Here is a 123,040-nt window from a genome sequence, read left to right as displayed (position 1 = left end):
TTTCCTAGACATCTGATGGGAGGGCGTTCCACAGGGCGGGCGCCACTAACGAGAAGGTCCTATGCCTGGTTCCCTGTAACTTGGCTTCTCGCAGTGAGGGAACCGCCAGAAGGCCCTCGGCGCTGGACCTCAGTGTCTGGGCAGAACGATGGGGGTGGAGACGCTCCTTCAGGTATACAGGACCGAGGCTGTTTAGGGCTTGAAAGGTCAGCACCAACACTTTGAATTGTGCTCGGAAACGTACTGGGAGCCAATGCAGATCTCTCAGGACCGGTGTTATGTGGTCTTGGCGGCCGCTCCCAGTCACCAGTCTAGCTGCCGCATTCTGGATTAGTTGTAGTTTCCAGTAGCCCCATGTAAAGCATGTTGCAGTAGTCCAAGCGGGAGCTAACCAGAGCATGCACCACTCTGGCGAGACAGTCTGGGGGCAGATAGTCTCATCCTGCGTAGCAGATGGAGCTGGTAGACAGCCGCCCTGGACACAGAACTGACCTGCGCCTCCATGGACAGCTGTGAGTCCAAAATGACTCCCAGGCTGTGCACCTGGTCCTTCAGGGACACAGTTACCCCATTCAGGACCAGGGAGTCCCCCACACCCACCCGCCCCCTGTCCCCCCAAAACAGTACTTCTGTTTTGTCAGGATTCAACCTCAATCTGTTAGCAACCATCCATCCTCCAACCGCCTCCAGGCACTCACACAGGACCCTCACCGCCTTCAAGGGTAGCCCCACGTAGAATACATTGCAGTAGTCCAGCCAAGACGTTGCCAAGGCCTGCACCACCATGGCCAAGCCATCCCTGCCCAGGAACAGCCAAAGGTGGAAGGAAGCTCTCTTGAGAGCCACTGAGGATCCCTGTGCCTCCGACGATGGTGACAGATCTAAGGGTGCCCCTAAGTGGGCAAAAAACCCACCAAGAAGAGGACAACCTTCCACTCTCTGTCCCCCTCAAAATGGCTGCTGTGCCTCCAGAATGTAGCTTTGGCTTATCAGTTCTGCCTGGGGCTGGCTGAGGCTGGTGGGAGTTGTGGTTCAAAACATCTCAGGGGCACCAGGTTGGACAATGCTGATGCCCCTGATCCTGCATGTTGTGAACTGTCCTGTGTTCTTTGGATGAAGGGCAGTAGACAAATCTATTCAACAACAACAACAACAACAATAATAATAAAACACCTGGTATGCAGGATGAGACCCTACCTGCTTGCGGACTGTCTCGCCAGAGTGGTGCATGCTCTGGTTATCTCCTGCTAGACAGGTGACTGGGAGCGGCCGCCGAGACAACATAACACCAGTCTTGAAAGACCTACACTGGCTCCCAGTACATTTCTGAGCACAATTTAAAGTGTTGGTGCTGACCTTGAAAGGCCTAAATGGCCTCGGTCCAGTATACCTGAAGGAGCGTCTCCACCCCCATCATTCTGCCTGGACGCTGAGGTCCAGCGCTGAAGGCCTTCTGGCGGTTCCCTCATTGCGAGAAGCAAAGCTACAGGGAACCAGGCAGAGGGCCTTCTCGGTGGTGGCGCCCGCCCTGTGGAACGCCTTCCCACCGGATGTCAAAGAGAACAACTACCAGACTTTTAGATGACATCTGAAGGCAGCCCTGTTTAGGGAAGCTTTTAATGTTTGATGCATTACTGTATTTTAATATTTTGTTGGAAGCCGCCCAGAGTGGCTGGGGAAGCCCAGCCAGATGGGCGGGGTATAAATAATAAATTATTATTGTTGTTATTATTATTATTATTATTGTTCCCTAGTTTAAAAGCATAACATAAAAGCTTAGTGTGTAGTCATAGCGGCTATATGTATGGGTGTAACTGACCTACCCTCTTGATAATAAAGCTGCCTGAAGCAAGGCTCTGTTAAATTTAATGTCTTGTCGCTGCTGATTCTATGACTGTAATAAACTGGTTGATTGTAATTGTAATTGATTGTAATTGATTGATTAATTGATTGTTGATTGTAATTGCCTTGTAATTGGTCATTATACTTTGCAAACAGGTTAGAGGTCTATTAAATTGGTATACACCTTTATTATACACACAGACACACATCTCAGCCTCCCCTATCTTCAACATGGGAGACAAACTATACTGTCCTACCCAACAAGGCTCTTGTATGTATTAGAGCAATACAATGTATGCGTGGGAGGTTTTTAAACCCAGGTTTGGATGGCCAAGGCTTCTCCAGCTGTGAATGCCGTCGGATGGGGATTCTTTTAGCTGTGATTCCTGCATTATTGAAGGGGGTTGGACTGGATGGCCTTTGGGGGACCCCTTCCAGCTGAAAGATGTTAAATTATTTTTGTATGCCACAACTGCTGCACATATTTTATTAGCTAAGAAGTGGAAAACCCAAGAATTACCAACAATAGAAGAATGGCAGATGAAGATGATGGATTTTTCGGAGCTAGCCGACCTGACTGGAAGAGTCCGCAACCAGAAGGAGAAAGGCCTCTGGTTTCTTTATAAATGTATATTTCAACATTTTTTTCAGTTCATTATAAATCTTTTCCCAGGAAGAGTGGATTAAATTTAATGATTACTTAGTTAAATATGTTAAGTTAAATTAACAGAAAACAGCTTGCAGATACTTAATTGGCTCAGGATTTTATTCATGTTAAGTGTCAAATTAATATGTTTAATTTCATAATGTGAAGATCTAAGGATGTCATTGTTTAAGTTAAATTTTATAAGAACTGTGATTTGGAAAACCGTTAAAAGGATCTGCAATGAACTTCAACCAAGGGGAAGCGAGGAAGACACTTAACAATGTTAACAAGTGTAATTTTCAATAAGGCTCTGATTTATCTTTGTTTGTCTTATGTGTTTGTTTGTTTGTTTATAATGTTGTGAAAACCAATAAAAAAAATTTTGGGGAAAAAAATTATATATATAAATTTATATAGAGAGAGTATAAATTTATATATATAGAGTATAAATTTATATATATAGAGTATATATAAATATAAATTTATATATAGAGAATATATATATAAATTTATATATATAGAGTCCCCATCGGGGGCGCGCTCCCGTCTCCCTCAGCACCCCCCCACACCTCCGATCGCCCTTTTAAGGCGCCCCCTCCGCCGCGCCCCTTTTAAGACGGGGCCGGAGCGGTGCATTGTGGAAACGCGGCGCGGGGGAGGAGGCGGAGTGGAATTTCGGAATGAAATGTAGCAAAGGGGGAAAAAAGTGAGAGGGAAGAAAAAGAGGAAGTGAGGGGCGGGGGAGGCAACATTGTAACCACATCAAAGAGGGCGCGCGCGGGGAGGGAGGGAGGCAGGCGGGGCTGGTGCGGGAGCGCGCGCGCGTGCCCGTGCCCCTTTCTCCGCCTCCCCTCCTTCTCTGGCGAGGCAGGATCGGGACCATGCCCCCCCGGCGGGGGCGGCGGGCCGGGCCGAGGTAGCCGCGGGCCGGAGGAAGGCAAGCGGGCGGCGGCGGCGGCGGATGGGGACCGGAGCGGACGCTGCTGCTGTGGCGCCGGTGGCTCCCGGTGCTGCTGTCTGAGCCCGGAGCTCCGGCGGCGGCGGCGGCGGCAGCGACGGCAGCCTCCTCTCCGGGTCTCCGGCCCGGCCTCCTCGCGGCCCCACCCCCGTCCCCACCCAGCCAGGTCTGGGCGAGCGGCAGCCCAGCGGAAGCGGCAGTCGGAGGAGCGGCGGCGCCGCGCACGGAGCCCGCAGACATGAGGTCGGTTAGTACTACCTGCTGCCCGGGCGCGGCGGCGGCGGCGGCGGAGGGAGAAGGGAGCCTTTGTTGTCTGGGCTGCGGGGGCCGGGATTTCGGCGGGGAGGGGGGTGGCGCCGTCTGGGTTCCCCGTGGGCCTCCGCCCCGAGGAAGGAGCAAGCGGGGAAACGGGAGGCGGCACGCCGAGGCTGCTCCGAAGAAAGGAGCGCGGCGGCACCGGGGTCCCCGCCCTCCCGTCGAGGCTGCAACCAGCGCAGATTTTTTTTTCTTTGGGGCGGGGGACCTAGAACATTGGGGGTTGCTGTTTTGGAGAACCTAGAAAATTGGGGGTTGCTGTTTTGGGGGACCTGGAACATTGGGGGTTGCTGTTTTGGGGGACCCGGAACATTGGGGGTTGCTGCGTTGGGGGACCTGGAACATTAGGGGGTTGCTGTTTTGGGGGACCTGGAACATTGGGGTTGCTGTTTTGGGGGACCTAGAACATTGGGGTTGCTGTTTTGGGGGACCTAGAACATTGGGGTTGCTGTTTTGGGGAACCTAGAAAATTGGGGTTGCTGTTTTGGGGAACCTAGAAAATTGGGGTTGCTGTTTTGGGGAACCTAGAACATTGGGGTTGCTGTTTTGGGGCAGCCCTCTTCCCACATTACGCGGTTTTCCTGGTTCCTTTTGTAACCTCTTGGGAGAGAGGTGCACGTGGCAAAGATTACCACCCCCCTCCAAAACACAGAAACTGTTAGAAGCTTCTTTTTAAAATGGGGGGGGGGGTCGTTTCTGCCTTCTGTTTGAAGCCCAATCGAGCGTGTTTTCCGGAAGTGGGGAAATGTTCCCCAAAAAGGAGGAGAGATTGGCACTCCCCCGCCCCCCACTTTGGAAGAGGCAAGAGATGATACAATCAACCCCCCCCCCCCCAAAAAAAATCCTGTTGTCGGAATGACTGTGGACACACGCAGCCCATGGGGTTGAATGGGAGCACCCCAAGTTGATGTCTGAAGCCACGCCCTTCCGTGTGACTTCATCGCTCCCCCCCTTTAGATAAGGGGGGGAGACTTCCAGGACGGCAGCGGAGTTTGTTGGGGAGTTCCTCCGGGGGGAGGGAAACGAGCCACGCCCCGGGCAAGGGGGGAGCAGGAAGAGATAAGGATAGATTTGCCCCACAGCTGCCTCGTGTCCTCCATAAGTGGGGCGGGGGCGGGTTGTGAGGAATGCAATTTTCTTTCCCAGGGGGTTGTGAATGCATTTCGCGTTGGGCTGGGAGTTTTAAGTTTTTTGGGGGTGGAGGGGGTCATTTCCTAGTTCTGCAATAGAGGACTGAAGGTCAGGGTTTGGGGTGGGGGCTGCAAGGGGTCAAGTCGAAGGGGGGAGCGACACCTCTGATCTCTTGGGAGTGGAGAGGAACCTCAAAGGTTGGTTTCTGTGATCCGTGCAAGCGACTTAGTTCCTTACAACCCCACACCTAAGGAACAAATAACCGCCCCCCCCTTTTAAGGACACAGGAAGTTGTTTTCTCCCAGGAGGGCATTCCTGAGAGGGGGGTGGCTCCGCCCCTCTGATGGGACAGGGAAAGTGATCTTTCCTGGAGCCCAAGACCCTTCCCGAATTTGGGGTGCTGGTCCGGCGGGTCCCAGAGATTCTGGCCAATGCTGGACATCCGATAAGCGGTCAGTCCTCTTGAACGGATCTTTGTCTGAAGATGACCGGACTGGCTTTAGGTACCATTGCGCCCCCTTCTCAGGTATTGCAAGGGGGTGAGGGGCACCCCAAAGCTCAATCTCTCTTCCCCTTGCAATCCTGGCCCTGATCCTGCCCCCGTTGTGCCCCCTTCGCTCCTTTCCTCAAGTTGAGGGGGGACACACCAAAGACCCCCACCTACCTCCACGTCTCTCTCAGTGAATACAGGTTTGGAATTGTAAGCCTATTTCAAGGCAGTTTATCTGAAGGTTGTCCGGGCTCAAGCTGCCCCCAAATCTTAAATCTTAAGTCTCAGGTAGGTCTTAAGCCCTCCCACCTCATTTTCTGCGTCCTGGGACTTGCGAGGTAGTGCTTTTGAGCACGTGCAGAGTGTTTTCCCCTGCTTCTTTGACGTAGTGTGCTAATTTCTGAGCCTAACGGGGAGGGTTCTGAGGTCAAGAGGGGAGAGAGACAGGCAGCCCCCCTCCTTCAGAAATTAGGCTGACGAGGAGGCGCTGGCGGTCAGTAGGCCTGCAGGAGTTCATCCTGAGTCGGCAGTTTTCAGAGATTCCTCCCCGGCTCCCATCCCCGAGTCACCAGATTATAGAATTATAGAACTGCAGAGTTGGAAAGTACCAGCCGTTCCAAACCAAGGGAAGAGGCAATGTGGTGCAGTGGTTAGAGCAGTAGACTACAACTCCCATCATCCCTAGCTAGCTAGTGGGATGATGGGAATTGTAGTCCCAAAACAGCTGGAGACTCCAGTTTGGGGAAACACTGGCATTGGCGTGTCAGACCAGGGTTCGAACCTCCACTCGGCCACTGAGTGTCACCTTGGGGGGGGTCCATTCACTGCCTCCTAGCCTGATGTACCTCGCAGGATTGTTGTGGGAGTGAAATGAGGAGGTTGGCCGACCATATCTTGAGTTCCTTGAAGAAAAAGCTGGGGTGTAAATGCCGTTCTCCCCTCGCCTCCTTAATCTAGCGGAAAGCTGTTTCTGTGGCCCTGATCCCCTAAAAGCAAAAGGAAGTAAACTGTAGGGGAAGTAGATTCAGATCAAGCACAGGGCCCTATGATATGCTTTATCTATAAGCCAAACTCTAGTTGCTGTACTGCAATTTTTTATTATTATTTTTTAAAAGGGCAGCCCCTGCCTGCAGCCTTACGATACAAGAAGGAAAAGTTGAGGTGGGGTTGTGGGGGAGGCAGGGTCCATTTTGCAGGTTAAGCAACCCGGAAGAGGTCAGTTTGTCATCTTCGCTGCAAGAGACACGGAGTGCAGTGACGCCTTAAAGGCTGACAAGATTTATCACTGCCTGGGCTGCCCTCATCAGCATCACCACCAAATTAGTCAGCCTTGAAGGGCTCGCAGAGTTCTTGGTCTCAGTAGGAGGAAATGCAGAGAAAGGGAGCGTGTAGTACTTGGGGGGTGTCCCAAAGTGGGGGTGGGCAGGCTTCCTTGTTGGGGGGTGTCGCTGGAGGTGCAAATGACCACCAGACTTTGAAAAGCTGGTGTCCCTGGAGCAAGCCCAAGAACTTTGTTCAGATGAATCAAACTAAATAGTTTTATTTGGGTTCTGAATAAATGTGCTGTTCACTGCTTTGAGTTTTATTTTATTATTCTCTTCCATCGTGGGCCGTGCAAACCGCTATTCTGAATAATGCTTTTTATAGAATGCTGGGGGTGAGTTTATGGGACCAAGCGGGCGGTGTGTGACCCCAGAATTTTGGAAACGGCTGGTGTAGTAGGACATACTTGGAGGATTTTGGAGAAAAGTCCTGTCTGGTGTTTTGCGCGATCTGGAGACAAGGATCCCTCTGGCATTGAGGTTTCCCTGGGATGGGAAGGAAGGGAGTTGTGGGTGGTTGTTGGCTAAGTTTTCCCCGGGGTAAGGTAAAGGTAAAGGGACCCCTGACCATTAGGTCCAGTCGTGACCGACTCTGGGGTTGCGGCACTCATCTCGCTTTTTTGGCCGAGGGAGCCGGCGTACAGCTTCCGGGTCATGTGGCCAGCATGACTAAGCCGCTTCTGGCAAACCAGAGCAGCGCATGGAAACGCCGTTTACCTTCCCGCCGGAGTGGTACCTATTTATCTACTTGCACTTTGACGTGCTTTTGAACTGCTAGGTTGGTAGGAGCAGGGACCGAGCAACGGGAGCTCACCCCGTCGTGGGGATTCGAACCGCCGACCTTCTGATCGGCAAGTCCTAGGCTCTGTGGTTTAACCCACAGCGCCACCTGCGTCCCTTCCCCCGGGGTATACCCATTGAAATGGATGGACGTGGCTAAGCTAGGTCCATTCATTTGGGGAGGTTACACTGAGTGCTCCTTTAAATGGGGAGCTCTGGGTGTCTCAAAGTACACAGAGGAGGCTAAATTAATTTTAAGACTGTAAGCGCCCTGAGGCCAGAGACCTGCTGCCCTCACTTAAGCCATAAAACGCCGTATTATGTCGACAGTGGGGTGCAGATTCCCTCATCAGTAGCGCTGGAGGAACCCCTAAAGTATTGGCCAGATCCTCTTATATGCTGCCTTTTCTTAAAAAAATGGGGACTGTGACCCCTGACCTGTGTTTCTGGTTATCTCAAGAGTGAATGACCGTCCATCTAGTCCGGCCTCCAGACATGTTTCCAGTGGCGGTCATCCAGTTATCTCTAGTAGCCCACAAGGGAAAGCTGAACATCCTGGCAGCCGGTGTTTCCATGTAGGCTGCTGCTGTTGATGGAGGCTCCACTTTGCTGCTGTGGCTAAGAGTGGTCTGCAAACATGGGTCCAATCCCTTTTTAAATCTGCGTCTCGCAGCATTTGAGGTCAGTCATGCGCTGCATGTTCTGAAACGGCCGCCCATTCATTTCCTTGGTTGACTCCTCGCAGGGTGAGACGACTTTGAGTCACTAGAGAATTGTCTCCTTATTCCATGATTAAGTTCCCTCGAGAGCCTTTGGTGTGTAGGACTTTGTCAAAAGCTCTTTTTGGGGGAACTCCAAGCTTGCCATGTCTGCCGCTGGGTGGTTCCTGTCTCCGCTCTTGACGACACGCTCAAACAGCTCTGAAAGGTTATCGAGGTGGGACTTCCCTTCGATTCTTTATAGCTGCGATTCCTGCATTATTGCACCGGGTTGGACTAGATGGCCTTTGGGGCGTCCCTTCCAGCTCTTAGCTTTACTCAGAATAGACCTTTCGAAATCGATGGACCTGACTCAGCCACGTTCATTTATTCTGATGGCTCTAAAACTTCATTCTCTGCCACCCCATGCCTGCCTTCTTTAGGCTAAATAACTCTGTCTTTCAATAATACATTTTAAACACAGAATTCCTCAATGATACGATACGATAATCTTCATTGTCATTGTCCCATACAGAACAACGAAAGTGAAAAATCTACACAAGACATTCAAAAACCAACAAGCCTGCTATCCCAACCTGGTTAGCCCCCTACAAACTCTGAAACCCCATTTTAAAATACAATATACTATAGAGACTCCTTATGCTGCGTTTAGAACCAGAATTGCATTTGGGTAGAAACTGTTTCTCAGGCGGCTAGTCCTGGTCTTTAAAACCCTGGACCTTCTTCCAGAAGGCAGAAGCTGAAAGAGATCATTTCTGGCGTGCGCACTATCCTGCGCTATCTCTGCAGCTTTCTTATGGCACCTGGAAGCGTAGATTTGATCCAAGGTGGGAAGAGTGCACCCAGTTATTCTCTCCGCAGTCTTTACAACCCTGGACAGCATTGTTTTTTCCCTGGCTGTGCAGCAACCTAGTGCCGTCTCCAGATGTTCTGGACTACAATTCCCATCATCCCTGGCTGATATGCTAGGACTGATGGGAGTTGTAGTCCGAAACAGCCCAACGGGGAGGTCTGTGTTAAGAGTAGCTGACCTGAGACTTCGTTCCCCTTCACTGCTGGGGTTGAACTGAGTGTCTTGCAAACTTCTGGGCAGGAACTTGATTTCGCAGAGAAGTTGCGTGATGTGGAACGGTTTCAGATCTGCGTTCGTTGACTCTCGGGTATATACTGAGAAATCTTTGACGATTACATTTATATATTCCCCCCTCTCCTGCCTCTTTCTTCTTGTGTCCGCCTCACTTTGTCCTCACAACGACCCTGCGGAGTAGACTAGGCTGAGAATCTGTGACTGAACCAAAGTCACACACCCAGCTGAGCGGGGATTCGAACCCGGATCTCCCCAGCTCCCATCAATGGCTCTCGACCTCCATCCTTGCGGTTAGCACAGGGGAGGGAGGTTTTTATTCCTTTCTCAGCAGACAGGATTATCGAGGTTGTTCGCAGGACACCAGCAATTAGAGTTTCCTGGCACCGATGACCTTGCATTTTGGGGGGGGGGGGGACTAGAGAATCCTTGAGTTCCAGGACCTCATCGAATCCACCTCTCCCCTCTTCTAACAAAACCTCTAACAATGTCCCTCTCATTTGCATAGCCTTTATTTTGCATTTTGCAAGGTGCAAAAGAGCCCTCCAGCAATCCTGACTCCCAGAGCTCTCAGCCACCCATTGAGTTTTCTGTAGGGTCTGGGTCATGGCAGGGGGGGGGGCGTTGCTGCACTTGCGGCTGTGGAGAAACAACCCCCACTTTCCCGACCCCTTGAAAACCCACAGCTTTTCTCGCTTCCACATCTGGAGACCACGTCAGCACTGAAAGCTGTGGGTAGGAGAAGCAGATTTCAGCGGCCGGCCAGGGTTTTATTTGCGTCTTCATGCAGCGCCTAGTGGTTAGAGCTGTGGGGGAGGCCTGAGAAGTTTCAGCAGCTGCAGCAACTGGTGATTTTATTTTCTTCCCCCCCACCACCCAAATGTCTGCTACTTGGGGTCTCTTTCTGGTATCTTTCAACAGCTGCGAGGCTTCCAGCTGTCTGGGAGTGAAGGGGGGGGTTATGTTGCATGCCCCCCCCGAAAACCCTCCCTCAGCCACTTTGGGAAACGAAGATGCTTAGAAACATGGAACTGTAGAGCTGGGACCCCCCAAGGTCATCTAGTCCAACCCCCTGCTCAGCCAGCTACTAAGCTCAAAGTTTTGCATTGCAAGGACTGAATCGTTGAAGTCTCATGTGAAGGACTTGGGGAGATGCTTTTCCTAAAGCCTGCCTCATTTAATCCCCCACAGCAACCCGGTGAGGTAGACCAGGCCGACAGGAAGTTGGGTAGTACATAATTATTATTATTATTATTATTATTATTATTATTATTATTGTTATTATTTATACCCCCGCCCATCTGGCTGGTCTCCCCTGCCACTCTGGGCGGCTTCCAGCAAAATATTGAAATACAGTAATGCATCAAACATTAACAGCTTCCCTAAATAGGGCTGCCTTCAGTTGTCTTTTAAAAGTAAAATAGTTGTTTTTCTCTTTGATGTCTGGTGGGAGGGAGTTGCACAGGGCGGGCGCCACCACCGAGAAGGCCCTCTGCCTGGTTCCCTGTAACTTGGCTTCTTGCAGGGAGGGAACCGCCAGAAGGACCTTGGTGCTGGATCTCAGTGTCCGGGCAGAATGATGGGGGTGGAGACACTCCTTCAGGTATACTGGGCCTTTGAGGCCGTTTAGGGCTTTCAAGGTCAGCACCAACACTTTGAATTGTGCTTGGAAACGTCCTGGGAGCCAATGCAGATCTCTCAGGACCGGTGTTATGTGTTCCCGGCGGCCGCTCCCAGTCACCAGTCTAGCTGCCGCATTCTGGATTAGTTGTAGTTTCCGGGTCACCTTCAAAGGTAGCCCCACATAGAGCGCGTTGCAGTAGTCCAGTAGCCCTCAGAGTCTCTTCCAATTCTATGATGTTATGACTGGTTTCCAAAGTTGCACCCAGTGAGTGTCATGGATGAGTGGGGGATGGGATTTGAACCTTGGTCTCTCCCAGGTCCTAGTTGGATGCTCTAACCACTACACCAGGCTGGCATCTGGCCTTGCAAGGTTTCTGACCCAAAAGGCAGCAGCATTTTTCACAAAAAAGGTAAAAGACCCCTGACCGTTAAGTCCAGTCGCGGACGACTCTGGGGTTGCGGCACTCATCTCGCTTTACTGGCCGAGGGAGCCTGCGTACAACTTCCAGGTCATGTGGTCAGCATGACTAAGCCGCTTCTGGCGAAACCAGAGCAGCGCACGGAAACGCCGTTTACCTTCCCGCCGGAGTGGTACCTATTTATCTACTTGCACTTTGACGTGCTTTCGAACTGCAAGGTTCCCAGGAGCAGGGACCGAGCAACGGGAGCTCACCCTGTCGTGGAGATTCGAACCGCCAACCTTCTGATTGGCAAGCCCTAGGCCCAGTGGTTTAGATCACAGTGCCAACCACATTTTCATTTTTTCACTTTAACAAGGAACAAAAAAACCTGTCTATGTGCTCACATGTGTTTGCCTGCCATGTCTCGTTTGAGATCCAGCCTTTCCCCCTTTCTGCCTTAATTTTCCCAATCTGTAAAATGGGCAACCCAGGCAGGAGTCCAGAGAGACCCCTGAGCTTTGCAGTTACTTGACTGAGTTGCTTAGTACTGACTGTGGGTCTGAGATGTTGCAGGCGATTTAATTAGTCCAGGCTGATTACCTAAAGAGCAGGAAGCAGCCTGACCCATTTGCCTTTTCCACTGTGTACATGGACCGACTGGGAAGAGGAAGAGCAGGCCCAGTGGATGTTAACCCTTGGGCTCCCAGGGAGTTGTGGCCTATGCCTTGAAGGCAATCTGGTGCCCTCCGATCTTGTTGGACTACAACTCCCATCAGCCCTGGCTGGCACAGAACTTTTTTGGGGGGGTTTGAGAGCACCAGGTGGGCTCACACATATACCCAGTGAGATGCCAATTAAAGCCAAGCCTTTCAAAAGGCAAATTCATGCTATCGTAGAATCGGGAGGGTCCCCCCGAAGGTCATCCAGCCCAACCCGCTGCAATGCAGGAATCGCAGCTGACGACTCCTCAACTGCTCCTCCTCCTGGTGGCGCAGCAAGAAAACGGCTAGCACGTTTGCGAAGCTAAGCAGGGTCCGCTTGGGTTTCAAATTGGATGGGGGACCGTGCATTGCCCGGGGGTTGGACTAGATGCCCTTTGGGATCCCTTCTGCCACCTTCCTCTTTTTAAAGGCTGCTTAGCCTTAACCACTGAAATGAGTGCAATGGTAATACTTCGAACTCCTCCGAGAAAAGGTTCCATTTAATCTCCGGCAGAAAGATACTCCATTGTTTGGGGTGGGAAGGGGAGAGGCAGCTTCCGAAATGAACTTTCGGTGAAATAATTTTTTAACATATAAATTCCAACAATCATTTAACATACCTTCTTATCTTATACAATATTTTAGACTTCCATCAACAGCCTCTGAAGATTTTCCGTTCTTTATCACTTGTTCTGCATTTCTTAATTTTTCTATTACTTTTAATTGCCCTTAACTAATAATTCTTTTCAAAGTCTTCCTTGCAATATTTCACAAAGTCCTCCTTACAGAAGTTCTTGCCGTCCTACTAGCGTAATCTGTTCGTCACAATTGCTTTCCAAATAGTTCAGATATTTACTCCAGTCCTCTAAGAATCTCTGATCCCGCAGGTTTCGAATCCTTCCTATTATCTAATTCTGCAGAGTCCGTTAATTTCATTTGCCATTCTTCTTTGACAATTCTTCTTGCTTCCATTTTTGTGCCAATCATATTCTTGCTGCTGTTGTTGCGTATAAAAACAATTTGTAGTCCTGTCTGTTAATATCCTCTCCTACAATCCCAAGTAAAAATGTTTCTGGTGAGAGAGAGAGAGAGATTAGAGAAATTCATGGGGGTGGTTTGGTCCATCAGCCAGGAACAAAGACCCTGAATTGACTGATAATGGAGCCTCCGTGTTCAGAGAGTGTCTACCTCTAAATTTGATGTACTGGGGACGGAGGACAGAAGTAGCAGAAGTGTGTTTGTGTGTGTGTGTGCTCTGCTTGGGAGCTTCCAGAAGCACCTTGGCTGTCCTCTGTCGGAAGCAGGATCCTGGGGCGTTCTTTCCTGATGCAGCTGCGCCGTTCATAGGGGACCTGGGAGGTTAAGATTCGGCATTTAAAAGGATGACTTCATTTTGCTTCATCCGCCGGGTTGCTAAGCCCCATTTTCCTCATTCCTCAGATGACTAAATGCTGCCAGCCCCAAACACGAGGGATGAGCCAGCCAGAACAGCGAGCCCCAGGACGCCTTGTTCTGCAAGCTAAGGGCCAGGGTGTTGCCCCGCCACAGGGCAAAGAAAGGACTTCTGCCTCTGCTGCTAAGAGTTAACCTGTGGAACTCGCTGCCACAGGAGGCTGGGGTGGGTGGTGGCCACCAACCTCGGACTGGGCATATTCAGTGGCTACTACCCGTGCCCGGATTGCATGCTTCCCGTGGGAATCTTCTCGGGTTCTTATGGAACCTCCAGCTCCAGGGGCAGTCTATCTATATTCCTAGGTTCTTGGGGTATTTGGCCACTGTGAGGCTTGGCTAGATGGGCCAATGGTCTAATCCTGAGCTGTCTCAACCGCCTGGCCTCACCCCAAGTCCCTGGGCCCCCCAGCGCCGGAATCCTCTTGGGGGGTCGCAGGTTCCGGGCGCCACTGCATTGTGACGCGGCACTGAGTTCCGATTCACACGTCTTCCAGGCATCGTAAGGGCTGGTGGGAGAGACAGAGAGACCTGCACCCGGGCCGGGCGTGGCGGGGGCACCACGTCGGACACCATGGGCCGCTTCGGAAGGTTGTTTCGCGCCGTTTCCCCCCCCCTCGGATTGGGCCCTCTGCTCTGCTGGCCTCCCGGGTGTAGGGGAGGAGGCTGGAGTCGCACGCGTTGGTCGTATTCTGCCCTGTGGAAATGCCACCATGCTCTCCCTGCCCCCCCCCAGCTAAACATGAAACTCCGACATGGATTGCAGCCCCTTCTCCCCCCCCCATCTTGGCCCCCCCCCCGCCGTGACCAGTTGTCCCTTTTCCCTCTCCTCCACCTTCTCATCCAAGGTCAGCCCTGATATTCTGTCAATTCTGTTTTTTAGGGAGGGAGGTGTTTCTTGCCCCCCCCCCAAAGAGTCCTAGGTCTTGCTGGCCCTCCACCCCCCCCTTTTCCCAAATTGTCCTGAGCTGGAAAAGGCCGGAAAAGCTGCGCGCCTTTCAGGAAGTGACTCAGCCGTCTCAAAAACAAGGCTGCTCAGGGGAGGAGGAGGAAGAAGAGGAGGGTTTTTTTTGGGGGGGGACGACAAGCCTCTGGAACACCCCCACACACACTTCACCTCCTTACTGATGCTCTCCAGGGGCGAGCACAGACAAGATCCAGGCACATCCTATCCCCTTAGCCTCAAGGCCTGCCTTTTGGCTGCTCCCAGCACTTTGGGGGCAGGGACCACCCCTGGTCGCCTTGCTTCCCCCTCCGTTCGCCATAGGCAACCTGAGTGGGGTTTTTTTGCTCTCTGGCAGATCTCCGGCTCCTGACCCGCCGTCTAAGCCCAAAGTGGAGAAGCATGGCACAACGCTCAGGTGTGGATGGATTGGGCCTGTGGGGGGGTACATATAGCCCCCCCAAAAAACTTCCTTATCCTGGGGTGCCCACCCTTATCTCACAAAACCTGCAGAGGCCTTTGAGAAGTGGTACCCAAGAACCTTGTGTTTCCTAGGGATGGAAGCAATCTCCCCCCCACCCCAAAAAAAAAAATCTTGGAAGTTTTGGACCTGCCCCTGGCTGGAACCTGAAAATTGCCCCCCCCCCCCAATTTGACTCCTAGGAATAGTTTTGTTTTATTTTTCCCCAAAAAATTTTTATTAAGTTTTTCACAATTATAATAAATATAACATAGAAAAAAAGAAAACGCACAAGAGAAAACACATTACAATACCTAAAAAAAAAAAAGCAAGAAAAATTTAAACACCTATCACTTGAAAAACCCAAGTTATCTTACATTGTTAATTGACTTCCTCGAATCCTTCCCTTCTGAATTTCATTGTAGCTCCATATAACAGCTCTCCAATATCATTCCTCAACTAAAATTATTTCCAACAATTAACTATCTTCTTCTCTTTCTTAATATTCTAAATCCAACTTACTTACAATTGGATCTTATTTTAATCCACGGCCTGTTTGGTCCTTTTCAAGTGACTTCTAATTATTTATATTGCAATATTTAGCTAAATAGTCCTTAAATTTCTTCCCGTCTTCTTTCTGGTCGCGGATTCTTCCAGTCAGGTCGGCTAGCTCCAAAAAGTCCAACATCTTCACCTGCTATTCTTCCACCACAGGAATTTCTTGGGAATTCCAATTTTTAGCTAACGGCAGTCTTGCCACTGTGGTGGCATACAAAAATAAGTCTTTTGGGGGGCAATTCCATTCCTATTATTCCATGTAGAAAGGCCTCTGGTTTCTGACTCTTAGGAATGGTTTTAAACACACACCCCCACTCCTTTCCAGACTGATTCCTGGAGTCGGGGGGCCTTCTGGCTTCCATTGGGAGACCTTGGCTTCGGATGGTGGCGATTTCCCCACCAATAGAGGTTTTCCACCAGAGGTTGGGATGGATGACCCCTGGGGTTCCCTCCCCACCCCACGATTCTGTGACCTTTGACTTTCTCCGTTTCCAGCAAGGCTCCTGACCCCCCCAAGGCCAAAGACCAACACCATTCGACTCAACTCAAGTGCGGATGAGTATTTGGGTCAGGGTGGGGGGCAGGGAGTTAGCAATGGCAGGGCGCAGAGTGGGGGGCTGGTTTGCCCCCCACTTCTGCCCTTTGCAAGATGCATTTTTGGGGTGGAGGGGGCAAAGCTATTTAATTTTTTTCCTGGACCTGCAGTTGCAGGCCTGGAAACGACGTCCTTCTGGGGCCGCCTTATGCACTGTCCGAAAAGGCCTGGCTGGGAGGGGGCTGCGGACCACCCTCAAACCCCCCCCTCTCCTGGGGGTCTCCCTGGGCTTCTAGCCCCCCCAGAGACCAGGAATGTGCTTCCCTTTGGCAGGATCACGCTGGGAAAGAAATCTCCTGCCCCGGAACCCACTAAGAAAGTCGAAGTGAAACAGGCAGATAAACCCAGGTGCGACTGAATTTTTTTTGGGGGGGGGGTGCGACACTAAAGATGCTCTTCTGAGCTCTAGGAAAGGGCTTTGAATTTCAGGATAAGGGACTCTCCCTGTCCCAATTGGAAGGGTTGAAAGCTCCCTGCTCCCCACTTTGCCACCCTCTGCCTAAATTGGGGGGGGGGGCAGCAGGAAAAAACATTCCTGGGGTGGCACACAAGGGGCGAAGTCTTGTGTGCAACACATTAAGATTTCTGAAAGGGGAAAATCCCATATATATCAATGACAGGAGTGCACAATGGAGGGAATATCGTTGTTTTTTTTGGGGGGGTCACTTCTTCCCCCATCTAGGGCCACCCTCTCCAACTGGGAGTGAGCTGACAGTTTCTTGTGCATGATCAGCGTTCGGGGAGGGGGGGATGTTTACACGGCTAATTCCAAACGACTTTGAACGCCGTCCAAAATGCACACACACGCCCATTATACGTGGAAATGTCTTTTTCCAGGCCCCCCCCACAACCCCGAGCCGCTCTTGTCCCTCTGCAGAAAACAAAGGCTGTGCAGCTCTGCCAATTCCCATCCTGAGTCGAACCGTACCTGCTTGTCTGTTGCTCTTTTCTGGACCCCCCCGCCCCAAATTTAAGTCAGCCACCCCCCCATCAGTTTGCAATGCTTCCAGCTCATAAGTCTGGAATTTGGGGAGTGTGTCTGTGTTGGGATGGGGGGAGGCAAGGAAAAGTCCCTCTCTAGCAAAAAATTAAACCTCCTTTGTGAATACTTATGGGGAAGCTGGTTGCTTTGGGGAGAGAATGGAGGCAATGGATGATGTCAGGATGTTTTGAGCTGGGCTGGGGGTGCTTGTCCTAGCTTAAGCAGGGTTGCTGATGGGGGGGGGACGGCACAGGATGTCTCTGTGCCCCTCCCCGCTTCCAACCGCCTTGCATTCCCACATTATCCGGCCTGTCCTTCAAGTCTACCTTATATGGGCAAAGGCTGCTTTTTGCTCTCCCGCCCTCCCTCCTTCCGCCTCTTTTCCGGTTGGCCGTTCCAGGTGCCAATTCTTATTCTTTCAGTCACTGCCAGAGTAAAGGGGGGGGGGCAGCCTGTTTCCCGCACTGCCCCCCCCCCACTTACCTCGCTCTGTTTTCCCGAAATAGGAAAGCTGGGTGTCTTGTTTACCCTCTGAACCTAAAAGGAGCAGTCTCCTTTTCTTGCAGAGGCCAAATACCCCGTCGAACCTAGGAACGCAGATAGACTGCCCCTGGAGCTGGAGGCTCCATTAGAAGAGCTGGGCTGCTGGATCAGGACAGGGGTCAGCATCCTGTTCTCCTAGGGGCCAGGGAAAACCTGCAAGCAGCCCTTGAGGTTTCCAGGAACTGGGATTCAAAAGCCTCGCTGCCTCTACCTCTGGCATGTTTTGGTTCGGACAGCCGGGTTTGAGTTGAGCCCCCAGAGGTTACCGTATATTTTCCCCCCAATTTTTTTTATTGATTTTCACAATATTATAAAAAACAAACAAACACACAAAACAAACAGAGATCATAGCCTTGTTGAAAATTACAGTTATTAACTTTGTTAAGTGACTTCCTCGCTTCCCCTTGGTTGAATTTCATTGCATGTCCGTTTAACGGTTTTCCAAATCCCAATTTTTATGAAATTTAACTTAAACTTTAACATCCTTAAATCTTCACCTTATAGGATTAAACATTATTACTTCATCACTTAACATAAATAAAATCTTAAGCCCATTAAGTATCTGCAAGCTATCTCCAGTTAATTTAACTTAACAAATTTAACTAAATAATCATTAAATTTCTTCCACTCTTCCTGATACTCCTCCTCCTTCTGGTCGCGGACTCTTCTGGTTAGGTCGGCTAGCTCCGAAAAATCCATCATCTTCATCTGCCATTCTTCTATTGTTGGTAATTCTTGGGTTTTCCACTTTTTAGCTAACAAAATACGAGCAGCAGTTGTGGCATACAAAAATAATTTAACATCTTCCTTGGGCAATTCCAAACCTGTTATTCCAAGAAGAAAGGCCTCTGGTTTCTTTATAAATGTATATTTCAACATTTTTTTTCAATTCATTATAAATCTTTTCCCAGAAGTCTTTCACCTTGGGACAGGAGCCACCAGAGGTTATAGCTGCTTGGGGAGGCGGCCTTGGCATGGGGGTTTATGCCTAGGTTGCAGCACTCTCCCTTGGCCCCCGCTGGCCTGGCATTTGCAGTTCCTGGGCCATATCTCAGGGTAGGACACTTGCTTGGCATGCAGAAGGCTCCAGGTTCCTTCCCTGCTGGCAGGATCTCCAAGGTGTAGGGTTGGGGGTGTCCTTCACCTGTAACCCCGGAGAGCTGCCGGTCAGAGTAGACAACACTGAGCTGAACTCAGGCAGCATCCTAAATCTTATACGCCCAGACCCTGCTGGGCAGCTGCATTGGAGTGCAGAAGGCCTGGTTGCAGCCTCCCCCCCACTAGGCATCACAACTACCTTTTGAAGTGCTGGGCTTATCTTGATAAGACTCTCCACCTGTTTGCCCTGGAGGGGTCTGTAAGAAGAAGCTAAGGTGTCTCTTACGTAGAGGGGAAACTGAGGCAGAAGGAAGCGAGGGAACTACTTGAGCTGGCTTGCAAGTAGCAAGACTCTGGAGTCGTGTTTGCAGGTCTTCCTCTTTCTCTCGCCCCCCCCCCCACGAGGTTATGAAAGGGAAGGTGGTTTATTTATGCTGTATGCTTGGGATACTTGGCCGAGCAAGTTCCACATTTCACAAAACCTTCCTCTCGCAGCAAATGTTCCTCCATTTGTGAGCTGGAGAGAGAGAGAGACCTTTGCTCTGGGGCCTGCAGCCTGACCCCAGAATGCAAACAAACGTTTTGCAAAGGGAAAAATGTGACGGCTTGGGGAGAGAGAGGACGGGTTCAACAGCAACATGCGATTAGATGCATCTCAAAGGATTCTGGATACTGCTGAGCCACGGTTTCCCAAGCCGATTCTGAGAAACATTGGCCGTTGCAAAAACGTACGCGTGTGTGTCTGTGTATGCAGGGCTGAATTGGATTTTATTTATATTTTTGGCATTTATATCGCACCCTTTTCTGCAAGTTGCTCAGGGTAGAGTACCTGGTTCTTCTCCCCCTCCTCATTTAATCCCTGCACCAACCCTGCAAGGTAGGTTAGGCTGAGGGATAATAATAAGAATAATAAGAATAATTTATTATTTATACCCCACTCATCTGGCTGGACTTCCCCAGCCACTCTGGACGGCTTCCAAAAAAATATTAAAATACTATAATACATCAAACTGAACCCGCAAGCAGCATGCCTGAGTGAGGATTCAAACCCTGGTCTCTCTGAGGTCCTGGTCTGACGCACTCTAACCACTACACCGCACTGCCTTGACTTCAGACCCACCTGGAATTTTTGACGATCCATTGCCACCTTCCAAGGGCTGGCAGAGCCCTTGCTTGGCGTGCAGAAGGTCCCAGGTTCAATCCCTGAATGCGTCTCCTGGAGCTGCCAGCCAGTGTAGGCAGTCCTGAGCTAGGTCTGAGTTGGTAGCTTCCTGTTCAAAACAGTCCTGTGCTAAACTCCATGAGGACTGGCACCTTACTTAGACGGAGGTTGAGCACTGGCAGGCAGGAAACCCCTGGCATCCCCTGGTAATGCCCGCTGTCTGAACCTTGGGAAGCCCCTGCCGGCCAGTGCATGCAACACTGACCTAGGCTGACCAAGTCTCCTCCAGCTTCCTCTGCACCTAGATATATGCCCATCTCGAACGACGCACCCATCCACCTGCTCCCTGGCGCCCACGGGTGGCATTGCAGGGACCCAGTTCTGCCTTGTCAGTGCAGGCTCTGGCTGGCAGCAGTTGCAGAGCCACACCTCGGGGCTTCTCCGGCCTTGCGCAACCCTCCTCCGGGTGGTTTGGGTCTTTGCCTTCTCCCTTAAAAGCGAGGTAGTCTCGGAAGTGTACCTTGCGTCACTGCGGCTGTGGCGAGATTGTGAAGGGACCTGTGGCTTGCAAGAGCCGGACGTGAGGTGGAGGCGCATGATGGGCTGAAGTTGTTGCTCAACAGAACCTGGGAGGGGGGAGGATGAGGTGGATCGGGCCCCTCTCCACCCACACCCCCCGTCGCTCTCGGCTTGAAACCAGAAGGACGTTGCCTGCCTGTGATTCATTTATTGCTGATTTATCCCCCCTTTTTCTCCCAGGAGCTCCAGGGGGTGCAAAGCGCTCCCCCTACTCCCTGTTTCATCTTCACAACAACCTTGCGAGGTAGGGCTTAGGCTGAGAGGCAGTGGCTGGCCCCAAGGTCTCCCAGGGGAGGATTTGAACCCGGGTGTCTCCCAACAAGGTTGCAGGTTCGATCCCCGTATAGGACGGCTGCATGTGTCCTCCATTGCAGAGAGTCGGGTTCCCTTCCAACTCTGTGATTCTGTGATAATAATAATTTATACCCCGCCCATCTGGTTGGGTTTCCCCAGCCACTCTGGGCGGCTTCCAACAGAACACTAAAATACAATAACCTCTTAAACATTCAAAGTTTCCCTAAATAGGGCTGCCTTCAGATGTCTTCTAAAAGTTTGGTAGTTGTTTTTCTCTTTGACATCTGGTGGGAGGGCGTTCCACAGGGCGGGTGCCACTGCCGAGAAGGCCCTAAAAAAACTCCTTAAAAATGTAAAGGTACCCCTGATTGTTAAGTTCAGTCGCGAACGACTCTGGGGTTGTGGTGCTCATCTCGCTTTATCGGCCGAGAGAGCCGGTGTTTGTCCACAGACAGTTTTTCCGGGTCATGTGGCCAGCAGGACTAAGCCGCTTCTGGCAAACCAGAGCAGTGCACGGAAATGCCGTTTACCTTCCCGCCGGAGTGGTACCTATTTATCTACTTGCACTTCGACGTGCTTTCGAACTGCTAGGTTGGCAGGAGCAGGGACAGAGCAACGGGAGCTCACCCCGTCATCGCGGGGATTCGAACTGCCAACCTTCTGATCAGCAAGTCCTAGGCTCTGTGGTTTACACAACAGCACCACCTGCATCAAACTCCTAGTCCTCATTTAATCCCCACAACAGCCCTGAGAGGTAGGTTAGGCTGAGAGGCAGTGGCTGCCCCTCAACGTCAGCCGGTGAGCTTCATGGCCGAGTGGAGGATTCGAACCCTGGGCTCCCAGGTCCTAGCCTAACACTCTAACCATTGCACCACACTGCCTCTCGGTTTAGGCAGGTGTTGCCCTCCCTCCGCCCAGCTGAGCACATCCTTGATCTGCAAAGATTAAAAGAAACCTTCCTAGGACCCACATACCTATGGACCACCTCTCCCGGTCTGCCCCACGGAGGACCTTAAGGTCCATAAATAGCAACACCCTAGAGGTCCCGGGACCTAAGGAAGTCAGATTAGCCTCAACCAGAGCCAGGGCCTTTTCAGTGATGGCTTCGACCTGGTGGAACGCTCTGCCTCATGAGATCAGGGCCCTGCAGGATCTGATTTCTTTCCGCAGGGCCTTTGGCTTGGAATCAACTTGATCCCCTCCCCCTCTTTCCTTTTTCCTTCTGTGATGGAACCCCTATCTGGGGACTTCCCTGGCTTTTTTCTGGCCTACGTAGGACCAGTCTGGAAACTTAGCCTTGGTGAAGACTTGACGTTTTCATCCCCCAAAGAGGTTTTTGAGTTTCTGCTGAAATGAGGCTGCATTTTAATCTTGTTTTTAAGTTGTATTTTAATCAATTGTTTTTATACCTGGTGTTAGCCGCCCTGAGCCCAGTCTTGGCCGGGGAGGGCGGGGTATAAATAAATTATTATTATTATTATTATTATTATTATTATTATTATTATTTTATGCACACACTCTGTTTCCTAAGCTGCACTCCTGCCTGTCTCCCTTGCCATGTTGGCATTGCAGCGCCACCTCCCCAGCCCTGCTTAGGTCTAAAGTACTTGTTGCAAAGTCTCCAAGAAAGGAAGGACCTCCTTCAGTTTCCTTGAGCCGATTTGTTCTGGTCTTCTCCAGTTGCAGGCTGCCTGTTTCCTCCCTGCCTCTCGCCCGCTCCCCATTCCTGCTCCCGCAGAGTCAGGGCTGTGCCACAACTCGCCTGCAGCCCAGAGGCAGGAATCGTGGCCCAGGCCTGGCGCTGCCTGTTTGGATTAAGGGAGCGGCTGCCGTTTCCGCTTCACTCTTTGGTGACTGGAGGGAGGTTGAGCTGCGGGGGAACCCGGTGTTTGTGCGTGCAAGGCCTTCCGTGTTTGGCAGTGCAGAGGGCAGGAACCTGAAAGGCCATAGTAGTAATAATAATAATAATAATAATAATAATAATAATTGTTGCTGCGTTCCAAAGGAAGGATCCCAGGATCCAGGGCTTCCCAAACTTGGGTCTCCAGCTCCTATTGGACTACAACTCCCATCACCCCTAGCTAGCAGGACCAGTGGTCAGGGATGATGGGGATGGTACAGTGAGGGGGAAAACATATTTGATCTCCTGCTAAATTTGCCCGTTTGCCGTCTGACGAAGAAATGACCAGTCCATTAATTTTAATGGTAGGTTTATTGTAGCTGTGAGAGACAGAATAACAACAGGAAAACCCCCAGAAACCCAGAAGACAAAAATCAGAGATTGATGTGCGTATCAACCTCGGGGATAGAGGTTTCCTCTTGTGTGTGTGTGTGTGGTTTTTGATGTTGTTTAGTGGTGTCCGCCTCTTCGTGACCCCCTGGACCAGAGCATGCCAGGCACTCCTGTCTTCCACTGCCTCCCGCAGTTTGGTCAAACTCATGCTGGTAGCTTCGAGAACACTATCCCACCATCTCGTCCTTCATCGTCTCCTTCTCCTTGTGCCCTCCATCTTTCCCAACATCAGGGTCTTTTCCAGGGAGTCTTCTCTTCTCATGAGGTGGCCAAAGTCTTGGAGCCTCAGCTTCAGGATCTGTCCTTCCAGTGAGCACTCAGGGCTGATTTCCTTCAGAATGGAGAGGTTTGATCTTCTTGCAGTCCATGGGACTCTCAAGAGTCTCCTCCAGCACCAGAATTCAAAAGCATCGATTCTTTGGCTCTCAGCCTTCTTTATGGTCCAGCTCTCACTTCCATACATCACTACTGGGAAAACCATACAATAATAATAATAAATTGTATTTATACCCCGCCCCCCCCAGCCAAGACCGGGCTCAGGGCAGCTAACAACCAATAATAAAAACAAGTTGATTGAAATACAACTTTAAAAAGAAGAATAAATACAACATTAACACATTAGGATGCAGCCTCTACACAGGAGGAGAAAGGAAAGAGGGGGAGGGGATCAAGTTGATTCCAAGCCAAAGGCCAGGCGGAACAACTCTGTCTTACAGGCCCTGCGGAAAGAAATCAGATCCTGCAGGGCCCTGGTCTCATGAGGCAGAGCGTTCCACCAGGCCGGAGCCATCACTGAAAAGGCCCTGGCTCTGGTTGAGGCTAATCTGATTTCCTTAGGGCCCGGGACCTCGAGGGTGTTGCCATTTATCGGCCTTAAGGTCCTCCGTGGGGCATACCGGGAGAGGCAGGCCCATAGCTACGAGGGTCCTAGACCGTGAAGGGCTTTAAAGGATAAAACCAGCACCTTAAATCTGAGTACCTTATTTTTCGCCCCATAGGACGCACCGGCCCATAGGACGCATCAAGTTTTTTTGGGGGGGAAATAAAGAAAAACATTTTTATTTCCCCCCCAGGCGCTTGTGGGGCCGGCAGCAGGGAGAAGCGCTCTTCTCCCCGCAGTCCGCCTTCAGACCAGGTCCGGGGACAGCGGGAAGACGCGCTGCGCCTCCCAGCTGTCCCCGGAGCTTGCGGGGCAGGCAGCGGGGAGAAGCGCTCTTCTCCCCGCCGCCCGCCTTGAGATCAGGTCCGGGGACAGCAGGAAGACGCGCTGCGTCTCCCAGCTGTCCCCGGAGCTTGTGGGGCAGGCAGCGGGGAGAAGCGCTCTTCTCCCTGCCGCCCGCCTTGAGATCAGGTCCGGGGACAGCGGGAAGATGCGCTGCGCCTCCCAGCTGTCCCCGGAGCTTGCGGGGCAGGCGGCGGGGTCTCCCCGCCGTCAGCCTCCAAACCACTTCGGGAGACAGCGGGATGGCGGCGTTCCGCCTCCCTCTGTCCCCCGACCTTGTGGGGCTGGCACTGGGGCTCTCCTGAAGCCTGGAGAGCGAGAGGGGTCGGTGCGCACCGACTCCTCTCGCTATCCAGGCTTCAGTGAAAGCCTGCATTCGCCCCATAGGACACACACACATTTCCCCTTCATTTTTGGAGGGGAAAAAGTGCGCCCTATAGGGCGAAAAATACGGTAAGTAAGAGCGGGGGCTCGACCAGGCTGCTTGGGGGTGCCCAGACCCAACGGGCGAAAATCCCCCCTCTTTTGCTAGATGAGAGGGCTATCGATGGACGTTGGCTATGCTTGTGGATTTCCACGTACATCTGCTTGGTTGTGAGAAGAGGAGACCGGGCCGTTATTGGCCGGATCCGACACTCAGGCTCTTTTTGGCATGTGCATGTGTGCGCGCGCACAAACGGTGTGGTTTTCAGGTTGTTTCTATGTCCCAGACCTTGGTCAACCTCTCTCCCCCATTCTGTCAGCTCCTTCTATACCCCCCTTCCTTGTGCATGAAGACCCCAGACAGTAAAAGACACCTGCACGCACATGCACGCTTGCACACACACACACACACAAAGTCCTTGCCAGCCTGGCTGCTTTTCCTGTTCTGCCAGTTGCCACAATTCTCTGAGCACGCTTGTGCTAAGAGAGGAAGGTGGAGGAGAAGAACTCAACTGACAGCTTTGTGTGCATGGGGGGGGGGTATGATTGGGTGCGGAGAAGAGACGGCTGTGGAAATCGGCTGGGGCGCATGGTGGTCTGCTTGCCCAGGCGCCTCGAGTCCCGTGCGGAACTTGCCACCGGCTTCCTATAGAGTTACTTCTCTTTCCCACCTGCCTGCCCAAGGTTCTAGTCCTCAGCATTCTTCATGGAAACATTCCGCAAAGATGCCCCTCCATTTTCCAAGCACAACCCCTTTCTTTCCTCCCCCCCACCCCACCCCATGGTGGACTGGCAGCCCTGTACTACTTAAGCGGATTAAATTGCAAACACCTTTCTTCTTTTTTGATTTGCATAATTCAGCCCAGCCTTGGAATTTGGGCTTCCTGGTTGCAGATAAGCTCCTATATTGCATCTGCAGTGCAGAACCCTGCAGTTGTATGTTAAACACATCCCCATGTGGCCTGCCCTCCCGCTTGCCCTCATACATTTAATAATAATAATAATAATAATAATAATAATAATTTATTAATTTTCCCCTCCCATCTGGCTGGGTTTCCCCAGCCACTCTGGGTGGCTTCCTACAAAACACTAAAATACAATGACCTATTAAACATTAAAAGCTTCCCTAAACAGGGCTGCCTTCACATGTCTTCTAAAAGTTTGGTAGTTGTTGTTCTCTTTGACATCTGGTGGGAGGGTGTTCCACAGGGCGGGCGCCACTACCGAGAAGGCCCTCTACCTGGTTCCCTGTAACTTGGCTTCTTGCAGCGAGGGAACCTCCAGAAGGCCCTCGGCGCTGGATCTCAGTGTCCGGGCAGAATGATGGGAGTGGAGACGCTCCTTCAGGTATCCCGGGCCGAGGCCGTTTAGGGCTTTCAAGGTCAGCACCAACACTTTGAATTGTGCTTGGAAATGTACTGGGAGCCAATGTAGGTCTTTCAAGACTGGTGTTACGTGGTCTCGGCAGCCGCTCCCAGTCCCCAGTCTAGCTGCCACATTCTGAATTAGTTGTAGTTTCCGGGTCACCTTCAAAGGTAGCCCCACGTAGAGCGCATTGCAGTAGTCCAAGCGGGAGATAACCAGAGCATGCACCACTCTGGCCAGACAGTCCGCTGGCAGAGAGGGTCTCAACCTGCGTACCAGATGGAGCTGATAAATCTTTTAATGTTGATTTAGCGGTGCCTTAGGACAGCTAACCCTTTCTGCAACACTTTAACTCTGCAAAGTATATTTTGTGAGCCGCTGCATTTCCTCTGAGCAGTGGCCATTTTACAGAGGGGGGAACTGAGGCAGAGAGAGAGACTTCTCCATAGCCAGGCGTCGTAACCTGTGCAGAGATGGAGTGTGTGTGCACATGGGAATGTTTCAGGTCATACGGATCCAGTTCTCTATCCATTGAGGCTTCATGTCTGCACACGCTATTCCCCTCCCCCCCCCCGGCCCCCGGAGTCTCTGCAAGATCAGGAGAGTTCAGCAGCCCAGTTTGGAGCGTCTGCTTGGCCAGAATTTCTGCGCATGGTGGTTTCGACAAGCCTTTTCTCAGCTTCCTCTTGCAGAAACCCCTGGGTTAAGCGATAGCTGTGCGGTTGCCACACAGAGGTCAGGAGCTGTTGAGGCTTGCGACAGGAGGTGGGGGGGGCAGGGTGACTCCATTCCCCTGAGCCGCATGTGGGTTTTCCCCAGAATATATTTCTGCACCCATTCCGCTGCACGAAGTTCAACTGGTGGGAAGTGTCGTTAAGGATAAAGCAATCAAGTCTATGGAGGCAGTGAGAGATTTTACTTTCTTGGGCTCCATGATCACTGCAATGGGGACAGCAGTCACGAAATTGAAAGACGCCTGCTTCTTGGGAGAAAAGCAATGACAAACCTAGACAGCATCTTAAAAAGCAGAGACATCACCTTGCCAACAAAGGTCCGTATAGTAAAAGCTATGGCTTTCCCAGTAGTGATGTGTGGAAGTGAGAGCTGGACCATAAAGAAGGCTGATCGCCGAAGAATGGAGGCTTTTGAATTCTGGTGCTGGAGGAGACTCTTGAGAGTCCCATGGACTGCCAGAATAGCAAACCTCTCCATTCTGAAGGAAATCAGCCCTGAGTGCTCACTGGAAGGACAGATCTTGAAGCTGAGGCTCCAAGACTTTGGCCACCAAATGAGAAGAGAAGACTCCCTGGAAAAGACCCTGATGTTGGGAAAGATGGAGGGCACAAGGAGAAGGGGAAGACAGAGGACGAGATGGTGGGACAGTGTTCTCGAAGCTACCAGCATGAGTTTGACCAAACTGCGGGAGGCAGTGGAAGACAGAAGTTCCTGGCGTGCTCTGGTCCAGGGGCTCACAAAGAGTCGGACACGACTAAACAACAACAACAAAATCAAGGCTATAGAAGAACAAGCCTTGCTTGAAGCAGAGACAGCATGGCTTCTGCAAGGACAAGTCCTGTCTCTCGAAGCTGTCAGAGTTCTTTGAGTTTAAATGAGCATATTCTGGAAGAAGCCTTTAAAAAAAGTCCCATATGCTCAGAGACTCCCATATGCTCATTGGGGGATATAGGAAGCCCAGAGCACTTGTTCCTTAGATGTCCCTTTTATGAAGAGGCACGGAGTGAGACCATTGATCCCCTGCTGGTGAGGCTCGCTGACCTCCCGGAAAAGCCAAAAATTAGACCTTTTCCTGTTAGGCAAAGATCATAAGACGACCCGGACGGTCGCCAGATTCTGTGTTCAGATCTGTAGGCGCACACCATCCCTCGACTCAAACTAGTTCGTTTAAAAAATCCCCAAACTCTGTTCCATGGGGGACCCTGGATCATCTGTCTGCAGTAGCTTATCTTAAAGTTTTAAGCGTCTATACGCTTATCACATTTATAAATTTTAAATTTATTATTGTACATTGTTTTAAGTGTTTGTTTTCCTTCTGTTTTTTTTCCAATTTTTTTATTGATTTTCCACAAAATTTTTAAACACATAAACAAACAAACATAAATCCTAACCTTATTAAGACTAAACTTTTTAACATTGTTAAGTGACTTCCTCGTATCCCCCTGGTTGAATTTCAGTGTGTATCATTTTAACGGTTTTCCAAAACCAGTATTCTTATAAAATTAACTTAAACATGTAACATCTTTCTTTCCAATTTAGCATTAAACATTAATTCATCACATTACATATTTCAATCCTAAGCCTATCTGGTATTTGCAAGCTTTTCCATTTAATTCAACTTGACATATTTAACTAAATAGTCTTTAAATTTCGACCATTCTTCCTGGTACTCCTCCTCCTTCTGGTCACAGACTTCCAGTCAGGTCAGCTAGCTCCGAAAAATCCATCATCTTGTTTGTTATCCTTCTGGGATTGTACCCCCAAGTGTGTTTTATAAGCTGGTCTCCGACCGTAATAATGTATTTATTTATTTTAAAAACACAAGCATGTAGGTAGAAGTGACTTAGGGTCCCTGAACTCTCAAATAGGTTCTTGACAAAATGCCTCGCCGACGATTCCTGAGTTCTGTTGTGCATCAGGAACCGGTTAAGTAGCAGGAAGCGATAAACGGACACTTCTCCAACGGGGGAGAAGTAGAAAGGGGAAACCTTTTCTCTCCGCACCCCCCCCCCCCAAAGGTCAGAATTGGGTCCTGTTCTTTTTAACCCGTTCATAAACCATCTAGAGTTAGGAGTGAGCAAGCCAAGTTTGCTGATTATACTAAAATGGTTCAGGGTCGTTAAAACAAAAAGATACTGTGAGGAGTTCCAAAAGGACCTCTCCAAACTAGGTGAGTGGGTGTAAGGCGGCAATTGCAATTTGTTGTAAACCAGGGTAAAATGAGGCATTTCAGGCCAAAAAAACTCTGTAAATTTCACACTTATGCTCACAGGGTCTGAACTGACGGGGACTGACCAAGAATGAGACCTTGGGGTTATAGTAGAGACAAAGACGTCAAATAATAATGATAATAATAATTTATTATTTATACCCCGCCCATCTGGCTGGGCTTCCCCAGCCACTCTGGGCGGCTTCCAACCAAATATTAAAATACAGTAATACATCAAACATTAAAAGCTTCCCTGAACAGGGCTGCCTTCAGATGTCTTCTAAAAGTCTGGTAGTTGTTTTTCTCTTTGACATCTGGTGGGAGGGCGTTCCACAGGGCGGGCGCCACCACTGAGAAGGCCCTCTGCCTGGTTCCCTGTAACTTGGCTTCTCCCAGGGAGGGAACTGCCAGAAGGCCCTCGGAGCTGGACCTCAATGTGCGGGCTGGACGATGGAGGTGGAGACGCTCCTTCAGGTATACTGGACCAAGGCCATTTAGGGCTTTCAAGGTCAGCACCAACACCTTGAAGCGTGCCCGGAAATGTACTGGGAGCCAGTGTGGGTCTTTCAGGACCAGTGTTATGTGGTCTCAGAAGCCACTCCCAGTCACCAGTCTAGCTGCCGCATTCTGGATTAGTTGCAGTTTCCGGGTCACCTTCAAAGGTAGCCCCACGTAGAGCGCATTGCAGTAGTCCAAGCGGGAGATAACCAGATAATTGGATAATTTGGAAATGGGTTCAAAATAAAACTGCTCATAGAATGTCGTCGTACAAATCTGTGATCTGGTCGCATTTGGGAGACTGTGTGTTGTTCTGGTTGCCTTAACTCAGAAAGGGTTTGGAAAAGATTCAGAAAACAGCATCCGATATATCAAGGGGAGGGACTCTCCTACAAATAAAAGGTTGCAGCATTTGGGACTTCTGAGCTTAGAGGAAAGTTGTGTAAGTGGCAACATGACAGTTTATAAAATTATTCATGGCATGGAGAAAGCAGCGCCGTGAAAGTTTCGTCTTCCTCTCTCACCGCACTGGAACTAACGGGTGCTGAATGTTGGAAGATTTGGGACTGATAAAAGGAAGGACTTCTTCCCATGGCACAGAGTTAGCCTGTGGAACTCCCGCCCACATGAGGCAGGGATGGCTTTAAAATCGAGGAGGGGAGGGCTGTCGGTGGCTACTAGCCAAAATGCGTGTGTTGTTGCACTCCTGCCCTGCCTGGAGATTTCCCCAAAGGCACCTGGTTTTCACTGAGCTTCAGGCCGGAAGCTGGGTTAAGGCAGGAGTGAGGGATACCTGTGGCTTTTCCAAGTAGCATTGGACTACAACTCCCATAATCCCCAGCAGCCAGCTGTGGCAGAGGAGTACGGCTTCCCTCATCCTTTCCAACGTATTTATTTATCACCAGTTTACCCCCCAAGATGCTCAGGTTGGTTTGGCCTCGCTCCTTCCCCACTTTATCCCTCGCAACAACAGCCCTGTGAGGCGGGTTCGGCTGAAAGAATGTTATTGGCCAGCCAATGAACTTAATTGTAGAATTTGTTGTTGTTTAGTCGTTTAGTCGTGTCCGCCTCTTCATGATCCCCTGGACCAGAGCATGCCAGGCCCTCCTGTCTTCCTCTGCCTCCCACAGTTTGGTCAAACTCATGCCGGTAGCTTCAAGAACACTGTCCCACCATCTCATCCTCTGTCGTCCCCTTCTCCTTGTGCCCTCCATCTTTCCCAACATCAGGGTCTTTTCCAGGGAGTCTTCTCTTCTCATGAGGTGGCCAAAGTCTTGGAGCCTCAGCTTCAGGATCTGTCCTTCCAGTGAGCACTCAGGGCTGATTTCCTTCAGAATGGAGAGGTTTGATCTTCTCGCAGTCCATGGGACTCTCAAGAGTCTCCTGCAGCACCAGAATTCAAAAGCATCCATTCTTCAGTGATCAGCCTTCTCTATGGTCCAGCTCTCGCTTCCATACATCACTACTGGGAAAACCATAGCTTTTACTATACGGACCTTTGTTGGCAAGGTGATGTCTCTGCTTTTTAAGATGCTGTCTAGGTTTGTCATTGCTTTTCTCCCAAGAAGCAGGTAGCTTTTAATTTCATGGCTGCTGTCACCATCTGCGGTGATCATGGAGCCCAAGAAAGTAAAATCTCTCACTGCCTCCATTTCTTCCCCTTCTATTTGCCAGGAGGTGATGGGCCCAGTGGCCATGATCTTCGTTTTTTTGATGTTGAGCTTCAGACCATATTTTGTGCTCTCCTCTTTCACCCTCAATAAAAGATTCTTTAATTCCCCCTCACTTTCTGCCGTCAAGGTTGTGTCATCTGCATATCTGAGGTTGTTGATATTTCTTCCGGCAATCTTAATTCCGGCTAGGGATTCATCCAGCCCAGCCTTTCGCATGATGAATTCTGCATACAGTATAAGTTAAACAAGCAGGGAGACAATATACAGCCTTGTCGTACTCCTTTCCCAATTTTTAATTGTAGAATAGGTGGCTTAAAATGTGGGCCGCCTTTCTCAAAGTCCCCAAACCTATTTCACAAGTCTCCAGATCTTATCCTTGGTCAGGCGTTGTTGGTTCCCATTTCCCCGTTGGGTATATATACATATTTGGCTGACTCTCAGCCATCTTGCTGCTCCTGCCCTGTTGCATCTTGCCTTGAGCAGGCAGCCATTCAACAGGGGCAGCTGTCTGTGGCAAAGTGAGCTGCACCTGATGGATTTCTGCCTGGCTCTCGGTGCTGTTAAAGCAGGAGAGCTGGAGGGAGCAGGGGAGGCTGGAGACAAGAGGAAGAAGCCCAGAGGCTCCAGGGGCAAGCGCATGCCTTTGCCCCCCTCCCCGCCACTGGCCCCTGAGGACCCATATAAGGCCGGACCTCTAGGGAATCCAGGCAGAAGGGGCCGCGGAAACTCTTCTCCCTGCCAACAGTACATTTCTCTTGCCTGTTGTTTGGGGCTTCTGTGACTTGATGCTTTGCAGATCTTTCCATCCGCACCGATGGAGGCCATGTGTCAGGTCTCGCTGCGTTTGTGACAGGCCTCCCAAGGCATGCTTCTGAATTCCGTGGAAAAAAAATCTCAGCTGGGGTTGCCAACTTTTTTTCTTGCTCCTGCTCCTCTGCCTTTAACACCAGCCATGCACATCAATTGCAAGTGATTTTTTTTAAGGGGAAGTTAAAATTTTCCAGCAAAGATATGCTTCTTCAATAGACAGGGGAGAGCATCACTTGCCCTTTTTTTTGGCATGTTAGGATGCAGAGGAGCAAGGCTAGTTTTTTAAATAAAAAAGTGGCAACCCTGATGGCTGTCGGGTCAAAAAGTTGGAGTCCACAAATTGAGAGCAAGTTCTTAAGGAACGTGCCCTTTTCTGAGTCCCCTGCTCTCCAGTTAGAGAACCCATTTCCGAGTGATATCAGGCTGTCCTCATCTCTGGTGTCTGTGAAATGGGCCTTAAGAACTCATTTATTTATGCATTGGGGGGCAGTTTTGTCAGAAAAGCAATACAGAAAGCTTTTAAATAAATAAACATTGCAGTATAACACCCCCCCCCCAGACTGTCAACTTCTATCTTTTAAAACTGAGCACAGAGAAGAATAGGGTTCTGTTCATATTTGCATAATGGAGAAATGCAATTTGCTTAATGTTAGTGGAACAGCTCCTTCCTCTTCCTTGGGTAATGTTTTTTCAGATGGGAATGGGTTGGGGGAGGTTTCTACCTACTTTTTACCAGCTACTACGCTAAATTTGACTGTATTGAAAGAAGTTCGGGGCTGGGATATTTTGTGTGTTTGTAAATATTTTTTATTTCATTTTACGATGCGTATATATAACAGAACAGCGGGTGTTGAAAATAAAAAGATGAAGAATAAAACTGGAAAATAAGCAAGTGGAATGCGTATGTAGGAGTCAAAATAATGAAAATCTAAGTACAGTGGTACCTTGGTTCTCAAACTTTATCCATTCCAGAAGTTAGAATGTTGTATTATTCTATTGTTGTTAGCCACTCTGAGCCTGGCTTCAGCTGGGGAGGGCGGGATATAAATAAAAATTTATTATTATTATTATTATTATTAGTTCCAAAACCAAAACACTCCAAAACCAAGGTGCGCTTTCCCATAGAAAGCAATGCAAAATGGATTCATCCGTTCCAGACTTTTAAAAAACAACCCCTAAAAAAGCAACTTAACATGAATTTTACTATCTAACGAGACCATCGATCCATAAAATGAAAGCAATAAACAATGTACTGCAGTTACACAATCAATTAATCAGCAGCTGAACTGGGTTCCACACAGTCACGAAAACAAAAATGAAAGCTGCAATAATGAAAAGTATATAGCAAAAACAGATGTCAGCGTAGCACTCAAAACAGAAGCGTAACACTCAGATCAGAAGCATAACACTCAAAAGGGAGCATGTTCTGCTTCCAAAAAAAGTTCACAAACTGGAACACTTTTGCAGTGTTTGGGTTCCAAGTTGTTTGAGTACCAAGGCGCTTGAGAACCAAGGGGCCACTGTAAAGAACGTTGACGTTATTTGGTAGTTTGTGAAATAAATAAGGGAATTATCGAGTCAAGTTCCAGATGTGCCAGCCTGAGATGAGAGTTGTTTTGAAAATGTCGATTCTGCTATATATGTAGCCAAAGAATGCAGGTTGTCCCTGTTGAAATCTCAATTTATGTGTAATTTTCTTGATTGTATCTCAGTTCCGGACTGAGTGCTACCCAGCGCCCAGTGTAAAATTCTGGGCTGTTTTTCCGTTGAGTTGCAATTAGCATTCGAGTGACAAAGGAAGTAAAAGGCGGTGGATAACAATTAAGGATTTATTATGTTTTCTGAATGCATTGGAAAATTTATATCGAAAGGTTTATTGTTTTGTGTACATTCAATTGTAAGATAAAACATATGCGATGGGACTTGACAGGAAGTCAAAATTGAAGAAGAGGTTTTGTAAGATAAAAGGGGGAAAATACTTATTTTCATTATTATCATTATTAATTTTGTGTGTGTGTGTTTTGTATGGAATGTTTGGGAGGAAATAAGGCAGTGAATAACAAATAAACAAAATATTGATGCATGTAATTTTTATTTCTCAATTATATTTTGTGGTAGTATGGTTGTAATGTTTTTTGTAGCATAAAATCATTCAGTAAAAATTATTATTATTATTTTTTTAAAAAGAGCTGCAATTAGCTATCCTAGGTGCCAAGATCATATAGAAGCCTAGTTCTTTTGATGATGCATCTTACACTGGTACCCTCAAAGCGTGTGTGTGTCTGTGTTGCCCCACGCTTTTCCTGGTGGGGGTCTTTGCGCCCTGGCTTAGCCTCACTCTCTCCTTCCTGTTTCCCCCACCTCCCTGAACCCAGTGAGTCCGTCGTCTGCACCACCCGAGCAACTGTGATGCTCTATGATGACGCCAACAAGAAATGGGTGCCCGCAGGGAGCGGACCCCAGGCCTTCAGCCGCATCCAGATCTACCACAGCCCCGTCAACAACACGTTCAGGGTGGTGGGGAGAAAGATGCAGCCGGACCAACAGGTAAGGACCACAGCAAAGATGAGGGAGGGAAGAGGAGGTCTGCCCCTCCTGTGATGTTAGAGCAGACTTCCTCACCCTCGGTCATCCAGATGCTTTGAGACTACAATTCCCATCATCCCTGACCACTGGTCCTGCTAGCTAGGGATCATGGGAGTTGTAGGCCAAAAACACCTGAAGGGCTGAGGTTGAGGAAGCCTGTGTTAGAGCATCTCCAGTGTCGCCATAGCAACCCCCTGGCTCTGGTACCCAAAAGGGCTCTTTCTCTTTATTTTTCCCTCTCGTGGGGTGCATGGGTCTGTGTCTGGGGCTCTCCCCTATTTATTTACGTAATTTCGTAGAATTTATACCTGCCTCAAAGCTGTTTACCAAACTGTAAAATTACAGGCTAATAGATTAGAAGAAAATTAAATTCAGCAGTAAACTAAAAACCAGATGGACGCACGTGTCAATGTTCCCAACCTCTCCAGGTACAAATAAATGTTTTTAGCGTGAACTGAAAAGGGTGCTGCGAAGTCTCCTGCCTGTCTGTTGTCAACAGGCAGGGAGTTCTAGTAGTGCCACACTAAAATATCGACATCCAACCCCCTGCAAAGAGGAGAGGGAGGGGAAGGATTTTGGGGGGAGCTGGCTAGGTCACTTCATCGTTCACATCCCCTTTTGCACTTTGTTAAACCGCTGCATGTTTTCAAGGAGGCCTTCCGACAACTCCCCGCGAATCTGAGTTTGCTGCCATGCCCATTTTACAGACGGAGCAAACTGAGGCTGCTGTCAACAGGCAGGGAGTTCCAATAGTGCCACACTAAAATACTGACTTCTTACAAACGCGGAACGGAGATCGTGGCTCAGACTTTTCCCATCCTCTTATTTTGACCCGCTGAATATCTTGCTGTTACGAAAGGAAGGAGCAGCAGAGCCTCGCTTGGCTCTCAGGTCACGTCAAAGGGGTCAGGTCTTGGCACCGGAAAGGGGTCGGGTTTGGCGCCAGGGGAGGGTCCAAAATGCTTGTGCCCTCTGCCTGGGGCTGATGGGAGTTTTAGTCTTTATGAGGGAGCTGGAGGGCACCAAGTTGGCAAAATCCGTCTTGGCTCAGCTTTTCCTTTACTTCCCCTTCCCTCTCCCAAAGGTGGTCATCAACAGCCCGATCGTGAAAGGGCTAAAATACAACCAGGCTACGCCCAACTTTCACCAGTGGCGAGATGCCCGCCAAGTCTGGGGGCTCAACTTTGGCACCAAAGAGGACGCTAGCCAGTTTGCTGGTGGGATGATGGCTGCCCTGGAGGCTCTGGATTCAGGTGAGGGGGAGATGGAAGAATCTGGGGATGCTGGAAAGGTTTTCCAGCTTGCGGTGATACTCAGCCTTAAACTTGCAAGGGAGAAGGGCGAGACCCGCTCTGGTCTGGTCTGCCAAACTGGCTCTAAATCCTGATTTTTTCACACCCCGCAGGGAACTCGGTAGCTCCACGGCCCATCCAGAATGGCCCCACGGCGGAAGAAATGGCGGAGCAGCAGAAAAGGTACTTGGTGCTCTGCGGAACTCCCTGCTACTGCCTTTTACTGCCCTGAGCAACGCCTTGCGGGGCCTTTGCCTACTCCAGTTTAGTACCAAGCTAGGTTCACAGGGACTGATGGGCACCAGGTTGGCAGAGGCCCAGGCTGCGTCCTCAGTGCTTGTGCCCATAGAATGGAAGAGCTGGAGGGGAAAGGGTCATCTAGTCCAACCCTCTGCAAAGAGGTGAGGGAGGGGAAGGGTTTTGGGGGGCAGCAGGGTCACTTTTAATGTTTAATATGTTATTGTATTTTAATATTCTGTTGGAAGCTACCCAGACTGGCTGGGGAAACCCAGCCAGATGGGCAGGGTATTAATAATAATAATAATAATAATAATAATAATAATAATAAATTACTTCATCGCTCACATCTCCTTTTGCACTTTGTTAAACCGCTGCATGTTTTCAAGGAGTCCTTGGCTTTCCGACAAATCCCCGCGCATCTGAGTTTCCTGCCGTGCCCATTTTACAGACGGATCAAACTGAGGCTGCGAAGCAGCTGACCCCTGAGGGCCACCCGATTGAGTCCCTTGGCTGAGGCGGACACTGTAACCAAGCCCCTCTCCCCAAATCCAGTGGGTCTCCCTCTCGCCAGCTTGTCCTTCCCTCGGCCCCAGGTGCGAATTGCACCTCCCTTTCTAGCTCCGATTCATTCTTGGCCAGAATGGAAAGCGCATGCAGCAGCCTCAGTCTCCAGCTGTGGCATCTCCAGGGAGAGACCCTTGCCTCTGCAACCCTGGAGAGCAGCTACCGGCCCGTGCAGGCAATACTGTGGGTCCGATCCGGTACACAGGTCAGCGGACAATTGCTGCTAATTCCCCCAGCCCTCCTTCCTGCCTCCATGCGCAGCAGAGGGCGTTCCCAGCTTAGCTGCTAATCGGCTTGAGGGGTCATCGGGTCACCCGGCCGCCCCACTCGCCGCCTCCATTCCGGCCGCCTGTCCCCAGCGTGCACAGAGCACCCCGTTCCTGGAGGGCTGCCCCAGCTCCTGGCCATGTGTGGCTTTGCAGTGTCCGGGATTTTGCCAGAGCCTCCGCAGAAGTGAGTGGCAGCAATTGGGGAGGGGGCTGAAAACAGGAGAGGGTGGGGGACCGTGCCCAGATGGGCCTCATCCTGCCCAGCCGCCGCTCCTGGGCCCTCAGACTGCGGGGGGTCCCTGATTTTCTCTTTTCTTCCCCCTCCAAACTCCAGGCAGCAGCAGCAGCTGGAGAGGGAGCAACAGGAGCAGGCCGAGCGAGAGAGGCGGGTGACAATCTCAGGTGGGTCCCTGGGGTGGGGGGTGACGAGCAGCACCCAGTGGGTGACCCCAACCCTCCCTCCCTCTCCCTGGCAAGTGTGGGGTGCAAAACCCCTTTTCTGTTTCAGGACCTTGGCTGGTAATGGCTCCGGGGAGAGACTTGGAAATGTGCTTTGAGGGTTATGGGGGTTTTTGCAGGGGGGGGGTGCCCGTGACAAAGCCTTTCCGCCCCCCAACATAAGTGGGGTGACCTCGCTCCCAAAAGGGAAGTCTGTGGGTGGGAGGAGGCCGGCCGGCCTCTGAGTGCCTGAAGAATAAACAATTGGTTTAGTGTGGATTAACGCGCCCAGGCTGAGGATTTGGGGGGGGGGGGGGAGAATGGGATGGAGGGCGTTCTGCTAAACGCTCAAGCTCACATTGTCACCTATGCTTAAAGCAGTACGGCCCTCCAAGCATCCTGGGAACTGTAGTTTGTGGTGGGTGCTGGGAGTTGTCAGGAGAGCACTATATCCCCCTCCCGGAGGTACAAATGTCAGAGTGGTTTTAACAGACACCCCCGCCCTTCCCAGGGATCTCTGGGAATTGTCGCTCTGTGTGGGGAAGAGGGAACTTTGGGAATTGTAGTTCTAGGAGTGGAAGAGGGCGTTCTGGGAGTTGTAGTTCTGGGAGGGGGAAGGAGGAGTTCTGGGATTTGTAGTCCTAGGAGGGGAAGAGGGAATTCTGGGAGTTCTAGGAGGGGAAGGAGGCGTTCTGGGAGTTGTAGTTCTAGGAGGGGAAGAGGGAGTTCTGGGAGTGGGAGTTCTGGGAGTTGTAGTTCTGGGAGGGGAAGGAGGCGTTCTGGGAGTTGTAGTTCTAGGAGTGGAAGAGGGAGTTCTGGGAGTTGTTGTTCTAGGAGGGGAAGGAGGCGTTCTGGGAGTTGTAGTTCTAGGAGGGGAAGAGGGAGTTCTGGGAGTTGTAGTTCTAGGAGGGGAAGGAGGCGTTCTGGGAGTTGTAGTTCTAGGAGGGGAAGAGGGAGTTCTGGGAGTTGTTGTTCTAGGAGGGGAAGAGGGAGTTCTGGGAGTTGTAGTTCTAGGAGGGGAAGGAGGCGTTCTGGGAGTTGTAGTTCTAGGAGGGGAAGAGGGAGTTCTGGGAGTGGGAGTTCTAGGAGGGGAAGGAGGCGTTCTGGGAGTTGTAGCTCTAGGAGGGGAAGAGGGAGTTCTGGGAGTTGTTGTTCTAGGAGGGGGTAAGGAGCTCTGGGAATCATGGCTGTGGGATGGGAAATAGCACCCTTAACATACTACAACTCCCAGTATCCTTTGGGGGAAGCCAGGGCTGTTTAAAGAGGTATCGTAATGCTTTAAATGTGACGTGCGGATGTGACCTAAGAAAATATCTTGGGCTGGGCACACAGGTGTTCTATGCTTGTGGGGTGGCTGTGATGAGGTGCCTCACTTTGCCCCTCTATGGATGCAACCCCACATTCTGCAGAACTGTGTAGCGTTGGAAAGGGACCCCGTGGGGTCATCCAGCTCAACCCCCTGCCGTGCTGGAGCCACAACCGAAACTTCTCTTGTTGCAGTGCCTGCAGGGACCCCTTCGGGAGGAGGACCCCCGCCCCCACCAGGACCCCCGCCCGCCCCGCCATGCCCGCCCCCGGGCCCACCGCCAGGAGCACCGGCGGGGCCACCCCCACCTCCGGGGCCTCCGCCGCCGCCCGGCCCTCCGCCTGGCCCCCCTGGCCCTCCACCTCCGGGAGGGGGGCCACCCCCTGCGCCGCCCCTCCCGCCTCCCCAGGGCCCGGCAGGAGGGGGCGGCCCGCCCTCCGGCTTGGCTGCTGCCCTCGCAGGGGCAAAGCTCAAGAAAGTGGGCAAGGTGAGTACAGACAACTCCGCGGGTGCGGGAATTGTAGTTCAGGCGCCCGGTTTCCCCCAAGGCTGTAGATGGGAGTTGTAGTTGGGCACCCTCTTGGCGCCTTCGCCTTAACCCTTAACCCTGTTCTTCTTCCGCAGGAGGAGGCGCCAAAGGCCGCGGCTGGCGCGGCGCCCCCGCCGAGTGGAGGGGGAGGCGGGGGGCTCATGGAGGAAATGAGCGCCATGTTGGCGCGGCGGTGAGTGCGGAGGAACCTCGCGGGGCGGGTGGGTGGGTGGCAGTGAGGGGGCCTGGCTCAGTGGCGCAGAGTACCAGTCTTCCTATTTAAATCCAAGACTCTTGAGGACTAGGATCTTAGCTCTCGATTTGTCAAGGAAAAGATCCTGGCTCTGTGGTGCATCATGCAAAAGGGCCCAGGATCAGACCCTGGCAGCAGTTCCAGGTAGGGCTGAGGACCCAGGCGAGACTGAGCCCCTTTCTGGGCTCAGGCAAGGCCTGTTTTTCTCCCAATAGTCGTAGGAGAAGGTTGCCAAATTCCTGATTTCTCTTCGTCTTGCGCCCTGCTTGGAACAGGGTGCCCCACATGTGTGGTAATTTCATAAGCAAGAATGCGTTTGGCTGAAAAGTGCAGAGAGAAAGCGTCTGCCTGGTGTCAAGTGGCAGGGAGTTCCAGAGTCTAGCCGCCACACTAAAAGCTAGATTTATTACGAACACAGAAGGGGTGTTCTGTGACAGGGCTGCTTCCATAGATCGATGAGAGGGCATTTAGGGAGTGAGGCGATCTTGAACAACCCGTTTCTCTCTCTCTCCCCCCCCCCACCCTAATTCCCGTCTCCCCAGGAGGAAAGTTGCAGATCAGGGTGAGAAACCCATTCCAAAGAAAGATGAAGGTCCCGTAAGTACCTGGCTCCCCTTCCCTGTCCAGTTTGAGAACCAGAAGTTTAGAAATCTGGGTTTCATTCATTCCACCCCTTGCAAAAATTCATTCATTTAGTATTGCAATGCAGTTTCCCCAACACTGGATTGAAAAGAAAAACACACCTCGAATTGATATATGAAACATGAATAAAATCAAGGGAAATCCCACCAAATATGGAACAGATAAAAAAATACCTTTCTAAGGTATCTGCACAGGCTTGTCTGAACAAGGATGTTTTCAGCTGGAGCTGAAAAAGGGGTACAGCAAAGGCGCCTGCTCCATCTCATGAGGCAGGGAGTTCCAAAGGGCAAACCATCGAGTTCTTGCAAATGCAGAAAAGAGGCATTATTGGCACCTGTGTAGTAGGGCCAGTTTATATGGCACCTTTTTCTGCAAGGTGGCAAACATTGCCCTCCCCGTCCCCAGTTCACTTCCTACAACAACAACAACGACAACCCTGGGAGGCGGGTTGGGCTGAGAGGCAGCCATTGGCGTCCCTCTCTGGTTTTTGCTTTGCAGAGTAGGAGGGTTCCCCTGGGTGTGGGACTAAGGCTGGTGGCTTCTCATGTCTCAATTGCCATCTCTGTTTCTCCCCCCCAGCAAAACGACATGGACGCTGGTGCCAAGACCACAGGTAGGCAGTGGGGCCCAGAAGGCGGGCGATAGACTAGAGTGGGCACAAGGCCCTCCGGCCAGTGGAAGACCCGCCTTGTGGCTTGCCATGGCTACTGGGCATGGTGACCGTGCTCAAATCCTGCATGCGGCTTTCCCTTTGAGGAATCTGACTGGCCCCAGGGAGAAGAGGACACTGGAGTGGATTTATTACGTGCGGGTTAAACCACAGAGTCTAGGGCTTGCCGATCAGAAGGTCGGCGGTTCGAATCCCCGCGACGGGGTGAGCTTCCGTTGCTCGGTCCCTGCTCCTGCCCACCCAGCAGTTCGAAAGCACATCAAAGTGCAAGTAGATAAATAGGTACCACTCTGGCGGGAAGGCAAACGGCATTTCCGTGCGCTGTTCTGGCTCGCCAGAAGCGGCTTAGTCATGCTGGCCACATGACCCGGAAGCTGGACGCCGACTCCCTCGGCCAATAAAGCGAGATGAGCGCCGCAACCCCAGAGTCTGTCACGACTGGACCTAATGGTCAGGGGTCCCTTTACCTTTTATAGGTGCTGGAAGCTGGGAAACCCAGCCAGATGTGCAGGGTATAAATCGTTAAAATGATCATTATGAATCCAGAAGCTGGGCTTTTCTTATGGAGCTTCCAGGTTCAGGAGCAGTCTATCTTGACTCCTTCGTTCTTGGGGGCGGTTGGCCACTGTGAGAACAGAGCGCTGGACTTGATGGGCACCCCTTGGCCTGATCTGGCAGCCGGTCTCTTTAGAGATACGTGAGGGCCATTCGCTCTAGAGTTCCCAGGCGCCTGGGAAACGCTAAATGGGGCCTTCAACAGGAAGTCAAGATCTGGTGTCCAGGGGGTCTGCCCCTCTGCCACCCACAGCCCCCTACCCACCCTCTCCCTCCTTGCTTTGTCCTAGATTCCTTCCGCAGGCCTTGGGAGAAGACCAGCACGACGCTACCCAGGTAAGTGACACCTGTCCATCATGGTCTTTTTGAGCTTCTCTGAAATCACCCCGCCCTTTTTTCCTGGCACCAAGTTTCCACGAAGCCAGTGGAATTGGTGTGTTTGTGTGTTGTGCTTCTCTCCCTCCTTGACCCACAAAGTGGGGGGCAGGCGGTGGGGGGGTGGCTATCTTGCTTGCCCCCCACCCAAGCTGTGTCTCAGTCTTTCTCTTCTTTGCCCCCCCCCAACGCCCAGGACAACTGTGACCCAGAGAAGCACCACGCCCTCAGCTGCAGCCCGTCCACAGTTCGGCCAATCTAGGTATCAGGCAGGGAGGGCTGGATAATAATAATAATAATAATAATAATAATAATAATAATCTTTTATTTATACCCCCCCTACCCGGTTCAAAAACCGGGCTCAGGGCGGCTAGCAACAAATTTAAAACACTGAATTGTAAAAGCAGCATAGAATACAGTATAAAAACATAAATAACAATACAGTTCGAAGATCAATTGGATAATCCCCAGGGCTAGCTGGCTGAATTGGTCCTACTTGGGCCAGCGAGGAGGCCAGGGGAAAATTAGCTGTGGGGATCCCAGAGCGGGTGATCTTCATAAAAGGGGAGGGAAGAGAAGGGAAATAAAAGATCAGGCTGAATTCAAATTAAAGGCCAGGGGAAATAGCTTTGTCTTACAGGCCCGACAGAAGGAGATTAAATCTTGAAGGGTCCTGGTCTCATGGGACAGAGCATTCCACCAGGTCGGAGCCATCACTGAGAAGGCCCAGGCCCTGGTGGAGGATAGACTTATATCTGCTAAGTACCCCCGTAGAACCATAGAAGGGCACCCCAGGGCTCATCAAGCCCAACCCGCCGTGATGCAGGAATCGCGGCCGACTTCAAACGTACCTGGAGCCTTCCGTGAGCAGAGGGTGCCCACTTAGCTCTCACTGCTGGTTTTCTTTTAAGACCGGGCTGGGTGGAGAGGTATCTGTGCCCCCACCAGGCGCTGCTGAACTACAACTCCCGTCCTTCTCCGTGGCTGGGCTGATGGGAGTTTGACACCCAAGCACAGCTTTCTGAGCTGATTCAGGGACTCTGTGGCATTTAAGAAAAGCACGGGGGGTGGGGGCGTTTCTGTTGCCAATGAAAAAGAGAAAATTTCCTGCAGAAGGAAAGCTTGCAAGGCAGGGAGAGAGGCAAGCAAACTGCCCCACAGGGTTCCCCCCGCCCCATAGGCAAATACTTCCTGTATGAAGGCTGTGCAGGCTGCCTCCTACCCAGCCCTGTTCCTGAGCAGTGTGGTACAGTGGTTAGACCGTCGGACTGGCACCTAGGAGAGACCTGGGTTCGAATTCCCCCACTCGGCCACAAAGCTCACCGTCGCTGCATCTCTCTGTTGCTGTTTGTGGGGGAGAATTAAATGAGGGAGGGGGAGAACCTCGACCGCCACCTTGGAAATAAAAGTGGGATAGCAATGCAATAAAATAATCACAATATGATTATCAGTTATTGGCTTCGTTATTGCCCCTCCTTCGGGGCCAAACGAGATCGGCTGTTGGTTTTTGCAACGAACGCACCTGGTTTTTTGTTAACGAACTAGCAGCCCCGGGGAGGGGGGTGGTTTTCCTGCAGGGAAAACCCCCCCTTCCGAAGCAGCTGTTTGCATTTCACGGAAAACTCGATGGCAGCTGCCTGTTTGGTGGGTCTGATGCTGCAAAGCTTAGCTTGCCCCCCCCCCCCCGAAAATCCTTCTTTTACTTTCTCGCCAACCCCAGGATGAAATCCGCCGGAGCGATCACCGGTTCGGAACCCGCTGGTGGCGGCGGCGGAGGAGACGAGTCGGAGCTGGAACGGGTGAAACAGGTAAACCTGCCTTTTTGGGTCCAAGCTAACGTCACCTAGAACCAGAGAAGGGGGGCCCCTAGAGTCATCTAGTCCAACCCCCTGCAATGCAGGAATCTCAGCCTATTGTTATTATTATTCTTTTATTTTAATTAAAGATTTTCTTGGTTTACAAAAGTATGTGCAATGTCTCTCTCTCTCTCCCCTCCCCCAAGTAACATTTTTTACAGATCAGCTAAAGATTAGCTAATGATTATTTCAAAGATACTCCTTTTTAGGCGGGTTGGGGGGTTCTGTTGTGTTCTTTCCCTGGTGCCAGACTTGTTGGAGGGGGGTATCTGTCTTCTCCCTCTTCTCTCTGGGCCCTAAATGCATGTCTTTGCAACCCCCACTCTAGGAACTCTTGCAGGAGGTCCGGCGGGAATTACAGAAAATGAAAGAGGAGATCATACAGGGTAAGTTATGAAGGCTTTGGGTTTTTTAAAAAATAAGTGGTGTATAAATTTTACAAAATAAATTCTACATATACTGTATTTTTCGCTCCGTAAGACGCACCTTTTTCTTCCTAAAAAGCAAGGGGAAATGTTTGTGTGTCTTATGGAGCGGATGCGTGGTCCGTGGAGCCAAATTGCCCAGGGGTGAAAAGCAGATCATGCTTTTTCTTTTCTTTTTTTGAAAGAGGGAAGGGGGTGTTGAAACAAAGCCGTTGATGGGCAAGCAATCGGGAGAGAGATTAGGGACGCTAGAGATAAAGGAGGCTGCCTGGGAGGGGGGAGGTAAAAGCCCATGGATCCTCAGGATTTTTGCATTGAGTCACCCCAAATTCACCATCAGATCACGTAGCATGTCCATGGCTACAGCCTACACCAAAAAAATCATGCACCCACTGTTGCCTGGGGCCGCAATGGCGCAAAAACGTGGTCGTAAAGCACAGATCCACATGGATCCTCAGGATTTTAGCATTGTGCTACCCCAAACTCACTGTCAAATCACATGTTTGTGGCCACAGCATGAACCACAAAAATCATACATCCACTGTTTCGTTCAGACTATTTTTTTTCTTGTTTTCGTCCTCTAAAAACTAGGTGCATCTTATGGTCAGGTGCGTCTTACGGAGCGAAAAATACGGTATGCAGTCATACCTCGGATTGAAGTAGCTTCGGGTTGAGCATTTTCGGGTTGCGCTCTGCGGCGACCAGGAAGTTACGGAGCGCGTTACTTCCGGGTTTCGCCGCATGCGCAGATGCCCAAAATGACGTCACACGCATGCACGGAAACGGCAAATCGTGACCCGCATATGCACAGACGCGGGTTCCGTTCTGCTCTGGATGCGACCGAGGCTCCGGAACGGATCCTGTTTGCATCCAGAGGTACCACTGTATAACCTACAGCTGTCTTCCCCACCCTGGGGCTGTCCAGCTGTGTTGGACTACCAACTCCCATGAGCCAGAGTGTCGCATCGACTGTGCCGGCAGGGGCTGATGGGAGTTGTAGTCTGAAGCAGCTATGCAAAGCCCCCCCAGGGGTTGGAAAAGCCTGGCTTTTCTAGACAGCGCTGGAATATTTTGGATCGCTGAAAGGGCCCGGCTTCATATTTTCGTTTTCTCTCTCTCTCTCGCCGCAGCATTTGTGACAGAGCTACGGAAGCGGGGGTCTCCTTAGTGCAACCCCCCCACAAGAAAGAAAGAAAGACCCCCCCCCCAACTTGCCGGTGCCTCCTGGAGCCAGCAGTTCAATCCTCCGAAACGTGCAGGAAAGAATAAAAGCGGAAGGAGATAAAAAGAACGAACTTGATCACCCCTTTTCTCCCCACGCCCCACCCCACAAACGCACCAGATGAGCTCCACACAAAACACACACACACACACACCTTTTCCCATTGGTCCCAGGCCCCCGCTGTGCAATTTCCGGGGAGGGGGGAAAGGAGAATCTGTGGCAGCCCCCCCCTCCAGGAAGGGCAGGACCCCACCTGTGCCTTACCCACAGCAATAGCAGCACCCCTCCTTCGTCCTCTGCTTCCTCCCCGCCCCACCCTCCACAACGAGGGGCTTGTTCCCGCGGGAGGTGTGCAAGGGGGGGTTCGTTTCCCTGGTGGAACTGGCTCCTCCCCCCCACTCCCGCCACCACTTAACACTGTGCCATTCCCAGAGAGGGCTAGACTCTCCATCACCCGCAAATCATCCTTTTTCACGCTTGGACCAAGACGCCTGTGTCTGTTTTTTTCTTTCTCTCCTCCGCCCCCCCCCCCAAAAAAAACCCATGGCATGGGAAGGGGGGGCAGGCAGCCCAGCCAGGCACCCTCAGACGTTTTTTGGGGGGGCAGGCAGTGGCGCGAGAAACACCTGTTTTTCCTGGGCTTCAGGGAATCGCATCAGCTTAACCAAACCGGAGAAGTTTCCTTTCCTTTGAAGGTAGTGGTCAGCAACTGGGTTGCCCCAAAGGCCAAACCTGCCCTGACTTTCCTGAACTTCCTTCCTCTCCTAAATCAGCAACATTTCCCTTTTTAGCCAAGGCAGCAGGTCTCTCAGACCCTTCCTTCTTCCAGACACGATGCCAGGAGTTGGGTTTGCGATAAGGGGACCAAGGAACAAAACAAAGGTGGCCAGAACCTTCTCTGTAGTTTGGGGGCGCAGTTATATATTTTTCCCAGCGGAAGGTTAACAAACCACAGCGTTCCCGCTGCTGGTAATTTGCCCCGGGCCAAATTCCGGCCACCTAGTTGCCAACCACAACCTTTTTATTTTTAAAAAGGCACCCTTACTTGCAATGCACGCCCCCCCTCGCTAGTCATGCAAGCCCATCCCTGGAAGATGGACCACTTTGCTGAAAAAGACAGCTTCCACGGCCCCCTCCCCAAATAATAATAATTACCACCCCACTTCCTAGTACCTTTTCTCATTCCACATGTTCTCTCTTGCTGGGCTCATTCTGAAAAAAATATTTTACTCAACCCCACCCACTCACCCATCTCTCTGCTCTCACCTCTCTGGGTAATGATTTGTTTTTATTTTTAATAATGATAAAAAAAGAGGATTTCGCTCCCCTCTGCCTCCTATCGGGAAGCGCCGAGGGGAAAGCAAGGCAGGGTTCTTGGCTTTTCTACTGAGCTGTAATTTTTTGACTTTTGTTATTTTTTTTGTCTAGCTGGATGGAATATTATATTTTGATTTTTTTAATTATTATTATTATTATTATTATTATTACTGAACTGCCGGGTATTTCTGCCCACCCTCTGGCCTCACCGCACATGTTCACCTGCAAATCGGCACTAGGGTCTTGGGCACACGCACCAAACTTCTCTAGGAATAAATCTTTTCCTTTTTTGTAAAATTGCAAAAAAAAAAAAAAAAAGGGCCTCTGTGTGGTTTTTTCCTCTCTTACTGGTGGCACTCTCACTGGGCTCAGAGAACCGTATGTGGGATAGCAGAAAGGAAAAACCCCTTCCTGGTGTTTGTTTGCAAATGGGTAAGAAATGGGAGGTACCGTATTTTTTGCTCTATAAGACGCACTTTTTCCCTCCTAAAAAGTAAGGGGAAATGTGTGTGCGTCTTATGGAGCGAATGCAGGCTGCGCAGCTATCCCAGAAGCCAGAACAGCAAGAGGGATCGCTGCGCAGAATATTTTTTTTCTTGTTTTCCTCCTCCAAAAACTAGGGGTGTATTATGATCTGGTGCGTCTTACAGAGCGAAAAATATGGTAGTTGATAAGGATTATGGCAGCCTTTCTCAACCTGTGGGTCCCCAGATGTTGTCGAACTACAACTCCCATCACCCCTAGCTAGCAAGGCCAGAGCTCGGGGATGATGGGAGTTGTAGTCCAACAACATTTGGGGACCCACAGGTTGAGAACCGCTGGATTACGGGGTCTCCTCCTGCTTTGAATTCTGAAGCTAGGAACTGGCATTTCGAATCCTAGGCACAGGTGTTAGGAGTGACGCATCAGAAAACCCCCAATGCTATTATTCCAGGCTGCATCAACAGAGGTCTAGGGTCCCGATCAAGGGAAGTCATAGTCCCACTCTGTTCTGCCTTGGTCATGCCATACCTGAAGTCCTGTGTCCAGTTCTGGGCTCTGGTTATCTCCCGCTTGGACTACTGCAATGCGCTCTACGTGGGGCTATCTTTGAAGGTGACCCGGAAACTCCAATTAATCCAGAATGCAGCAGCTAGACTGCGGACTGGGAGCGGCCGCCGAGACCATATAACACCAGTCCTGAAAGACCTACACTGGCTCCCAGTACGTTTCCAAGCACTGGCTTGGAACGTTTCAAAGTGTTGGGGCTGACCTTTAAAGCCCTAAATAGCCTCAAAGCTCCAGTACACCTGAAGGAGCGTCTCCACCCCCATCATTCTGCCCGGATACTGAGGTCCAGCGCCGAGGGCCTTCTGGCAGTTCCCTCACTCCGAGAAGCCAAGTTACAGGGAACCAGGCAGAGGGCCTTCTTGGTAGTGGCACCCTCCCTGTGGAACGCCCTCCCATCAGATGTCAAGGCAATAAACAACTATTTTACTTTTAAAAGACAACTGAAGGTGGCCCTGTTTAGGGAAGTTTTTAATGTCTGACACTTTATTGTTTTTAATATTCGGTTGGAAGCTGCCTAAAGTGGCTGGGGAAACCCAGCCAGATGGGCAGGGTATAAATAATAAATTATTATTATATTATCACAATTTAAGGATGTTGACAGGCTGGAAGGTGGGCAGAGGAGGGAGACCGCGTTTTGAAACTTCAGAGGAAGAGTTGAGGGAGTTGGGGATGTTTAGCCAGGAGAGGAAAAGACCTATGGTCAAGGGCTTGGAAAGCTAGCCTTGTGAGCAACGGTTGAAGGAGTTGGGTATGTTCAGCGTGGAAAAGAGGAGACTGAGCCCCTTCGAATATTTCAAGGGCTCTGCCATGGAAGATGGAGCAAGCTTGTTTTCTCCTGTTCTGGAGGAGGGGACCCGAACCAACGGACTCAGGTTACAAGAAAGAAAGTTCCGACTAAATGTTGGGAAGAGCTTTCTGATGGTAAGAGCTCTCGGACTCCATTGGAAGGTGGTGGACTCTCCTTCCTTGGAGGTTTCCAAGCAGAGGTTGGGTGGCCATCTGCCAGGGATGCTTTAGCTGAGATTCCTGCATTGCAGGGGGTGGGACTGGATGACCTTAAGTACCCCTTCCGATTTATGATCAAAAGAGGTTTAAAGACAGTCTCAAGGCAAATTTTTTAAAATGTAGTATAAACACTGTCAATTGGGAAACACTGGCCTGCGAGTGCTCTAAGTTGGAGAACAGCCTTTGCCAAAGGTGTCATGGGCTTTGAAGACACTCGAACTCAGAACAAAAGGGAGAAACTTGCTAAGAGGAAGGCACGCTTGGCAAATCCTCATCGGGATCAACTCCCGCCCAGGAACCCATGTCCCCACTGTGGAAGGACGTGTGGATCCAGAATTGGCCTCCACCGTCACTTACGGACTCATTGTTAAAACCGTGTTTATGGAAGACAATCTTACTGGGCTACGAGGGATCGCCAAATAAGACATAGCCCAGCAGGGTTAGGGAGTAGAAGCAGGTGCCAGGGTGGGTAAACAAGGAACTTCTGGCTGGAGAAGTGCAATGCTATAGACGGATTCTGAAGAACCAACATCTATTGCGTGTTCAAATGGCATAGCTGTCAACTTACGATTTGAAAATAAGGGACCAGCAGCCTCGAAAATAAGGGATCAGCAGCCAAAATAAAGGATTTTCAGAGCACAGGTAGGTTCAACTTCTGAGCCCCTCCGAGCCAAAGGCAGAAAGCCCAGCCAGCAGCCAAACGAAGCCTCAAGCGGTGGTTCCCACAGCGCAGCAACCCGGCAAAGGGGATGCAGCAAGGAAAACCACCGTCACCTCTCCGCTGGGAAGCGCTGAGCAAAGGCAAGTCCCCAGGCAACGCAGCCGATTTGATCAGCACAAGGCATGCAAGCTCCACCCCCCCAGTCGTTCTTAGACTCCTTATTGGGTGAGCAACGCAGCCAAGCAACACAGCTGGAGCCTCCCTCCTCCCTGGCCAGCAGGGAGGGAGGGACAGGAGCTGCTTCCTTTGAAACCCGGGAAATTTAAGGGACATCATCAATAAGGGACAGCAGCGGGACACGGCGCTGGGATAAAACGCCAAATAGGAGACAGTTGACAGCTATGTCAGTTGGCCTTACTGCATTTGTTACGGATTTCAGCTTTAAGTAGCACTCCTAAGCATTCAGCTCTTGTGAACCTTGGCTATTAACCTCAAATTTAATTTGCGCCCAGCCAACACTGGCTGGCAGCATCTCTCTGGGGGTTGCCAGGGTGGTGTTCTCCCAGCCACACCGGCAGGTGCCGTTGGGGATGGAATCTGGAACATTCTGCATGCGAAGCAGACACTCTTCGGCTGACCCACCTCTCATTTTTAAGGGTGGGAGAAGGGACAGATTTGACGAAAAGGACCAGGTCTTCTCAAAAGACAACATTGCCACCTGCTGGCCGTTCGCATTTCCAGTGCTATTTAAGGCTGTCTTACTTTCTGCCACAGCGCACCCCACTTTGGGATCCAAACATGCATTTTGGGGACCAGTTTCTTAACCTCTCGCCGTATATTTGCACGGCGGTAGTGCTCCTGTCGTGGTCCGCCTTGGATCAGGCTGCCTGTTGCAAGACCAGTGCCTTGGGTGTCTCCAGCTGTTTTTGGATTACAGTGAAGGGAAAGGTATTTGATCCCCTGCTAAATTTGCCCTTTTGCCCTCTGGGATTACAGGTGAGACCTCTCCCTTACAGCAGGTGCTTCTAATCTCAGCTTGTTGGTGAAGATACCAGGTAGCCTGACATCTGGCTGGTTGATAGGGGATCAAATACTTATTTCACTCATTATAATGCACATCATTATATAATGTATGGAATGTCATCGATGGAAGTGAGAGCTGGACCATAAAGAAGGCTGATCGCTGAAGAATGGATGCTTTTGAATTCTGGTGCTGGAGGAGACTCTTGAGAGTCCCATGGACTGCAAGAAGATCAAACCTATCCATCCTTAAGGAAATCAGCCCTGAGTGCTCACTGGAAGGACAGATCCTGAAGCTGAGGCTCCAAGACTTTGGCCACCTCGTGAAAAGAGAAGACTCCCTGGAAAAGACCCTGATTTTGGGAAAGATGGAGGGCACAAGGAGAAGGGGGTGACAGAGGATGAGATGGTGGGACAGTGTTCTCGAAGCTACCAGCATGAGTTTGACCAAACTGCGGGAGGCAGTGGAAGACAGGAGTGCCTGGCGTGCTCTGGTCCATGGGGTCACGAAGAGTCGGACACGACTAAATGACTAAACAACAACAATTATTATTATTATTACTACTACTACTACTACTACTTCCGGATTAAACACAAAACTGGGCAGAAAACGGATGCAGCAACAGAGAGAACTTCAACAAAACGTTAGAAAAACACAGTTACATATAAAAATGTTGCATTAATGCAAAGTTACTAATATGGAAGTGAGAGCTGGACCATAAAGAAGGCTGATCGTTTGACCCAACTGCGGGAGGCAGTGGAAGACAGGAGTGCCTGGCGTGCTCTGGTCCAGGGGGTCAAGAAGAGGCGGACACGATGAAATGACTAAACAACAAAGTCTAGCATCCTGTTCTCAGTGGCCATAATAAAATGAGAGCTTACTGGATCAGGCCAATGGCTCATCTAGTCCAGCATCCTCACAGGCAACAAGAAGATGCAACAAAGATAAGCCAGCAAGTGGCATATGAGCATAAGAGCGATTCTCCCGTCCTGCAGTTTCCAGGAACTGGCATTCAGAAGCAAATGGCTAATAGCCATCGATAGCCCATGAATTTTTCCAATTCTCTTTTAAAGGCATCCAGGTTAGCGGCTTTCGCTGCCGCTTGCAGGATCTGCGTGAAGAAGGGCTTTCTTTATTGGAACAGGCGAGCCTCATCTAAAAATAGGAATTCAAGGGGCAGTTTTGGGAAGGCCAAGCAAGGAAGGACAAGGTCACCTCGAATTGGTTTCGGTTCTCCTCTCCCAGCCCCCCTTATTTCATTGCCGGTAATCCTCTGCCCTGTTACTCTGTGGATTCGCTTTTGCCTCCCATCTAAGCAAAGGCAGTCGATGAAAGTGCTTTTAAGGAAATTAATTATTTAAGTGGCTCGGCAAAAGGCATTTCGATGATGCACAAAGTGTTTTTGTCTTAAAGGGACAGCAGTGTTTCGGTTTTGCTGTTGGTTATCATCAAATACGGAGGCTTTCCCATGACGCACCACTTATCAGTACAGTCCATACCTCGGGTTACAGCCGCTTCAGGTTGTGTCTTTTCGGGTTGCGGACTGCCGAAACCCGGAAGTACCGGAACGGGTTACAGTGGTACCTCGGGTTAAGTACTTAATTCATTCTGTTTTTTTTGTTTGTTTTTTTTAAATAATTTTTTATTAAGATTTTAAACAAAGAAAAAAGAAAAACAACACACACAAAAAACAATACAAGACTTAACAATAGAAACACAAAACACAACAATTAAAAACAAACTCTCTTTTCCATTTCCGAATTTTAAATTACTTATTTTCTGGACTTCCTCATACCTCCCTCTTTTGTATTCCAATCCACATTATTTGTCCAGCAGTTTCTTTTCCACTTTTTTATCCCAATCTTTAATTTAATAAAATGTTAAAATATATAACTTCAACCTTTTTAAACCTAATCCTTACTCTTAATGTCATATAGCTTTAAATTTTTCCCTTTTATTATCAAATTTCCATTTCTTTAGACATCTTTAATCTTAATCTTTAATCTTAATCTATCCTTAACTTTAACCTGTACAGCTGGAAACCACTTATTTTCAATCCAACATCACTCTAACATTCCTTAATTTTGCAGTGTTTCTGAAGATAGTCTTTGAATTTCTTCCAGTCTTCCTCCATCGACTCTTCTCCCTGGTCACGGATTCTGCCAGTCATTTCCGCCAATTCCATATAGTCCATAAGTTTCATCTGCCATTCCTCCAGCGTGGGAAGTTCTTGTGTCTTCCAATACTTTGCGATTAGTATTCTTGCTGCTGTTGTTGCATACATAAAGAAAGTTCTATCCTTTTTTAACACCATTTGGCCCACTATGCCCAGGAGAAAGGCCTCTGGTTTCTTGGGGAAGGTATACTTAAATACCTTTTTTAATTCGTTATATATCATTTCCCAGAAAGCCTTAATCTTTGGGCACGTCCACCAAAGGTGAAAAAATGTACCTTCAGTTTCTTTACATTTCCAACATTTGTTATCGGGCAAGTGATAGATTTTCGCAAGCTTGACTGGGGTTATGTACCACCTGTATATCATTTTCATAATATTCTCTCTTAAGGCATTACATGCCGTAAATTTCATACCAGTGGTCCTACTTAATTCATTCTGGAGGTCCGTTCTTAACCTGAAACTGTTCTTAACATGAAGCACCACTTTAGCCAAGGGGGCCTCCTGCTGCTGCCGCGCCGCCGGAGCACGATTTCTGTTCTCATCCTGAAGCAAAGTTCTTAACCTGAAGCACTATTTCTGGGTTAGCGGGGTCTGTAACCTGAAACGTATGTAACCTGCAGCGTATGTAACCTGAGGTACCACTGTACTTCCGGGTTTTGGCGGATGCGCAGAAGCGCTAAATCATGCTTTGCGCATGCGCAGAAGTCCCAAATTGCAACCCACACATGCGCAGATGCGGGTTGCGAACGTGCATCCCACACGGATAATGTTCGCAACCCGAGCATCCACAGTACTTTGATCACTGTGCTGGGCTCCTTTGGGATGGGGTGCTGAAAGTTCTCACCCCTTCTTGAGAGGGTCCGGCTGAGGTTCCTGGGCGTCCTAACCCAAAAGGAAGCAGAGAACGCCAGGCTGGGGAAAAGCTGTTTTAGGGCATGTTGAGAGGGCTTCAGTTGGGGGCCAGAACAGTGCCACCCTCTCCCCAAACACCCCGTCCTCCCTCAAAGACCGTGGGTGGATTTGCTCTGCCTGATCCCTACATGTTAATGCAGTGATCCAATACTAGCAGGAGTGGAATTCCCCCAACCACTGCACTTGGGGACTGAAGCTCCAAGGAACCTGAAAGCAGCTCCCAGACCTCCTCCCCGAAACCCCAGCTCTGTAAGTGGCGGAAAAGAAGATCGCTGCACCATCTCAGTGCTGAAAAGCAGAAAGTGCCCTGGCATTGTTTTTAAATCCATGGCCTCAGGGCATAGGTTCTCTCTCCCCACTTCCAGAATCTGGGAAATGTTTAAATGTTATAGAACAGGATTGAAGTTAAGCGGTTTCTAGCAGTAATGGTTAAAAGAATTGGAAAAATTGGTTTTTAATAGGTAAAAATTTAATGTTATAATATATTAAGATTAAAGATCAGGATTAAAAAGGAGGGAAAGGAATTGCTGGACTAACAAACTGAATTGGAATACAAAAGAGGGAGGTATGAGGAGGTCCGGGAAACAAGTAAACGTAAAAGAAGTGATGAAAAGACGGAATTTTAATAAATATCATTAAAAAAAAAAAAAATAGAACAAATGCCAGAAAACAGGAAGCTTCGGCCACCACAGTTCGGAGTTACCACCATGAACACACCACCCAGTTGTGTTAATACTGCCATAAAATTTAGGGAACAAGCTGTACTACCAAAATGATTAAAGTTTTAAACGATAATTTTAGGTTATATTTTAGTGATCAAGATTTAATATATATATTTTTTAACTGCCGCTATATCTGAATTGTCTCTGTTGTATCCAATTGCAATTCAATGTACAGTGGTACCTCGGGTTAAGTACTTAATTCGTTCCGGAGGTCCGTTCTTAACCTGAAACTGTTCTTAACCTGAAGCACCACTTTAGCTAATGGGGCCTCCCGCTGCCGCCGCACGGCTGGAGCACGATTTCTGTTCTCATCCTGAAGCAAAGTTCTTAACCCGAGGTAATATTTCTGGCTTAGCGGAGTCTGTAACCTGAAGCGTATGTAACTCGAGGTACCACTGTATCCCTGTTGTGTTTTATGATTTTCCTGATATTGTAAGTGACCCGGAACTGGTCTGTGACCGTAGTAATAAAATCCATTCATTCACACACCACCCAGTATAACACAGAGTCAACCAGGGCTAAAGAACCCCTGACCAACGGCCAACTGTCATTGCAGGGGGACCTCCAGCGGTCATCTATTCCAACCCCCTGCCACGCAGGAGTCCCCACACCCACCCATTGCCCTTGCAGCTTCTCCCCACGATCAGCGAGGCTGAGAGCTTTTTTCTCTGCAATTTTTTTTTTTTTAATGGATTCAGTATTTACACACTTGCAAAAGGCCAAGAAACTCAGCACCACAGGGTAGGTTGGGACGCGGGACTTTCGCACCCCGAATCCTGCGTAGGCCAGGATCCCCGCGGCGCCCTTCGCCGTCCAGCAAGGGGGAACCTCGCGGCGCAGCCGGCAGTCGGGCGCAGTTTTAGGAAGCCGCCTGTCTCTCTCTCTCTGCCCGCCATCCCCGTTATTTCTTGGAGGAGGCAGAGACCTCGACGAGGACCCGGTTGAGCTCCCGCAGCCGGGCGTCCAGGGTCTCCACGGTCAAGTTCAGCTCGGCCACCTGCTCCTGCAGGCTCTCGAGGGTGCTGCTTAGCTCGTCCTCCTTCTTCTTGCTGTTGGTGGTTTGGCGGGAGTACTCCAGGAAGATGCAGAGGCCCCCCACCCCAAAGACGATGGCTTCGCCCAGCAGTTCCGCCCCCAGTTCGGCGGCCGCCTCCTCGTTCAGCGGCTTGATGGCGGCGCCACGGAAGCCCATGATGCGCATCTTGGCTCGCATCTCCACCCAGTGGTACACTGCAAGAGGAAAAGGAAGAGTGAGGAATGTCCAGGGTGCAAGGCCTGCAGCCTTCCAGGTATCACTTATTTTTTAATTTTTTCTTTGACAAAGTAAAAGGTAAAGGGACCCCTGACCGTTAGGTCCAGTCGTTGACAACTCTGGGGTTGCGGCGCTCATCTCGCTTTACTGGCCGAGGGAGCCGGCGTACAGCTTCCGGGTCATGTGGCCAACATGACTAAGCCGCTTCTGGCGAACCAGCGCAGCGCACGGAAACGCCGTTTACCTTCCCGCCGGAGTGGTACCTATTTATCTACTTGCACTTTGACATGCTTTCAAACTGCTAGGTGGGCAGGAGTGGGGACTGAGCAATGGGAGCTCACCCCGTCGCGGGGATTCGAAACACCGACCTTCCAATCGGCAAGCCCTAGGCTCTGTGGTTTAACCCACAGCGCCACCCGCGTAATATCTGTAAATAAATAAGAATAAAAATGTGCACCCCACTTCCTGACACCATTCCATTGTCACTATCCAACCTCCCAAAATTGCAGCACCTCTTGCAATGGTTTAACCCCTTTCCGTTTTAACAATATAAATTCTACAAACACCCTCTATATCTCCTCAAAATCATTTCTCCTGCATATTCCCCGTCTTACCTGAATGGCACATGTTAATTTATCATTAACAGCTAAATCCCACACCTCTTTGTACCGTTCTTCCATTTTATACAGTGGTGCCTCGCAAGACGAAAAGAATCCGTTCCGCGAGTCTCTTCGTCTTGCGGGTTTTTTCGTCTTGCGAAGCAAGCCCATTAGCGGTTTAGCGGATTAGCGCTACAGTATTAGCGGCTTAGCGGGATTAGCGGATCAGCTGATAAGCGGCTTAACGATCAGCTGATAAGCGGCTTAGCGATCAGCTGATAAGCGGCTTAGCGATCAGCTGTTAAGCGGCTTAGCCGATCAGCTGATAAGCGGTTTAGCGGCTTGGGGAAAAGGGGGGGGGAAGGAAAAAAACCCTGCAGGAACTCGCAAGACATTTTCGTCTTGCGAAGCAAGCACATAGGAAATTCGTTTTGCGAAGCACCTCCAAAACGGAAAACCCTTTCGTCTAGCGGGTTTTCCGTCTTGCGAGGCATTCGTCTTGCGGGGCACCACTGTATTCACCTTGTTCCTTCCACTTCCTAGCTATAATAATTTGTGCAGTTTTCAATAAATTAGTGAGCAAGTCCTTCATAGCCCGTGAACCTCCCAACCCATCGTACATTGACAGTAATTCTTTGGTCAGCTTTAACGCAGTGATTTCTGTTATTTCCTTAAACACCCTTTGCCAAAAAAATTGTACATATTTACACCCCCACGACATGTGAACATAGGTCCCTGTTTCCTGGCATCCCCTCCAACATAGCACCGAATATTCCTTGTTTATTTGATTTAATCTGACTGGCGTTAAATACCATCTCCAAATTAATTTATAATAATTTTCTTTTATCCTTCTAGACAACATTTTCAAAGTGTGTTTCTCCCATATTTTCTACCTGGACCCTGACTCTGAGGCCTTTTTGTGTGTCTTTCTTCCAAGAGAGGCCTGGAGGGTATATTTTGTGGGGGTTTTTAATTGTAATTTTGATGTTGTGAATTGCCCTGAGATCTGTTGATGGAAGGGCAGTATGCAAATGTTATGAATAAAAATAACACCCCAATTTTCACCATGGCAGACATTGTGGAGTTCGGAAAGGTTCAAAAAAGGGCAGCCGAAACAATCAAGGATATGAAGAGACTCATAATAATAATAATAAATTATTTATATTTTGTCCATCTGGCTGAGTTGCCCCGGCCACTCTGAGCGGCTCCCAATCAAGTGTTAAAAACAATACAGCATTAAACATTTAAACTTCCCTAATCAGGGCTGCCTTCAGATGTCTTTTAAAGATAAGATAGCTGCTTATTTCCTTCACATCTGAATGGAGGGTGTTCCACAGGGCGGGCGCCACCACCAAGAAGGCCCTCTGCCTGGTTCCCTGTAACCTCATTTCTCGCAGCGAGGCAACCGCCAGAAGGCCCTCGGAGCTGGACCTCAGTGTCCGGGCAGAACGATGGGGGTGGAGATGCTCCTTTAGGTATATAGGGCCGAGGCCTTTTAGCGCTTTAAAGGTCAGCACCAACACTTTGAATTGTACTCAGAAATGTACTGGGAGCCAATGCATATCTCTCAGGACTCCCCTGTGAGGAAATGCTGCAGTGTTTGAGACTTTTTTATTTCAGAGAAAAGGCAGCATGATTCAAGACTATAACAATGCTTGTGCGGTTGCTTCCAAACCTGCCATCTTGTGCATATTAAGTTAGAATCCATCTGAGAGAGAGTCTCCTGAACCAGTTGCACTAGATTCAAGGTAAATATCTGATCAGGGCACTTAAGAATGGAATTTTACTATTTACAGAGAACAGTTATTGAGGATTTTCTTGCGGATAAAGTGATTAAATGTGAGTTTGATGATTCCTGCATTGCTGTGGCTTGGGACAAATGACACTTAGGGTCCCTTCCAAGTCTACAATTCTATGATCCTATTTCTGTCCTCTGGGGCAGGAAGCGTGGGCAGGACCCATCCCGAGAAACATCATTTAATGGAACAGATGCGCATGAATCATAAGAACCAGGGGTCAGCAATTTTTTTCAGCAGAGCTGGATCTCAGTGTCCGGGCAGAACGATGGAGGTGGAGATGCTCCTTCAGGTATACTGGGCCGAGGCCATTTAGGGCTTTAAAGATCAGCACCAACACTTTGAACTGTGCTCGGAAACGTCCTGGGAGCCAATGAAGGTCTTTCAGGACCGGTGTTATGTGGTCTCAGCGGCCGCCCCCAGTCACCAGTCTAGCTGCCGCATTCTGGATTAATTGCAGTTTCCGGGTCACCTTCAAAGGGAGCCCCACGTAGAGCGCATTGCAGTAGTCCAAGCGGGAGATAACCAGAGCATGCACCACTCTGGCGAGACAGTCTGTGGGCAGGTAGGGTCTCATCCTGCGTACCAGATGGAGCTGGTAGACAGCTGCCCTGGACACAGAACTGACCTGTGCCTCCATGGACAGCTGTGAGTCCAAAATGACTCCCAGGCTGTGCACCTGGTCCTTCAGGGGCACAGTTACCCCATTCAGGACCAGGGAGTCCTCCACACCCGCCCACCCCCTGTCCCCCAAAAACAGTTCTTCTGTTTTGTCAGGATTCAACCTCAATCTGTTAGCAACCATCCGTCCTCCAACCGCCTCCAGGCACTCACACAGGACCTTCACCGCCTTCAAGGGTAGCCCCATGGAGAATACATTGCAGTAGTCCAGCCAAGACGTTGCCAAGGCCTGCACCACCATGGCCAAGCCATCCCTGCCCAGGAACAGCCAAAGGTGGAAGGAAGCTCTCTTGAGAGGCACTGAAGATCCCTGTGCCTCCGACGATGGTGACAGATCTAAGGACGCCCCTAAGTGGGCAAAAAACCCACCAAGAAGAGGACAACCTTCCACTCTCTGTCCCCCTCAAAATGGCTGCTGTCCCTCCAGAATGTAGCTTTGGCTTATCAGTTCTGCCTGGGGCTGGCTGAGGCTCCAGACACTCTCACTTGGGAACTCCCTGCCACTGGACACCAGGCGGCTGACGATCATCTTTGCTCAGCCAAACCTGTCCGGAGGCTTAGAAAGTTGGGTGTGAGTTCTAGTGTCTGTTTCCAGTCTACTGATGAATCTAAGTTTGGATTTCTAACTTAGTTTTTAACTTTTCACTGATTTGTTTTCACTGCTTTGTTCTCTTTGTAAACCGCTTTGGTGGTTTTTCCAAACAATCCAGCGTTGTACAAATTTTATTAAATATAATTAATTAATAAATTTAATTAATTAATTAATTAACTTCCCGGCCACTGGGTCAGGGGCCTCCGCCCCCTCTGCTTTCCCACGTGCTGCCCAGGAAGGGGACCTCTCAATGTCACCGCCGTAGCCTCTCCGCCTCCCGATTGGCCCGCGTCTCCTCGGAGGCCCGCCCCCTCGCCTCCCTATTGGCCTACTCCCCTCGCGTGCCCGCCCACCCTCTCTCCCATTGGCTTCCCTTTCTACCCTGACGGGAGACTCCCCCTATCGCGGGGGGCGCTGCCGCCGCCTGACTCACGTTGCGCGGGGGGCCCGCAGATGTACTGGCGGAAGAAGGGGCTGGCGCGGGCCCCGTCCTTGATGCGCGCGGCCAGGGGCTTGGAGAGCTGCCGGACGCCCAGGTAGAGCAGCTTGGCGATAGGGAAGGCGCCGGCCACCATCCTCGCGCTCCCAGCGGCCCCCGCGCCGAGCGCGGCGCACGCAGACGCCGGGCCGCGGTGACGTCAGCGCGCACGTCACGCCCAACCTCCCCGGCGTGCGTCCGCGACGTCAGCTCGCAGACGCACGCCTGTCCCGCCTCTGCATATCCCGTATGCAAATAGGCCTTATCAATATGCTAATGTATTCTCCCCCGCATGACACACCGGGTGAGGTAACACGCGGGCGCACGCTAATGAGGCAACGCTGAATAATATTGTTTTTTTCCTCTCATGAATATGCTAATGAGGCGAACCGGAATATATTTGTTTTTTCTTGTCATAAATATGCTAATGAGGCGAAGGGGGATATATTATTTTGAATATGTTAATAACATGTGTACTTCCTGTTTTTACTGTGGTTTGTTTGAAATTATATATATATATATTTATATATTTCTGGTTTATAAAAAGCAAAACAATTGCTTTCCAGCCTTTTAAAGCAGCGCTCCGAAACGCAGCCCTGACGTGCACTTCCGGCACAAACCGGAAGGAAGGAAGCCGCTCCCATTGCCATAGAGATGGCAGGGGATAGAGAGGTGCGCTGGAACAACGCCGACTGCGGCTGCGCATGTAATAGAGGACCTTGATGCCGCCCAGAGACTGAGGCCACAGAGTTAAAATGTAGAATCACCCTTTAACTCTCCGTAGAGGGAACTTCCGGGTTCATGTTAGAAGCTGGTCTATGTGTTGCCTTGGGGCAGGAGCCTTCGGAAGCCAAAGAAGAAACCCGGAATCTCCTTATCGAAGGGGTTGGGCGGCAGCATCTCCCCCCGCCCTGGCGAAATAAGCTGCGGCGCAGAAGGGGAAAGAGGCGCTCCTGCTCTCTTCCAATTTCTGTTCTTCGTCTGCAAAGCGCGGCTGCCCTTTTAGGCAATCGTAGCCGCTCGAGCTTTTCAGTTTCTCTCTCCCGTCAGTGCTCTTCTGTCACTCTTCCCTTTTTACTATATCTGTGGTGCACTTCCGCCCTGCATGGCCGGCCGTCATCCGCCTCAGCCAATCATGGCTCGCTCCGCCCTCTCCCCCTCCCTCCCGGGTTTTTGGCGGGAAAACTCTCCCGCTGCCGCACGGAGGCCACGTGCCAGGAGGCTCCTCCCCTTTCTCGCTCCCAGGCAGGCGGTGCAGAGACCAAGGGGCGCATTGCTATCTTCCTGTCCTGGGAAACCCCCTCCCTGACCATAGCTGTCAACTTACAGATTTGAAAATAAGGGACCAGCAGCCTCGGAAATAAGGGATCAGCAGCCAAAATAAGGGGTTCTGAGCCCCTCCGAGCCAAAGGCAGAAAGCCCAGCCAGCAGCCAAACGAAGCCTCAAGCGGTGGTTCCCACAGCGCAGCAACCCGGCAAAGGGGATGCAGCAAGGAAAACCACCGTCACCTCTCCGCTGGGAAGCGCTGAGCAAAGGCGAGTCCCCAGGCAACGCGGCCGATTTGATCGGCACAAGGCATGCAAGCTCCACCCCCCCAGTCGTTCTTAGACTCCTTATTGGGTGAGCAACGCAGCCAAGCAACACAGGTGGAGCCTCCCTCCTCCCTGGCCGGCAGGGAGGGAGGGACAGGAGCTGCTTCCTTTGAAACCCGGGAAATTTAAGGGACAGCAGTGTGAAACGGCGCTGGGATAAGGGGGTTTCCCGCCAAATAAGGGACGGTTGACGGCTGTGTCCCTGACGTTCCTCCTCCTCCTCCCTATGTGGGGAAACCAGCCAGATGGGCGGGGTATAAATAATAACATTATTATTATTATTATTATTATTATGATGTCAGCAATTCAACAGGTGAAGCTGCTGTTGCCTCTGGCCTGAAGTTGCTTTCTAGGGAAGAGCTTCCCCTGTTCACCTCAAAGGCTAAGGGGCAAAGGTCTGCAGCACCCGCAAGTCCAGGGTTGTAAAGACTGCGGAGAGAAGAATTGGGTGCACTCTTCCCACCTTGGATCAAATCTATGCTTCCAGGTGCCATAAGAAAGCTGCAGAGATAGCGCAGGATAGTGCGCACCCCGGAAATGATCTCTTTCAGCTTCTGCCTTCTGGAAGAAGGTTGTTGTTGTTTGTTGTTTAGTCGTGTCCGACTCTTCGTGGCCCCCTGGACCAGAGCACGCCAGGCACTCCTGTCTTCCTCTGCCTCCCGCAGTTTGGTCAAACTCATGCTGGTAGCTTCCAGAACACTGTCCCACCATCTCGTCCTCTGTCATCCCCTTCTCCTTGTGCCCTCCATCTTTCCCAACATCAGGGTCTTTTCCAGGGAGTCTTATCTTCTCATGAGGTGGCCAAAGTCGTGGAGCTTCAGCTTCAGGATCTGTCCTTCCAGTGAGCACTCAGGGCTGATTTCCTTCAGAATGGAGAGGTTGGATCTTCTTGCAGTTCATGGGACTCTCAAGAGTCTCCTCCAGCACCATAATTCAAAAGCATCAATTCTTCAGCGATCTGCCTTCTTCATGGTCCAGCTCTCACTTCCAGACATCACTACTGGGAAAACCAGAGCTTGAACTATACGGACCTTTCTGGAAGAAGGTACAGGGTTATAAAGACTAGGACTAGCTGCCTGAGAAACAGTTTTTATCCAAATGTGATTTTGGTTTTAAACGCAGTGTAAGGTACTCTCTGGGAGAGTATATTGTATTTAATTATGGGGGAGTTTTTAGGGGGTTAACCAGGCTGGGATAGCAGGCTTGTTGGTTTTGAATGTCTGATGTAGATTTTCAATTTCGTTGTTCTGCATGGGACAATGACAATAAAGATTATCGTATCGTAAAAAAAAGTCACCCTGGCCACACTCCCCAATTTCATTCAGCGTTGCGTAGAGTAGCCAGGTCTAATGGTACAAAACTATGGAACCTGAGAAGGCAAGGAGAAGAACCTGCCTCTGTGGGAGAGCTGAGCAGCCATTGGCCTTCCTGACCAGACGCCTCCATTTCTCACCTCTTTGAGGTCTCTTGTCCTTATTACGGGAGGGCTGCAGCCAGACTGACCAGGCAAGGGTTTGTGGGAGCTGGTTTACTCAGTTAAATGCGAGGTCCCAAGTCCAAGCACCGTTTGCAAGAGAAGCCTCCTGATAACCTCAGGTGCACTTCTTGGGTCCTGTAGCGTTGCAGGTCCAGCAGAGAGCAAAGACTTTGGCCGGGCTTGGGATGTCTCTAGCGATATCTGTGTTCCGAATCAAAAGTCCCTGCAACTGTGTTTCTAAATAGTCTGGCGTTTGATCCCTGGGATGGTATATTTGATCCCTTGATAGCTGAGGGAAAATTTAAGGAATGTCTGAATAGGTCTTTGTCATATTTTCATAGACTCAAAGAATTTGTCGAGTTCGAAGGGGCCATGAGGGTCTTCTAGTTTGGGGTGATGCAGGTTTCTTTTGCCCAGTGTGCTGCTGAAACCTGCAACCCTGAGATTCATAGTCTCGTGCTCTACCAACTGAGCCATCCCAGGTCATCTGATTATGCTAGGTTTTTTACTTTGGCCTTTGTGTTCACAATTTTTAAGTTTAGTACATTTTTGTAGTTAATTTCATTAATTTCATACTGTAAATAAACCCTTTTTGTGTGCGTGTGACTTCTGTCAATGCAGTGTGCCTGTGATATATGTGATAACCTTAACAACAACAACAACAACAACAACAACAACAATAATAATTTATTATTTATACCCTGCCCATCTGGCTGAGTTTCCCCAGCCACTCTGTGCGGCTTCCAATCAAATGTTAAAAACAATACAGCAGGTATACAGGACCGAGGCCGTTTAGGGCTTTAAAGGTCAGCACCAACCCTTTGAATTAACCCTGTATCTCTGAGTTTGGGGCTGTGGTCTAAACCACAGAGCCTAGGGCTTGCTGATCTGAAGGTCGGCGGTTCGAATCCCCGCAACAGGGTGAGCTCCCGTTGCTCAGTCCCTGCTCCTGCCAACCTAGCTGTTCGAAAGCACGTCATAATGCAAGTAGATAAATAGGTACCACTCTGGTGGGAAGGTAAACGGCGTTTCTGTGTGCTGCTCTGGTTCGCCAGAAGCGGCTTAGTCCTGCTGGCCACATGACCCGGAAGCTGTACGCCGGCTCCCTCGGCCAGTAAAGCGAGATGAGCGCCGCAACCCCAGAGTCGTCCGTAACAGGACCTAACGGTCAGGGGTACCTTTACCTAACTCACGTGTTTACAAAATCAGTTAAGTGCTAATGAAGGGAGATGAGACAGTTTAATACATATAAATTAGGGGACTTGAGTGTCCCACTTGTGGGTTTTCCATTGAGGCATCTGACTGGCTACTGTGAGAACATGATAATTTTTTCTTTTCTTCTTATTATGTTTTTACTGAAATTTTATTGGTGTTAGCCACCCTGAGCCCAGCTCTGGCCGGGGAGGGCGGGGTATAAATAAAATTTATTATTATTATTATTATTATTATTATTATTATTATTATGGGCCATTGGCCTGATTCAGCAGCCAGGCTGTTCTTAGGTCATTGTGACCCTAAGCATGCTAAGAGATTTACGAAGAGGAATGAAACTTTCATAATGCTCCCCTGAATAAGTTAGATCCTCTTTGGCTCCTCAGTTGCTCTGACGGGGTTTGCTGTGTTTTGCCTGGCCAGGAGACTGACCCCAAGCTCGTTCCTTCCCGCAGGGTCACCCGGACCGTGTGAACACAAGAATTAAAGGACTTTCCTGCTGTTTGGCCTGCCTCAGATGCGGCCTTCTTGGCTCATCCTTCTCGTTAGAGCAGAACGGGGTTTTCGGAGAGAGAAACTGAGGCATGGAACCAAGGGCAGGACCAGGGAGCTGCCCCCAAGAGGTCAGTACCATAACAGCCCAGCCAGGGTCTCTGGGCACAACCGGATTTCCTTCAGGTTGTGCCCAGGGGTTCTGTATTGGCACCCTGTATTGATTAAGCAATAGCGGGGAAGTAATGGCAGCGGTGTAGCGTGGGTTGTCAGCACCCGGGGCAAGGCAAGTAATTTGCGCCCCCTAACCCGGGGCAAGGCAAGTAATTTGCGCCCCCTAACCCGGGGCAAGGCAAGTAATTTGCGCCCCCAACCCCTAACCTGCTGCCGCTGCCAGCTGCTTCTTGCTGCTGCCTGGTCTGGTCTGGTGTGGTTCTCTCCCGCGCTCAGCGCTGCGCTGGGCGGCCGCTGCACTGTCCCTCCCCCAGATAGTCCCTCGCTCTCTCTCCGCACCGCACGCCTGGCACCCACCCCCTCCACAGTGGGCGGCGACCCGGCGGCTCGGATCGGATTTGCACAGCCAGCACTGCAGTGAGAGAGAGTGAGTGAGCCAGGTAGGGGCAGAGAGCTGCGAGTGCGAGCGCTCCCCCCAGATGTTGCGCCCGGTGCGGCCGGCCCCCCCTGCACCCCCCACGCTACGCCACTGAGTAATGGAAAGGAGAGTTTGGAACCCGAGCCCCAATGGGAAATCAGAGGGCCTGTTGTTTCCTTTCCCTGCCTGCACACATGGGAACCGTGTCCTTTCCTGGCCCCAGAGATCCGGCATGCGTCCCAGCAGCTCGAGCGGGAAAGGGATCAAGAGATTTAGGCCGAGCGAGAGGAAACTAAATAAACAGGAGCAGTGAAAGCATCCCACTCTGGAATCCACTCTCAAAAAGTCCGAAAATGACTTGAGGAACTGTTCTCGCTGGGGCTGCAAATCTCTCAGAAGAAGAAGTTGATAATATTCATCATCATTACATTTACATTCTGTCTTTTCCAAGGAGCTTAAGAAGGTGTGCGTGGTTCTCCCTCTCCCATTACCCTGCGAGGGAGGTTAGGCTGAGACACAGTGACACACAGCCAGGGAGCTTCATGGCCAAGTGGGGATATGAACCCCGGTTTCTCCCGCTTGGACTACTGCAATGCGCTCTACGCGGGGCTACCTTTGAAGGTGACCTGGAAACTGCAATTAATCCGGAATGCGGCAGCTAGACTGGTGACTGGGAGCGGCCGCCGAGACCACATAACACCAGTCTTGAAAGATCTACATTGGCTCCCAGTACATTTCCGAGCACCGTTCAAAGTGTTGGTGTTGACCTTTAAAGCCCTAAACAGCCTCGGTCCAGTATACCTGAAGGAGCGTCTCCACCCCCATCGTTCTGCCCGGATGCTGAGGTCCAGCTCCGAGGGTCTTCCAGCAGTTCCCTCACTGCAAGAAGCAAAGCTACAAGGAACCAGGCAGAGCGCCTTCTCGGTGGTGGCGCCCGTCCTGCGGAACGCCCTCCCACCAGATGTCAAAGAGATAAACAACTACCTGACATTTAGAAGACATCTGAAGGCAGCCCTGTTCAGGGAAGTTTTTAATGTGTGACATTTTAATGTACTTTTAATCTTAGTTGGAAGCCGCCCAGAGTGGCTGGAGAGACCCAGCCAGATGGGCAGGGTACAAATAATAAGTTGTTGTTGTTGTTGTTATTTCTCCCAGGTCCTAGGCCAGCACTCTAACCACACCACCACACGGGCTGGCTTGTGGCAGTGGGCCAGCCCCATCCTTCACTCCTTGCCCACGTGGGCATACTTTGATCAGTTATAGAATCACAGAACTGTAGAGCAGGAAGGGACCCCGAGGGTCATCTAGACCAACCCCGTGCAACGCAGCAATCGGCGCTAAAGAATCCCTGGCAGATGGCCACCCAGCCTCTGTTGAAAAACCTCCAACGAAGGGGAGCCCACCGAGGCTGCCTGTCCGACTGTTTGGTCTCAGCCTGCTGGAATTGTCGGGAGGTCCGTGGGTATTTCCACTTGCTTTCACCTTTGGTCTCTTCTTGTTTATTCCCAGAAAGGCCACTGACTCAGCAGCCCTCGCCTCTTGTTAAACCCTGAGATTAGGCTGCTCCCATCTTGGGACGTCACAGATGACCCTCTCTTTTCTTCTCCATGCATTCCTGGAACATGGAGTGAGTCATCAGTGGGGCAGTCTTAGGCTGCAAGACCCATCGCCGGAGGTAGAGGTTAATCCCAGGAGGTGTGGGAATTTCTGAAAGCATTCAGCGCAGCATACCATGTTTGATTTTATCCCAAGCCAAGAGGCAGCCAGGAGCAGAGGGTGGCGGCGAAAGTAGCCGTTTATTGCAGGATCGCAGCCCCTGTGTGGAAATGCGGCTACTTCTGGGGTTAAGCCTGGCTGGCAGGCAGGGATTCCTGAGCTGCTATGAGCAAAGTAAAAATTATTCTTATGTGCAGGGAATTTTCCTTGGCAGGGGGGTGCGGGAAGGCGCTTCTTACGCACAACTTTTCATTGAGGAGAAACTCTTTAGAGGAACGGCAAGGAAGAGGCGACAGGGCATAAGCTTATAAAATTAAATCACGGCTGCATGGATAGATAAAAGTCTCTCTCCTGCTCCCATAACTCTAGAACTTAAATTATTATACAGTGGTACCTTGGTTTTGGGACATGGGTGGCGCTGTGGTCTAAACCGCAGAGCCTAGGGCTCGCTGATCAGAAGGTCGGCGGTTCGAAACCCCGTGACGGGGTGAGCTCCCGTTGCCCGGTCCCTGCTCCTGCCAACCTAGCAGTTCGAAAGCACGTCAAAGTGCAAGTAGATAAATAGGTACCGCTCCGGCGGGAAGGTAAACGGTGTTTCCGTGCACTGCTCTGGTTTGCCAGAAGCGGCTTAGTCATGCTGGCCACATGACCCGGAAGCTATACGCCGGCTCCCTCGGCCTATAGAGCAAGATGAGCGCCGCAACCCCAGAGTCATCCGCGACTGGACCTAACAGTCAGGAGTCCCTTTACCTTTACCTTTACCTTTACCTTGGTTTAAGAACAGCTTAATTTATGAACAACTTGGATTTAAGAATGCTGCAAACCTGGAAGTAGGTGTTTTGGTTTGTGAACTTTGCCTTGGAAGCAGAACATGTTCCGCTTCCTCTCAAGTGTGTTCCATTTCTAAATTGAGTCCCCTGCTGCTATGGGAAAGCCCGCCTTGGTTTAAGAACGGACTTCCGGAACGGATTAAATTTGTAAACCAAGGTACCACTGTACAACACAGCCTCAACAGAGAAAAGAACATAGCATTAAGTTTATGGCATCCTGGGGATTGTGAGACTAGTGGGAGAGCTTTACTTTTCCTTTATGTACGGAAAGAAGGGAGACCAGGTTTTGTCATTCTGAACCAGCTATATCCCAAATATTATTCAACCACATCTCAAGAGGTATCTCCGCCTGGGATTTCCAGTGATACGCTATAACTAGACTTGCGGCTATGGTTTTCCCAGAAGTGATGTACGGAAGTGAGAGCTGGACCATAAGGAAGGCTGATCGCCGAAGAATGGATGCTTTTGAATTCTGGTGCTGGAGGAGACTCTTGAGAGTCCCATGGACTGCAAGAAGATCAAACCTCTCTTTTCTGAAGGAAATCAGCCCTGAGTGCTCACTGGAAGGACAGATCCTGAAGCTGAGGCTCCAAGACTTTGGCCACCTCAGGAGAAGAGAAGACTCCCTGGAAAAGACCCTGATGCTGGGAAAGATGGAGGGCACAAGGAGAAGGGGACGACAGGGGGGAGAGATGGTGGGACAGTGTTCTCGAAGCTACCAGCATGAGTTTGACCAAACTGCGGGAGGCAGTGGAAGACAGGAGTGCCTGGCGTGCTCTGGTCCAGGGGGTCACGAAGAGTCGGACACGACTAAACAACAGCAGACTTGCAGCTACCAGTACAAAAAGAATTAAATCTTCTTAATGCCATAACTGTGGCTCCCCAGAGGAGTTCATAGAATCATAGAATCATAGAGTTGGAAGAGACCACAAGGGCCATCGAGTCCAACCCCCTGCCAAGCAGGAAACACCATCAGAGCACTCCTGACATATGGTTGTCAAGCCTCTGCTTAAAGACCTCCAAAGAAGGAGACTCCACCACACTCCTTGGCAGCAAATTCCACTGTCGAACAGCTCTTACTGTCAGGAAGTTCTTCCTAATGTTTAGGTGGAATCTTCTTTCTTGTAATTTGGATCCATTGCTCTGTGTCCGCTTCTCTGGAGCAGCAGAAAACAACCTTTTGTTGTTTTCTTTCACGGAGAGCCAGTGTGGTGTAGTGGTTAAGAGCGGTAGTCATGTAATCTGGGGAACCGGGTTCGTGTCTCCGCTCCTCCACATGCAGCTGCTGGGTGACCTTGGGCCAGTCACACTTCTTTGAAGTCTCTCAGCCCCACTCACCTCACAGAGTGTTTGTTGTGGGGGAGGAAGGGAAAGGAGATTGTTAGCCGCTTTGAGACTCCTGAAGGGGAGTGAAAGGCGGGATATCAAATCCAAACTCTTCTTCTTCTTCTTCTTCCTTTCTCCCTCCTCTATGTGACATCCTTTTATATATTTGAACATGGCTATCATATCACCCCTTAACCTCCTCTTCTCCAGGCTAAACATGCCCAGCTCCCTTAGCCGTTCCTCATAAGGCATCGTTTCCAGGCCTTTGACCATTTTGGTTGCCCTCCTCTGGACACGTTCCAGTTTGTCAGTGTCCTTCTTGAACTGTGGTGCCCAGAACTGGACACAGTACTCCAGGTGAGGTCTGACCAGAGCAGAATACAGTGGCACTATTACTTCCCTTGATCTAGATGCTATACTCCTATTGATGCAGCCCAGAATTGCTTTGGCTTTTTTAGCTGCCGCGTCACACTGTTGGCTCATGTCAAGTTTGTGGTCAACCAAGACTCCTAGATCCTTTTCACATGTACTGCTCTCAAGCCAGGTGTCACCCATCTTGTATTTGTGCCTCTCATTTTTTTTGCCCAAGTGCAATACTTTACATTTCTCCCTGTTAAAATTCATCTTGTTTGTTTTGGCCCAGTTCTCTAATCTGTCAAGGTCGTTTTGAAGTGTGATCCTGTCCTCTGGGATGTTAGCTACCCCTTCCAGTTTGGTGTCATCTGCAAATTTGATCAGGATGCCCTTGAGTCCATCATCCAAGTCGTTGATAAAGATGTTGAATAAGACCGGGCCCAAGACAGAACCCTGTGGCACCCCACTAGTCACTCTTCTCTAGGATGAAGTTGCTAGAGAAGTTGCTCTCCCCCTATTCCATATTTATAATCTCCGACGTGAGAATAGGCCACGTTCTCACTCTTCCTTAAAAGGGCCTGATTTCAAAGTACTATAGGAACCCAGATAGAGTATCAGCTTTTTCATGCAACCTTGGATCTCGGCCATCCGCCTCCCTTTGGGGCATAACAAGAGCGCCTGAGGACATGTTGGGGGTCTCTTCTCCCCATGTGGGAGCCACAGCCAGCTCCCAGACACCTGAGGGGGCATAGCAGTCGAGCCAAGCCCCTCTCAGCCCCTCTCGTTTATTTCAGAATCAAGCCATTGCTCAGCTAGCTCTGAGATGCACCCAGTTCTAACCGGAGCACTTCTGAATCCTTGTGCTGAAACACAGAGTGAGTGGGCTTTGGCTGATTGCATGGCAGATTTCTCATGGTCCCCAAGGAGATTCCTCTGCTCATTAAGCTCCGTAAACGCCAGGCCTTTGGCCTCTTCTTGTAATTTGGAGATGGGAAACCGGGAGGGGGAAGAACGAAGTGACATGTGTGTTTTGCTTGGGTCTCTGGTGCCGCAAAAGGATCCCGTGGGCCGTTTCTCCTACTGTTTTGTTTAACTACTCCCCTCCATTTCCATCTTTGTCTCTGCCCACCCCTGACTAAAGTGCCTTTGCAAAGAACAAACGGGACAGGATTTCATGGTGGCTTCCAGCCTGCCATTCCAGGGGCATCGAGGCAGCCCAGCAACCAGTTACGGCTCCACGCACGTTCCAAGAACTCTTGAGGTTTTTTGCAAGCCCCCAAAATACCCGTGGGCATTTTGGAGTTCTTTGTAAGCCCTGCAAATATACTTGCATGCTCTCTAAAGAACGGCCGGGGTGTCTTCCGGTCCTTAAGCCGTCTTATAATATGGAACGCTGAGCCAAAAGGGATAGAGAAGGAATGTGCTGAAATGCGCTCTCACAGGGGCCAGCGAGATGCCCCAATGGGAAACGTTCAAGCATGATTTGAACACAGGAACAGCTCTCCCCTCTGTCCTAAAACCTCCTTTCAAATTTTACCTTAGGCAAGCTGCTGCTTCTCAGCCACGGCACACCCGCCGTCACCCACCTGCGCCTTCAATGCTCCCTTTTCTTACAGGGTTGTTGTGCTAGAGCCACCAAGCAGGGAGGTGCTCTGAATTCTCCGGCAAAGCACTACACAGGTGCTAGGCATTGTAAACAGAATCATAGGACCGTAGAGTTGGAAGGGACCCCACGGGTCACCTAGCCCAACGTTTTCCAACCTGGGTCTCCCGCTGTTTTTCGACTACAACTCCCATCACCCCTAGCTAGAAGGACCAGGGATGATGGGAACTGTAGTCTGAAAACAGCTGGAGACCCAAGTTTGGGAAACAGTGGTCTAGCCCAGGCACCCCCAACCTTCGGCCCTCCAGATGTTTTGAGACTACAATTCCCATCATCCCTGACCACAATTCCCATCATCCCTGACTACTGCAATGCACTCTACGTGGGGCTACTTTTGAAGGTGACCCAGAAACTGCAACTAATCCAGAATGCGGCAGCTAGACTGGGGACTGGGAGTGGCTGCTGGGACCATATAACACCGGTCCTGAGAGATCTGCATTGGCTCCCAGTACGTTTCCGAGCACAATTCAAAGTGTTGGTGCTGACCTTGAAAGCCCTAAACGGCCTCAGCCCAGTATACCTGAAGGAGCGTCTCCACCCCCATAGTTCAGCCTGGACACTGAGATCCAGCTCCGAGGGCCTTCTGGCGGTTCCCTCATTGAGAAGTGAGGTTAAAGGGAACCAGACGGAGGGCCTTCTCGGTGGTGGCGCCCGCCCTGTGGAATGCCCTCCTATCAAATTTGAAGGAAATAAGCGGCTATCCTGTCTTTAAAAGACATCTTAAGGCAGCCCTGTTTAGGGAAGTTTTTAATATTTAATGCTGTATTGTTTTAAACACTTGATTGGGAGCCGCCCAGAGTGGCTGGGGAAACTCAACCGGATGGGCGGGGTATAAATATATTATTATTATTATTATTATTATTATTATTATTACTACTACTATTACTGGTCCTGCTAGCTAGGGATCATGGGAGTTGTAGGCCAAAACATATGGAGGGCCGCAGGTTGGGGATGCCTGGTGTAGGCCAACCCCCCAGCAATGCATCTCGCAGCGTGGAACTTAGGGCAGAGATGTGCTGGCACGTTTTAAGTTATTATAATAATAATATTATCATTTTATTGTTAGGTCCAATAGTATAATCAATCGGCCAGCTGCCCCGGTGAGTTGCCAGCGGGGCCTCTGCGTCGTCCGGACGCAGCTCCGAGCGTTCAGCGTTCGAAAGTCAGTATCTTCATCTGGAGCTCCTCGTCCCCCGCGGCCCCCCCCTGCGAGGGGGGCATGGGGAGCGCCAGCGGCTGCCTGCAGAAGCTGCTCTTCTTGGAGGAGAGAGGGGTGTCGAGGGTGAGGGAGGCGTTGGCCATCTCTCGGGGCTTGGAGCTGGCCAGGAAGCGCAGCAAGGTGGAGAGGGCTTTGGCCACGTCGCCCCGGGCCCCTTCGTTGGCAAAGCAGTACAGGATGGGGTCGGCCACGCAGTTGAGGCTGGTGAAAGCCAGCGCCGTGTGGTAGGCCACGAAGACCGTCTCCTCGAAGCCGCAGTCGCAGGGCTTGCTCAGGTGCACGGCGCTGCGCGAGAGGAGGAGGAGGTGGTACGGGGCGAAGCAGAAGAGCAGGATGACGATGAGGCTGAGCGAGAGGCGCTTGATCTTGGCCTTCTCCTGCCTCTCGGTGGAGATGTTCCCCCGAACGGCGCGCAGGATCCCCCGGTAGGAGAACAGCATCAGCGTCCACGGGAAGAGGAACCCGATGAAGACCCGGTAGAGGTTCATCCACGCCACCCACTCCTCCATGGGGTACTTCTCGAAGCAGAAGGTGTGGTTGTAGCGGTCGTGGAAGAGCTCGTTGTGGAACAGCGGCGCCGAGTTGGCCCCGATCTCGATGGCCCACACCGTGGCGCTGACGGCCACGGCCGTCTTGACCCTGCGGAAGCGAGCGAAGCGCAGAGGGTGCGCCACGGCCAGGTAGCGGTCGACCGAGATGCAGCACAGGAAGGCGATGCTGATGTAGATGTTGGTGTAGAAGATGAAGCCGAAGACCTTGCAGGACTGCTGCCCGTGGATCCAGTTGTCGTGGTGCAGGAAGTAGTCGATCCACAGCGGCAGCGTGGCGATGTAGAGCAGGTCGGCCACGGAGAGGTTCATCAGGTAGACGCCCAGCTCGTTCTTCTGGCGCACCTGCAGGTAGGCGGCCCACAGGGCCAGGCAGTTGGTGGGCAGGCCCACGGTGATGACGGCGATGTACAGCGCCGGAGGGAAGAGGTGGTCGATCTTGGAGTCCACGTGGCAACTCACCAGCGTCGCGTTGCACATCCTCAAGGAAGCGGGTTGCGGAGAGCCCGGGCGGCGCTGGGTCCCCGGCTCAGGACAGGGTTCTGCGGGGCCAGGAGCAGGGTGTCCGCAGGGCCGGGCTGGCCATCGCGAGGAGGTTCCTGGAATCGGTGCGTGGCGAGGCCCCCATGGGATGGAGCTGGGTTCTGCCTTCTGCCGTGGTGGCACCTAATCAGCTGGGCTGGTGCGAGGGACGCTTCTCAGAGATGCTTCCTGGCCTTGTGGACCTGGCGAAAGAGGACGGCAATAATAATAATAATAATCCCAAATCATCCAAATCCTATCATTTATTAACTTCTATGGTTTTGGGGTTACCCCCCCACAAATCTATAACATATCAGTAATCCTCTCCTCTTCCTCCATCAATTTGTCCAGTCCTCTTTTAAAGCCAACCAGGTAGGTGGACATCATTGCCCATCCTGCGGAACAGAGTTCCACAGATTTGCTATGCAGCATGAGAATAAGTACTTATTACAGGCACCCAAGGGATGCGGGTGGCGCTGTGGGTTGAACCACAGAGCCTAGGACTTGCTGATCAGAAGGTCGGCGGTTCGAATCCCCGCGACGGGGTGAGCTCCCGTTGCTCGGTCCCTGCTCCTGCCCACGTAGCAGTTCGAAAGCACGTCAAAATGCAAGTAGATAAATAGGTACCGCTCTGGCAGGGAGGTAAACGGCGTTTCCGTGCGCTGCTCTGGTTCGCCAGAGCGGCTTAGTCATGCTGGCCACATGACCCTGAAGCTGTACGTCGGCTCCCTCAGCCAATAAAGCGAGATGAGTGCCGCAACCCCAGAGTCGTCCACGACTGGACCTAATGGTCAGGGGTCCCTTTACCTTTACCTTTACAGGCACCCAACAATTCTCTCTCTCCCTCTTAATCGCTGGAGTTGGACAGAGCAGGAGCAATTCCAGGCGCGGCTGGTTTGGTTGGAATCCAAACATTTTATTGTTTTCACTAATTTATACAAGAAGCAGCAATCGATATTCAGCCACCCTCCCCATAAGCACCAAATGTCTATTTAATTACATTTGACGCTTAAATCATTTCGCTTTGCAAGCAAAGGCATCGTGCCATAAGCTGCCATGTGTCCTCGGAGACCTGTGAGCACGTTCGATCGGCGTCGTACAACGATGCCCGGTTGACGGAGACGCTGTGGTTTTCTTCTCTGCTCAACTCTCTCGCACCTGGGTTTGTCCATGAATATTAAGATCCGGATTGAGGTGCGCATTTAGTGCGGTTTAGGAAGCGGGGCAAACCTCTCTCTGGATTTTCTGTGCCCCGATAAGATCTGGTTCAGAGGACATTGCATTTTAACAGGGCACAGCGGCACAGCAAGGAGAGAAGCTCTCGGACCCGGTTGGCGCTGTGGGTTAAACCACAGAGCATAGGACTTGCCGATCAGAAGGTCGGCAGTTCGAATCCCCGCGACGAGGTGAGCTCCCGTTTCTCAGCCCCTGCTCCTGCCAACCTAGCAGTTTGAAAGCACGTCAACCCCAGAGTCGTCCACGACTGGACCTAATGGTCAGGGGTCCCTTTACCTTTACCTTACAGTCAAAATACAGATCATGTGAAAGTGTGGGTGAGCTCCTTGGATGGGACCATAGGAACGGCATCTTATTACGTAAATTTCCTTTAGCATCACTTGGCGGCAGGGATGCCTGGGACATTTGCTGCCGTAGCGTGGCAAGTCCAGACCTCATTCTTTCCACAGTTAAGTTCTCCCATGAGATAACAAAATGAATTGTTTATTATTATTATTATTATTATTATTATTACTATTATTAAAATTTGTACACCACCCTATAGGTAAAATTGGTAAAGGACCCCTGGACGGTTAAGTCCAGTCAAAGGTGACTATGGGATTACGCCGCTCATCTTGCTTTCAGGCCAAGGGAGCTGGCCTTTGTCCACAGACAGCTTTCCGGGTCATATGGCCAGCAGGACTAAGCCGCTTCTGGCGCAACAGGACACTGTGAAGAAAACCAGAGCACACGGAAACACTGTTTACCTTCCCGCCGCAGTGGTACCTATTTATCTACTTGCACTGGTGTGCTTTCGAACTGCTAGGTTGGCAGGAGCTGGGACCGAGCAACGGGAGCTCACCCCGTCACGGGGATTTGAACCGCCAACCTTCTGATCGGCAAGCCCAAGAGGCTCAGTGGTTTAGACCACAGCGCCACCCGCGTCTCTACCACCCTATAACCACAGATCTCAGGGCGGTTACAACATAGGTAAAGGTAAAGGGACCCCTGACCATTAGGTCCAGTCGTGGCCGACTCTGGGGTTGCGGCGCTCATCTCGCTTTACTGGCCGAGGGAGCCGGCGTACAGCTTCCGGGTCATGTGGCCAGCATGACTAAGCCGCTTCTGGCGAACCAGAGCAGCACACGGAAACGCCGTTTACCTTCCCGCCAGAGCGGTACCTATTTATCTACTTGCACTTTGACGTGCTTTCAAACTGCTAGGTTATAGTAACACAAAATAGATAATTAAAAACAAGAATCTCTGCATCCTTTTATCAAAGAGCCAGTGTGGTGAGAGTATTGGGCCAGGACCTGGGAGAGAACAGGGTTCAAATACCCACTTGGCCATGACTTCCACTGGGTGGTGGCCTCGGAGGGTGGGGTTCCTCACTGCCGCTCTCAGCCTGACCTACCTCGCAGGGTTGTTGTTGAGGGTAAAACAGGGAGGAGGAGATCTGTGGGCCCCACCTTGAGCTCCTTGGAAGGAAAAAGCTGGGGTATAAATGCAATGCATAAACGAAGGCAGCAAGTTTCTAGCCCTCAGGCTTGTAAAGATTTGTTCAGAGAGGTGCTGCCTGGTGAGACCCCAGAAATGCAGGAATTAAGACGTCTCTCTGGGGAAGCGGACGGGGCTCCTGTGCTTTCTGGAGGTCCTTGGGGAGATGGATCAGGGCTCAGAGACGGACACCTGCTTTGCCAGAGACAAGACTGGGCTAGAGTAGCCTAATCTGCTGAAAGGGAACTTCTGATCTTCCTTCCCTCACTGCAAGGGGACAAAACCAGAACAGACTATGCAAACAGGAATGATTTATACAGGCTGAAGACCTCAGCGTTTTTGGGGAACACAGCGTTTTGTTTACCACTTTGCATCTTTTCTGTATTTTTAGCACCAAATGCACGTGGTCTGGTTTATCGGGACAATTCATGGAGCGAAACGTGGCAGAAAAAGTGGAACAGAGTCATCATCAGGAGGTCAAGAGGTAGGCCCTTAGTTAGTGGCTGGCGGGCAGGCGGGCTTTGACAGGGCTGTTGTGGTGTTTTCCCTCCAGCGGTATTAACACAGAGGCAGTGTGATGCAGTGGTTAGAGTGTCGGGCCAAGACCTGGGGACCAGGCTTTGAATCCCCACTTGGCCATGGAGATCCCTGGGTGGTGGCCTTGGGTTCCTGCCCCTCAGCCAAACCTACCTCACAGGGTCGTTGTGTTATTTAACAAGGAGCGCGCGGTGTGGGAAGGGAACCATGAGCTTCCTGGAGAAAAGGCTGCAATAAATACAGGAACACGTGAGAGTTTTGTGACGTCTTCGAGGCTATAACACGTTTGCTATGGCATAAATTTCCCTAAGCCACAGAAGGCTCCTCTCAGGATCGTTGGCTAGAGCCTGGCGCTGATAACGCCAAGGTTGCAGGTTCGATCCCCGTGTGGGACAGCTGCATATTCCTGCATTGCAGGGGGTTGGACTAGATAATCCTTGGGAGCCTTCCCAACTCTGCAATTCTGTGATTCTAAGTCTTTTAAGGTGTCCCAAGTCTCTTTTCCTTGTTTTGCTGGAACCAGCTGACTCACAGATAGTACTTTCCGACATTAAGAGCAGCTCGACTGTGGAATGGGCTGTCTTGGAAGGCAGTGGGCTCTCCTCCATTTCTCACTCTGCCCTGGCCACAGTGATCCACACGACAGTCACATCCAGCCTTGATTATTGTAATTCGCTCTATGCAGTGCTGCCCTTGAAGCTGACCCAGAAACTCCAGCGGGTGCAGAATGCCGTGGCGAGACTCCTTACGGGGTCCTTGCCGTGGGATCACATCCACCCAGTGTTTTACCAGCTGCACTGGCTCCCGGTGGAGTACAGGGTCAGATTTAAGGTGCTGGTTTTGACCTTTAAGGCCCTATGCGGTCTAGGACCCTCGTACCTACGGGACCGCCTCTCCTGGTATGCCCCGCGGAGGACCTTAAGGTCCACAAATGACAACATTTTGGAGGTCCCAAGTCGCAAGGTGGTTAGATTGGTCTCAACTAGGGCCAGGGCCTTTTCAGTACTGGCCCCTACTTGGTGGAACGCTCTCTCACAAGAGACCAGGGCCCTGCGGGACTTGACATCTTCCCGCAGGGCCTGCAAGACGGAGCTGTTCCGCCTGGCCTTTGGTTTGGACTCACTCTGACCCTTATGTTTCCCTCCCCTTATGGTCTTGATTTATCAGCTACTTTTAAAATGAGGCTGCATTTTAAATTGTATTTTAACTTGTATTTTAAATTGGGTCCCCCCCTATTATGTTTTTACTGTGATTTTATTGGTGTTATCCACCCTGAGCCCAGCTCTGGCTGGGGAGGACGGGGTATAAATAAATTATTATTATTATTATTATTATTAGAGATTCTTCAACAGAACTGGGCTGGCCACCTCTTTAGCTGTGATTCCTGCATCGTTGCAGGGGGTTGGACTAGATGACCCTTGGGGTTCCCTTCCAACTCGACAGGTCTGTGATTCTCTTCTCTTCTGAGGGCGCATCTGCCTTCCCCACCCAGATCGGTGGCCAAAAGCTTCATCCGCTGCCAGGAATCGAAGCAGCGCTTGACTGTTTCGCCCAGGCAAGCAGCCAAACCCTCCCCAAACCTCACCCCTTTGGCTCAGCGGTTCTGGGAAGGAGAGACCATCTGCAGAGAGAGACTGTGCCTGCAGCACCACACCTCTGTCTCGTCAATAGAAATCTCAAAAGTGGATGGGGAGACATGCTGTCTGACTCAGAGAGATGAGAGCAGGAAACACATCCTAAAGATGCAGCCTAAAACTTCGGACTCTAAACAGAGGGGGGTGTCCAAAAGGTAAAGGTAAAGGTAAAGGTACCCCTGCCCATACGGGCCAGTTTTGCCAGACTCTAGGGTTGTGCGCTCATCTCGCTCTATAGGCCGGGAGCCAGCGCTGTCCGCAGACACTTCCGGATCACGTGGCCAGCGTGGCAAGCTGCATCTGGCGAGCCAGCGCAGCACACGGAAACGCCGTTTACCTTCCCGCTAGTAAGCGGTCCCTATTTATCTACTTGCACCCGGGGGTGCTTTCAAACTGCTAGGTTGGCAGGCACTGGGACCGAACGACGGGAGCGCACCCCACCGCGGGGATTCGAACCGCCGACCATGTGATCAGCAAGTCCTAGGCACTGAGGTTTTACCCACAGCGCCACCCGCGTCTCCTAAAACCCAAGTATGTCACAGCAATTTCACAAAGGTACAGTGGTGCCCCGCAAGACGAATGCCTCGCAAGACGAAAAACTCGCTAGACGAAAAGGTTTTCCGTTTTTTGAGTCGCTTCGCAAGACGAATTTCCCTATGGGCTTGCTTTGCAAGACGAAACGTCTTGCGAGTTCTTGTGAGTTTGTTTCCTTTCTCTTAAAGCCGCTAAGCCGCCCAGGAGATAGTCGGCCAAATGGTGATAAAAAAGGATAGAACTTTCTTTATGTATGCAACAACAGCAGCAAGAATACTCATTGCAAAGTATTGGAAGACACAAGAGCTTCCCACACTGGAGGAATGGCAGATGAAACTGATGGACTATATGGAACTGGCGGAAATGACTGGTAGAATCCGTGACCAGGGAGAAGAGTCGGTGGAGGAAGATTGGAAGAAATTCAAAGACTATCTGCAGAAACATTGCAAAATTAAAGAATGTTAGAGTGATGTTGGATTAAAAATAAGTGGCTTCCAGCTGTTTAGGATTTAAAATTATGGATAGATTAAGATTAAGGATTAGGATTAAAAAAGTTTAAGGAAATGGAAATCTGGTTTTAAAAGGTAAAATTTTAATGTTATATTATATCAAGAGTTAAGATTGGGATTAAAAAAAGAGGGAAAGAAATTGCTGGATAAACAATTTGAACTGGAATACAAGAGAGGGAGGTACAAGGAGGTCCAGAAAATAAGTAAATTTAAAAATGGAGACGAAAAGATGATGCTGTTTTTAATTGTTCTACTTTCTTTTTTGTCTTTTGTTTTCTTGTTTCTTTATTTTTCCTTTTTCTTTTAGATTATGTATTGTATATTTTGAATTGTGTATTTCTTTTTTATGTTTTATGTTTAATCTTTTATTGAAACTTTAATAAATATCATTCAAAAAAATAAAAAATAAAAAATTAAAGCCGCTAAGCCGTTAATAGCCGCTAAGCCGTTAATAGCCGCTAATAGCCGCTAAGCCGCTAATAGCCGTGCTTCGCAAGACGAAAAAACCGCAAGACGAAGAGACTCGCAGAACGGATTAATTTCGTCTTGCGAGGCACCACTGTAGATGGGCCACAGGCACCATTTAGGGTGTGTTTGTGAGGGTGTCGGAAGCTACCCAGCTGGGGCGCATCTTTTGCCTCCTGCAAAAAAATGCACAGACATCTAAAATGTGAGAGCAAAGACTAAGTAAGGTAAAGGTAAATGGACCCCTGACCATTAAGTCCAGTCGTGGCCGACTCTGGGGTTGCGGCGCTCATCTCGCTTTACTGGCCGAGGGAGCCGGCGTACAGCTTCCGGGTCATGTGGCCACCATGACTAAGCCGCTTCTGGCGAAACAGAGCAGCACACGGAAACACTGTTTACTTTCCCACCGGAGTGGTACCTATTTATCTACTTGCACTTTTACATGCTTTCGAACTGCTAGGTTGGCAGGAGCAGAGACCGAGCAACGGGAGCTCACCCCGTCGCGGGGATTCGAACCGCCGACCTTCTGATCGGAAAGTCCTAGGCTCTGTGGTTTAACCCACAGCGCCACCCATGTCCCTTAAAGACTAAGTAGGGGTAATCAAATCCTTATTAAGATAAGACAAGCCACTGGATCAAACTGATATTTCCAATCTAGTCCAGCATTCTGTTCTCACAGTTGCCAACCAGACGTCCGGGGGGAAAGATTATGGAAGATTATTGCAATATACAATCACAACAGCGAGACTGTTATACGCACAAAGATGGAAGGACTTTTTATTACCTATTATGGAAGAACGGCTATTGAAATGAATGGATTTGGCTAGGACCGCACAACTGATGTGCTAAACTAGAGAAAAATCACTGTTGATGTTTCTCAACGATTGGAAACCCCTTATGGGCTTTCTGTGCAAAAAGGAAAATCAACTTGTGATATCTGGGTCTGAAGGCTGGGGGGAAAAAAGGTTGCAAAGCAGAAGAGCTGGCTGTTACTATGGAGTAAGAATTTTGCACAAGTTTTTGAAGTGGAGAGACGGAGAAATGGAAGTCATTTTTCTTCTTCTTTGTTTACTTTCGGTTTTTTATGTCTAAACATGAGGCCAGGCATGCTCTGCTTTGGGGCTGCTGTTTTCGACATCAAGCACCACACCTGGAAAACGTCCCCCTCAAGGAGGCCCTCAAAAACAGAACTGGGCAGATTCATGGGAGGCAGTTCTCAAGGAACTGCTTGCAAGGTGGTTTAGGTCTTCAAAGAGCAACGCTGTTTGGGATTGAGTCGGGCAGCCAGGTTCTCAACTGGTGAAACGGCAACCATTTTTGTGTACGTCATCTGAAACCCCACAGATATATTCTGAACCAGTGGAAACTTCTGGGCTGTTTCCTTTTCCCTTTTCTGAAAGTACAGTGGTACCTCGGGTTACATACGCTTCAGGTTACAGACTCCGCTAACCCAGAAATAGTGCTTCAGGTTAAGAACTTTGCTTCAGGATGAGAACAGAAATCGTGCTGCGGCAGCAGCGGGAGGCCCCATTAGCTAAAGTGGTGCTTCAGGTTAAGAACAGTTTCAGGTTAAGTACAGACCTCTGGAACGAATTAAGTACTTAACCCGAGGTACCACTGTATTTCTGTTGAATGTTATCCCTATGACCTAAGCAACAAAATACACAAACGTATAAAACAACTAGACCGATCCAAGCCAAAGGCTGACATGGGATGTTACATTCGCCGGAAGAAATGATAAAGCAGGTTATCCGGATATTTGCGATGAGATAACAGGCAGGTAAAAGTGGAAAGAGAGCCATTGTAAAAAGCGAGAGAGCAGGAGGTTTGGCACAGCACCTGACCCCAAAGAGTACCCATAATAAAAGCCTCTATATTACATCAAGAAAAAAAATTCAGCCAATTAGATGTCACTTATGCCAAACTTGTGGAAGAGACAAATGTACAGTGGTACCTCGGGTTAAGTACTTAATTTGTTCTGGAGGTCCGTTCTTAACCTGAAACTGTTCTTAACCTGAAGCACCACTTTAGCTAATGGGGCCTCCTGCTGCTGCCGGAGCCCAATTTCTGTTCTCATCCTGAAGCAAAGTTCTTAACCTGAAGCACTATTTCTGGGTTAGCGGAGTCTGTAACCTGAAGCGTATGTAACCTGAAGCGTATGTAACCTGAGGTACCACTGTACTTCTTTAATGTATTCAGTAAAATTCTGGGCTGTTTTCAAGGGCTCGCCCTGCCTTTTCCCTGCAAGTGCTTGGGACGCGTGCAGAGTGCAGAAGACCCGAGATGCTCCGTTTGCAGGGCTGGATGGTGGTTTCCGGGAAACTGGGGTGGGGGAACAGACTGGGACGTAGCCCCCGCCCCAAGGCATTTATCCCCAGCTTAGCTCTGCAGAAGTGTTAGTTCTCCAATTAATTAATAAGAAGGGCTCCTGAAAAATTAATGCTGACCTTTCTGAGGTCTTAATCCCTCTCCCTGCAGCTGAAGGTCATGGAGACCCCCTTCCTCCCTAACACAATTCCCTGGCACTCTCCTGCCAAGCTCTAAAGGGCAGGGAACAAAGGAGACACAGGCTGGTGCTGGAACGGCAGGGCTTCCTCCAGTCCCAAACAGGATACGGCCACATGCCACCTTCCTCAAATTAAAAACCCAGGTTCAGTGCAGAATATATGAGGAGGGTGGGGGGAAACCCTTTAGCCTTCCAAACTGCCTCCCTCTCAGCCAAGCCTGCTTGCAAGAACCCCGCAGCTGTCTCAGATATGCCAGTTCACTTCAGCGCGGTCCAATTAACTAACCTGCTTCGAGGACACCGTGGCAGAAGATTGGGCCTGGAAAATCCAGAAAAGAAATGTGGGACGTGGAAAGGTATCAGAAAAACAACTGAAGCAAATGTGCAAATCTCGGGCGCTCTCGATAGGGGAGGCTGTGCCTTTCCTTGCTGCGGTTTACCAGAGTTTTAGCACCATTCATGGGCTGTGTCTAAACGGAAAGCATAAACAGTTCTGAAACTCATTCATTCGTCTTGGTCTTCCCCTTGGCACCCTGCAAGACAGGCTGCCGGGAGAGAATTAATTCATGGGAGAAATAAGTTCTTCGCTTGGGGAGAGAAAGGAAGAGAAGTTCTAAGCCAGCCTAGACCAACCGGAATTAAGAATGCCGGAAGAAATATCAACAACCTCAAATATGCAGCTGACACAACCTTGATGGCAGAAAGTGAGGAGGAATTAAAGAACCTTTTAATGAGGGTGAAAGAGGAGAGCGCAAATTATGGTCTGAAGCTCAACATCAAAAAAACGAAGATCATGGCCACTGGGCCCATCACCTCCTGGCAAATAGAAGGGGAAGAAATGGAGGCAGTGAGAGATTTTACATTCTTGGGCTCCATGATCACTGCAGATGGTGACAGCAGTCATGAAGTTAAAAGACGCTTGCTTCTTGGGAGGAAAGCAAGGACGAACCTAGACAGCATCTTAAAAAGTAGAGACATCACCTTGCCAACAAAGGTCCATATAGTTAAAGCCATGGTTTTCCCAGTAGTGATGTATGGAAGTGAGAGCTGGACCATAAAGAAGGCTGATCGCCGAAGAATGGATGCTTTTGAATTCTGGTGCTGGAGGAGACTCTGGAGAGTCCCATGGACTGCAAGAAGATCAAACCTCTCCATTCTGAAGGAAATCAGCCCTGAGTGCTCACTGGAAGGACAGATCCTGAAGCTGAGGCTCCAAGACTTTGGCCACCTCAGGAGAAGAGAAGACTCCCTGGAAAAGACCCTGATGTTGGGAAAGATGGAGGGCCCAAGGAGAAGGGGACGACAGAGGACGAGATGGTGGGACAGTGTTCTCGAAGCTACCAGCATGAGTTTGACCAAACTGCGGGAGGCAGTGGAAGACAGGAGGGCATGGCATGCTCTGGTCCAGGGGGTCACGAAGAGGCGGACACAATGAAATGACTAAACAACAACAAAGGCCAACCGGGCGCCCTCTGGCTGTTTCGGACTACAACTCCCATCAGGTTGGCAAGAGGTGATGCAGCAAGCTGGCTCTCTCCGGTTCTCTGCCACCTGTTGACGTGATGAAGAGAAGATTATGGCTGCATCGCGGCCACACCGGCAACTATTGGAAAAGTAGGGGACTGATTGTGAACATTTGATTCCTAGAATTACGGCAGTAGGGTAGTATCAGGAGCGACTGAAATGGCCACGGTGGAGAACTTTCTTCAGCCCACCAGAACTCTTCTTCAGGCTGGGTGTTAAGGAAAAATAAACACTGCGAGAGGAGAGAGGAGAAGGTGTAGCTCATGTGCATTGCAAAAAAAATCTCTTTTGCCTGCACTTTTTATGATGGAACGGAGATTTAATGAGGCCACACAGTGCTGGGCGTAACATAGATCTCAGGTTGCAACAAAAGGCTATTGAAGCAGCCACCGCGTCCCTCTTTGGAAAAACACAAAAGCAGGCGATCACGCGGACGTCTGCATCCTAAGTTCACCCTAAGAGTGGAACCTATGGGGTGTGTTGAATTGTTCAATTTTCACATTCCCAAAATGAAGGGTGGTAAAAAGTTGTAACGTGGTTTGGGAATTCAAAATATATTTTGGCTAAACTGATATAATTTAGTTTTGCTTGGTAGGTAAAATGTGTGTAGAATTGCATATAAGTCGTGATTGCCAAACAGCTGCAGTTATATCATCATCTTCATTATTTAGCATAACTGGCATTTTTCAGAAGCTAAAATTAAAATTCTTTGGTTTCCCGAATGCAGTCCATATGCTTCTTCATCTGACGCAGACTTGCCAAGCTAAATGTTGTCCAGTCACAGAAATAACAGCAGATTTGGTTTCCTCGCACCCCAAAGCCTATCTTTGAGACCCTGCAAAGAGATTTGCAGAAATTAAAGTCTGGCACGCCCTGTGGCAGGAGTTCAGGAGGACAGAACACCGTTTTTGTGGCTCTGCCGTTATTTAAGGCCAGCCGTGCTGTCGAGCTGATGGGAATCGTAGTCCAAAACAGCTGGAGGAGGGCTCAGGTTGGTGGCGGCTGTTCGGAGCACTGGTTGCCCTCGTTTTTCTGAAACAAGCGGAGGTGTGAGATGGGGAGCACGCATCACAACTCCGAATAATGAGACGTGATTTTGCAATAAATATAGGAGAATAAATGTAGGAGTAAAACACACAGGGTGAAGCAGTTCGCCAGACTTGGGGGAGGCAGCGTAGGATCAAGGTCAGTGAGTTTCAGAACATCCTAAGAGCCAAGCTGGATCAGGCCCTGATCAGTCTTTAACATCAGCAGTAACATCTAGACCACGGGAGAGTTTCAGCCCTGTTCTTCTTGAGTTTGTTCAAAAACCTAAAACAGCTTTATCTTGTATTCCTTTCTTTGAATTTGTGCCATTTGGGTTTTTAAACCTTTTTGTAAAAGCAGCACTAGAATTTTCACAGTTGAGTCTTCAACCCCCTATTATTGTGCTTTCCCTTCTTCAAGTCTGGCTTTCTTTAAAACTTGCTATTTAGGTTTTCAAACCTTTTTTGTAAATTCAGTATTAGAAACTGTACGTTTGAGTCTTCAATCCTTTATTACTGCGCTTTGCTTTACCTAGGTTGAGCTAGGATTATAATACATCAGAATTTTGGGGGTTCTGCCCTTGTTTGAATTTAGGTCATTTAAAGTTTATGATTTTTCTATTTCCTTCTGAGGAAACTGAATAGTTCAGTGAAACGAGGTTTGTAGCTGGCATCCCGTTAAGGCTTTGTTCTATTTTAGGTTTTTCCTACTACAAGCAGGGCATAAGGGCAGCAGGCCTCTCTTTTTAGCGTTTGACGGTGCAGTGTTAACCTGCGGAACTCCCTCCCACAAGCGGCTGCCACCAACTTGCTTGGCTTTCAAAGAGGGCTGGGCAAATCCACGGAGGAGGACAGGGCTATCGGTGGCTCGACAATATCCTCCTTAAAGTGTGGTGCATAAAATATTTAAAAATCCAGGGTTGGAGCTTTCTTCCAGCTTTGAAGCAACGTCCAAAACCGTATCTGGCAAACTCTCATTGACAAATTTAACTTTCTGTTATGCAAAGGTGCTGGAGACGGGGGTCCTATTCTCCTCTGTTAGCCTTAAAACAGCCTTTATAAATGTAACAACCTCTCCAATTTAAAAGTTTTGTTTAGTAACAGGGGCTTAAAAGCAAGTCTCGGAAGAACGACTGGACCAGGGGTCAGCAAACTTTTTCAGCAGGGGGCCAGTCCACTGTCCCTCGTGGGAGGCTGGACTATATTTAGAAGATGATGACGATAAAGAAGGAAAAGTAGAGTTTGGATTTGATATCCCGCTTTATCACTACTCTAAGGAGTGAGAGCTGGACCATAAAGAAGGCTGATCGCCGAAGAATGGATGCTTTTGAATTCTGGTGCTGGAGGAGACTCTGGAGAGTCCCATGGACTGCAAGAAGATCAAACCTCTCCATTCTGAAGGAAATCAGCCCTGAGTGCTCACTGGAAGGACAGATCCTGAAGCTGAGGCTCCAAGACTTTGGCCAGCTCATGAGCAGAGAAGACTCCCTGGAAAAGACCCTGATGTTGGGAAAGATGGAGGGCACAAGGAGAAGGGGACGACTGAGGGCGAGATGGTGGGACAGTGTTCTCGAAGCTACCAGCATGAGTTTGACCCAACTGCAGGAGGCAGTGGAAGACAGGAGTGCCTGGTGTACTCTGCTCCATGGGGTCATGAAAAGTCGGACACGACTAAACGACTAAACAACAACAAAGGAGTCTCAAAGCGGCTCACATTCTCCTTTCCCTTCCTCCCCCACAACAAACACTCTGAGAGGTGAGTGAGGCTGAGACTTCAGAGAAGTGTGACTAGCCCAAGGTCACCCAGCAGCTGCATGTGGAGGAGCGGGGAAGCGAACCCGGTTCACCAGATTACGAGTCTACCGCTCTTAACCACTACTGGCTAAGAACAAATTCCTATGCCCCACAAACAACCCAGAGATGCATTTGAAATCAAAGGACACATTCTACTCATGTAAAAACATGCTGATTCCCGGACTGTCCGTGGGCCAGATTTAGAAGGCGATTGAGCCCGATCCGGCCCCCAGGCCTTAGTTTGCCTACCCATGGACTGGTCTTTCAGTTGACTCACTAGAAGGGAGCATTTCAAGGAAGGAGGTGGTGGCTGAGCTCTTGCGTCAGCCTTCGAACTTCACCCACTCCCCTTCCCAGCTACACACACCCCATGGAAACCTTCGGGGTCTGCATTTGCATTTCCTCCTGATAGCTCGCTTACCAGACACGGGGCCTTCGCTGCCTCATCCGGGTAGAGCCTGCCCTACAAAATCCAGGCCTTTGTCTGTCTTGATCTACATCCTATACCCCAGGGGTCAGCAAGCTTTTTCAGCCGTGGGCCAGTCTACCGACCCTCAGACCATGTGGTGGGCCGGACTATATTTTGAAAAATATATATAAACGAATTCCTATGCCTCACAAATAACCCAGAGATGCATTTTAAATAAAAGGACACGTTCTACTCATGTAAAACCATGTTGATTCCTGGACCGTCCACAGGCCGGATTTAGAAGGCGATTGGGCTGCATCCAGCCCACGGGCCTTAGAGTGCCTACCCCTGCTATACCCTTTTTAAAAATGCTAGCTCTTTTGGGGGTTTTTTAATTGGGTTGTTGGTTTTCTTTTGATTTTATATATTTGATATTTGATGTGAACTGCCCTGAGACCTTTGGGTACAGGGCAGCATAGAAAATAAATCAATAAATCAATAAATAATAGTAACAACAACAACGACAACAGGGATGCGGGTGGTGCTGTGGGTTAAACCACAGAGCCTAGGACTTGCCGATCAGAAGGTTTGAATCCGCGACGGGGTGAGCTCCCGTTACTCGGTCCCAGCTCCTGCCAACCTAGCAGTTCAAAAGCACGTCAAAGTGCAAGTAGATAAATAGGTACCGCTCCGGCGGGAAGATAAACGGCGTTTCCGTGCGCTGCTCTGGTTCGCCAGAAGCGGCTTAGTCATGCTGGCCACATGACCCGGAAGCTGTACGTCGGCTCCCTCAGCCAATAAGCGAGATGAGGGCCGCAACCCCAGAGTCGGTCAGGACTGGACCTAATGGTCAGGGGTCCCTTTACCTTTACCTTTAACAACAATAATGGCCTGATTCTGCATGAGGCAGCTTCCTTATCTTCCTAAAACTTCCCTCGGGAGACACCAAAGTTCAGGCATGGTCTGTACAAAGCAGGCCTTGACTCCGTAACCTATTTCTGATGAGGTGAATGGCATGTGCAGGGGGCTCTGGGAGGGCAGCCAGCCCGGCTCCGCAAACCCAGAACGGAGGAGCAGGGTACGAGAGAGAGATACTAGGTGCATTTCTTAGGGAGGAGTCATAGTGAGGCTCCACAGGCCCCTGGAGCCGTCTGGGCTGCTTCTCTGTGGGAGCATCGGTATCTATGGAAATCAAGCACTTTGCATGGCCACCGGATTTATAAACTTGCGCTTTGCATCTTTAACAGCCTTCCCAAAGCCCCTGGAAACCGCAGGAGGGGTGAGAGGTCCTGCTTGAGGCCGCTGTGAGAGCAGGACACTGGGCTCGCTGAGCCCCCTTCGGACGGATCCAGGAACAGGGGCTCCTCCTCGGTCCTTGTGAGCCTGACTCGACCCCCAAACCAATGCTCCTTATGCCCGCGATGTGGGAGAGTCAGGAAAGCAAAATGAAGCAGAAAACAAGGAGCACATATCACGCCAGCCGGCGTGCGCGGACGGTGTTAATAATTGGCCTGGTGGTGCCAGGAGGGGCATGCGCTCATTCCATGCGCTCATGCGCAGCAGCCCAAGTGAAAGGAAGAAGAACATCATTACTGAGTAACCGGGCAGGACGAGTCAACGTGGTCCAAAGATGCCCAGGGATAAGTTGGGACATCCATTGCTGTGCTCCCTTCTTCCCAGCCCTAATTGAGTGCCACAAACCTGGGTGGGTTTTGGGGTTGGTTTGTTGTTTTTTAAACAAACTCTTCTTGAGTTTCTCAGAGCGTTCAGTTTTGTACCAGAATTCACAAGTTACGTGCTGGGTTTGATTTTGTTCACTTACCCGCCGCCTCTGCACGGTGATCTGAGCCCAAAGTGCTTTGCAATGAAAACCCAATTACGACCATCCACTTTGATCATCATGCTTTGAAAATAATGTAATGATTCCACCCGATACGCTCTTTATTCCGGCTTTTGGCACCTGAGGTGCATATTCTTAGGGCCCTCCTTATTTCTGTGATAGTAAGTTGCTTTAAAGGGACACGGGTGGCGCTGTGGGTTAAACCACAGAGCCTAGGACTTGTTCTCATTCTGAAGCAAAGTTCTTAACCCAAGGTATTGTTTCTGGGTTAGCGGAGTCTGTAACCTGAAGCGTATGTAACCCGAGGTACCACTGTATAAACACTGACAACTGGGAAACATTGGCCTGTGAGCGCTCCAGTTGGAGAACAGCCTTTACCAAAGGTGTCCTGGGCTTTGAACACACTCGAACTCAGGACACAAGGGAGAAAAATGCTAAGAGGAAGGCATGCTGGGCAAATCCACACCGTGATCAACTCCCGCCTGGAAACCAATGTCCCCACTGTGGAAGGATGTGTGGATTCAGAACTGGCCTCCAGTGTCACTTACGGACTCATTGTTAAAACCATGTTATGGAAGACAATCATACTCGGCTACGAGGGATCGCCGAAGAAGAAGAAGAAGAAGAAGAAGAAGAAGAAGAAGAAGAAGAAACATGAGGAAGGCTGGGGGGGTGCTGCAGAAAGCTCTGTGGGGCTAGGGGGAGGACATGAAACCAGGGAACGGGAGCTGTGCCCCTCCCTCTCCCCAAGGACATTGGCTTCTCTCCCCATTACCGGCCCAAATATAATTAAGCCAGTCTGGACCTCGCTGCCCACCTGCTTCCAAACTGATGAGTCGGCTGCAGTATGCTCCCTGCCTCCCTGGAAGGAAAGAAAGAAAGGAAGTTGCTAGCTGCCTGGTCACAAAAATGTTCAGCCCTGGCATAAAGATCCCGCACTCAGTGACTCTTGGCTCACTTGAAGAAAAAAACGCCACAAGAAACACAGCCCCTACTAGCTAATAAATCACAACCCCAAACCTGTACCATAGCCATGAAGGGGTGTAACAAGACTGCTCCTTTGTCAGGAAAGGGGGGAGGAATTAAGAAAAAAATAGAATCAGATCCAGACACTTCAGAACTTTGCATACATTTTCACCCCTGTAACAAGGTGTTGTTGTTTAGTCGTTTAGTCGTGTCCGCCTCTTCGTGACCCCCTGGACCAGAGCACGCCAGGCACTCCTGTCTTCCACTGCCTCCCGCAGTTTGGTCAAACTCATGCTGGTAGCTTCGAGAACACTGTCCAACCATCTCGTCCTCTGTCGTCCCCTTCTCCTTGTGCCCTCCATCTTTCCCAACATCAGGGTCTTTTCCAGGGAGTCTTCTCTTCTCCTGAGGTGGCCAAAGTCTTGGAGCCTCAGCTTCAGGATCTGTCCTTCCAGTGAGCACTCAGGGCTGATTTCCTTCAGAATGGAGAGGTTGGATCTTCTTGCAGTCCATGGGACTCTCCAGAGTCTCCTCCAGCACCAGAATTCAAAAGCATCCATTCTTCGGCGATCAGCTTTCTTTATGGTCCAGCTCTCACTTCCATACATCACTACTGGGAAAACCATAGCTTTTACTATACGGACCTTTGTTGGCAAGGTAATGTCTCTGCTTTTTAAGATGCTGTCTAGGTTTGTCATTGGTAACAAGGTAGTCACCTTGAAATTTTTTGATGCTGTTGGTATCCGCCTGTCTCGAGAGACAATGGAGTGCGCCTCCGGGGGTGAAGTCAGACCGTTGAGTTGCGCAAGCCTGGGGAGTGATTGGAGGTCCTGGGCTGCCCAGATGACAAGACCCCCCCCTCTCGGCAGGGCAAGACGTTTGACACCCGCTAGGCTGCAGGAGTTGTAGCTTGGCTCATGGGAACTGGACGGTGCCAGATTGGGGGAGATGGGGCTGAAAAGATAGGCCAGGGGTCAGCAAACGTTTTCAGCAGGGGGTCGGCCCACTGTCCCTCAGATCTTGGGGGGGGGGGGGACAGACTAGATTTTGGGGGAAAAAAATGAACGAATTCCTGTGCCCCACAAATAACCCAGAGATGCATTTTAAATAAAAGGACATTCTACTCATGTAAAAACATGCTGATTCCCGGACTGTCCGCGGGCCGGATTGAGAAGGCGATTGGGCCGCATCCGGCCCCCGCACCTTAGTTTGCCTACCCATGCAATAGGTCTTGCAGCCCCTTCCCAACCAGGTCCTAACCTGGTGGTTATAGAGACTAAAAAAACTGCCTCTCCAGGGCTAGAAATGGAGGTCACTCAGCCCCCTGCCCTCTGTGCCGCCACACCCAGGCATGATCCGCAAAGAACCTGTGGCACCTTAGAGACAGATGAATGATAGGAGATGGCATCGTTTTCATCGCATGCATGAAAAGTTCTCCTTGGTTGCCACCTCTATATCTGTGTGGGTGTGAAAGGAGGGACAAACGGGGCGGTTCTGTGTACAGATATATAGATGCCCCTTGGGGTCCCTTCTAATTCTAAAATTATATGACACACACACACCTGATTAAGCAGAGTGAACACTGTGAAGGGAATTCTGATAGACTTTTGTAAAATAGAACTCCCAACGAAATAGACTGTTGGAAGATTCAGGGCCAGTAAAAGAATCTCCTTCTTAGAACTGTGGAATCATGGAGTTGGAAGGGACCCCATGGGTCATCTAGTCCAACCCCCTTTCAACGCAAGTATGTTTCACGCAGCGCATTAAGCGAACTATGGGCACGTTGAGAGGGCTTCAGTTCGCGGCCAGAGCAGTGCCGCCCTCTCCCCAAATACCCCGTCCTCGCTCAAAGACCGTGGATGTGGATTTGCTCTGCCTGATCCCTACATGTTAATGCAGTGATCCAATATTAGCAGGAGTGGAATTCCCCCAACCACTGCACTTGGGGACTGAAGCTCCGAGGAACCTGAAAGCAGCTCCCAGACTACCTCCCCAAAACCCCAGCTCTTTAAATGGCGGAAAAGAAGATCGCTGCACCATCTCAGTGCGGAAAAGCAGAAAGTGCCCCGGCAGTGTTTTTAAATCCATGGCCCCAGGGCATCGGTTCTCTCTCCCCACTTCCAGAATCTGGGAAATGTCTAAATGCGATAGAACAAACGCCAGAAAACAGGAAGCTTCGGCCACCACATTTCAGGGTTACCACCATGAACACACCACCCAGTTACCGTATTTTTCGCTCTATAAGACGCACCAGACCACAAGACGCACCTAGTTTTCGGAGGAGGAAAACAAGAAAAAAAATATTCTGAATCTCAGAAGCCAGAACAGCAAAAGGGATCGCTGCGCAGTGAAAGCAGCAATCCCTCTTGCTGTTCTGGCTTCTGGGATAGCTGCGCAGCCTGCATTCGCTCCATTAAGACGCACACACATTTCCCCTTACTTTTTAGGAGGGAAAAGTGAGTCTTATACAGCAAAAAATACGGTATGTTTATACTGCCATAAAATTTAGGGAACAAGCTGTACTACCAAAATGATTAAGGTTTTAAATGATAATTTTAGGTTATATTTTAGTGATCAAGATTTAATATATATATATTTTTAACTGCCGCTATATCTGAATCGTCTCTGTTGTACCCAACTGCAATTCAATTATGATTTTCCTGATATTGTAAGTTACCCGGAACTGGTCTGTGACCGTAATAATAAAATTCATTCATTCACACACCACCCAGAATAACACAGAGTTAACCAGGGCTAAAGAACCCCTGACCGATGGCCAACTGTCATTGGAGGGGGACTCCCAGTGATCATCTAGTCCAACCCCCTGCCATGCAGGTATCTTTCACGCAGCTCATTAAACGAACTGTGGAACTCCCTCCCACATGAGGCAGGGACAGCCCCCAACTTGGATGGCTTTAAAAGAGGGACTCCTGATGTTCTGGTGAGTCTTCAAGGTGCCCCAAGACTCTCTGCTGTTTTTTGCTTCGACAGACGGATACAGCTACCCCTCTGGAAATTGCATGCTCTGAGAGAGGCAGGAGCTGACACACAGACTGCATGGCGTGTGTCACAAGGAAGGATGGCTTGACTGCTTCCTGGGTTCTCTCTTACCCTCACCCCGTTCCGTCAATGCTCTGCTACTCCCCCCCCCATGACCCCCAGCAACAGCCTGTGCTCAGACCCCCAATTTGATTATCCCGCCACTGGCCTATTTATATCCCAGAAACGCACTCTCTGCCTCTGACTTGGCCACAAACCAGCTGTCGTGTGCGCACACTTGGTTTACAGGAACCCAAAACTTTCCACCAGGCTCTGGAGTTGGTGGGAATTCTTGCCCAAAGCGGCTTTAGCCCTCCCCACCGTGGCAAGCGAAAGGAAGTCATAGAATCTTAGAACTGAAAGGGATCCTCAGAGGCCATCTATTCCAACCCCCTTCAATCCAGGAATCAAAACTAAATACCGTGGTTTTTTTCACTCCATAAGACGCACCTGACTATAAGGCACACCTAGTTTTTAGAGGAGGAAAACAAGAAAAAACATATTCTGAATGAAACAGTGGATGTATGATTTTTGTGGTTCATGCTGTGGCCACAGACGTGATTTGACGGTGAGTTTGGGGTAGCCCAATGCAAAAATCCTGAGGATCCATGTGGATCCGTGCTTTGTAACCATGTTTTTGCGCCATTGTGGCCCCACGAAACAGTGGTTGCGTGGTTTTTTTGGTGTAGGCTGTAGCCATGGATATGCTATGTGATCTGATGGTGAATTTGGGGTGACCCAATGCAAAAATCCTGAGGATCCATGGGCTTTTACCTCCCCCCTCCCAGGCAGCCTTCATTATCGCTAGCGTCCCTTATCTCCCTCCTGATCCCACCGATCAGCTGTTTCTTTTCAACACTCCCTTCCCTCTTGTTTGCCTTAGTGTCTTTTCCTTAGCTGGGGCAGTTTTTTGCTCCTCCTTTTCTTCTAATTTCTCTCCTTATTGCTTTAGTCTTCCTGTTTCCCCCCTTTGCAAGTTTGCTGTCTTTACCTCCCCCCTCCCAGGCAGCCTCCTTTATCTCTAGCGTCCCTTATCTCTCTCCCGGCAAACGATCAGCGGCTTTGTTTCAACACCCACTTACGTCTTTCCAAAAAAAAAAGCATGATCTGCTTTTTGCCCCCAGGCAATTCGGCTCCAGGGACCATACATTCGCTCCATAAGACGCACAGACATCTCCCCTTTCTTTTTAGGAAGAAAAAAGTGCATCTTATGGAGCGAAAAAACCGGTAATCCCTGGCAGATAGCCGTCCAACCTCTTGTTTAAAAACCTCCAAGGTAGGAGATTCCACCATCTTCTGAGGTAGTTGGGAGTGTCCCTGTTCTGGTAGCACAGTGACTTGACATTGTCAGGACTCCAGAATTCAGAAGATCCCACCCCCCAAAAAAATGCTATTTAGCTTGGATTCCTACATTACAGGGTTGGACCCTGGGGATCCCTTCCAACTCAAAAACTCTATGATTCTATGAAGCCCTTGCTTGTTCAGAAAACAGAAGCACCATCGTCACTGGATAGCTCAGTTGGTTAGAGCTCGGTGCTGGTGATGCCAAGGTTGCAGGTTCAATCTGCGACAGCTGCATATTCCTTCGTTGCAGCATCTAGATGATGTCAGGGTCCCTTCCAACCCTACGATTCACCCATCCGCTAAATGCAGACAAGTTTTTGAAATCCTTGCAGGGTCCCTGTTCCTATAGGAGCGTCTCCACCCCCATCGTTCTGCCCGGACGCTGAGGTCCAGTGCCAAGGGCCTTCTGGTGGTTCCCTTGCTGTGAGAAGCCAAGTTACAGGAAACCAGGCAGAGGGCCTTCTCGGTGGTGGCGCCCCCCCCCCCCGTGGAACGCCCTCCCATCAGATGTCAAAGAGATAAACAACTACCTGACATTTAGAAGACATCTGAAGGCAGCCCTGTTCAGGGAAGTTTTTAATGTGTGATATTTTAGTATATTTTTGGTTTCTATGGAAGCCGCCCAGAGTGGCTGGGGAAACCCAGCCAGATGGGCGGGGTACAAATAATAAATTCCTATTCCTATTCCTATTCCTGTTCCTGTTCCTATAGAAGCTGCTCAACAGACAGAAGTTCAAAAGGTACAGAATGAACTGGGCTCTGTTGGGTTTCTGCCTAGCAAACGACTCTTAAAATACACCCCCCCCCCCCGGCTCACTTTCAAAACGAGGTGCAGCAATCGGAAGGACATGACTTCTCTTAAATCAGCCTTGCAACAACCAGTTAGGAACCAGGAAGTTTTGAGTTAGTGAGGACAAACCTTTGACGGGCAGACAAAGGCAGGCTTGTGACAGTAGACAGCAGTCCTTTGACTGACACACGCTTTCTTCCCGTGCCTCAAAAGGGAAGAGGCAGCCAGGTTTTGGAAATAGGCAAATGGGTTTAAGTGGTATTGATTAACCCTGGCCGCCTTCCCCAGGCAGGCAGAGTGCTTGCTCCAAGCCACACTCCCCAGCCTCTCTCCCAGCCCCTAAGTCAGGGATTTTCATCACCTGGGCATGTTTGGTTTGGGCACGTCTGCCAAGCGCCTGCCCAGCTAATCTCGAGGTCTGAGTAAATAACCACGTCTAGGGTTTGGCGCAAGCCTGGGCTTGAGGAGTGTCCAGGTTGCCGGGGCCTCCTTTTCTCCCACGGAGAGCAAGCAGGAATCTGGCACGGCCGGGCTGTTTCTCGGTGCCTGCCTGCCTCAAGGAAATGCAAAGAGTGCTGCTGAGCATGTGCAGAGCACCAAGACGCCGAACTGGGACAAAAAGCAAACCCAGCTGGGATTTGCGGGACAAGAGGAGACAAGAAGAAAAGTTCAAGAGCAGCAGCCGTGCTAGTCTGTTGCAGCAAGTCAAAGAATCATATACCGTATTTTTTGCTCTATAAGACTCACTTTTTCCCTGGCCATCGGTCAGGGGTTCTTTAGCCCTGGTTAACTCTGTGTTATTCTGGGTGGTGTGTGAATGAATGGATTTTATTATTACGGTCACAGACCAGTTCCGGGTAACTTACAATATCAGGAAAATCATAATTGAATTGCAGTTGGGTACAACAGAGACGATTCAGATATAGCGGCAGTTAAAAATATATATATATTAAATCTTGATCACTAAAATATAACCTAAAATTATCATTTAAAACCTTAATCATTTTGGTAGTACAGCTTGTTCCCTAAATTTTATGGCAGTATAAACATACCGTATTTTTTGCTGTATAAGACTCACTTTTCCCTCCTAAAAAGTAAGGGGAAATGTGTGTGCGTCTTAATGGAGCGAATGCAGGCTGCGCAGCTATCCCAGAAGCCAGAACAGCAAGAGGGATTGCTGCTTTCGCTGCACAGCGATCCCTCTTGCTGTTCTGGCTTCTGAGATTCAGAATATGTTTTTTTTTGTTTTCCTCGTTCAAAAACTAGGTGCGTCTTGTGGTCTGGTGCGTCTTATAGAGTGAAAAATACGGTAATTGTCAGTTTGAGACCCTGGGGGTCATCCAGTCCAACCCGCTGCAATGCAGAAATCTCAGCTAAATTATCCATGACAGATGGCCATCAAACCTCTGCTTAGAAACCTCCAAGCAAGGAGAGTCCACAACCTCCAACAGCTCTTACCCACAGAAAGTTATTCCTGATATTTAGTTAGAATCTTCTTTCTTGTAACCTGAAGCTATTGGTTTGGTCTCTTGCACTCTGGAGCAGCAGAAAACAAGCTTGCTCCATCTTCCGTGACAGCCTTTCAGATATTTGAAGATGGCTATCATGTCTCCTCTTAGTCTTCTGCTCTCCAGGCTAAATGTCCCCGGTTCCTTCGACCGTTCCTCACAAGGCTTGGTCTCTCGACTCTCGATCATCTAGTTATCTCCCGCTTGGACTACTGCAATGCGCTCTACGTGGAGCTACCTTTGAAGGTGACCCGGAAACTGCAATTAATTCAGAATGCGGCAGCTAGATTGGTGACTGGGAGCGGCCGCCAGGACCACATAACACCAGTCTTGAAAGACCTACATTGGCTCCCAGTACATTTCCGAGCACAATTCAAAGGGTTGGTGCTGACCTTGAAAGCCCTAAATGGCCTCGGCCCAGTATATTTAAAGGAGCATCTCCACCCCCATCGTTCTGCCCGGACTCTGAGGTCCAGCTCCAAGGGCCTTCTGGCGGTTCCCTCCCTGCGAGAAGCCAAGTTACAGGGAACCAGGCAGAGGGCCTTCTCGGTAGTGGCACCCGCCTGTGGAACACCAGATGTGAAGGAAATAAGCAGCTATCTCATCTTTAAAAGACATCTGAAGGCAGCCCAGTTTAGGGAAGTTTTTAATATTTAATGCTGTATTGTTTTTAACACTCGATTGGGAGCCGCCCAGAGTGGCTGGGGAAACTCAACCAGATGGGCGGGGAATAAATAATGAATTATTATTTCCTTGGTTGCCCTTCTCTGCACACCTTCCTTCCAGTTTTTCAATCTCCTTCTTAAACTGGCATGGCCAGAACTGGACACAGGATTCCAGGAGGATACTGACCCAGGCAGAATAGAGTAGGGCTATTATTTCCTTTGACCTGGATGTTAGACCTTCGTTGGTGCAGTCTGGAATTGTACCAGCCCTTTTTGGTGGCCGCACCACCTCATTCGGGAGCTCATACGAAGCCTTGCACTCTTAACAAGCTCAGAGGCGCTGCCCAGGTCTGCATCCTCCGCCAACCTGCAGTTGTTTTGGGCCCCAGGTTGGCAAAGTCTGGCAGGCTGATTCACTTCCTTCTCTGCTAAGCCCCCACCAGCGTCACAATCTCAAACCTGGTTCCCTTCTCTAGACCACAAACCCAAAGAGATTCAAATCAACTGGCAGCGCTTGTCCTCATCTCCTGCTACTGCAACAGCTGCCGATTCGTGCTGATATTTCAGCCTCAACAGATGGAGACGCCATCTCAGCCATCCTTTCGCTTGGGAGAAATACAAAAGCTGACTTGTGTCAGATCAGAAGGTTTGCCTCTCTCTCCTGGGACTCTGTGCCGCTCTGACTGGCAGCAAATTCTCCAGGGACAAAGAAAACTTCACCAGCTTTCTGAGATCCCTTTAACCGGGGTGGGGAGGCATATTCCTATGCCTGGCCCAACCACACCTCCACCCAAGGCCAGCCACTGTTTGGGATTACTTTTCCGAGCACAATTCAAAATGTTGGTGGTGACCTTTAAAGCCCTAAACGGCCTCAAAGGCCAGTAGACCTGAAGGAGCGTCTCCACTCCCATCGTTCTGCCTGGATGCTGAGGTCCAGCTCCAAGGGCCTTCTGGCTGTTCCCTCCCTAGGAGAAGTGAGGTTACAGGGAACCAGGCAGAGGGCCTTCTCGGTGGTGGCGCCAGCCCTGTGGAACACCCTCCCATCAGATGTCAAAGAGAAAAACAACTACCAGATTTTTAGAAGACATCTGAAGGCAGCCCTGTTTAGGGAAGCTTTTAATGTTTAACAGACCACTGTATTTTAATATTTTGTTGGAAGCCACCCAGAGTGGCTGGAGAGACCCAGCCAGATGGGTGGGGTATAAATAATATTATATTATTATTATTAATATTATTGGGATTCTGGTTGCCGCTGCTCAGTGGCCACAAGTTACTTGTACTTGCTCCTTCCAAGGTCTCGTGCTGGAAATGTGTGCCACAATCCTTGCCTCCTGTCCCCAAATGCCAAAGCCTGCATGCAACTCATGCCTTGCCTTAATCTGAGCAGCAGAATACGTTTTAATAAGTAATTATAATTTTGGGATTTGCTGGTCTTCATGGAGTACCAGGAGTCAGACTCGAACCATGTGAAATAACGAGAGAGAGAAAGACCTGAATCATCTTTCGTGCCGGGGTCCCAAGTAAGAGACGGTGTCTTTCCAGCTAGGCTTATAGAATCATCAGAGTTGGAGGGGGGACCCTCAAAGGTCCTCCAGTCCAACCCCCTGCTCCAGCATCCCTGGCAGGTGGTGCTGTAAACAAAATCTGCCCTTTTCCCCTTATGGGGTATCCAAGAGCCCATACAGAGTCCTTACGTAGGTTCCCTGTGGGTAGGAGAAAATAACAGAGGCCAACCAGAGAATATTGAGAAGCAAAGCAGCTCGTAAGCCTGATCTTTATTGATCTGTTGCAACAGGGTGCTCCCCTCACACGCAGGAAAGGAGGAGGACCCAGAACAAAGGTGTGCCTGCCCTTGTATAGACATTTTAAATTCCCTGCCCTGGAGCTCAAGACCGCTACCCCTATACATCATATATACATCACAGAAGGGGTGTAACCTAAGACCACTCCCCAGAAACATCATACCTACATCACAGAAAAGGCGGTCTACAGCAGAAATCTGAGTGCGTTGTTTATCTTGTTTGACAGGTTACCTGTTAATGCTCACTTGATTGGATACCCTAGGGAGCCTGGCCAGTCTTTTGGAATGATAAATACTTAAGTTCCTGAGCCAGGTCACAGGCTCACCCTATTCATACACAGACATATCCTTAAGACAGGATTTGTGAAGGAAAAGACAATGGGGAGGCTTTTCCATTTTCCTTTGACCTTGCAGAGAAAACATTTGGTCAGTTTGGGAGCCAAAAAAATGGTTTCAGGTTGGTCTTCCTGTGCTGATCTATGTACGTGCTTGGTTGGTATATTTATGAACATTTAGTATATATCTAAGACCTTAAAATTCTTATCACAGTGGGCTGTGGGCTGAAAAACTTTCTGGCCTCTGCCACTGTGGAACAGCCCGTACTGCCAGGAAGTTCATCCCAGTGTTTAGTCTAAATCGCCCCCTTTTTTTGTAATATGGATCAATTGGCTCCAAACCTTCTCTATCACTTGTATGTGGCAGCCCTTTGGATACTGGAAGATCAGATCTCTTCCTCCATGAATCTGTCTAATCCTCTTTTAAAACCATCCACGTTAGTGGCCACCACTGCCTCCAGTGGAAGGGAGTTCCATAGGTCAACTGAGCATGGCATGAAAAAGGACTTGGCTGCCATACTGCCTCTCCTATCTGTCTCTGCTTCTCCAGCTGGCAAAACAGGGATCCATCATGTCTGGCTGTTTCCCCCTCCCAGGACTTGGGTCTCTCCTGGCCGCTCACTGTCTATGATCATAGAACTACAGATTTTTGAAGGGACCCCTGAGGGTCATCCATTCCAACCCCCTGCAATGCAGGGATCACAACTAAACGGTGTTGCCCTTTTTTCATGTTTGTGAGTGTCCTCCTTCAGTTGCTGGTGCCCAGAGGGGTATCATGGCATGTCCCTTTCTAGAAACCGACCTCTGATCATAAGGCCTAGAAACTTGATATTTCCGAGAAGTTGAGTCGCCGCTGGGAATCCTCAACTACGTGGCCTGGCAGAGGCATCAGCCCTGGAGCCCCTGAGAGGTTAAGGCATGAAGGGACCCCTGCTCAGATGCCCAAAGGAGGCACCCAGGAAGTCCAACCCAGACAGGATGGAGGTGTTAACAGCGGGGCAGGCAATTCATTCTGGGGAGGGTCACCCCTTCCTTGAAGGATCCAGTGCGTGACTTTGATCAAAAGTGCATTTTATCAGTTGCAGGCATCTCTGCTTGTTTGCAGAAGAAACACAATCGGAATGATCAAGCGGGTGGAGCAATTATTTTAAGAGGAAAGGTTACAACATTTGGGGTTGCTTTTTTATTTTTTATCTAGCGAAAAGGCTAGATACCGTATTATTTGCTCCATAAGACACACTTTTTTCTTCCTAAAAAGTAAGGGGAAATGTCTGTGCGCCTTATGGAGCGAATGCGTGGTCCCTGGAGCCGAATTGCCCGGGGCAAAAAGCAGATTGTGCTCTTTTTCTTTTTTTTTGAAAGAGGGAAGGGGGTGTTGAAACAAAGCCGCTGATGGGCAAGCAATCGGGAGGGAGATAAGGGATGCGAAAAAGGAGGCTGCCAGGGAGTGGGGAGGTAAAGAGCAAACTTGCAAGGAGAGGAGACAGAGAGACTAAAGCAATGAGAAGAGAAATTAGAAGAAAAGGAGGAGCAAAAAACTGCTCCAGCTAAGGAAAAGACATTATGGCAAACAAGAGGGAAGGGAGTGCTGAAAGGAAACAGCTGATCGGCAAGCGATCGGGAGGGAGATAAGGGATGTTAGCGACAAAGGAGGCTGCCTGGGAGAGGGGAGGTAAAAGCCCATGGATCCTCAGACTTTTTGCATTGGGTCACCCCAAATTCACCACCAGATCACATAGCATGTCCATGGCTACAGCCTGTATCAAAAAAACCACGCACCCACTGTTGCGTGGGGCCGCAATGGCGCAAAAACGTGGTTACAAAGCATGGATCCACATGGATCCTCAGGATTTTTGCACTGGGCTACCCCAAACTCACCGTCAAATCACATGTCTGTGGCCACAGCATGAACCACAAAAATCATACATCCACTGTTTCGTTCAGAATATTTGTTTTCTTGTTTTCCTTCTCTAAAAACTAGGTGCGTCTTATGGTCAGGTGCGTCTTATGGTGCGAAAAATGTGGTAGATGGGGGGGGGGCAGAGAGAGAGACCTCACAGAGGTGTGCTAAATTATGCATGTTGTAGAGAAAGTGGATAGAGAACTTTCCTCCCTCCCATAATACTAGAACCCAGTGGGGGGCCTTATCCAGTACAGCTGAAGCTCTGGGATTTGCTCCCAGGAGAGGCAGCGATGGTCACCAGCATAAATATCTTTTAAATGCACTGGCAGGAATGCAGTGCGAAACACAGTAAATGAATGAATGGAGGATTGGTAATTTTGCGGGCATCCGTCATTCTCCAGAGACAATGGAGTGTGCTTTGGCGGGCCAAATCAAACTGCTCCAGAATCACAGCGCTTGCTGTAGCTACAGAGACTGGTAACTCATAACTGCATTGTTTTTGCTGTGTTAGCATCACCGAAGTGACCTCCGCAGCGAGTGTGTCTGGAGGTCCTGGGCTGCCAAGTTGACAAGACCCCCTCACGGATGTGGTCCAACGGAAAGCAGAGGAAGACATTTGGCACCGGCTTGGCTGCAGGAGTTGCTGGATGGAGGCGTACAAGGCGCCATCCAACCGCCTTAGAGGCTTTGCTCCCAGGTCTTTTCTTCTCCTAAAAAAACTTTATGATCGAGAGTTTTCCTTCTCCTGGATGGGCTGCCTTTCCAGGTGGATGAGCCCCACCTGTCCAGTAGTAGTCCCACTCTATTCTACATCAGTAGTGATGTATGGAAGTGAAAGCTGGACCATAAAGAAGGCTGACCTTCTTTATGCTTTTGAATTCTGGTGCTGGAGGAGACTCTTGAGAGTCCCATGGACTGCCAGAAGATCCAACTGATCCATTCTTAGGGATTGCCTGGCGTGTTCTGGTCCAGGGGGGTCACAAAGAGTCGGACACGACTAAACAACAAACAACATCAATGCACATCAATCTCTGATTTTTGTCTTCTGGGTTCCTGGGGGTTTTCCTGTTGTAATTCTGTCTCTCACAGCTACAATAAACCTACCATTAAAATTAATGGACTGGTTATTTCTTTGTCAGAGGGCAAACGCAGGAGATCAAATATGTTTTCCCCCCTCACTGTACAATCTCCATTATCCCTGATCGCCTTGATGCTTTTGAATTATGGTGCTGGAGGAGACTCTTGAGAGTCCCATGGACTGCAAGAAGTTCAAACCTATCCATTCTGAAGGAAATCAGCCCTGAGTGCTCACTGGAAGGACAGATCCTGAAGCTGAGGCTCCAAGACTTTGGCCACCTCATGAGAAGAGAAGACTCCCTGGAAAAGACCCTGATGTTGGGAAAGATGGAGGGCACAAGGAGAAGGGGAAGACGGAGGACGAGATGGTGGGACAGTGTTCTCGAAGCTACCAGCATGAGTTTGACCAAACTGCGGGAGGCAGTGGAGGACAGAAGTGCCTGGCGTGCTCTGGTCCATGGGGTCACGAAGAGGCGGACACAAATAAACGACTAAACAACAACAATAACAACATTCCGCTTTGGTCAGGCCACCCCTGGAGCACTGTGTCCCTGTGTCATGGTGCCACAGTTTAAGATGGATACTGACAAGCTGGAAGGTTTGCAGAGGAGCCTTATGAGGAATGGCTGGAGGAGTTGGGTATGTGTAGCCTGGAGAAGGGGAGACTGAGAGCTGACAGGACAGCCATCTTCAAATATCTCAAGGGCTGCCACATGGAAGAGGGAGCCAGCTTGTTTTCTCCTGCTCTGGAGGGTAGGACTCGAACCCATGGCTTCAAGTTGCAAGGAAGGAGATTCCAATGAAACATTAGGAATATCTTTTTGCCTGGAAGAGCTGTTTGACAGTGGAACAGACTCCCTCTGAAGGTGGTGGGCTCTCCTACCTTGGAGGTTTTTAAACAGGTTGAATGACCATTGGTCAGGGATGCTTCAGTTGAGGCTCCTGCATTTCCGGGGGTCAGACTGGATGACCCTCGGGTGTCCCTTCCCACTCTAAAATTTTGTGGCTCTATGATATTAGGGGAAGGTATTCCTCTGATTTAGTTTTGAATTGCCTGCATTCAGAAAACAGGAAAGACTATAAGGTATCTATGATTCAGATAAACAGTGCAGTCCCAGGGCCAGGCTGCCCTAAGGGGAGACCTGTTTCCTTTATCCCCCTTTGAAGTTAGGCTGGTCATGAGGAACTATCCAGGCCTGTCTTTTAAGTCACATTCTCCCTTCATCCCTCTCTCTCTCTTCCCCAGAGCCATTAAGCCAGGCAGATTAAGACCCTCCTAGCGCCACATTTTCCCAAAGCAAGCAGAAGCATTTAGGGAAGGGGGAGAGGCAGTTTTAACCAGGTTGCTCATTTATGCCCCGGCTGCCGCCTCCATGTGTTCCGTAGGCTTCAGAAATTGCATTTGCGCTGATGCAATTACCGCTTGAAACTCAGTTTTTTATCGTCGCAATTTTGTTAGCTGGTGCCGACGGGCGGCAAAAATGAAAACATAAATAGGATCCGGGGAGGGCCCCTGCGTGGCTGGGGAGAGAGGAGGAATCTTCATTCTTTGTGTGCTAGAAATACTAAACCACCCCTTAAAAAAAGAGAGAGAAATTGCTGTGAGGAGACTCCCCTTTCAAGGCTGCATTGACTTCAGGGCAGAGTTGGACTAAACATTAGGAAAAGCTTTCTGACAACAAGGGCTGTTTGATAGTGGAACAATCTCCCTTGGGAAGTGGTCGATTCTCCTTCATTTGAAGTTTTTAAGCAGAGGTTGGGTGCCCATCTGCCATGGATGCTTTAGCTGAGATCCCTGCACTGCAGCGGGTTGGACTAGATGACCCCAGGGGTCCCTTCCAACTCTACAATCCTATGAACCTGGTGCTCTGCAAATGTTCTGAGCATCTCCTATCAGGTAGAATGCTGCTGTCAACCAGTGCAGGCTGGACGCAGAAGAAGCTTTCTGTGTTCACTGGCCGAGGAATGAAGGAAGCAGCCCGTACACCAGAAATCACAGTGATTTGTCCATCCTTCCAGCCCAGTTTTGCCTACTCGGACGGAAATGGGTCTTTCCCGCATCGCCTGCTGTATCCTCCCTTAACAGCCTCCACCAACCTGGGGGAGGCGGTGTGACGGTGTTTGAAGAAGATGCTGGCACTGTTAAAAGCTATCATCTCGGGAAGTCGTTTGTGATACGCCTGAACTCTTTGTCCCCAAACACCCACAGCCTGCTCCTTAAGGGTTCCTTGCGAAGGGGGGGGGGAGGTTTTCAGGGAGGGAGGGGGAAAGCCTCCAGATCAGGGACCAGCTCTGTCAAAGGGGGCACAGCTCAGTGTCCCACATGGGGCACAATCCGCCAACAAGTCCTCCCACATAATCCCTACTGAAATGTATGGATGTCAGTGGGACACTTGTCCAGGAGCCCCAAAGGCTGCCCAGATCCAGGTAAAGGTAAAGGGACCCCTGACCATTAGGTCCAGTCGTGACCGACTCCGGGGTTGTGGCGCTCATCTCGCTTTATTGGCCGAGGGAGCCGGCGTACAGCTTCCGGGTCATGTGGCCAGCATGACTAAGCTGCTTCTGGCGAGCCAGAGCAGCGCACGGAAACGCCGTTTACCTTCCCGCCAGAGCGATACCTATTTATCTACTTGCACTTTGACGTGCTTTCGAACTGCTAGGTTGGCAGGAGCAGAGACCGAGCAACGGGAGCTCACTCCGTCGTGGGGATTCGAATCGCCGACCTTCTGATCAGCAAGTCCTAGGCTCTGTGGTTTAACCCACAGCGCCACCCACGTCCCTGGACAGATCCAGTTGTTGTTTAGTCGTGTCCGACGCTTCGTGACCCCATGGACCAGAGCACGCCAGGCACTCCTGTCTTCCACTGCCTCCCTCATGCTGGTAGCTTCGAGAACACTGTCCAACCATCTCATCCTCTGTCGTCCCCTTCTCCTTGTGACCTCCATCTTTCCCAGTTAGGACACTGCTAAGGGCCCCTCCAGACATCCTTTTTTATTTTTTTTTTAATTATTCATTCACAATGAATTGCACTCGTGACGCTGCCAGGGCGGTTAGACGTGATTCTGCTTTCGATAGCTTTTCTGCCTGCAAAAGCTGTGGGGTAGTCATCCCACTCTGTTTCCAGAACTTCCAGCGGAAATCCTGACTTCCTTTGACGCCACAGATGATGATGGTGGTGGTGGTGGTGATGATGATGATGATTTTATTATTCCTGGGGGGGTGTGGGGGGTGTCCTGCTTTTGTTGCGCTGTAGTACAAGATTTCCTCTCCAGATGGCAATCACAGAATTGTAGAGATGGGTCATATTCTAGTCCAGCCCCCTGCAATGCAAAAGAATCTCCAAAGGCTTAATTAAGACCCTACAACGAGGAGAGTCTGCCACATTCCTAGGTTGTCTGTTCCACTGTTAAAACAGCTCTTAGCCCTCAGAGAGTTCTTCTTAATATTTGGTTGGAATAGCATTCCTGGTATTTGGCTGGAATCTCCCTTCTTGCAATTTGAATCCGTGGGTCCCACCCTCTGGGGCAGCAGAAAAACAAGCTTGCTCCATCATCCATGGGACAGGCCTTCAAAGATTTAAAGGTGGCTAGCATATTACTTCTCTCTCCCCCCCCCTTTATTTAGTTATTTAATTTATTTAACACAATTGTTACAAAATCTAAGCAAAATATTGCAAATATATACGTATATATTTCAGATAAGCAAACATAGATAAAAAAAACAAAAGAGAAAAAGAAGAAGAAAAGTTGGAAGAATTTCTTCCAAATTTATTCTATAAATATCTCAATATGAAAATAATAATAAAATTTCGTTGATTGACTTCCGTCGCTTACACTGCACTTCCTATATACATTTTAAGCAAGATTGTATCTGTTATTCCGTATTTTCCCCATGCAATCTCACACAAATATTCTAATCAATAAGTTTTCTAAATCTTTCATAAATCTATTCTAAACACAACCAATACTTTACATTTAATATAGCATATTGCTTCTCAGCCGTTCCTCGTGAGGCTTGGCTGTCCAGATCCACACGGGAAAAGTCCCAAAACAACTAATAAAACGGAATGACGTGTGGATGGTCTCGTATAAATCCTGACACACGATTATTACGTCAATGGCATAGCCTCGTGGGCAGGAGCACGAGGGTCATCTAATCCAGCCCCCTGCAATGGAGGAATATTTCGCCCAGGGCCCTGAGATTCAGAGTCCCATGCTGCAGAAATGGAGCTATAGATGTTGCAGAATACCAACCACATGGGGAAATGCCAGTCCGTAAGACCCCGAAACCAGAACATAGCACAGTCTTGACTGTAAAGGCTGCCAGTGGCTCTCGAGGTTTTAGAAGTCTCCTTTTGGGGGTCCATAACTGATCTCAGTGGCTAAGGGGGCAGAAGGTCCAGGGAACTGGGAGAGACAGGCAGCAGTTCCCTCTGCCATCCTGGAGACATTAGGCCATGTCTAAAAGGGCTGCGGGTGGCGCTGTGGGTTAAACCACAGAGCCTAGGACTTGCCGATCAGAAGGTCGGCAGTTCGAATCCCCGCGACGGGGTGAGCTCCCGTTGCTCGGTCCCTGCTCCTGCCAACCTAGCAGTTCGAAAGCACGTCAAAGTGCAAGTAGATAAATAGGTACCGCTCCGGCGGGAAGGTAAACGGCATTTCTATGCGCTGCTCTGGTTCGCCAGAAGCGGCTTAGTCATGCTGGCCACATGACTCAGAAGCTGGACGCCGGCTCCCTCGGCCAATAAAGCGAGATGAGTGCCGCAACCCCAGAGTTGTCTGTGACTGGACCTAATGGTCAGGGGTCCCTTTACCTTTACCTAAAATTACTTCTGGGTCACCAGCGATCAGAAGAGGGGCTGACATTCATGCGGGGGGGGGGAGGCCCAGTGCAATCTTTGAGGCCCCTAATCAGGGTGCAAAGAGAATCACCACTGCGATTCCCGCACTGAAGCGGGCTGGGCTAGATGAGCTTTGGGGGTCTCTCTGGGCTCTGCAATTCTCCTGCCTGTCTGCCCCTTCTTCTTAACGCCTAACCTGAAGAGGAGTTCTGGGGCGTTTGAAAGCTTGATCTCCACTTCCGTTGGTCCTACATAAAGTTTGCAACTCCACTGTTCCTTTTGGGTATCTACGATTGGCTGAGGTTCCTGCATTTTAGGGGGTTGGACTAGATGACCCTAGGGTCCCTTTCTACAACTCTACAGTTCTGTGATACTTTCCTAGTTGGACCGATATGGGGCTTCATTTGAGCCCTGGCCTTAATTCCAGAATCTTTTTTCAGCCCCAGGAGTCAGATCTGGGGCATCCAAAGGCCCCTGGGGACGTGCAGAGTACATTCCTCACTAAGCAAACAGCCCTGCACGTGATGCATTTTCGCTAGGAACATTCGTCAGGTGCTTTTATATACTTTTAGACGCCTGCTAAATATATATATTTCAGCAAGCCAGTCTGTCCGGACGTGTAATTTAGTCATGCCTAACTTGTTTTTGAATTCGGCTGATTTCTATCTGTGTGGTTATTTCACTGTTTTATGTACACAGCTGAGAGATTTGCTGATTATCAGGCGGTTTGTAAAATTTATTGAATAGTTAAGTGTGTTGATCATCCAGGGCGAAGGGCTTAATTTCTAAGCAGGGCTTAGAACCCCAGAACCTTTCCTTTTATAAATTAACCATGGACTGGACTATCCATTTGTCTGGCTCAACCTGGCACAGACCCTAAAGGAGTAAAGTTTGCCAAGGCAAAAGAATTTTTAAAAGCCAGCCTGCTTTCCTGAGTCTGCCGAATGTCAGGCGTGGTGTGACAGATTTGGGCATGAGAGCCCATTATTATTTGCTACCCCGAGGGCAAAGACCCGAGTGCGAATGTGTACTCAGCTATGATGCTTGCTGGGGTTTATTTGGGGGGGGGGTTTGAGGTTCTGTCCACAGCCTCATCTACCTGGCAGGGTTGTTCTGAGGATAAGTGGGGATAGCCCACTCTAATGTACATGTGCGTTTTATCCTAAGCTGCACTCAGTTGTTTTTGTAAAAAAAAAAAAAAAAGCAACCGGTAAATTTAGTTAATTTAATTTAACCCATTTTAATGTATGTGTCTATTACTGTTGCAAGCCGCTGGGAATTGTCAAGGGACCCCGAGGGTCGCCCGCTCCAACCCCCTGAGATATTTCCGTCTATTAAAAAGTGACTAATAACGTGTAATTAATTGCAATCGTATAATTCAATTTCTAAGAGGAGAACTTAACCATCCCCATGCGCAAAAGCGAGGGCCGCGGCGGCTGCCCAGGAGGAAAAGGGAAAACACTCTGCACGTGTTCAGGGGACCTCTCTCGCTCCGTGGCGCAGGAAGAGGAGCCCCAGCCCAAGAGAATGGGGGTCCCCCCACCCACGTCTCCACGGCTCTCCTTTCCCAGACGCGCAATGCGCCCCGATGCGCTGCTGCTCACCTCCGTCCCGGCCGGTCGATGGAGAGGTTGCGGGTGGTCTCTCCGGGGCTCCCAAGGGGGCTTCTGGCCGCCGCCGCCGCCGCCTGCTCATGCCGCCGCCGTCGGGGCATCGTGCCGGGCTCCCATCGGGGTCCCCCTCTGGGCAGGTGCGCTTGGCTCTGGGGCGCAAAGACGAGCAGGGCGCGCCGGCTCAGCTGCGCTCGCCCGGCTCGCCGCGACTGAGCAGCGGCTGCCCGGCGGCTCCTTTCCCAGGAGCCAGCCGCCCGCCCTCCTTCCCTCTCTCCCGGGGCGGGGAACGGGGTGGGCCGGGGGGGGGAGCAGCCGTAACCCTCTCGTCGCCGGAGCCTCCGCGGAGAGCCCTAGAAGAACGGCGGAACTAGAAAGGGACCACAAGGGTCATCCAGCCCAACCCCAGGCTGCGACGCACGAATCTTTTGCTCCAAGCAGAACTCGAACCCACGACTTTGGGATTAAAAGCCTCAGGCTCTAACGACCGAGCTGTTCCAACCGCCGTCTAAGGAGCCGCTTATCCCTCTGGGGGGGTATGCATGGGGTGGGGGCACCCCCCTCGACAGAGATCTCCCCCACGCACAGGCAGCCCGTTTGAGAAAAGGCAAAAAAATGGATTGGGGGGGTTTGAGAAGTCTCCCCCCCACACACACACCCAATTCCTATATACCTTCCCTGGTTAATAGGAGTGCCGCCCCCAAACCCCTGCATGCTTCGATGACAGCAGATGTTGCGGACTAGCCGCATGAGTGAGCTTTGGTACTTTGAGCTCTGAAGAGTTTCCCTGGGTTGACGTGTCTGGGGGTGAGCTGCTGAAGCTGAACCCCCAAAGATGAGAGTGGGGAGGATCCCTATCTGGGGGGGGGGGGGGGGTTAACCGTTTGAGAGCCAGAGCCCTGGCCATCAGCCTGAAGTGAAGAGACTCATTGCTGGGGCTGGACGTTCATCATCATCATCATCATCACTTTTAATTTGTATACAGTGGTACCTCGGGTTACATACGCTTCAGGTTACACACTCCACTAAGCCAGAAATAGTGCTTCAGGTTAAGAACTTTGCTTCAGGATGAGAACAGAAATCGTGCGGCTGCGCAGCAGCAGCAGGAGGCCCCATTAGCTAAAGTGGTGCTTCAGGTTAAGAACAGTTTCAGGTTAAGAACGGACCTCCGGAACGAATTAAGTACTTAACCCGAGGTACCACTGTACCGCCTTTCTCTTTTACAATATTCAAGATGGTTTACAAGCTGAAGAAACCAAGAATGTACACCTTATAACAATCTAATGATAATAAAACAGCTTTAAAATAAGCAATCTACATCAAATAAAGTAACATTCAACAATCATTAGAATAGTATAAAATAATAATATCAGCATATAAAAATTAAACGGCTGCTCAGTCTGTAGAGCATGAGACTCTAAATCTCAAGATCGTGAGTTTGAGCCCCGTGTTGGGCAGGAGATCCCAGCATTGCAGAGGGTTGGGCTAGATGACCACAGGGTCCCTTCCAATTCTACGATTCCCGGACTGTGGAGGTCAGGCCTGACTGGCTGGAACACGGGTCCACTTGGCAGCCCTTAAGAGCGGGGCGAAGCCTCCCAGGACTGCCCCCTCCTGAATTAGTCCATGGGGCGAATGAATCGCCACCCGCCCCTGAGCAGGGTCCACTTCCTCAAGACCAGCTTGGCAACAGGATACCTGGGCTCAGGACCCTCGGCCCCGAGTTCGAGATTAACCCAACGGGCTCGTGCTTTGCCAGCCAACCCACGGTGATAATTAACCTACTACGCAAAGCCGCAACGTTGCAGATGAGCACCTTCTCCAACGAAGCTGAACTCTGGAAGATTCGGGGTGAAGAAAAGGGACTACTTATTCAAACAAATGCATTGTTAAACTGCGGAACTCCCTGCCACAGGAGGCAGTGATGGCCAACAGCTCGGATGGCTTTATTTATTATTATTATTTTTAATGTTTTTTTTATTAGGAAATTAAACAAAACATATTAATCTTAAAACATATCATCCCTAATCCCCCCCTTTTCTCCCTCCCATAAAACAACCCCCCCGCCCCCGACTTCCCTCAGTTCCAGACTTTGTTATCTCTATAAATGCTAAGGATTTATACAAAATTGTATAAATCCTTAATTTATCTAACTGGTTATTATCAATAGAAAGTTTGTGAGTGTTTATTCAAAACCTGCCAAGGAGCCCAATTCACTTTGTTGCATCTTTAGATACTTTGTAAAAGGTTCCCATTCCTTTTTAAAGTCACAGTTATCCTTGTCCCCTAGTTTGTGTGTCGATTTTGCCAGTTCTGCATAGTCCATCAGTTTCTCTTGCCATAGTTCTTTAGTCGGGGTTTCCTCAATCTTCCATCCTTGTGCTATTAAGACTCTCGCCGCCGTTGTCGCATACATAAAGATATTTTCCAACTTCTTTGGCAGGTCTTTTCCTACAATCCCTAACAGAAATGCTTCAGGTTTTTTTTTTTAACAAATGTTAAAAAAATGGAACATTTTCTTCAATTCACTGTATATCATTTCCCAAAATTTCTTAATTTCATTACAGTCCCACCACATGTGGCAGAATGTCCCCTCCTTTTTCTTACATAAGTTTGAGCGAGTTTTGTACATTTTCCCTAACTGCACTGGTGTCACATACCATCTGTACATCATCTTCATAGAATTTTCTTACAGCAGAGAACAATCTGTAAATTTTAAATCAATTTCCCAACAGCTCGGATGGCTTTAAAAGAGGACTGGACAAATTCATGGGAGCGTAAACCTAACAGTGGCTGCTGGTGTCTCTGCAGTTGGGAGACAGCGATACTTCTGTATTCCTGGAAACCGCAGTAGGAGAGAGGGCTCTAGGGCTCGGATCCTGCTTGTGAGTTTTCCTCTGGGTGGCTCCTGTGAGGACAGGATCCTGAACTAGGTAGGCCCTTGGCCTGACGCAGCAGCCAGGGTTTTCTTTTTTTTTTTTAATGATATTTATTAAGGTTTCAATAGAAGATTAAACAGAAAAACATAAACGAAAAATACACAATTCAAAAATGCACAATACATAATCCAAAAAAGAAAGAAAAAAAAAGAACAAGAAAAAAAATACAAGAAAAAGAGAACAATTAAAAACAATATCACCTTTTCATTTCCATCTTTAAATTTACTTATTTTCTGGACCTCCTCATACCTCCCTCTTTTGTATTCCAGTTCAAATTATTTGTCCAGCAATTTCTTTCCCTCTTTTTTAATCCCAATCTTTAATCTTAATATAATATAACATTAAAATTTGCCTCTTAAAAGCCAAATTTCCATTTCCTTAAACTTCTTTAATCCTAATCCTTAATCTTAGTCTATCTATAACTTTAAATCCTGTACAGCTGGAAACCACTTATTTTCAATCCAACATCACTCTAACATTCTTTAATTTTACAGTTACAGATAGGTAGCCGTGTTGGTCTGCCATAGTCAAAATAAAAAAATCCTTCCAGTAGCACCTTAATTTTACAGTGTTTCTGTAGATAATCTTTGAATTTCTTCCAATCTTCCTCCCTGGTCACGGATTCTACCAGTCATTTCCGCCAGTTCCATATAGTCCATCAGTTTCATCTGCCATTCCTCCAGTGTGGGAAGGTTTTCTTGTGTTCTTGCTGAACCTCCAGTTCCAGAATCAGTCTACCCGTATTCCTAGGTTCTGAGGGGCATTTGGCTGCCCTTGAGAATGGAAAGCTGGACGAGATAATAATAATAATAATAATAATAATAATAATAATAATAATAATAATATTTATACCCCACCCATCTGGCTGGGCTTCCCCAGCCACTCTGGGCGGCTTCCAACAAAGTATTAAAATACAGTGGTCTGTTAAACATTAAAAGCTTCCCTAAAGAGGGCTGCCTTTAGATGTCTTCTAAAAGTCTGGTAGTTGTTGTTCTCTTTGACATCTGGTGGGAGGGCGTTCCACAGGGCGGGTGCCACTACCGAGAAGGCCCTCTGCCTGGTTCCTTGTAACTTGGCTTCTCGCAGCGAGGGAACCGTCAGAAGGCCCTCGGCGCTGGACCTCAGTGTCCGGGCAGAACGATGGGGGTGGAGACGCTCCTTCAGGTATCTTGGGCCTTTGAGGCCGTTTAGGGCTTTCAAGGTCAGCACCAACACTTTGAATTGTGCTCAGAAATGTACTGGGAGCCAATACAGATCTCTCAGGATCGGTGTTATGTGGTCTCGGCGGCCGCTCCCAGTCCCCAGTCATTAATTGCAGTTTCTGGGTCACCTTCAAAGGTAGCCCCACGTAATGTGCATTGCAGTAGTCAAAGCGAGAGATAACTAGAGCATACACCGGTGTGGTGAGACAGTCTGTGGGCAGATAGGGTCTCATCCTGCGTACCAGATGGAGCTGATATACAGCTGCCCTGGACACAGACTGGGCCTGCACCTCCATGGAGAGCCCAGAATGACTCCCAGGCTGCGCACCTGGTCCTTCAGGGGCACAGTTACCCATTCAGGACCAGGGAGTCCCCACACCCGCCCGCCTCCGGTTCCCCAAAAACTACTTCTGTCTTGTCAGGATTCAATCTCAATCTGTTAGCTGCCATCCATCCTCCAAGATGGAGATGAGCCGGTGGCCTGACCCAGAGGCCAGGCTCTTATGAACGGGAGGTGCGCTCCCCACTTTCCTCCAGGAAAAGGCAGCCCCTCCCTCCATCGCAGATGGTCGCAGCAAGTGGTGCCTCTTTCCCCAATCCTGTGGAAATCTCTCAACAGCACTCCTGCAACAATAAAGGATTGTTCTTTGCAGGAAACAATTAAAAGGTCTTTTTCTTGGAAGCAAGGAGTCATATTCCGACGCACCCCACCCTCTCCCGTCCTCAGAGCTGACGACGCAACCTCAATCCTCCTTTCCAGAGCCCAGGGAAGAATTCTCAAGAGAGATGGTTACATGCTGACTGCAGTCCATCTTTCACTTACTTTACTCCCTGTGATTCCTGCACTGCAGCGGGCTGGACTAGATGGCCGCTGGGGGTCCCCTTCCAGCTCCACAATGCTAGGATTCCCCTTCCATACGTGACCTTCAAATCAAGCATCCAAACCAGACTTTTATAATTTAAGGTTTTCTTTTCTTCAATAATTTTTTATTGGGAATTTTATTTACAACATAACACAACCCCCCCCCACCCCACCCCAATACACAAATCCACCCTCATTAAACATGAACATAACATACAAGAATATAAACAACCAAATAAAAGACTTCCTTTATCCTGTATCTGGCGTCCTTATTTGCTTCTTATAAGCTGTTTCCTTTATGAATAATTATTAAGATATTTCTATCCACAAAAATATTTCTATCCACAAAGTCTCCCGCAGACATTAATCGAAACAAGTCCAGGTATGTATTTCAGGGCACTGTTATGTTATATTCACATGGAAGGGGGAGCAAGCTTGTTTTCTCCTGCTCTGGAGGGTAGGACTCGAACCCATGGCTTCAAGTTGCAAGAAAGGAGAAAGGATATCCAGTCTGGATAATTAGCCTTAGTGAAAACTTGACATTTTCATCCCCAAAAAAGTTTTTTATTTGAGTTTTCACTGAAATGAGGCTGCATTTTAATGTTTTAATGTTGTATTTTATTCTTTTTTTAAAAAGTTGTATTGCAATCAATTGTTTTTATATCTGGTGTTAGCCGCCCTGAGCCTGGTCTTGGCTGGGGAGGGCGGCGGGGTATAAATAAATAAATTATTATTATTATTATTATTATTATTATTATTATTACTCCAGCTAAACAAGAGGAAATAACTTTCTGACAGTAAGAGCTGTTTGACCTTGGAGGTCTCTAAGCAGAGATCAGATGGCCGTCTGACATGGATGCTAAGTTGAGATTCCTGCATTGCTAGGGGGATTGGACTGGATGACCCTCAGGGTCCCTTCCAACTCTACAATTCTATGATCTTTCTTCTTCTTTGGCGATCCCTCGTAGCCGAGTAAGATTGTCTTCCATAAACACGGTCTTAACAATGAGTCCGTAAGTGACTGTGGAGGCCAATTCTGGATCCACACGTCCTTCCACAGTGGGGACATTGGTTTCCGGGTGGGAGTTGATCCCGGTGTGGATTTGCCAAGCATGCCTTCCTCTTAGCACGTTTCTCCCTTGCGTCCTGAGTTCAAAACTTGCTTTTATCTGTCTCGAATCTCCCAACTTTCAGCCTCATGGGTTGTACACGAGTTCAAATGAGAGCCTTGCATAATTTTATAATTATCTGCTTATTCGTGTAACGGATGAAAGCAAGAACAGGGACTCGGACCCAGCCTGTGTTACAACAAGTGCTCTGTTCGCTAAAACCAGGCAAAGTATAAGCTAAAGGTAAAGGGACCCCTGACCAGTCGTGGCCAACTCTGGGGTTGCGGCGCTCATCTTGCTTTATTGGCCGAGGGAGCCGGTGTACAGCTTCCGGGTCATGTGGCCAGCATGACTAAGCTGCTTCTAGCGAACCAGAGCAGTGCATGGAAACGCTGTTTACCTTCCCACCGAAGCGTTACCTATTTATCTACTTGCACTTTGAGGTGCTTTCGAACTGCTAGGCTGGCAGGAGCAGGGACCGAGCAACGAGAGCTCACCCCGTCGCGGGGATTCGAACCGCCGACCTTCCGATCGGCAAGTCCTGGGCTCTGTGGTTTAACCCACAGCGCCACCCGCGTTCCAGGCAAAGTATAGATCATGCTAAAAATCTCCCCGTCCATCTCTTCTTCCCCTCTCCCTCTGCAACCACACCTTGCAGAATCCTTGCTTTCACTAATCTTGAAATCTCAGGTAATTGCATGAGGCTGCTGCTGAGATCACTGGCCTTAAGCCACCATACTTTTAATTCAGTTTCTTGCCTACCTGTTGACCTCCGGGTGCCCGGGACTACGATTCCCATCAGCCCCCCAGCCGACGGGAGTTGTAGTCTGAAGCACTGGCAATTCCTGCTGACATCCTCCTGCTTCGAAATACAATGGAGTGCGCTGTCAGAGGGATGGCGAAGTTGTCTGCCGTGAGCGTCTTCTGCTGTTTTAAATTCCACGTGACTTCCCTGCTGGCTCTGAAAAGAGACACTCTCAGAGCAGTAAAAAAATGCTCAAATAATTGCTTTAATCTGCTAATTCGTGGCTCTGGGGGAGGAGGAAGAGGCAAAAGCCTTCCAGCAACTGGGATGACTGCATGCCAGACCGACACTGAGGATTTCCCCCTGTCTTCTTTTCCCAAACATTATTATCTTGGCCAGAGCTGGTGTCTGCAGGATTGGATCATTTCGCATCTCGCTGCTCCAAAACATTCCCAATAGCTCTGTGTCGGAGTGGAATGTGCATGCATGCATAGGAAAAAGGTAAAAGTACCCCTGACCGTTAGGTCCAGTCGTGTACGACTCTGGGGTTGCAGCGCTCATCTCGCTCTATAGGCCGAGGGAACCCGGCGTTTGTCCGCAGGCAGTTTTTCCGGGTCGTGTGGCCAGCAGGACTAAGCCGCTTCTGGCGAACCAGAGCAGAACACGGAAACGTATTGCGTTTATTCTTTCAGTGCATTTCCACCTTCCTCTACCCCCCGAAGGAGCTTAATTAATTAATTAATTAATATGCAATGACAAGCCTAGACAGCATCTTAAAAAGCAGAGACATTACCTTGCCGACAAAGGTCCGTATAGTTAAAGCTATGGTTTCCCCCAGTAGTGATGTACGGAAGTGAGAGCTGGACCATAAAGAAGGCTGATGGCTGAAGAATGGATGCTTTTGAATTCTGGTGCTGGAGGAGACTCTTGAGAGTCCCATGGACTGCAAGAAGATCAGACCTCTCCATTCTCAAGGAAATCAGCCCTGAGTGCTCACTGGAAGGACAGATCCTGAAGCTGAGGCTCCAAGACTTTGGCCACCTCATGAGAAGAGAAGACTCCCTGGAAAAGACCCTGATGTTGGGAAAGATGGAGGGCACAAGGAGAAGGGGACGACAGAGGACGAGATGGTGGGACAGTGTTCTCGAAGCGTCCAGCATGAGTCTGACCCAACTGCGGGAGGCAGTGGAAGACAGGAGTGCCTGGCGTGCTCTGGTCCAGGGGGTCACGAAGAGTCGGACACGACTAAATGACTAAACAACAACAATTATTATTATTAATAATGATATAGGCTCAGTGCAGGAATGTTACAAGAGCTCCACAAGGACCAAGGCAACAGCCCCCTTCTTGTTTGCCAATCTGCCAAAACGGTATCCATAGGTAGACTGTCTCTGAACATGGATGCTCCACTTAGCCGTTGCGGCTAATAGCCGCTGGTAGACGTTTCCTGCTTCTCGCCGTTGCCTTATCCCCTTTCAGAGTCGGTGACCATCACAATATCTCGGTGCCTGCAAAGTGCATAAACTGATGAGCTGCATGACCAGCACCTCTGGGAGACCTTTCCTATTATCTGAACGCTTCTCGGTGACCCCAGTTCACACCCCCGGCCCCCGCTTTTTTGACCATATCACACCGGCCTTGTTTAAACTGCACTGGTTCCCAATTTGTTTCTGGGCTCGACTCAAAGTGCTTATTCCTCTTACCTATTAAGGCCTCTGTCGCTCAGAACCAGGATGGTTGAGCCGGGCGGTTTTGCAGGGAGGGTGGCAGGGATGCAGGATGAGGCCTTTTTGGTCTCAGCACCCGGACTGCAGAACCTCCCCCTTACACCTCTGTTGTCCTTTAGGTGGGTGATTAATTTTTGCACCACCTGGTCTGTGTTTTAATTTTACCCAGCAATGGTTTTTGTTTTTCTGGCTTATTGTGACTTGAACGCTCTTTCTAAGTGCATTTGTTTCTCTTTGCCAAATGCCTTCCAGGCTCTTTTTGGAGACGACAGGCAGTCTCGATGTGCCTCTGTCAATAAATAAAGACTTATTGAGGGCTGGCGCACTGCTTGGTCGCTCCACACGTGAAAGCCAGTGTGAGCCGCTGAGAGCCAGTGTGGTGCCGTGGTTAGAGCGTCAGACTAAGACCAGGGTTCAAATCGCCCCCAGGCCATGAAGCTCACTGGCTGGCCTTGGGATCCGGTCACTGCCAGTTTCAGCCTAACCTACCTCACAGCGTTGTTGTGGGGCCTCCTCTCCTGGGTGCAAGCCTGGGCAGTGTGTGTGGGTATGTTTTATTTTATGCTTTGCATGCCTGCTGTTTATTTGTTAATAAAACTGTTTTGGTTCCCCTTCCACCTCCTCATTCCTTTTGTCCTGATATTCTTGGAAAGAACTGCTGTATTTGGCAGCACAGTTGCCTGCCGGCAGCTCCAGGAACCACAGGTGAGAGGTGAGTTCAGGGTGGGCCAGCTACCCCAGAAGGAGCACGACGTGGCCCCCATCATAAGTACTACCCCCCCAACACCAGAAAGAAAGAGAGAAAGAGAGAGAGAGAGAGAGAGAGAGAGAGAGAGAGAGAGAAAGAAAGAAAGAAAGAGAAAGAAAGAAAGAGAGAGAGAAAGAGAAAGAGAGAGAAAAAGAGAAAGAAAGAAAGAGAAAGAGAGAGAAAAAGAGAAAGAAAGAAAGAGAAAGAGAGAGAAAGAAAGAGAGAGAGAGAGAGAGAGAGAAAGTGAAAGAGAGAAAGTGAAAGAGAGAAGGGGTTGAGTTGGCCACAAGAGGCAAGAGGCGACTGGAGGGTTTCGCAAACCTGCCCCAGTGGCTCATTTTGCACATGCAAAAGCCATTTGCTTGAACCCGCAGCCACTAAGTGCGCAATGGGCTGTGGGATCAAACGGTGGGGGCAGCCCAGAACAGTCAGTGGAGCAAAGAGCCTTCCTTTTCGCTTCCGGTGATGTTTGCAGAGACAGCCTTCTTCTGCCAAGTCATTGCACTGCACAGGAAGAGGCCTGGCTTCCTTTTGCATCTGAGTCCTGCGTCCTCCAATCTGCTCCTCCTCAAAGGGGGCAGCCCCACCTCTGCTCGCCAGCTGCCCCTCTCGCCTCCTTCCCAATACAAGGTCGTTCCCAAGCCCCAGTTCCTTCCTCCTTTCCTATCCAGCCACTGAATCAGCCAAGGTCTTCTTAACGCTCTTACAGAACCTCCAGCGCCAGGGGCAGTCTATCCATATTCCTGCATACCAGTTGTTGGAAACCGGAGAAGGGGGGAGTGGCTCTTGGGCTCGGATCCTACAATGCTATTCTTACCTTCTAGCAGGGAAGTCTAGTGGGTGGGAGCGTTGAGCCCAGAGCAGGCACCCTGCGGTGGCAGAGGCAGCTGCCAGGAGCCGCAGGGTCTGGCAGAAGCCACCAAAGCCGACTCGAAGCTGGGGCCCTAATCCTGTTTGGGTGCTGTGCTGGCTGGACGCTAATATTTTAATAGCACACAAGTGCTGTTGTTCTTGTGGGTTATTTAAAGATATTATTATGATTCAACTCCCCCATCCCCTCTTAAGTTCTTTGTGAGTCAGTGGCAAAAGGAAAAGGAAAAAAGTCAAATAAATATGAAGAAAACAAGCAGGCCACATATCTTAGAATCCAGTACAGTGCTACCTTGGGTTACAGATGCTTCAGGTTACAGACTCCACTAACCCAGAAATAGTGCTTCAGGTTAAGAACTTTGCTTCAGAATGAGAACAGAAATCGTGCAGTGGTGGTGCGGCGGCAGCAGGAGGCCCCATTAGCTAAAGTGGTACCTCAGGTTAAGAACAGTTTCAGGTTAAGAACGGACCTCCAGAAGGAATTAAGTTCTTAACCCGAGGTACCACTGTATACCTGAAGGAGCGTCTCCATCCCCATTGTTTTGCCCGGACACTGAGGTCCAGCGCCGAGGGCCTTCTGACAGTTCCCTCATTGCGAGAAGTGAGGTTACAGGGAACCAGGCAGAGGGCCTTCTCAGTGGTGGCCTTCTCGGTGTGGAACGCCCTCCCACCAGATGACAAGGAAATAAACAACTATCTGACTTTTAGAAGACATCTGAAGCCAGCCCTGTTTAGGGAAGTTTTTAATGTCTGACGTTTTATTGTATTTTTTGTATTTTGTTGGAAGCTGCCCAGAGTGGCTGGGGAAGCCCAGCCAGATATAAAGTTAAAGGGACCCCTGACCATTAGGTCCAGTCGTGGCCGACTCTGGGGTTGCGGCGCTCATCTCGCTTTACTGGCCGAGGGAGCTGGCGTACAGCTTCCGAGTCATGTGGCCAGCATGACTGAGCCACTTCTGGCGAAACCAGAGCAGCGCACGGAAACACCGTTTCCCTTCCCGCCAGAGCGGTACCTATTTATCTACTTGCACTTTGACGTGCTTTCGAACCGCTAGGTTGGCAGGAGCAGGGACTGAGCAACGGGAGCTCACCCCGTTGCAGGGATTCGAACCACGACCTTCTGATCAGCAAGGCCTAGGCTCTGTGGTTTAATCCACAGCGCCACCCACGTCCCTTCCAGCCAGATGGGTGGGGTATAAATATATTATTATTATTATTATTATTATTATTATTATTATTATCATTATCATAGGATTGCAGGGTTGGAAGAGACCACAAAGGATCGCCCAGCCCAACCCTCTTCTTACTTCCATTGTTTAAAATATTGCAGTTTTATTATACCGATAACTACAAATTTCCTACAAATAGTTCAAGGTGGTCTATAGGGTTCCCCCCCCCCATGCACACCTTTTACCTTCACAACAACCCTGTGATGTAGATCAGCTTGGGAAGGGATGGCAGGCCCCAAATCAGGACAAGACAGGCTCTCTCCGCAGGTTGGGAGAGCAGCTTTTACCTTCCACTCACCAAGAGCCACACAGACTTCGAACAGGGGACCAGAGCGAAAAGTGGACCCACGGGAAGCCTGCTTTTAACAAGAACAAGGGCTGATCTCCAGGAGGAACACCAGACCCCAGTGCAGGATTTAATGTGAACAGGGCCTCGCAAAGTCTCTGCCCCAGAGATCTTCCTATGCCAAATCCTTATGGGGTGGTTGAACCGTTAATCTGTGGAACTCCCTCCCCCAGTGATGCTCACCGATCGAGGTAGCTTTAAAAGAGGATCGGACAGATTCATGGAAGAGAGGGCCGGGGAAGGTGGGCCCTTGGCTTGATCCGGAAGGCTCTTCTGATGTTTTTAAGTTATCATAAAGTCATAGAATCTTAAGAGTTGGGAGGCTCCCCCAAGGTCATCTAGTCCAACCCCCGCAACAATGCAGGATTCTTTTGTCCAACTCAGCATTCGAACCCGTGACCCTGAGATTCAGAGCCTCCTGCTCTGCTGGCAGTTCTTACGAACTGAAGCACGCCACAGCTGTGACCTGGAAGCAAGGGTTGCAGCAACTTTGCCGAAGCAAAGTAGATCTGGATCCGGCCCGTGGGTCCGGACAGAACCCCGGCTTGCCGGGAAGCCCCGGTGTTATGTACTGAGTTGAATAGAATTCAGAATGCAGCAGTCTGATTGGTCCTAGAACATTGGGATCCAGAAGGCAGCAGTCTGATTGGTCCTAGAACAATAGAATCCAGAAGGCAGCAGTCTGATTGGTCCACAGGAGCCACCCAATCCAGCTCCAGGTAGAAGTGAATCCGCAACCTGATTGGCCTACAGGAGAATCCCGGAATTAGCCAATCACAGGGAGCCCATTGTGTAAATAATGTATATAAAGCAGACATTCTGGGGGAACTTCCATTCCTCCTCACCACTATGAGCTGAATAAAGAGCATGAAATCCACTCTCGACTCATACTCAGACACCACCTTGAAGCGGCCCTGAAGAAAGGGAGAGCATAATAAGCAATCAAGCAAAGAAAAAAGGAAAAACCAGGTCTGTAAAATTAGAAAAAAATGAGGCTTCTGAACATGCGCAGAGTGCGCAGCCTTCCTCAGGACCCTGAGCCATTGCTGCTCGCCTTAGCTGGGGCTGGAGACTCCCCAGTCAGATGATGGGCAGTGCATTTGTGTGGGAGAGAGAAAGGGAGCCAGATCGGGAGCTAAGGACTTCTGTTGCTTTGCTTTCTCCTTGCGGTCTCTTCTAGAAGGAAGCAACATGATATCAACACAGCCACATGGAACGGGGCCAGCGTGACTTAAGGACGATGCGCTCGATAAGTAAGAGGGGGGCACAAGAAGAGGGCAGGCGGGGAGCTGAAAGCTTCCTCAAAATTGAATTTGGCACCGTTGTAGCAGAAGACAACTGGGGACTGGAGGTGGGGTGAGGGAGGCGAGGGAAAGAGGGGTCTCATCCTTTGCCAACATTAGTGCCCTGCCAATATTTTGGACCACAACTCCTATAAATTGCTGGGCTGCCTGGGGGCTGCAGGGAGTTTAGTCCAGGACAGGGGTCAGCAAACTTTTTCAGCAGGGGGCCGGTCCACTTTCCCTCAGACCTTGTGGGGGCCGGACTATATTTTGAAAAAAATATATGAACGAATTCCTATGCCCCACAAATAACCCAGAGATGCATTTTAAGTAAAAGGACACATTCTACTCAGGTAAAAACAAGCTGATTCCCAGACTGTCCGCAGGCCAGATTTAGAAGGCGATTGGGCCGGATCTGGCCCCCAGACCTTAGTTTGCCTACCCATGGTCCAGGACAACTAGATGAGCAGCTTCTGAGAGGTAGCCGGGATGCTCAGATGTCCTGAGGCCCCCAAGGCAGGAAAAATTCAGGGGGTGCCTCAACACTTTGCACTCAGCCACATGGCTCATTACAGCCTGTGGGTAGTTCTCTGACGATGAGACTTCTTCTGGTACCTACGGGACCCCCTCTCCTGGTATGTCCCGCGGAGGACCTTAAGGTCTACAAATGACAACACTTTGGAGGTCCCAAGTCGCAAGGTGGTTAGACTGGTCTCAACTAGGGCCAGGGCCTTTTCAGTACTGGCCCCAACGTGGTGGAACGCTCTCTCACAAGAGACCAGGGCCCTGCAGGACTTGACATCTTTCCGCAGGGCCTGCAAGACAGAGCTGTTCTGCCCGGCCTTTGGTTTGGACTCATTCTGACCCTTATGTTTCCCTCCCCTTATGGTTTTGACTTCTAAAATGAAGCCGCATTTTAAATTGCATTTTAACCTGTATTTTAAATTGGTTTTTTTCTTTTCCTATTATGTTTTTACTGTAATTTTTCTGGTGTTAGCTGCCCTGAGCCCAGTTCTGGCCGGGGAGGGCGGGGTATAAATAAAATTTATTATTATTATTTTATTAAATGGACCACCTAGCCCACCATCCTATTCTTGCACAGGCCAACCAGCTGCCCATATGGGAAACCTGCAAGCAGGATTCGAGCACAAGAGTCCTCTTCTAGAATCGTAGTTGGAAGGGACCCCCCAAAGGTCATCCAGTCCAACCCCCTTTCAATGCAGGAATCTCAGCTGAAGCATCCATGACAGATGCCCTTCCAAGCTCTGCTTAAGAACCTCCAAGGAAGGAGAGTTCACCACCTCTCAAGGTTCCCCTGTCAAACAGCTCTTACTGTCGGAAAGTTTTTCCATACGTTTAGTCGGAATCTCCTTTCTTGTGACTTGAAGCCACGGGTTCGAGTCCTGCCCTCGGGAGCAGCAGGAAACAAGCTTGCCCCATCTTCTGTGACATAGCCCTCACAGCCCTATCTCCTCTCAGTCTCCTCTTTTGGTTCCTAGCATCCGGTCCTGCTCTAAGGTCCACTGCCTCTGAATGTGGAGGGTCCGTTTTTAGCTGCTAGGGCTAAGTCCTACCAGCCTACCCAGCTGTAAAGAACAGATGGATCTGCCTTACGCAGAGCCAGACCATTGGCCAAGCAGTGTCTACTCTCAGCGCAGCTCTTCAAGGCCTGGATCAGAGATA

At 49.8% G+C, this 123,040-nt stretch overlaps 3 protein-coding genes across 11 annotated transcripts; 1 reads left to right on the top strand and 2 right to left on the bottom strand.

The window, feature by feature from the left end:
• Positions 1 to 3,414: 3,414 nt before the first annotated feature.
• VASP (vasodilator stimulated phosphoprotein) lies at positions 3,415 to 45,653 on the top strand. 6 transcript variants are annotated; one of them, XM_081018995.1, is made up of 17 exons: positions 13,899 to 14,052; positions 14,763 to 14,822; positions 15,918 to 15,971; positions 16,291 to 16,365; positions 34,279 to 34,450; positions 35,574 to 35,742; positions 35,895 to 35,971; positions 37,193 to 37,256; positions 38,793 to 39,085; positions 39,223 to 39,320; positions 39,923 to 39,977; positions 40,602 to 40,635; positions 41,538 to 41,583; positions 41,819 to 41,884; positions 43,343 to 43,430; positions 43,807 to 43,864; positions 45,034 to 45,653. In XM_081018995.1, exons 1-17 carry the CDS (start codon positions 14,036 to 14,038, stop codon positions 45,069 to 45,071), a joined length of 1,464 nt encoding a protein of 487 aa, XP_080875121.1. In that variant the 5' UTR covers positions 13,899 to 14,035; the 3' UTR covers positions 45,072 to 45,653. The 6 variants fall into 6 exon arrangements, with proteins under 6 accessions (XP_080875125.1, XP_080875121.1, XP_080875124.1 ...); XM_081018996.1 differs by having other exon boundaries at positions 13,900 to 14,052; positions 35,895 to 35,964; positions 37,189 to 37,256; XM_081018998.1 differs by lacking the exon at positions 16,291 to 16,365.
• Positions 45,654 to 54,649: 8,996 nt separating this feature from the next.
• OPA3 (outer mitochondrial membrane lipid metabolism regulator OPA3) lies at positions 54,650 to 59,542 on the bottom strand. The gene is made up of 2 exons (XM_081019544.1): positions 59,343 to 59,542; positions 54,650 to 55,219 (listed from the first exon to the last, which is right to left on the bottom strand). The coding sequence occupies exons 1-2, from the start codon at positions 59,482 to 59,484 to the stop codon at positions 54,891 to 54,893; spliced, it is 471 nt and encodes a 156-aa protein (XP_080875670.1). The 5' UTR covers positions 59,485 to 59,542; the 3' UTR covers positions 54,650 to 54,890.
• A 12,124-nt stretch (positions 59,543 to 71,666) lies between these two features.
• Positions 71,667 to 108,511, bottom strand: GPR4 (G protein-coupled receptor 4). Of its 4 annotated transcripts, XM_081019101.1 has the most exons (3): positions 90,949 to 91,718; positions 82,115 to 82,298; positions 71,667 to 73,134 (listed from the first exon to the last, which is right to left on the bottom strand). In XM_081019101.1, exon 3 carries the CDS (start codon positions 72,887 to 72,889, stop codon positions 71,792 to 71,794), a length of 1,098 nt encoding a protein of 365 aa, XP_080875227.1. In that variant the 5' UTR covers positions 72,890 to 73,134; positions 82,115 to 82,298; positions 90,949 to 91,718; the 3' UTR covers positions 71,667 to 71,791. The 4 variants fall into 4 exon arrangements, with proteins under 4 accessions (XP_080875227.1, XP_080875225.1, XP_080875228.1 ...); XM_081019099.1 differs by lacking the exons at positions 82,115 to 82,298; positions 90,949 to 91,718 and adding an exon at positions 108,293 to 108,511; XM_081019102.1 differs by lacking the exon at positions 82,115 to 82,298.
• Positions 108,512 to 123,040: the final 14,529 nt, after the last annotated feature.

This window comes from Podarcis pityusensis, assembly GCF_964106645.2.
Source record: "Podarcis pityusensis genome assembly, chromosome: 8".
Classification (NCBI taxonomy): Eukaryota; Metazoa; Chordata; class Lepidosauria; order Squamata; family Lacertidae; genus Podarcis; species Podarcis pityusensis.
Note: the sequence above shows the minus strand (reverse complement) of the source record. Positions and strands in the feature narration are given on the sequence as shown.

Coding starts and splice junctions, on each gene's coding strand:
- VASP (XM_081018995.1), top strand. Junction 16,366..34,278: donor AAACAGGCAGATAAACCCAG/GTGCGACTGAAT, acceptor CCCTGAACCCAG/TGAGTCCGTCGTCTGCACCA. Junction 39,978..40,601: donor CAAAGAAAGATGAAGGTCCC/GTAAGTACCTGG, acceptor TCTCCCCCCCAG/CAAAACGACATGGACGCTGG.
- GPR4 (XM_081019099.1), bottom strand. CDS start 72,889: ATGTGCAACGCGACGCTGGTGAGTTGCCACGTGGACTCCAAGATCGAC.
- OPA3 (XM_081019544.1), bottom strand. CDS start 59,484: ATGGTGGCCGGCGCCTTCCCTATCGCCAAGCTGCTCTACCTGGGCGTC. Junction 55,220..59,342: donor CTGCGGGCCCCCCGCGCAAC/GTGAGTCAGGCG, acceptor TTCCTCTTGCAG/TGTACCACTGGGTGGAGATG.